Source organism: Peromyscus eremicus, chromosome X, assembly GCF_949786415.1.
Source record: "Peromyscus eremicus chromosome X, PerEre_H2_v1, whole genome shotgun sequence".
NCBI classification, from domain to species: Eukaryota; Metazoa; Chordata; class Mammalia; order Rodentia; family Cricetidae; genus Peromyscus; species Peromyscus eremicus.
Genome location: NC_081439.1, coordinates 67,723,323 through 67,867,501, shown reverse-complemented (window position 1 = coordinate 67,867,501; position 144,179 = coordinate 67,723,323). Strand labels below are relative to the sequence as shown.

General features: G+C 35.1%; 1 protein-coding gene and 1 pseudogene across 1 annotated transcript; both read right to left on the bottom strand.

Annotated features, from left to right (window-relative positions):
- Positions 1-29,295: 29,295 nt before the first annotated feature.
- On the bottom strand, positions 29,296-99,475 carry Klhl4 (kelch like family member 4). Its single transcript, XM_059250153.1, has 11 exons — positions 98,893-99,475; positions 59,675-59,839; positions 59,018-59,154; positions 54,633-54,829; positions 50,249-50,461; positions 44,498-44,684; positions 39,002-39,226; positions 37,212-37,374; positions 34,573-34,785; positions 31,243-31,414; positions 29,296-30,698 (listed from the first exon to the last, which is right to left on the bottom strand). The coding sequence occupies exons 1-11, from the start codon at positions 99,312-99,314 to the stop codon at positions 30,639-30,641; spliced, it is 2,154 nt and encodes a 717-aa protein (XP_059106136.1). The 5' UTR covers positions 99,315-99,475; the 3' UTR covers positions 29,296-30,638.
- On the bottom strand, positions 82,692-83,929 carry LOC131899614 (tubulin alpha-1C chain-like; annotated as a pseudogene).
- Positions 99,476-144,179: the final 44,704 nt, after the last annotated feature.

Genomic DNA, 144,179 nt, shown 5'->3' with positions numbered 1-144,179 from the left:
TTGAGGGACACACTTAAACTTAACTATGTCTTTATCAGGACTCTCCTAGAAAGTGACTACGTAGTAAGAATAAAGTGGGCAGAATTCACACAAGGACCAAAAGGACATCTGGTAGCATAGAATTTTCTCCAAAGAGACACTTGGTCCTATTATAGACAGTCAGGCACTGGAAAACTCTCAGAATGATGTCCTGAGAAAGACACACAGTAAACAGGACCTTAATGACCTCCCCTGGAACCCTATCAGGGCAAGAGTTTGTAGGCATTCCTCAAGGAGAGACTTTGAAAGAAAATTGCAGAAAAGACAAAAAGAGCTGGGATAGTGAAATTTTCTAGAAGCTGATAACACTGCCTGTCCAAAATAGCTCTTCACCTATCCTAGAAGGTGATGACAGTAATTGGGGCACTGTTTGTATTGGGATCACTTAAGGTGCTCTAAGTGGAGCTCTCACTTCTAAGTTACAGTATCACAGAAGTTCAGAGTGAGAAGTCAATGACCATAAGATACCCAGAGTTAGTCCTTGTGGATTTAATAATTTTACTAACTGCATTGAATTCTAAAAATATTGTTCCTTTGTTACCTTAAATTTATTTCTTTAAAATACATCTGTTTGCTAATTCACAATTTTTTTCAACAGTGGATTTTTTAAAGTAGAAAAATAACAATTTATTTGGTTTGTATTATATCAATCCTCTTTTCAACCTTAGTGACTACTCATTATTTATCATCATTGTGGGGATACCTTTTCTTTAATTAGGTCACATTTTATACTTGTGTGTGTGTGTATGTGTGTGTGTGTGTGTGTGTGTGTGTGTGTGTATATATAAAGTGATATGTATGTGTATACATATACACATATATTATATAATATATATACATATAAGTGTGCGTGCAGCATAATTTTAGGTAAATACACAATATATAATAAATATATAATTCACTCAGGCTTTATGAATAACCTTGTTATTTGTCCCTCATCTGTCCATCTCCTTCCGCATTAACCTCTTTACACCCCACCTGCTTGGAAACCCCTCCCGTTTCTCCTTTCCCTTTTAATATCACCTCTACCCAATATTTTCCTCTCAAGCCACCACTCAGTTGTCCCTTCATACTCTCTTAATTTCTGAGGTTACTCCATGTTGTATACTCACATCTGAAATTTGGAGCTAGAAACTGCAAAGGAGAGAGAACATGAGGCAGTTGTCTTTCTGGGTCTGGGTTACCTTACTCAATATGAATGAATAGTGCTCCATGGTTTATATGTATCCTATTTTCATTATCCATTCATCTGTTGAGAGAAATTGAGGTTCTTTTTGTTTCCTAGCTATTGTGGATAGAGGCCCTCTGCTTTGTCATGTAGACTCCAACAACTATTTGAGAAGATTTTGAGTGGGCTATAATTTATTCTAATAGATCAGCTTTCCCTGGTTTTGACATTATGGTCATTCTGAATGGATAGCTCTTTGTTACATGGAGTTATATGCAATTTAACATATTTAGTCACAATTTAAAATACTTATTTGCAATTCTGATATCTACTTAATATATGATTTGTGAGTCCAACAGTTGTGCAATATCTGCAAATATTGCCAAATATTCCTTGAATGAAGAAAATTGATTCCTGTTGAGAAATCCTATTGTAGGCTGTGAAAATAGAGAAAGAGAGCCCTGATTCATGATTATGGCTATAATCTGTTTTCCCCTAAATAGGAGAGTCCAAGAAACTGTAGTTACTTGCACAAATGAAGATATACCTAGCTTCTTTAATATGTGTTCATTTTGTTCACAAGTCCCATATAGGGCTCTCCAGAGAAACAGAACCAGCAGTGAGTTATTTTAAGACATTGGCAAACGTGTTGTGGGAGCTAGCAAGTGTGAATTTTGTAGGGCAGACTGGCAGGATGGGAACTCTAAAGGCAGAATTATTACCATTTTGAAGCAGATTTTCTTTTTTCTATGGAGAAATTTCAATTTTTCTCCTAAGGCTTTTAATCTGGTTGAATGAGGCACACCAATACAATCAAGGTAATCCTAAAATTGAATTCTATTGATTTTAAGATTAGTCATATTTACAAACTATGTCCAAAATAATATAGGCTTTCGTGTTTGATTAACTGGTACTGTGGTCTAGTCAAGTGACATGCAAAGCTACTATACTATCTACAATTTTTAATTTCCTAAGCAATTATCTTTGAACATGCATGTTGTCATATTGGTTGTGAATTACAGTAATTCTTGAAAATCAAAATTTATAAATATTGCTGCTTAAAATTATAAAAATCTATATAGTTTACCCTTAACATCACACACATGAGCTCACAAAGGAGTGATCACAGCAGCAGAAACATGTATTCTGGAATGAGGCAAGCCTGAGCCTGATTCTAAACCAGACCCTCCTCACCACTTCCTATGTTATATGTAAGGTTGCTGAAAATTTAAACTTTATCCTATTTCCTACTATCTTTTGTTCCAGAGGAGACCTACGCTCCTTCATTAATATATTTATTTTCTATACCTGTTTTTATGTAAATAAACTGAAAGGAAAAGCTACTACAGAGACTTTATAGTTGTTAAAACCCCAAATACTGGCTATATGATTTTTACAGAAAATATTTGCCATCCTGATCTCTACACTGCTATAAACTTGGCCTACAATCCATTCTTTATCTCTCTCTTCTGTGTGTGTGTGTGTGTGTGTGTGTGTGTCTGTCTGTCTCTGTCTGTCTGTCTGTCTGTCTTATTTAAGATTGTAGCATTATATAAGTCTAGAAAGATATAAATTTGTGAAACAGTGAAATGCATATGGAGAAGCTGCCACCTAGTTGATGCTGATAACAGTATTCATATGATGATGGAAATGAAGAGAAAAATGGTTATATACCACCATCTACTGAGAAAATCTGAGATTACAGAAGATGGGACTAAAATCAATTTCATTCAGTTTCGATTTTTTTATCCATTAGCATTGCCTGCTTTCTTAGTATGAAATAGTAATTTCTGGATCATATTCTTCATTGGCTTTAATAAAACGTTCAAGGGAAACAAAATCCATACCTGTTTATATTTTCAATTAATTTATTTAGTTTGTGAACACAGGAACATATCACCTTCTAGAGCAAGTCATGAGTTTGGGATCCAGAGAAGTCAGTAAAGTACCAAGGCAGAGTCCTAGGCATATTGATTTGATGTCTGCAGGAAATCAGAGCATTTTCGTTAGCTGTGCTAAGCTAGAAACTATTGGACTGAGCAGGTTATTCTGGATGAAAATTTCAGGGTTGCTTTGGTGTGAAAAAAGAAAGAAATCTGATGAACTTCTCAAACAGGGAATTTATTACTAATTTTGTCAGATATTATTCTATCAAGAGTACAGAACTGTGTTCTGAATGCATCAAAAAGATATAAAATTTCTGATAGCAATCACTATGTATAACACTTTCATCTTCAGCATCTTATACACTGTACAGGCTACAAAGCTTCATTGGTGTATATATGTATCCACATTCTTCCACAGCAATTCTGAGGCAGAATTATAAAAAAATTATCCTTTTTAGTCTAGATTCATTCATCTTATTCAGAGTCACACACCAGGAGATACAATTATGTGTTAGTCAGTGTTCTTAGAAAAGTAAAATGGATAGAATGAAAATATATGAATTCATATGAATATATATTTATATATGGAATTTTATAGTGGTTTATGAGTTATGGTCAGATAATTCCAGCAATGGCTTTCTCTGTAGGAGGGTCCCTGCAGGCTCTACAGCAAGAAAAAAAAACAATAAGCGTAATGTAAGAATGAAAGTCAGATCAGCACAGTTTTGGTAACTGGTGATGGACCAGAACTTCTAGAGTCTGACTCAGATCATTTTACTTTAGCCATATTCAGCAAAGCACAATTTTGTGAAAAAAAAGTTTTTTGATAACAATTAACTCACTCCTGAGTACACAACAATTTTAAGACATGTTTACATTGAGATTCTTTACAAAGTACATCTGGATTCTTTCACAAAAATGGGTACTATTGGCTTAGAGATAACTGAGGTAAACATAATGCCTGTGGGTGCCAGGATTGGCCTGGCCCTAAGACAACATAGAAGTCACTTAGCCTATGATAAAGTATAAGTGATAGCACTCATATGGATGAATTTTATGGCTGAAATGCAATGCTTAAGAATTAGAGGAGAAGGGTCTAGGATAAGTAAAACATAAATTCTGGAAAATATGGGTGGGGCTGGCTCAATATGTACCAAAGGATTACCCAGTTACAAACTACAGCTAAGCACCTCATACCATTGAAGAGATAAGCTGTGCATTTAACTTTCCTGGATTCTTCAGTGCTTAACTGTGTACACAAGGACTTTCTTGCTCTCTACATGTCTCCCAATGGAAAGTCCAAGAATACAGTAGTTGTTGAGTCTCACAAGGCTGGTTGTCTCTTCTGGTTTTCAGTATACACAAGAATCTGGAAGGTTCTAATGCCAGTGAAAAAATAAACTAGCCAGCAAGGACAAGGACAAGAAGTCAAACAGCAAAATCTTTCTTCCTTGTCCTTTACAAAGGCAACTATAGTAAGACAGGCCCATAGGGTCGAGGAAATTGACTCAAACCAGTTGCCAAGGTATGCACATAATGTACTTCCTTATGAGCCAAACTGTAATCTGCCTGAGGGCCTAGCAACAGGTGCTGTCAGAGTTCCTCCCTAGTCACTGTCAGAGTTCCTGACCATGTGGAGTCTGCCTGAGGTCTTAGTAACAGGCACTTTCAGAGTTCCTGGTCACTGTCGGAGTTCCTCATCATGAGGGACAAACATTCAATGAGGGACAATGAGGGACAAACATTCAATGCCACCAGATTTGGACACAGCTTGGGTGCTGGGAGGAGGATATATAAGGCCTTCCTCTTATTGAATAAAGGAGTATATGTTTGCCTTCAATTGACTCTCAGGGTCCGTGTCCTTGATGCTGCACCTTCTCACCCCATCCCTTTAGGGAGCCATTAGGATCCAGCAACAGGCAGCTACCAGAAGATGTGGTCCAGATGATCCAGATTTAAGGTTGGTCTTCTGACCTCAAGTGTTCCAATTAGCTAAAAATCTCTTGCTTGTGGGTCCAGAGGCTTGGGTTTTAATTAATTTCACATGTAGTCAACCAAGAATAGCCATTACAAGTCTATCCCTTGTCAACTTGATACAAAATCGTATGTCTTTATATCATGCTTAATTTCTAAGTAAAAACAATAATCAGATCATAATTACTTCTAACATGGCATAACTATCCCACATACAACGGCAACACATTATATCTTTTAGAATAGGTGGTTGCCCGGGTGGTGGTGGTGCACGTCTTTAATCCCAGCACTCAGGAGGCAGAGGCAGGCTGATCTTAGTGAGTTCAAGGCCAGCCTGGTCTACAGACCGAGATCCAAGAAAGGTGCAAAGCTACACAGAGAAACCCTGTCTCAAAAAAACCAAAATATAAAATAAATAAATAAATAAAAATGAAAATAGAATAGGTGGCAATGTCCCTTGAGGGATATTTTTTAGTATCTCAAAGCTTAAATATGAAAATCACTAAGATTATCTTAATTGATCTTATATGACATGATACAGAATTTGGGGAAAGAAATTTCAAATACTGGTACAAACACATTATTAACAAAATATGACACAAGCAATCATATGTCATACGGCCTTAGCTGGTCTTTATAACTATCTTCCTCTACTATTTATTCTGTATTTCCTCCAACCTCAAAAGCACCTCAGGAGATCCTTATTCATTCCCTGGAGGACTTAACCATACATTTATTCCTAAAGTATCTGTGCCCTCTATCATCGTGCCCAGATTGGGTTTTTGTAGTTTCCCATTGACTGTGATTACAGGACACAGTAACACCAGGAGAAATCCTAAAATAAGCCCTGTACTCCAGACATAATCTTACTCCCCTCTACTGTGAAGAAGCAATCCAATTTCTCTTTAGTAATTTGGAGCAATCATCACTGCTAATACTGTTATTCCTTTGTTAGCCTGTCAGCTTAAGGGCATCAGAAGACCAAAGTGGCCAGGAAGTAGTCTGAGACTCTAGTTCAATGTAATATTTGTTGTGTCTCCTAGCAGGAGTCTTCTGCTCTCTGGAACCAAAATTCTAGGCCAGTAGAACTTAAGGTTGTTGGAACAGAAAGAAGTTCTTTTGTCCTAGTGGTCACTAGGCATGAGATAGTGAGTGGAACCATTCCCTTTTCCACTCTTGATTTCTGGACTCATAGATCCTGGCTATGGGAAGGATCATATCATATAGTATGATTCAAAGTTTATACCATCTTCTGGAGAACCCTGATGCAACCATGCAGGACACTGCCATATAAATGATGCTTTCACTGTGTCTACAAAAGGTCATTCCAAGATTCTATAAGGCAAATTGCTTCAGTATGGTGGGAAATATAGTAAGATGAGTGGATTTTATGACTGTTCCCACTGATGCAGTTCTCTGGCTGTGAAATGAGTTCCTTCATCAGAAACAATATGATATAGAATATAATGACAGTTGAATATAGATGGTAGTCTTGGGAGAGGCATTATGTACAAGAAATGCACATATATAACCAGCATAAATATGTACTAAAGTAAGTACAAATCATTGTCATTTTCATGAAGGATGTATTCCATTGTATTCAACCTACCACCAGATCACTAGCTGTATACTTCAGAGAATGGTGACATATCAGAGTCTCAGTGTTGCTGAGATTGGCAGATCTGTCACTCAGCAGCAACCGTAGCCTGGTCAGCCTTGGTGAGTGGACATCCATGTTGTAGAGCCTACATACAACCCCCATCCTGCCACCATTGCCACTTTGTTCAATGGCCCATTGAGTGATGACAGGGATGACAGAAGAAAGAGGCTGACTATCCACAGAATGGGGAATCCTATCATCATGACTGCTGAGCTCCTTCTCCATTAAAGTAGCCTTTTGATGAGGATTTTGATGGGATACAAGTATCTTCATTTCCTCCCCCCATTTTGAGAAATACATTCACATAATTCTTCCCCAGATGTCTTTATTACCAAATTTCCAATCATGTTCTTTCCACTTCCCTCATCATCTAGCCAATCTATTGGCTAGAGCCCACAAAGTAGTGAATAATCCCTCATCTGGTCATTTTTCCTTCCAAACAAAATGTATGACCACATGTACTGCCTAAATTTCTGGCCCTTGTGTAAATTTCCCTTTGCCTGTGTTGTTCCGAGTTGCCCAAAAAAGAGATTGTAAGGCAACAGTTGTGTGCTTCTGGGGGTTGCTTTCATAATGTGCAGAACCATCAGTAAACCAGGGCCTATTCTTCTCTTCCTTAGTCAACTAATAATAGAGGACACACCATGAGACCATAGGTGCATAATGAAAACAGTCAGCATTGTAACAGCAGTAGAAGTCATAGGAAGTTGGGCAAATTCTTCATGTAACTTGCTTGTGCCTTCAGGACCTGATTGGACCCACTCATTTTATATATACATATACACACATACATATATATTAGCTAATGTATTGCTGCTATGTACAATCTATTTTATGACTCTGTAGGTCAGACAATACCCAGCACACGATAAGAAGCTTAGCTCACATGGTAACTTGGTGGCTCATTGTCAAGCATTCAGTTTCCACTAAGGTCCAATAGTAGGGCAAGAGTTGTCTCTTAAAGAGAGAATAGTTGTTTGCAGACTACAGACAGTAGAGCCTTGCTCAAAAATGTCAAAGGTCTCCTCTTCTGGTTTACCCCTAGGAGGCTGCCAAAGGCAAACAGCATCCCTATCTGCCACTGACACTTCAAGTACCATCGGGTCTGCTGGATCATATGGTCCAAATGGCAGAGCCGCTTACACAGCAGCCTTGACCTGTTGAAGATCCTTCTGTTCCAGGTCCCACTCAAAGCTAGCACCTTTCGAGTCACTTGGTATATAGGCTATAGTAACGCACCCAAGAGAAGAATATGTTGTCTCTATAATCCAAAATGGACCACTGCCCATTGTGTTTATTTCTGGGTGATGAGAGAGGCCAGGTGTTACAGATTATCCTTCACTTTAGAAGGAATATCTCTGCATGCCCCCATACCACTGGACTCCTAAAATTTCATTGTGGTAGAGGTTCTTTGAATTTTGTTTGGATTCATTTTCCATCCTCTGACATGGATAAGTCTTACCAAGTCCAAAGTGTTTGCTACCTCCTGCTCACTTGGTCCAATTAAGATAAAGTCATCAATATAGTGGACCAATTTTGTATTTTGTAGAAGATACAATCAGAATCTCCTCAAACTAAATTATGACATAGGACTGGAGAATTAATATGTCCCTGAGATAACTGTAAAGATATACTGCTGGCCTTTCTACTGAAAGCAAATTGCTTCAGGTGGTCCTTTTCTAAACACCTAAAGGCATGTGCTAGATCAATAAGTGCATACCATCTACAATAGATGTGTTAATAAGCTTGAAAAAGGATATCACATCTGGTACAGTAGCTGCAATCAAACTCAATATTTGATTAAGTTTTTAATAGTTAACTGACATTCTCAATTATCCATCTGTCTTCTGTATAGGCCAGATAGAAGAGTGAAAGGGAAATGTGGTGGGAACCAATGTCTGCATCTTTCAAGTCCTTGATGGTGACACAAATTTCTATAATTCCTTCTGAGATCCCACATTGTGTTTGGTTTGGTATTTTGCCTGACAGAATCAACTGCAATGGTTTCTATTTGACCTTTCCAACCATAATGGCCCTCACCACACATGTCAGGGAACCAATGTGATAATTCTATTAACTTGTATATATTTATTTATTTATTTATTTATTTTCTATCTATCTATCTATCTATCTATCTATGTATTTATTTATTTATTTATTTATTTTCGATCTATCTATTTATTTATGTATGTATTTATTTATTTATTTATTCTGGAACTGGAACAAGTTGAGTTCTGGGACCCACTGGACCTACCATGTGTTGGACTTTAGCCAAAAGTTCAGTGATCATCTGGCCACCACAAGCCCTTGCTTTAACCAGAGGGCCACAATGCTTCTTGTGGTCGCCTGGAATCAGTGTCAAAATTACAAAAGTACAATATGAAGAAAAATGAGCTCTGAAGGCATAAGAATGTTAAGATGAAATTTCTGGTAACAATCACAAGGTCAGCTCCTTCATCTTCAGATTCTAGTATAGGCTATAAAGTTTTAAAGGTTTATAAATGCATTTGCATTCTTCCACAGTAATTCTGGGGCAGAATTATTAAACATTCTTTTTCACCCAGACTCATCCATTTCATTCCAAGTCTAATCAAGAGCTACAACAAGCAGTAAATGTCCATAAATATGTACACCTAATGAAAATTTAATGAATGATAACAAGTGTAAATGTTTTTTGTTTTTGTTGTTGTTTTGTTTTGTTTTATTTTGTTTGCATTTAGAAGTCTATTTATTTACTTCACAGAAACCATTAAGTCAATGTCCCTCTTCTTCATGGTCTATCAGATCCTAGAATGGATTTCAGATCAAACATTAAGATAATTTCAATCCAAGATTACAGTTTGACTATAGCATAAAGACTCTGAACTACAACCAACCACTCAAGTTTCTGCTGTATACGTGATTCTCAAAAAGTGGTATGTAGTTAATCTTTGTTGTAATAAAATTTTCAGATACTTTATTATACAACAGTGACATAGAATGGATATGATTACCCAATCATATTTTGGGGTTTTTTTGAGAATCCATGTATGATTTTCCGATAATATTTTTGCTTATTTTTGAGAATGTGTTTTGATCACACAAACCACCACAACTCCTTCAATTTTCCCCATACTCTCCCAAACATGTTTTCTTCCCAACTTCATGTTTTCTTAATTTTTTGTATTGATTTTTATATCCCCCTGAATCCACCAAGTGTTCTGCAAAATATGGACATAGCAAATGATTATGGGGTCATGGACTGGAACATAAGCAACACACAGGGACATCTGTATGAGCTATATACTCTTATAAGGAAGAAAAAGGCTCATCATCTACTTGTAGCCACTAAATACCAGTAGCTCTTCATCAAGGGCTATGACTTCTGTACCTTTCCCCATACATGTTGGAAATTTGTCTATTTAAACTTTAATAATCTTGTTCAGGTAACAAAAGTTGCTTTGAACTCATGAGTGAAAAAACCCTGTCATGTACAGACTACAATGTATTTCACAGCTCTCTTCTCCATTATCTGAAACTTATGTTCTTTTAATGTCCTTTTCCAAAGTAATGTTTCCTGAGCCCCCAAGAAAGGGAGTTGAAAATACATACACACATTTACAAACACACACACACACACACACACACACACACACACACACACACATCAACATTATTTATTTTGGCTGTTCAAACTATGTGATGGGGTTAAAGCTGAGTTATCTCTAATTTTGCATGTATTTGATTAAAATAATGTTATTTTAAAACATATACCCCTCACATACACTATTGTAAACAGCACTAATGGAACTCATTTGGTTGCAAAAGCAACACAAAACACACGAAAGTAGGAATAGCTAGATTAGAAGAGGGAGGATGATAGCAGGAGTGAGGGAGGAAAAAAGAGGGTTAAAAAAGGGTGAGAATTATCAACATATATTATGTACATGTAGGAAATGTTACAATGCAACTCATTATTATGGATAATTAATATATGATAATTAAAACTCAAGTAAGGTCTTATATGTTTTATGTGTGTATAATAGCCTCTCTATGTCTCTCTATCTCACTTCAAGATGTGGAAACATCTACAGCTCTCTGTTGAGTATTTTAGACAAAATAAGAAACAATTATAGACAAAAAAAACCAAAATAGGATATTAGCATTCAAATATTTTAGCTATCGAGGCACTACAGCATCAGAAGGATCATTTGACATGCACTCAGTATATTCTAAAAGCACCGTGTTTAGAACCAGAGGGGAAAGATTTTACTTAAATTCAAGTTTTTCAAAGTACAAATACCTTTGGCAATTTATACTGTGCTTTAAAAAATGGTAGATAGTAGTAGGAGGAAGAATACATTTTATAAGCATATCTTTGGATTTTTTAATTGCAAAAAAGAGCAGTAATTTGGATGAGAAAAAAATTAAAAAATGATCAGAGCAATAAATTTTTCTAGCATTTTGCAATATAGTGTGTAACTGTTGTCTATAGTCAGCATAATTCTAAATGGCACACCAGAACTTCATACATTCTATTTGCTATGGGATTCTTAATTTTAAGTGAGGGGTCTTTTTGCTCATAAGACACAAAGAAGTTGAGTGTAGCTAGAGTTTTCCTGCCTGACTCATAGTCAGGACAAATCTCTCTCATTCGCCAGTCCCACAGCCACTCAGACCCGACCAAATAAACACAGAGACTTATATTGCTTACAAACTGTATGGCTGTGGCAGGCTTCTTGCTAACTGTTCTTATATCTTAAATTAATCCATTTCCATAAATCTATACCTTGCCACATGGCTCGTGGCTTACCGGGATCTTCACATGCGGCTTGTCATGGAGGCGGCTGGCAGTGTCTCTCTCACCCAGCTTCCTGTTCTCTCAAATCTCCTCTCTGTTAGTCCCGCCTATACTTCCTGCCTGGCACTGGCCAATCAATGATTTATTTATTGACCAATCAGCAACACATTTGACATACAGACGATCCCACAGCACTTCCCCTTTTCTTTTCTTAAAAAGGAAGGTTTTAACCTTTACACATCTCCAAAGTCAGCTTGGTATATTTGGGAATTTGGGCGTAGCTTCTCTTACTACTTCCTGCTGGAGGGTGGCGCTGTATCTTATGGGGACACAAAGAATATTTTAGGATTATGGAGTAGTCCATGAGGGTGTATCTTCTGAGCCAGTTGCCTTGAAACGGTTCTGGATGTTGGATCATCTGGGCCATCGTGTCATCGGAGACCTTTCAGGTGGTCTTGGCTGGTCAAACCTGATGTATCTTAATCTGGAAAAAATCCATAGCCTCTGGCTTTCTGTGGAAACAAAAGCAGAGCCTCCTTTCCAAAGCAACATATCCTTACATCCAAATTTTGAAGTCAAGGTACCTTTAAAATATACATTTTGGCATAACTCAACAGCTTTTGTAATCAAATGTTTTTCTTCAGTTATGAATATCAAAGAGAACATAATCCAGATTCTCTGTGTGGTAGCCATCTTTACGTGGCTTATTTTTTTATTTTAGTTTGAGCCTATTGCTTTAAACTGCAGCCTTCTAAGCCTGAAAGGGCGCTGGCACTGTGGCTGCTGGCTCCGCCCACTTAAGCTTCCCAACATGGCGGTGGTACGTTTTCCGCCAGCTCTGGGAGCCATCAACTCTCAGAAATAGTGGGTCTATGCTTCTATCAAAGCAGTGTGTAGCCCAGAAACCTCTTTTTTTGTTGTTTTGTACTAGCAAAGGCTAAATCCACCACACAGCTTAATGTGCCACTTGCAGAGGCCTCATTCCCACCATACTGTAGGTCGAGCGCACATGCCAGGAACCAGCCATAGTAGCTCAAACATGCAGGCTGCCACTAACTTGAGAGAAACAACTAGGAACTGTTTTTAGCTCCATTTTAGAATCTTTTTTCTCAGGTTTTAGGTGGAAACTCTTGCCAACACATTGGGCGCTATTTGTAGCTAGAGTTTTCCTGCCTGGCCCACAGTCAGGACAAATCTCTCTCACCCGCCAGTCCCACAGCCACTCAGACCCAACCAAATAAACATAGAGACTTATATTGCTTACAAACTGTATGGCCATGGCAGGCTTCTTGCTAACTGTTCTTATATCTTAAATTAATCCATTTCCATAAATCTATACCTTGCCACATGGCTTGTGGCTTTCTGGCATCTTCACATGCAGATTGTCATGGTGGCGGCTGGCAGTGTCTCTCTCACCCAGCTTCCTGTTCTCTCAAGTCTCCTCTCTGTTAGTCCCGCCTATACTTCCTGCCTGGCCACTGGCCAATCAGTGATTTATTTATTGACCAATCAGCAACACATTTGACATACAGACCATCCCACAGCAGTTGAGAATGTGACAAGATCTTCCTGTGACTAGCACACAGACACAGACACACAGACATGTAGACAGACAGACAGACACACACATACACACACTTAGACTATTTTGTTTTATCAGCAATCTTTTTCTCATGATGTTTTCTTTCTAGGTCCATGGTATCTTTATCTGGTATCTTTACCAACTTAACTGGAGACCTAGGAAAACCTACTTGTAATTTAACATGTCTTCTTATTGAATCCCTTTTTCTTATATGTACATCTACCAATCTTTTAATGTGAATTATATTATTCTGATAATTTCAGACTGGGAGTATAATTTGTATTGTTACATAAGAAAAGCCAAAAATAGTCCCTTGAACAAGATTGGTGAGTGTTTGGCACTGATATCTCTGTAACTACTCAGCTAAATGAGAGATGTCAGCAACTTGTGATTCAGCCTGATTCTCTCAAACAATAAGAAACAGAACATCATAATACCATTTTAATGATTTTATAATGTTTTATTTAGAAAGAAATGTACAGACTAAGATAATAAATCATTTAAATGACAGAACTTGTGTTTGTAAAATGTTATTTGTAGAGTTACCTAACCACAACCAAAATGGAACTGTAGATCTGTGTAATTTTACAAAGAAATTTCAAACACATTCTTTTATATCCCATATTTTAGCCAGCTTTTACCTCCAGCCCAATTTATCAGTGATTTTTCAGTTATAAACACTTAATATAAATGGAATTACATGATGTAGGTCCCTACCACAAAATCTGTAAAGACAGAACTACAGGTTTCAGGAGGTGAGAAATCTAATACAATATGTCTGAAGGATGTGACTACTACTCTCAATAGTTATGGAAGGTTATAAGTCTCTTGCACTCTGTGTCTTTTGTGAAACCTCTAGACTGATGACCTAGAGGTGAAAGCATCTCAACAAAGATGTTTGTAGATTGCACTAGTGTTATAATGGTTTGATTGATATCTTTTTTTTTTAATTTATTGATGGTGTAAAAGTAACATGCATGAAGTGGAATCCATACTTTAAGTTTTAGGCTATTGTCTGTTTCCAGTCTATATACACATATTAGGCATATATATTTCTAATATCGGAAAGGCAGGACCGCAGCAGAGAACTGCAACTTGCAGGCAGCTACATGATCACAAATATAAGTAGTTGATATTCAATTATTCATTGTGTTAATGTTTTGATATTTAGTAGGTTAGGGGCATTAAATGTATTTGTACCTTGAATGTTTTCAATTTATGATGAATTAGTAAGAAATAATACTGTCATAAGTTGTGAAATATTTGTACTCTGGACTTCAAGATCCAAAGTAGTTTTTTTGTTTGTTTGTTTTGTTTTGTTTTTCAAGACAGGGTTTCTCTGTGTAGCTTTGGTGCCTGTCCTGGGTCTCAGTCTGTTGACAAAACTGGCCTCAAACTCACAGAGATCTGCCTGGCTCTGCCTCCTGAGTGCTGGGATTAAAGGCGTGTGCCATCACCACTCGGCTTGTTTTTTTTGTTTTTTTTTTTTAATAATTGGTACTTGGAATCTGTCACTTCTCTCATTTTTGCTACTTCTATTTAGGAAGGGACTGTCTCTCACATACCTGTCCATCATATATATGTGTATATATATATATATATGTATATTTGAAAATGAATAAATAAATACAAAAATTTTTCAAACATTATATTCTGAATCCATTCTCCCTCCTCTAAGTCTTCCCAGAATCCCCACCACCACTACCCATCTCCAGGACTTTTCTTCCTTTCTCTGTTTAGAAAACCAACAGACAGATAAACAAGCCAAAATAAAAATAACAAAAACACCAAGAAAAAGCACACACACACACACACACACACACACACACACACACACACACAAATAAAAATCATTAAAAGCACAAAACTGGAAACTATAATATATAAGCAAAAGGCCAGTAAGACAAAATTTGTCCCAGCACTGCTGTTTGAGACAAAAAGTCTGCAAAAAATGCCAATGAGTTCTGTAAATATCTGTCCATTTGAATTACGATGTTACTTAAGTCCAGTATTTCTCTGTTTAGATTTTGACTGATGTCCTATTTATTGGAGAGAGTGAAGTATTGAAGTCTCCCACAATCACTGTGTGAGGATCAATATATGATTTAAGCTACAGTTAGTGTGGCTTTTACAAATTTGCATGCCATTGTGTTTGGTGCATAAATATTTAAAATTGCAATATCATCTTGGTGGATTTTTCCTGTGGTGATTATGTAGTGTCCTTCTCTATCTCTTCTGATTAATTTTGAAATCTATTTCATCTGATATTAAAATGGTTCCACTAGCTTGTTTCTTGCATCTGTTTCTTGGAATATTTTTGCCAACATTTTACCCTGAGCTGATGTCTATCCTTTTTATGTTAAGGTGTGTTTCTTGGAAGCAGCAGAATGATGCACTCTGTTTTCTAATCCAGTCTGTTCTTCTGTGTCTTTTTAGGTGGAAAGTGAGACTGTTAATATTTAAAGTTGTCAGTGAGCACTGTTTATTGATTCCTGTTATCTTGTTCTTATGGTCTGAGTTTTCCCTCCTCTTTGGATTAACTGGTCTGTAATCATATATTTCTTGTATTTTCATGGGTGTGGTTAACCACTTTTCACTGAAGTTTTCCTTCTAGCACTTTTGGTAAAGCTCAAATTGCAGATAGAAATTTGATTTTTACTATGGAATGATTTTCTTTCTCCTTATTTTGTGATTTATCGTTTTGCTGGGTATAGTAGTATAGACTGTAGTCTTTTAGAATTTGAAGAATGTCTGTTCAGGCCCTCCTGGCTTTTAGAGTCTCAATTGAGAAGTCAGATGTCATTCTAATTAGTCTGCTTTTAGATGTTACTTGATCTTTCCCCTTTGCATTGTCTAATAATTTTTACTTTGTTCTGTATTATTAGTGTATTTATTTATTTATTTATTTATTTAACATCCCAGCCACAGTTTTGCCTTCATTCTCTCCTCCTATGCCTTCCCCTTTCACCCTTCTGTGCCCATTCCCCATTTCACTCCTCCTGTTTCTCTTCAGGAAACTACAGGTCTCCCATGGATATCAACAAAATGTGGCATATCAAATTGCAGTAAGTCTTGATACCTCCCCTTATATTAAGTCTTGGCAAGGCAATGCAGTGTGAAGAATAGGGTCCCAAATGCCACTAAAAGAGTCAGAGACAGCCCCTGCTCCCACTGTTAGGAGTCCCACAAGGGGACCAAGCTACACAACTATAACACATGACATGCAGAGGGCCTACGTCAGTCCTATGCAGGTTCCCTGGTTGTTGATTCAGTCTCTATGAGCCCCTGTGAGCCCTGGTTATGCGGGCCCTTTTCTTGTGGGGTCCTTGATCCCTATGGCTCCTACAATCTTTTTTCCAACTCTTCCACAGGATTCCCTGAGCTCCACCTAATGTTTAGTTGTGTATAGGCAAGAGTTTTCAGTCAGGACTGCTGGCTCCCCAAAGAACCACACAGAGACTTGTTATTAATTATAAATGCTCAGCCAATAGCTTATCCTTGTTATTATCTCTTTCAACTTAAATTAACCAATATACCTTATCTCCGCTCCACCATGTGTCAGTATGTCTTTCTGCCTAGCTAATGGCCAGTTGGCTCTTTATTAAACCAATGAGAGCAAAACATCTTCACAGTTTACAAAAGCATTTATTTCATAGCAGCTGTGTGTTTGCATCTGTTTCCATCAGTTATTAGATGAAGCCTCTATGATGATAATTGATCTAGGTACCAATCTATGATTATAGCAGAATATTGTTAGGCATCATTATAGTGACATTATTTTTTTTTCTCCAGTCATGTTTAGTTCTATCCTAGGTCTCTGGGTCATTATTATTATTATGTGTCATGGGAAATTTCCTTTTTGGTCCAGTCTATTTGATGTTTTGTAAGCTCTTCTACCTTGACTCTCACCTCCTTGCTTAGATTGGGGAATTTTTATTCATTAATTTTGTTGAAAATATTTTCTGTGCCATTGGCCTCAGTCTTTCCACTGACTTGGGTCTCTTCTTCCTCTACAGTATTATTGTAGATTTGATCTTTATATTGTGTCACAGGTTTTCTGGAATATTTGTGCCTGACTTTTTTATTTTAGATTTAACATTTTATTTGATTAAAGTATACATTTCATCTATCTCATTTTCAATGTGTGTGGTTCTCACTTCCATTTCTTGTACTCTGTTGGTGTGTTGTACCTATGAAATTTTTGTTTGACTTTCTAAATTTTTCATTTCTACTTTTATTTCAGTTTGGATTTTCTTTAGTGGTTCGATTTTTGTGATAAACTCTACTCTCATGTCATAAATGGATTTTATTATTTTCTTCAATTGATTGTGTTCTCACAGATTTCATTGATTGATTTATTCATACCTTCTTTAAGGTCTTCACACATACTTATAATTGCTGTTTGTGATTCTTGTCTTGTGCTTCAGCTGTATTATGTTTCCCAGAGGCAACTATCATAAGTTTACTTGGTCTGATGGAGGCATATTGTCTTGGCTGTTACTGTTTTTGCATTGGTATCTAGTCTTCTGGAGTTATGGTGATTAAGGTGATAATAGGTGTTGGAATCTGGTTTTATCTTTGTTGGGTGGCTGTTCCATTGATTTATGTTTTCTGCTCTGGATCTTAGGAAAGTGGGTTTGTTATAGGTTCCCTGGTACAGATTGCTTCTACCGGTTGGTGGGTGGCAGAGATGAATGGAAATGTTATCGGAGAGAAGGCTAAGAGGGACTGCAGGAAAGATCTAAGGTAATGCTGTCCCCATCAAGGGGCAGGGTCCCCCTGGGTATTGACAGGGTGGTGGGAGGAGGAGCTTCTGAATGTAGACTGCAGTAAAAAAGGAATAATATGGAGAGACAGGGATGAAAGAGAGAGAGGAAGACACTGTGTCTGCACTGAGAGTTGGAATCTCCAGTGAATGGAGGTGGGACAAGGGGAAACTGCAAGCTGGTTTTTAAAGGGCTGAGGGAGAGGATAGAGAGATTGTAATGGACGATAGGAAGTATAGTGTGAATCATCTACCTGGCATGGCCATTGAAGGTACCAGGTAGAAAGTGATTTGAGGTATAGAGGGATGACACAAATGAATAGGAATGGACTAGAAAAGAGGGCTAAGAGAGTCCACAGGTAGAGAAAAGTTGATATCTCACCAAGTTTTGGTTCCAAAGAATCAAGGTAGGTTGGGAGGAATGACATCTACTAGACAGGAGAGATTATAATGGAGGACAGAAAGAAAAGTAAATATTTCCTACTGAGTCCCAGCTGGATGTGGCTACTGGGGTGTCCCAGTTAGGATGGGTTTCTAGGTATCTGGGGCTGATGCAAAGGAATAGCAATGGGCTAGAAGGAAGGACTGAGAAGGTCCACAGGTAAAACCAATGCTGGTTCAGCATCAAGGTTTGTCAGGAGTCCTCATGAAATGGAGGTAGGGTAAGAGGAGGAACACCTGTTAACAGGCTGCTACAGGGCTGGGGATGAGACTGGAGAGATTGTAATGGAAGACAGGAAGGAGAGTAATAATCTACTGCCTCAGTCCCAGCCAGATGTGGCACATGGGTATTCCAGTTAGAAAGTATTTTTTATTTTTGGTTGTGAGCCTAGCCTTTAACGGCTGAGCCATCTGGGAGTCCAATTAGCGAGAATGAGGAGGGTTTATATGAGCAAGAATTGTTGAGACCAAGGTTGGATAAAGCACAGAGACAAATAGCCAAACGAACAGAAACACATGAAATATGAACCAAGGGCTGAGGGGTCACCAACTGGATCAGGCCCTCTGAGTGGGTGAGACAGTTGATTGGCTTGATCTGTTTGGGAGGCATCCAGGCAGTGGGACCAGGTCCTATGCTCATTGCATGAGTTGGCTGTTTGAAACCTGGGGCCTATGCAGGGTCGCTTGGCTCGGTCTGGGAGGAGGGGACTGGACCTACCTGGACTGAGTCTACCAGGTTGATCTCAGTCTGTGGGGAAGGCTTTGCCCTGGAGGAGATGGGAATGGGGGGCGGACTGGGGGAAAGGTGAGGGGGGCGGGAGGGGGGAGAACAAGGGAATCCGTGGCTGATATGTAGAACTGAATTGTATTGCAAAATAAAAATTAAAAAAAAAAAGAAAGTATTTTTAAGTATAAGCAGCTGAACCAAAGGAAACGTATTACAATTTATATTCACACTAATGTGGTTGGTTACACATGTTCATTGATGAAAAATGAATTTTTTCCTTAGGATAAAGCATATCTTGATTCTCCCCCATGTCTGATTTAAATACTTAGATAAAATGTTAGACTTCAGAATTTCAAAATGAATCTACAAAGTATTAAATGTCTGTGGCGGTTCTAATTGAATAACCATTTTACATGTGACATTGGCATATGTCCTAGAGAATCAGGACTTAAATATGTAAGTAGAGTACATATACCTCTTACCTAAATACACATTGAAGTCCTATTTCCTATTTGTAATGATATTAGGAAGGGAGGTCTTTTAAAAACAAGTATGATGTCATGAGGATACAGCTGTATTTAACGGAATGAATGTTCTTATAAGAACTGAAAAAAAAACATGTTTCTCTCTATTTTCCATTTTATTAGGATTTAGGGAGAAATTGGCAGTCTTAAAACAGAAAAGGAGCCCTCACCAAAATTATATCATGCTGGCCCCCTAACCAAGCCATTTTATTATCAATTAGTATAACAAATAAATATCTTATTTTGATAAACCACTCTGTTTATGGTATTCACAAGCTAAGAAAAACAATTATTTTTATCATTGTTGATTTTAAGGGTTATTTGTATATTTTAGATAGTTATCTTTTCCAGATATTTTTTGAAAATATTTACTTCCACCCTGTAGCTTTTGTTTTCATTCTCTTTATAATATCTTCTACAGAGAAGTATTTTTTAATCCAATGAAATACAACTTTTATTTCACGGATTATATGTTTGGTGTTATACATAAAATAAATTATTTTAGTTAGATCTTCTATTCATCAAAATATTTTAAAATTACATTATTTTTTATTGTGTTGAATGCTCTTGTATGCATGTAAAAGTTAGAAGACAACTGGAAAGAGTTAGTTCTCTAATTATACCATATAGGTCTCAAAGATTTAAATTATGCCATCAAATTTGATTATACATTCTTTTACTCATGGAGGCATCTTATTTGCTGTCTGAACATTTTTATATTTACAATTTTAATCTTCAGTGCTATAGTCTGGGGAATGTACTTAGGTCTCTTACTTAGCTCTACCTCATTTATTAATTCACGTTTTTATTGAATTTTCACTTTTAATATTTAATATTTCCCTTTCTGAAAACATACTTTATTCATCTAGCAACTCTCTCCAGATTTTATGACCTAAATGTGCACTGGCACTAAGAACCCATGTGCTCAGAATGTGTGACTGAGTTCGTTAACTGCAAGATTAACGCTAATACTATGTGAATGTACATTTCTTCATGTTCCAAGTGGTTTGATTTTACTTTTCCAGAGCTTAGCTATGCATCTAATATTTTTATTTTTCATCTTATATTACTGTATTTTTTGTGTTTCAGATTTTAATTTTAATTTTATTAAAATATCTTCAAAAGACCTGATATTTGATATCAGGGGTCACTAAAAATTTAAATTTTGCCGGGCGGTGGTGGCGCACGCCTTTAATCCCAGCACTCGGGAGGCAGAGCCAGGCGGATCTCTGTGAGTTCGAGGCCAGCCTGAGCTACCAAGTGAGTTCCAGGAAAAGGGGCAAAGCTACACAGAGAAACCCTGTCTCGAAAAACAAAAAAAAAAAAAAAAAAAATTCAATTTTAGTTTGAAATTAAATTGCTTTTGATGTAATATTAAGCTGAATTTTTAACTCATTCAGGCACTCTATATTTAGATATGCAAAATAAATTCATTCCTCGAATTATATTTATAAGTTAAACTTCTTGGAACCTTCAGGGTTCAAAGAGGTAAAACAAATTCAGAGACAGTTCTTCAAATCTGGTCAATATGCCATTTCAGTTTGTCTTCTCAAGTATGTTTTTCCTTTCCTGTTTTCACAACTTTATACATGTTTAAAATATACTGTGATCATATTCACAACTAAGCCCCTTTTTATACCCCACCTACTTGTGGTTTTATTTGTGCTGAAATGTGATATTTTACTTGTATGTTAATAAATAGTTTGCCTGGAGATCAGAGGTCAGGAAGCCATTAACAGAAGTCCGGTGGTGGTAGCCCATGCCCTTAATGTGATCAAATGGCAGGCAGAGTCTCTGTGTGGTCAAGGACACAGCCACCATTGTGACACAGTCTTTAATCCCAATACCAATCATAGAGACCTGGAGGTTTGCATAGACAGGCAGTGACAAGGAAGTCATGTGGCTGGGCTTAGAGCCAATGAGAAGGCAGAACAGAAAGGCAATAAAAGCACAGGTCAGACAGGAAGAAACTCTCTCTCTGTGGAAGCTACTGTTGGGGGTAAGCTAAGGCTAGTCGTGGCTATAAGAAGAATGGGATGCAGAAAAGAACAGGATACCAAGATGAAGCCACCCACAAGCTAAGAAGAATGGACAGCTAAATTTCAAAAACACCAACAATTTCCAGAATTTAAAATCTTAAATCATGACAGGATACTGGTAGAATTCAGGTTTATCTGGTACATGGACTACTCTCACCCAATGTGAGGTTGAACTGTTGACCTTGTGTACATCCTACTTCACAAATGAGTCTGTCAGATACGCTATGCCTATAGGCTGAAGATGATGCCCCAACGTTGTGGAGAAACCTCAGGTGACTGTCCAGGCAGCTGGCTGTTTCTGTCAACTCACATTTTTTTGAAGGCCACTTGCTTACACTTCCTGTTTTACTAGGTAATATTATTTCCTTCTTGAGTCTCTGAGGGAGTTGAAGATTAGATAGTTATTGTTATCGTTATTTAAAGATTAGTTATAGTTATAGTTTTCTTTGTTAAAATTTTCAAAAAAGAAACTCACTAAAGAGGTGTAAGTGTATAAATTTAAAATACATTATAAGATAGTTCTCTGTTAGTAATACAAGTTAGGATAAAAAGTGAATCAGGTACATTTTGGACTTACCAAAATAGGATAGACAATGTAATATTTTCTCTAAGTTTGTCAAATGTAAATGGATTAGACATTGTTGAGGTATCTATTGCTTGTATATATTGTATATAGGTATTATACTTATTGTATATAGTTTTTCTTATATTAGTTGTAACTTTTTTCTTTTTATTAGAATAAAAGGGGAAATGTGATGATACTTTATTTGTGCTGAAATGTGATATTTTATTTGTATGTTAATAAATAAAGTTTGCCTGGAGATTAGAGGTCAGGAAACCATTAAAACAAGTCAGGTGGTAGTAGCCCATGCTCTTAATCTGATCACATGGCAGGCAAAGTCTCTGTGTGGTCAAGGACACAGCCAAGCCTGATGACATGAGCCTTTAATCTCAATACCAACCATAGAGACCTGGAGGTCTGTGTAGACAGACAGTGATGAGGAAGTCATGTGGCTGGGCTTAGAGCCAATGAAAAGGCAGAACAGAAAGGCAATAAAAGCACAGGTCAGACAGGAAGAAACTCTTTCTGTGTGGAAGCTACTGCTGGTGGTAAGCTAAGGCTAGTCTTGGCTATTTGCTCTGATCTCTTCAGCTATTACCTCTGTATTTGTGTTTCTTATTTAATAAGACTGTTTAGAAATCCATCTACACCTACTTCTGCTGATTCTCTTCTACTTCCCAACTAATACCTTTCCTATCTTTGTGTATTCTTGTGCAATAAACCAGAGCTACTGTGTGTTCATGATTGCAAATCATATCCAGAAGGCAAAATTTTACATTCTTCTACATTCCAAAACCCTTACACTGCTCACATCCATTTCTCCATTTTTAATTTGGATGTGTATTATAGGATGTGACACTTCTATCTTCATATTCTTCCAGTGCTATTAATTGGATCCAATCTTCATAAAATACAAGGCCTTTGATACAATTACAAGATGTATTTATTTATTGAGTTGAATAGTTGTTTATTGAAAACCATTTTTATACTAGAAACTGTGACATGCTTTGGACATACTACAATGAATAAAACTATGAGCCATCTTGTGATTAGAAGAAAAGAATTATCTGTTTCTCGCTGACTTTGACATTTGCTCAGTCAAGCAAATTAGTGTGCATTGGGCTGGCCAGAAGTGTCATATAGGATCAGATAGACTTTCTGAACCACATTTGTTAGTGTAGAATTAGAAGAACTAAGACAAATGGAATTGTGAAGATTTGTGAAGGTATGGCTTCCAAAGATCTCCATCTGATTTTCTTATTTCAGGCTTATTTTAAAGTAAGACTAGTCTCACTTCAGTACCCTCCACTGTAGTGGGTAGCCATTCCAGCTTTGATCTGGAAGTTCCAACCCCCATTGAGACTTCGGCAACTGTCACGCCTACAAGCAGGGCCAAGGGAGGCACCTGGAGACCCGAGATCTGGATGGACCAGCACTCTCTCTGGTCCAGGACCCTGAACGGTGGAGGTGGGCCAAGCAGAGCTCCAGAGAACACCGCTGGACTGCGATACACCTTCCCCAGACCCCGCGACCTACCTATCCCTTAATTTGTAAGTTATGCCATTAAATAAATATCCTTTTAACTACCTGGAGTGGTCTTAATAATTTCAACAATATCTGGCGCTCACGTGGGGCAAATTCCAAAGGCTTGGGTGGCTCCCACCCTCAGCCTCCTCCCCAGCTAGTAGGTACCTAAACCCGCCTGCAAAGTTCCATATAACCAGGGAACACCTACATGGTTCCATTCCCAAAAAAGGGAGCAGCTAGTCCGGTCTCAGTTCCCTAGCTTAGCCCCGAGACCAGCGAAAGAGGCACTCCCCCGCTTCCTGAGTGCTGGCGCCAGCTCCAGCTCCCACCGTCTTGACTCCAGCGAGCTGCAGTCAGCCAAGATCACCAGCAGGCCCTGCTTTGGAGCTGTACCAACGCCACCTGCTGGCTAAAAAGTGCTACTACACTCCACTGTAGTTCAAGGTAATTCTTCCTGACTATAGAAACCTTTTAAATATTTTCTATCAATTAAACTTGCTTTCAGATAGTTTTGCCTGTGTGTAATGCACATTCATGACTCCCACCTCTACCTCCCTACCACTCCTGTGAGTGAATCTCCTCCCCCACAAATTTCTCCCACACATTCATAATATTCCTCTTGTTTTGTGACTAACCATAGGCCATATAACTCTTCCCAGATCCACCCACACCTCTCTACCTACACAAATTCATATTCTTTTTGTTTCTTCCAAACCTAGTGAATAGAATGCACTGTACTAGGATTGGGGCTACCTCCTATAGTGCCATAAATCTACCAGGAGTCACACCCCTAAAGAAAACTGACTCTCCTTATTTCAGAAGTATCAATGGCCAATTTTCCTTGGCTAGGGACTTTGTCTCCACTTTTGCCCTCCATGATCAGATTTTGTTGACTTGAGCTTGTAAAGTTCTTGAGCATGCTGTCACAAACACTGGGAGATCATATGTGTAACTGCTATGGGATGTTCTGTATGGCAAATGTGTTGCTAATTAGTCAATAAATAAAACACTGATTGGCCATTGGCTAGGCAAGAAGTGTAGGCGGGACAAGGAAGAGAATAAAACTGGGAAGTGGAAGGCTGAGTCAGAGAGACACTGCCAGCTGCCACGATGAGAAACAGCTTGTGAAGATGCCGGTAAGCCACGAGCCATGTGGCAAGGTATAGATTAATGGAAATGGATTAATTTAAGCTGTAAGAACAGTTAGCAAGAAGCCTGCCACGGCCATACAGTTTGTAACCAATATAAGTCTCTGTGTTTACTTGGTCGGGTCTGAGAGGCTGTGGGACTGGCAGGTGAGAGAGACTGTGGGCCAGGCAGGAAAACTCTAGCTACAAATGGCGCCCAATGTGTTGGCAAGAGTTTCCACCTAAAACCTGAGTAAAAAGATTCTGAAACAGAGCTAAAAACAGCTCCTAGTTGTCTCTTTCAAGCTAGCAGCAGCCTGTGTGTTTGAGCTACTATGGCAGGTTCCTGATGTGCATGCTCGACCTGCAGTCTGGCGGGAATGAGGCCTCTGCAAGTGGCACATTAAGCTGTGTGGTGGATTTAGCCTTTGCTAGTACAAAACAAAAAAAGAGGTTTCTGGGCTACATGCTGCTTTGATAGACACATAGACCCACGAAAGCTCCCAGAGCTGGTGGTAAACATATCACTGCCATGTTGGGAAGCTGAGGTAGGCAGAGTCAGCAGCCACAGTTCCATTTCAGTCTTAGAATGGTGCAGTTTTAAGCAATAGGCTCAAGGTAATATAAAAAATAAGCCACGTAAAGATGGCTACCACACAGAGAATCTGGATTATGTTCTCTTTGATATTCATAACTGACAAAAAATATTTGACTGTAAAAGCTGTTGAGTTATGCCAAAATGTATATTTTAAAGGTATCTTGACTTCAAAATTTGGATATAAGGATATGTTGCTTTGGAAAAGAGTCTCTGCTTTTGTTTCTACAGAAAGCAAGAGGCTATGGATTTGTTCCAGATTAAGATACATCAGGTTTGACCAGCCAAGACCCCCTGAAAGATGTCCAATGACACCATGGCCTAGATGATCCACAATCCAGAACCGTTTCAAGGCTCAGACGATAAACCCTCATGGACTATTCCATAATCCTAAAATTTTCTTTGTGTCCCCATAAGATACAGTGCCCCCCTCCAGCAGGAAGTAGTAAGAGAAGCTATGCCCAAATTCCCAAATTATATGTAATTTTACTTTGTTAAGGTTAAAACCTTCCTTTTTGAAAAAAAAGGGGGGGGGAAGTGCTGTGGGATGTTCTGTATGGCAAATGTGTTGCTAATTAGTCAATAAATAAAACACTAAATTGGCCATTGGCTAGGCAAGAAGTGTAGGCGGGACAAGGAAGAGAATAAAGCTAGGAAGTGGAAGGCTGAGTCAGAGAGACACTGCCAGCCGCCACATGACAAACAGCATGTGAAGATGCCAGTAAGCCACGAGCCATGTGGCAAGGTATAGATTAATGGAAATGGATTAATTTAAGCTGTAAGAACAGTTAGCAAGAAGCCTGCCACGGCCATACAGTTTGTAACCAATATAAGTCTCTGTGTTTACTTGGTCGGGTCTGAGAGGCTGTGGGACTGGCGGGTGAGAGAGATTTGTCCTGACTGTGGGCCAGGCAGGAAAACTCTAGCTACATGTAACTCTCTTATTGGTTCAGAAAACACCATTTAATTGCAGTCATCCACCACCTCTGGCTCTTGCATATCTGTCTCCTCTTCCAAGAGTCTTGAGACTTGGGAGGATGGTGTAGGATGTAAATTTACTATCTATGGCTAAGCATTCAACAGTTTCTAATTTTCCCCATTTGGATACGTTACAGGTCTTACTGCATATCAGTATCTCTTGCAAAAAGAAGCTTCTCTATGAGGATTGAGAGATATACCAGTCTGTAGTTAAAGTCGGAAGTCATTAGGAGTCCATTTAGCAGCATAATAATAGTAAGTTCTCTCATAGAGCCTAAAATTTTCTAGCTAGAGGTTTTTGGTCGCATTATCAGTGCAAGGTATGGGGTCCATCTTGTGGATTGGGCAGTAATCCAATCAGAAAGTGTTTGCTTATTCCCTGTAACATTTGTGCCACTATTTCACCAATGGGTTTATCTTGCTATGCAAGTCATTATGATATCCTGCAGGGTTCACAGCTGGGTAAGACAGCAGATGCTTTTCTCTTCTGGTAACTTGCATAGAACCTTTCAGCAATCTGAATGCTAGAGAGTAGAAATGAAGCTTCTAGGTCAGTACCAGATTGATTTCTCTAAATTTTATGACTCATATATGTGATACCATCAGCAATAAAATCTTATTGTCTATTCTGGGGTAAGGTCTATAGGATCCCACAGGCAAACAATTCCAAAAGAGGTAACCCATTTCTGGCCCTGGATTTTGTATTTCCTAACCTGTGTTATGGTGGAATTGTCACCTGTGGGAGCCCGTTTTCAGGTTCCTTGTGGCTTTACCCAACAGGTCTGTGTAGAGAGGATGATTAGGACCACAGGCCTGAGTGCAGGTGTCTGAGATGGTCTGCACTTGGCTGTACTGGGGGGAGGTCTTTTGCTCCACCCCCTTGGCATCTCTATAAATACGTTAGGGCAGATACAATCAGGACCCATTGGAATAGGTTCCAGGCCCTCTTGAGGCTATCCTGTATTTTCTATCTGTTTATCTCCACATTCTAAATCCTTCTATCTAGTATTTCCTGCTGTTCTCACTCAAAAAAATTCTGGGGAACTGTAGGGTTGATTAGTAAATTCCCCACAGTCACCCATTATAATGTAATAATATAGCTATCTATCGATCTATTTATCTACCTATCTATCTATATGTGTGTGTATTTGTATCAAGAAGCAATATTTGTGTCTACAAATTGTAGTGTTTAAATGTATGCATTCATACACTTGTTGAAAGAATCTATTAAATTATAAAACATTTCCTGTAGTGGTTTGGATGAGAATGATCCCCAAAGGCTCATATATGTGTATATTTAATCTCCAGTTGGTGAACAGTTTGGAAAAAATTAGGAGGTGTGGCCTTGTTGGAGTAGTTATGTCTTTATTGGAGCGGCTGTGTCATTGGAAGTGGCCTTTGAGGTTTCAAAAGCCCATGCCAGGCCCAGTCTCTCTCTTTCTCCCTCTCCCTCTCCCTCTCCCCATCTCTGCCTGCTGCCTGTGGATCAGGATAAAAACCTCTTAGCTACTTCTCCAGCACCATGTCTGGCTGTTCCCTCCTCATGACAAAAATGGACTAACCCTCTGAGACTGTAAGCAAACACCAAATTAAATACACTCTTTTTTACAAATTACCTTGATCATGGTGTCTCTTCACAGCAATGGAACAGTAACTAAGACATGTCTCTACCTAAGTCTGCCTAAATTATACTGATAGATGATCTCCATGAATACCTGGAAAGAAGGAACTGCCTTCACTCCATTTCCCAGCTATGTTTCACTGAGACAAAGAGAGCTATGTTTTTTTTGTGTTCTAGGCCACTGTAGGTCTCTATACATATTGGTCACATCTGATCAGATTTTTGGATTTCAATTTGAGTTCATTCTAGGATAGAGTGGCCAAGCATAATTTCCAAATGCAGCTGTGAAATGGTAGCCCTAGGTGTCATGTGCATTTCTCCTTGAAGTCAATAAGCATTTAAACAGAAAAATAGCAAGCTGGAAAAAAAAACACATGATATTCTTTGTCTGTTTGTTTGATTAGGCATTAGTATGGGCACAGTTTGTTGATACCATGTAATCATTACAGTAATGTTGACAATCTGTGCTAAACAACAGGCCATTTAACATGTAGTTTACCAAATTGTTCACAACCTTACTTAAGTGGGTGCCTTAAACTGCAATATGGGGTTAAAGGCTGAAATATTTGTACTTTCACATTGATTTGATAAAAAAAAATGTTAATTTTAAACATCTAACCAACCTCTCACCCATGCTACTATAAACAACACTAATGGAACTCATTTTTTGTTTGTTTATTTGTTTGTTTGTTTGTTTTGGTTTTTTTTTTTTTTTTGGTTTTTCGAGACAGAGTTTCTCTGTGTAGCTTTGCACCTTTCCTGGATCTCACTCTGTAGACTAGGCTGGCCTCGAACTCACAAAGATCTGCCTGCCTCTGCCTCCTGAGTGCTGGGATTAAAGCCGTGCGCCACCACTGCCCGGCTTCATTTGGTCACAATGAGTTATAAAAGGCAAATACAAAAGTCATGAAAGGAAGACCTAGCTAAGGAGAGAGAGGAGATTAGTATCAGTGAAAGAAGAAAGGAGATGGTAGCTCAAGGATGAATATTATCAACATGCATTATGTAAATGTAGGAAATGTCACAAGGCAACTCATTATTATGGATAATTAAAATATGCTAATAGTAAACAGTAAAATCCAGCAAGGTCTTATGTGTTTTATTTGTGTATGATAGCCTCTCTGTCTCACCTCTAGACGTAGAAACTTCTGTCGCTCTCTGTTGAGAATTAGAGACAAAATAAGAAACAAAGGAGGGGAACTGTATATTAATATGCAAATATTTTAGCTATCGAGGAACTACTGCCTCAGAGGGATCATTCAACATGCACTCGGCGTATTCTAAAAGCACAGTCTTTAAAACCAGAGGGGAAAGATTTTATTTAAATTCAATTTGTCAAAGTACAAATACCTTTGTGCAACTTAGGCTGTGATTTAAAAAGAATTAATAGGTAGGAGGAGTAGTACATTTTATAAGTATCTCTCTGGATTTTGATGGTTGCTTTGATATTCTACAATACAAAGTTCATTTAAGAGAAGATACTATAGAAATTCTAAAATGGAACACTTACTTGAAAAGTTAAAGTCATAAACATGAGTTTTTAATATTTCCCCATATTGTTTAATCATTAGGTAGAATAAATGAAAATACAGTTAAAAGCTAAAATACTACTCAGAGAGTCTTTTTATTTTTTACTTTCAAAAGCGTAGATTTGTAGTACACGTGTCCTTACCATTTACTACTAGGTAAACATGGTTATGAAATTGAAAGAAAATCAGGTATTGATAGGTAAAGAGAAGTTATAGAATTGACTCTACGTATTAGACATTTTGGTGTTCCCAAGTGTTAACACTATGCATCATATTCTCAACTATAATCTTTAGAATTGTTTAGATCAACTTTTAACTTAATGGAAGGTGTTTATAGAGAACACATTAAATGCTTGAAAAGAGAATTAATTTCTGTACAAGTGAGGCCCTCACATTCTGAAGCTCAGGCACAGTTTGTATCAATATGATATTCACTGTTACAGAATATAGATTGTATAGGCGACATTATGATATTTTACTGCAAATGAATCTACTAACATACCACGGCATGGAATAGAAAATCTATACACATATTTTGGCAGATAGTTAGCTGAGTATAATAGCCTGTGAAAAGTTTGACATAGTGTGATTAGTATAGCAAATTATATCAATGAATAGTCTATTTCATCTTTGACACAGAAAACCCCTTCTTCTTGGCAAATGTGAGGTATTATTATCTAGGTGAGCTATTGTTTGATACCAGACTTGATGCTTCAAGGCTTCTGTCATTATTTTATATTAAGTTATTTCAGACAGTATAGTACCTTTAATAGGAAATGTTTTTACTTCTTAGATCCTTACATGAAAATTGTTAATGCATTCATCACCTTCAAATACTGCCCACTGCCAAATTTTTGTTAGGTACTTTAACATTTTATGGTAATAAGGCTAAACATAACCTATTGGATTTCTCATTAGATTATAATCTGAGATAGCACATAACACTCAACACTAACATGTAATCCACATTTTTCAGACTTATGAATGTTAACAATTTCAACTATACATGAGAATGACAGAACAGAATTTGAATTTGTTATCAACTTCATAAAAGACCATATTTCTTCTTCTTTCTTGAAATAAATCCATTTCATTCCATTAGCCAATGAGAGCTTCAATGTAGCTTCACAACCACAACACATGCCCCAGCTCGTCCAATGTTGACAGGGACTTCCTAAAACACAAATAAAAAAGAGAAAAAGAAAAGAAACACTGTCTTTAGCATAACCGAGATTGTTGACCTTCAGAGAGTCTTTACATGTTTGGGCCCAACTTTTGCCTGGTCCTAAAATAAGAAAACTGCAGCTCAGATCATTATAGACTGTAGAATGCTAATAGATTTCAGCTGAAAGTTCGGTTACCTTGGGATAACTTTTTACATTGGTGACAATCTTCTCAGGTTTTTTTTCAACCGTGAACAGTTAATGGTGCTACTACTCAAAGGTTTTGTGAGGATTAAATGAAATAATCGATCACAAGAATTTGGCATATATAATTATACTGTCATTCTCTGTTAGTGTTCTTTTATGCTTTGAGTAAACAAACGATGAGACAGTGATAGAGCCAAAGTCAGAACCTAGGACTCTTGGGTATTTGTCTACTAAGAAAAGATCTGGTTTGGCTGTACAGAGGAATAACATGAAATTAATTCCAAAATTAAGCTTTAAAAACTCCTTAAATTCTGAAATATACCAATTTGAAGATTTTTACATGAATACCTCTTTCCATTCATCTTTCTGAGCATCATATGATTCAACAGTATTCAAATAAGTATGACCATCATATCCGCCAACCACATAGAGTTTGTCTCCAAGAGGGCATACAGCAACAGCATCTCGAGGAACACTCAAAGGTGCCACGGTTGACCACGAGTCACTTTTTGGATCATATCTTAAGAGATTTAGGAAGAAAATTGAGAGGCGAAATCCAGTAATGTTATAATGAAAATCAGTAGGCATTAATAAAATGTATTATTGTGTAAAACACATAATTAAAAACAGTGAAAAGCAATATCAAGTGTAGGTTTGCTATAGAAGACAAAAGAATTTTCATCTAAGAACATGTACAGGACATAACTCATTTTAGCCACTAGGTGGCGTGTAAAGCATAGAGAAAGAAGTATTTCCTTCCCTAACACCATGCATTTCTTTAATCAATTCAATTCATATGTTATACAAATTCGGTATTAAAACTTTTTATGAAAAACTTTTCTACAATTTTGAAGTGTATGCTAAAACTATATAACATTGAATCTGAGAAGTGTGAAAAGTTAAGCAAATTCACATAAGTATACAGGAAATGCTCTCTAATCACATTGACCTATTTGTAAAAGCACATTTAAAGGTTTTTTTTTCATATATTACCTTTTACTAATTATGTTAGAATTACAACCTTTAATCTAAAAATTTTCAATAGATATCCAAAATATCTCATTTTAACTTGTATCTGGATTGATATCAATTAAATAATATTTAAATACTATCAGAAAGCTATAAATTATCAAGACAACCTCTATGTATCTTATATATTATTGAATGCCCTTACTGTGTCACCTTAAATTGTTATGATATGTTGAGACCTAGATCAAGAAAATCTACAGTTGATCCTCTATGTGTTGATCCTCTAAGTAATACTGTAATTGAGGCTGCGGTGAGTTAAAGTAGTTATATGTACAACGGGTGAGTGAGAACTTGCAGAGGGGTTTCCTTACATATTTACATAAAATCTCAATGATTTTCTATTCATTCATAATTAAATCTCAAAACATTAATATTATCAGGTTATTATCTAGTTAAGAAAATGTTGAATTGTTATGGTTTTCGTTTATTTCTTCATTATTGGCATTCTTGAGGATTGAATGAATCTAGGTTCTTAACATGGTTGACAAGTGTGCTGGCTAAGCCACTTAACTATACCCCAAGCCCAGGAAATATGGAATTTTAAGAAGGAAATAAAATTATTGAGAATTTTTTATAATCTGTAAAGACATGGAGTAGTAGTTATCAAGAAACATGTTGACTAGTTCATCATATTCAATTTAAAATAGCACCATTTATCTCCGTTTCTCCATCTTTTCAGTCTATAGAGACAGATACATTAAATATATATTAATTATAATGGAAATTTCTAGTGATCTTGAAAACAAGAGACTTAATCATGGGCTCATTGCACATATAATAGAATAATTGGGAAAATTTCTTTAACTTCTTGAACTTCATTTTTTAATTAACATTATAGAAAAAAATGAACACTGATGGTTTGGGAACCATCTAAGTTTAATGCTTCTGTATTAAATAATGGTTAAGAGAAATCCAGGATAATGGGCAAGTTAACTGTTTTTTCAACAAATAATAAGGTTGTAAAAATAAAGCACTTTTTTTTCTGTTGTGCTGGTTAGTTTTTGTCAATTTAACAAACTGTAATCACTGGAAAAATGGGACCCTCAATTAAGGAATTGTCTCCATCAGATTGGCCTGAAGGCATGTCTGTGGGCATTTTGTTTTCTTATTTAATAACTAATGTGGGGTATTCCACACCAATGTTGGCATTGTCATCCCGGGACAGATGCACCTGGGCTATATAAGAAAACAAGCTTAGTGAGCCATGGGGAACAAGAACAGTTAGTGTTCCTCCATAGTCTCTGCTTCACTTCTGCCTCCACTTTCTCATCTATAAACTGAAATAAGTCCCTTCCTCCACTAAGTTAGGATTGGTCAGCAGAGAAGCAAAGCAGCAAACTAGAAAACCTTTCTTTCTTTACTGTAATGGCTTCAATCAAATGTGACGTGTGTGTGTGTGTGTGTGTGTGTGTGTGTGTGTGTGTGTGTGTGCGCGCGCACACTCATTAGCAAGGACATTTCAACAAAAATTTATGTCTACAAAGTACAAATTCTACCTGTTTCATGAATTTCATTAAGGGCATATTCCCTAAATCATCTGTGTCTTCTGAGATCCAACTGAAAAATTTATGATTTGATGATAAATTAACACTATTTTAACTGTTTTTATGCCCACACATGCTGTCGACTTTGAAAGAGAATACAGACAGATGATCTTTATTTTAAGTAACATATCATGCCATTTATCTGAATCAATGTTTTCAATTCAAAGAGTTATGCTGTGGAATATTATTTTAAGATGTGTTACATTCATTCATGCTGTGTAGTATTTGTTTAATGATGCAAAGTTGTGTTGCATTATTTATGTTGCATTTGTTTAACTCTGTAAAGCTGTATTATTTTCCTGCCTAAAACACACGATTGGTCTGATAGAGAGCTGAATGGCCAAGAGCGAGGCAGGAGAGAGGAAAAGGAGAGGCTGGCAGCTGGAAAGAATAAGAGGATCAAGAAAAGGAGAAGAGGAGGATGCTAGGGGCCAGCCACTCAGCCACCCAGTCAGCCAACAGAATAAGAAGGAAAGAAAGACATAGTAAAATCCCAGAGGCAAAACACATTTAAAGAAAAATGGGATAATTTAAGTTAGAAAAGCCGGCTGAAAATAAGCCAAGCTAAGGCCAGGCTTCATAAGTAAAAATAAGTCTCCATGTATTTATTTGGGTGGTGGGTGGGCCCACAAAGAGCAAAGTGTAAAAACAATCATCTACAAACTTAGCTTTGAGCAAGGAAATACTTATTGCAATAAGTAAGGTTGTTGTTCAGAACATTAATTTTATTTGGAAATTCTGCCTACATTTTTGGTATTTTGGGTTTTTTTTTTTTGCATTTCGGAGACTGAATTGAATTTAGAAACAGTAAACTTAATTTGATTTGAATTTCATGGGTTGATTGATAACTTTTCATAAAATGTCCTTACTCTTTTAGCTCTTTTGTGTCACTACTTTATAATAAGTAAACAAATATATTTCATAAAGTTTGATACTAAATTTTAAGAGCTTTTTACAAAATACTTTGTGTTTAACCATAGGTGTAGAATGTTACAAAGAACAAATCTATTTAAAAGTCTAACATATCAGATCACATTCTGGTAGTTTCTAATTTTTCTTATTAAAGAAAAAAAAAAGTCCAGATAAGCACATGTATAAGACTTACCTTTCTACACAGTCAGAAAGCCTGGAGCAATGGTTAGGAGCAGGGGCATCGTGTCCCCCTACAACATACAAGTATCCATTGTGTGTTGCTACACCTACACCTCCACGTCTTTTGGACATCGGAGCACACAGACTCCACTTGTTAGTGTGCGGGTCAAAGTACTCCATTGACTTGAGGCAGGAACTTCCATCACGCCCACCAATAGCATACAGTCTAGAAAAATAGAGACATTTAAATATGTATATATATGTGTGTGTGTGTGTGTGTGTGTGTGTGTGCATATGTATGTGTGTGTTCACATATTCACACAAAATTCATTTATAGAAATGAAAATGAAGGCATTTCTATTTCTCACGCTTCATAATGTATATTCTAATCCATCACTATTGGCAACAGAAAGGCTAGTATGGTGATATTGTGTTCCCCAAAATATTGTGCACCCTAATAAACTTATCTGGGGTCAGAGACAGAACAGTCACTAGATACAAAGGCTAGAAAATGGTGGCACTCACACCTTTAATCCTAGCACTCCCAAGGTAGAAAATCCCTCTGGATCTCTGTGAGTTCAAGGCCACATTGGAAACGGCCAGGCATGGTGACACACGCCTTTAATCCCAGAAAGCGAGCCTTTAATCCCAGGGAGTGGTGGTAGAAAGCAAAAAGATATATAAGGCATAGAGACCAGAAACTAGAAGCATTTGGCTGCTTAAGCTTTCAGGCTTCTAGCAGCAGTTCAGCTGAGAGCCATTCGGATATGAGGACACAGAAGCTTCCAGTCTGAGGAAACAAGATCAGCTGAGAAGTTGGCCAGGTGAGATTAGCTGTGGCTTGTTCTGGTTCTCTGACCTTCCAGTGTTCACCCCAATAACTGGCCTCAGGTTTGACCTTATTAATAAGAACTTTTAAGATTCATGCTACAGGCTAGTTTATGAATGGGTGTTTATATATGGCACTTGGTAAAGCTTAGTCTATTCCAAACATTCCTCTTTGATTTTTGTTAAAGTAAATTTAACTTAACACTAAAGGTCTGGAAAATAATTATGGGCAGAAAGCCAGAAGGTATACAATGTTTTATTTTTGCATATGGTCCCAACAATCAATTTCAATGAAGTTGCAGTTATAAAAGTTCCAACTGCTTCACTTTACACTTTCTGTCATGTATAAACTACTTAGTATGAAATATTTTTCCTGAAAGATATTTATATAAACATACTAAAGAAATAGAATAGAATTGAGAAGGTGGACTATTTTTAGGAAGAAAATGTAGCTATTAAACTTTCCTTAGTGACATAACTCTCAATTATTTTAATATATAATATTTTAACTTAAATTTTACACTATAATAATAAAGATGATAAACATTTATTAAACCATATGCTTGTAACTTTCTTTCACACTGAATTTTAAACAACAGAAACTCAGTAAAACTAAATGAAATAAATTCAAGTTGTTGATTTGAGTCTGGTGTAATGTATAGAGGTGATTATGGAACTGAATCACTTGATATCACCAGGTTAGATTAGTCAGTTTAGGATTATGTGAAACTTCAAAATATTATGGATACGGACCTATTTCTGTTTTAAATATTTTCTATTTCTTTTTGTGTTGAGTTCTAAAATATATCTGTGCTGGTTTTCTACTGAGCTTGTTTATATGTTTTATGCATAGTAGTACAGAATTACATAGATCTTCTTGACACTGGTTACTCTATTGTCTGAAATTCCTATCATGTAAGCTATCCTATATGCTACCTTGAGAGGTTCCATGTCTATGAAAACAATCAACCATGTAAGTAGCATTATATAGATTAAGCAGGTTATATTTAGTAATATATATATATATATATGTACATATATGAATGTGAAAATAATGAATGAAAAAGAGGCCATAAATTTGAAAGAAAGAAATGAAAATTATCTGAGACAGTTTAGTGGGAGGAAAGGGAAGGGAGAAATGATGTAATTATGATATATTCTTAATGATAGAAGAAAAAAATTAAAAACTAAAGAAAACCATTAAAGTTAAATTGTACTAATTCAATGCTTGGAAACATCATTAGAGATTATTAGCTTGTTTTCACAAGATCAGGAAAAAGTAAATCTTTAGGATGGGCAAAATCAGATGGAATTTAATACTTATGAACCTTAAACTCTCAGAGGAGAGATTACTAAACAAAAAAGTTACCGTATTCATAAACATGGGCAGACAAATGATTTTATATATTTAGGGTAAATAGAAATGCAAAATGTGCCATTCATTTAGGGTAAATTGGAAATGGTTATCTTCAATAGTATTTTTCAAATTCATATGTATATACTTTTCTTCATTAAAATCTCATTACAATACAGAGTCTAAGTATTTTGAGACAAGGCTGAGATACAATATTTGTCCAAAAGAATGCTCATATTTCTGGTTCCAGGACCAAATTTTGAACAGAGAAAGTCTATAAAATACTTAACAAAGCATTTATTGTAGAGAATTATTTTCCATCATAATGAATGGAAGTTTCCACTAAATGACTTTTATAATCGCTAATAAGGATGTTCTGATAGTGTAGAATGTCTATTGATTGATGATCATAATACTGAAACTCTATACTGCATGGTCTGGTAGCAAAGAGTTTTTATGTTTAAGCTTACTTGTTGTTTAATGCAACAACTCCAACTGTGCTTCTAGGAGTTGACATGCTGGCCACGTAATTCCACTGACGTCCATCAGGATCCCATCTTTCTACAGTATTTAGATAACTCCATCCATCATGACCTCCAACAGCATACATTGGTCCTTCAAGTGTGGCTACACCTAAAGGATAACATAGTATGAGGGATCACCTATGCATGCCTTATGCAATACATGTATTTTCACTTTAGAAGCAACTAACTGCTTTAAAAACTGTATTTTGTATCTGAAATAGTTTTCTGCCCATGAGAATAATTGATTCTCATATGAGGCTAAATAGGGTCTTATTATCATAGAAAAACTTCCACTGATCACTATATATCATGGAAAACTATCATTCTTGTATAACTAAAAATCAACAGATGTAGAGAGCATAATACGACGAAAGCAATTAAAATGGAAACTAACATTTTTCTGGCATAATTTCAGCACTTTTTAAAAATGAAAACACATACAGGATAGGATGCTTAACATAAGATGAACTACTACTTTTAGGCTTAATGTAGAATGTTTTTTTCAATTCTTATTTGAATACAGGGTTAAAATTATTTCCTTGAGATAATTCACTAGGCCTTTATTTTTGAAGTTTAGCTGGAAGTTTTTGTTAGAAATTATAAATGATTGCACTCTGTCCCTCAGGACTCTTAGAGTTGGCCTCTTTTTTCACTTACATCTTAATCAGACTCTCATTGTGTTTTGTACATCCATTTCACATATGTGATTACTAACATTTGTTAGATTGTATTTTTAAAAGCTTGCTTTTATTTCTCTGCAGGACATGTACATGGGTAAGTATTACATTGATATAACAGATAATAACTACATTGTTTATGATTTAGCAGAAACAACTTATCAAAGAAATGGTGAGAAAATTCCAGTCCAAGAGCTGACACTTAGTAGCCATATGAAAGTCTATTGTGCTAATTAGAGAAATAACTCAGTGGTTAAAAGTGGGTCCTGATCTTGCCAAGGACTGGATGAGTTAAGTTCTGGCACTCATGTTTGGCAGCTCACAATTGTCTGTAACTCCAGCTCCAAGAGATCTGACACCATTTTCATGTTCATAAACCCACACATAAACACACTTGTTTACAAATAATTTTAAAAATGAACTTTAAAAGCATATCATGTAAACAAAATGTGAAATACTCTATTTTTCAAGTACCATAATATTTAAAGCACATGGAACATAGTATAAAAAAAGTACCTTGACAAATACCCAGGAGAACTAAAGTTCCCCAATATTTTACACAACCTTACTCAGTCTTAAACTGCTTAGAAACCTCTGACTTAATTATACTTTAGAGCTCTGTGCTAATCATAAATATATTTATCTCAGACCTGAATCCAAAATCTTTTAGTGAATGCAAATTTGGTTGTTGTGGTAGAGGCATAATTTTCTGACTAGAACTTATAATACTTTACCATTGTCAAAACTTTTACACTCTCAACTGAGCTTAGAGAAAGTGTTCTGTTGCCTTTTATATTCTCCATAAAATATCCTTTCTGAAAAAATTATCATCTCTGAAATGGAACCCTTTCAAAAGTTGGTGGAAGGGACATAGAATTAAAATATACCATTATGTTACAGTTGAAAATTTCCATGGGCTCTTCAGATTTGCTAACCTTCACAGAACTTTTAAGCCACTGTAATAATTCATGGAATAAGTCCTAGTAAAGTGCTGCTATATTTAATTTGAAAAGCTTTCCTGTATATTTTTGAGAAATTATATAACATTAAATATTTTACCTAGCCCATGCCTATGTGTTGACATAGGAGGCATCACAACCCAGGTTTTGGTAACTGGATTAAAACATTCCACAGTATTCAAAGTTTTTAAACCATCTCTTCCTCCCACGACGTAAAGTTTATTATCAACAACTGCAACTCCAAACTGAAGTCTACGACCACTCATAGTGCCAATATGGATCCAACTGTTGGTTCTGAGGTCATACTTCTCAATTGTAGTAGTACCTGTTAAAGATGTAATTAGCAATGTAAAATCATGTTAAAATTCTAAGTTGGGTTATTTCACATCATGTGTTTTAATTGACAGCATAGCACCAGGAAAGAGAGCTCAAATTAAATTAACTAGCTCAGATGACAGTACTAACTGAAGAATAAGGTAATGAGTGATAACTCCACCACTTTTGAATTAAACTGGAATACTGAGCAGAAAATACTATAATATATGTAGCTTATATCATCAAAGTATGATTTTGGTGATAATATTAAATATAACATGAAATATAATTTTGGCTATATTACTGGTCATACCAATACAGGTCTTGAATATCGTATATATAATGAAAAAGCCCATAGCTTGGATTCTGTTATTGGATATTTATGTAAAGTGTTGATTGAATTAATATTCACTCCAATCTATAGTTCACTAAATACAGTGAATTGAAGTTTTAGTTATGATAACCATTCTTTATTTGTATTTTTCTACAATTCAAGAATTTCTTTGTTCTATGTATATAGATGTGTGTGTGTTTAAAATTATTTAAAATGAAGTAAATATTAGATGGATGATTAAATAATCAGGAATTAAAATTCCTTTCATGTAGGCTTTTGCATTGTTTCTGAAACTTTTCCATGGTGGTTATGTGAAAAATTGCAGCTAAAGTTACAGAATTCTGAAGAATTACCTCAATAATGAAAGTTTTAATTTAAACTTCTGAAATACCAATTTAGTGATGTAGTATACTCTCATCAGTGCAATAGTAAATTCTAACTATTATTGTAATGAATTTTTCAATTCTGTAAACAATGCATTTTGTCATTCACTAAAAGTTGTTATTGAGTGTTTTCAGTTAAAGCTGGGTTTTCACAATGGCTAGGCTTCTAATGAAAATATGCAAGTTGATTGAATTAGTATTCACTCCTATAGTTTATCACAGGGATAAGCAAAACATTTCCCACGTATTCTTAACTGGTAGATTTGTGGGAAAATACTTCATTGAAACAAAGTTAACAATGAAAATAAAGTTAACATCTGCAGTGCTGTCATTGATAGCTGTAAGGCTAATGTCTGGGGCATATAAAGGCAAAATAGGCAGAACAAATATTGTACTATAGCTAATTTATCTTGATTTAGGTCATCTTTTCTGCACTATAAATATTTAGATGACACTGTTAAAAATGAAATACATACAAATTCCTATATGATTTCAAATCCAGTTTTCTGTGAATGTTATTATGTTTCTGTTTAATTATTACAATTTTCACAAATCTTTCTTTTCATTCTTTCTGATTTGTTTTATTATTGTTTTTAATCAGTGAAAATTATAGTCAATTTAGATTAGAGTTAAAAATTAAGTTATGCTAATTATTATGAAAATATAGAAAGCAATGGAAAGGTAAATAGGTTAAGAAATTACACAAGGCTACATTAGTTAGCTATCACAAAACTATTGAGTTTGAAATATTTAGCTATCTGCTTTATGCCAGATCAGTTTTCAGGACATTAGTCTAGCTACAGAAGGTAAGGTTTTTTTAACTTCTTTATTACAATCACAAAAGTTTTGACTAGTGGTTCTTTCATAATATTTTGTAGTCATTAAAGTTAGCATTAGACATTTGTGTAATATCTGTATTTAACTGAAGTTCTGTATCTATCATATGATACAGAACCAAAACTAAATAACAGAGTACTATATTCCTAGACATTAATAGGTGAAATTTCAAAAGGCATCTTTAAGGTAACTGAAACAATATACTATAAGGAAAGGCATATATAGCACTGTGAAAAAATGTACCGATAAATGATTTTTTTAAATATAATACTGATTTATATAAGCAGATATTACCCTTTACATGTTTTTGTGCTTACTACTTAGATTTTGTATCTAATTCTTTACTGTTTTATTGTTGTTCTTAAGTGCTCACTCTGGTTTTTCAAGAACCTGAAACCACAAAGTATAGGGAGAGTTTTGCTGCCATCCATTCTAGAATAGGGAAAATAGAGATAAAGGAACATGACTTTTAGTAACAATTCATTCAATAGAATTTCAAGATTATGTAATCTTATATTGCCCCAAGTAGAAGTAATAGAAGCTCTCTTCCAGTAATGTGGTCAGACATGAAGTGTTTTCAAAAAAGGTACTTGAAACTACTAGCTCTTATTATTTTTCTAATAGTTGGCAACTTCCAATAGAGCTTTATACATGTCTCTATATACAAAGAACTCAGAAACCCTCAAAATGAAAGGCTTACTTGCCTTCCAAACAAAACTGTGGTAATAGAGTTCAGATATAAAAATTTTATATTTTGCTTATCTTTAGAATCAGACATCAAACTGTATATACTTATAATCATTTTATTGTTTAAAAAATCCCTTCATTTAAGGATAACATAGACAAGAAATGCTTGAAAATGACAAAATAGAAGCAAATGTAACAAACACACACATATAATGGTTTCTCTACTGTACCAGAGAAGTGTCTCAGTGGGTCAAAATGCCAGCAGCTAAATCTGATGGTGACAACTGATGCCTGTAAATTGTCTCCACATGCACTCGGTGACACATATGTGCTCACACATATAATTAATAAATAAATTAATAAATAAAAAGAAACAAAAGTCTCAACACTTAAAAATGATTCTATATTGCATATTGTGTCTTTAAAGATACCACAAACTAGAACCAGAATTTATAGCTCAAAGATAGAGCATTAGTCTAGCATGTGTAAAGCCCTGGACTGATTCCCAGCATAGAAAGAAAAAAACCACAACGAGTGATAATTGCATTCATGTTTTGCACTTAGTATCTTTAGCTTTTATTTTAAGTACCAAGAAGATGTTAATGTTATTCTATTCAATGCTCTAAAGTCAGGTTTAGTTGCTCATGTCCATAATATCAAAACTCAGGAGGCTGATTCAGGAGAGTTGCCATTACCTTTTAGGTCAGCCTAAGCTACAGAAGCAAAAGGTAAACAAAAATGTGAAAAACAAGACAATAAAATACCAAACTGTCAAACCTGAAATTAATTATGGTATCCTATAAGGTTTGTTATTTTCTGAAGAAGAGTAGTTATATGAAGTAGTTTCAAAATTTTGGAAATAATTCCATCTACAATCTCATTTTCAGAAGTGTTAAATTTGATATATATTTTCTAGAGTTTATATAATGAAATTTAGTGCAAAATATGGCAATATTTAGAGGTGTTTGTATTAGAAGAACTGATAAGATGAGGAATAATTACTATCACAAATGGATTAATTCTGCTATCACAATACTCAGTTATTATGAAACCAGACTATTTCCAAGCAAAAATCAGACAGAAGATGAGAAATGATAATAGAGGGAGTGAATAGTAATAAAAATTCTATGTTATATGTACATATATGAAATTGTCATAATGATACTACTGTATTCTACCATTAACGGTCACTAATAAAAATCAAAGTTGCTCCTTTATATGTTCTTTACTATTTTCACTTTCTTTTCTGTCCTTCCAGCTCATATATTTTATTTTTTATTATTTTGAATTTCTGAGCTTCAGATACTCTGTTATAGTAACAGAAAATTCACTAAGTGTAAAAGCTTTGTAATTAATTGACATATTTCTTATGTTCTATTCCAATTTCCAATATGGAAATAATGGATTGTTCCTAGGATAAACCTTCAAGTTATAGGTTGTTTTGTCAATCTATCAAAAATAAATTTCACTGGGCTGTGATGGCGCACGCTTTTAATCCCAGCACTCAGGAGGTAGAGCCATTTGGATCTCTGTGAGATCGAGGCCAGCCTGGTCTACAGAGCTAGATCCAGGACAGGCACCAAAACTACACAGAGAAACCCTGTCTCAAAAAAACAAATAAATAAATAAATAAATGAATTTTCGTTTATGATTTATCAGTATGCTTACTTTCTTCACAATAAACTTTAGCTATAAAATCTTTGCTTCAGTTTGGAGAGATGATTCAACTGGCAAGATCAACAACTTCCCTTTCATAGGATACAGGTTCTATTTCCAACACCCACTTGATGGCTCAAAACCACCTGTAACTCCAATCCGAAGGATCTGGTATCTATCTCTTCTAGTCTTCTTGAGACTCTACTTGTGGGCACCAAACATGCATATGATTCACAGACATGTATGAAAACAAAACACCCTTGCATATAAAATAAAATAATAAAAAATAAATCCTTGCTTTGTTATTTTATCCAAAAGCAGCATAAGAAGGAAAAAAAAATCACATGCAAATAGCGAAGCCATAGGCAAAAAATAATGTTCAAGAAGGGGAAGGATAATGGCTTTAGAAACTGCTTCTTTAATTTCATGGAATTCTTATTTATATAAAATTAAGCTTTTATTGCAAATTTGAATTGATGGTCTTACTGTCAGCACTTCAGTATTTTTGTTTGTTTGATTTTCTTTTTTATTTTATAATTTAATTTAATTTTACATATCAGCCACGAATTCCCCTGTCCTCCCTCCTCCCAGCCCCCGCTGCCCTCCCCCCAACCCATCCCTCATTCCCATCTCCTCCAGGGCAAGGACTCCCCTGGGGATTCAGCTCAGCCTGGTAGATTCAGTTGAGGCAGGTCCAGTCCCCTACTCCCTTCACCCAGGCTGAGCAAAGTGTCCCTGCATAGGTCCCAGGTTCAAAACAGCCAGCTCATGCACTAAGGACAGGTCCTTGTCCCACTGCCTTGGGGCCTCCCAAACAGTTCAAGCTAATCAACTGTCTCACTTATCCAGAGTGCCTGAGGAGCCCCCAACTGGATCAGTATTTTTTATAACTAGTCTTTAAGCATGTAGCTGAGTTGAGAGCAATAGCTGGATATCACTATTATATTTTGCAAAAATACATTTGGATGTATTTATCTGTTTCAAAAATAGATAGACATACAGATAGATAGATAGATATAGATAGATGGATAGATGGATGGGCGGGCAGGCGGGCAGACAGACAGATAGACTGATAGGTAGATAGATAAATTTTCCCTGAAAAGATTTGACGGGGAAAACTGAATGTTCAAAACTAGAATTGTGTTCATAAAGTAAAATCCCCATTAAGAATTTAGCCAGTAGTAATTAATGGAGTACAATCCATAAGATGAGAAGGAAAATGAAGTCACAGAATCACATAAACTACCCTAATTATGAAAATCAGCTTCGGATACACTTACTTAACAAGGATTTAATAGCATCCTTATAATGTGGAGGCTGTTAGAAATAGCTCTTCTTTTTCAAATGGAGATATTTTCCCAATCAATTAATGTGTTGCTTTTACCTTTAGCAGCATCCATACCTCCCACAGCATAAAGTGCCCCCACAGTTGACTTTCTAGGTTTTGTACGAGGGCTTTGCAACATGGATCTTCTCTCAGGCAAGAGATGATACTTCATAGCTTCCATTAATAGCTTCTGACACTCCAGATCATCAGTAAACATCGAACTGTTTTCCAGATCTGCAAGTAACTGGAAAGTAATGATGCACAGCACATATATAAAGAGTCCAACATCAGAAAGAGCTTGGTTTATTTCTATAACATGAAAGAGTAAGTATGGGAAAAGACATAAAAAGAATTGTCAAAAGTAATCAAATAGACTAGCTATAGCCACACAAAGTTGGATATCTTCATCTACTGCTTTGTAGCTAATGCAAGCAGTACATATTTTTGTATATTTGAACTATCACAGATGTCATGACAACATGATCTGTTAAGATATTTATTCCCTGTATTTGTACTGTATCTTTATCGTTACATCACAGCATTATTCTGAAAGTGTATGCTTTTTAAGGTGAAATAATGTACATATGTGAGTAATTACTAGTCAAGATCAGCAAAAGTGGGTGATAGATATTGTCATTACCTGATACAATATAGGATCCCAAATAACAATGATGAAATATAGGTAAAATATTGCTCCCAAGATTAACTGGGGAAAATTCAAAGACATATTTCAGAATGGTGACATCTATTATACTCTATTCATTTCTTTGAAGTTTTGGATCCACAGTGGTATAGTATATCAAAAGAAATAGCAAACACGTTTGCTGGAGTAAAATTGTTAATCTCATTCCATAAGATTTCTATGACATTTACTTCTTTTCTGGTTAACTTTAGTTTTCTTTTATTTCAAGTTGTATCTCTCTGGTGAATCACTATTTTGATTTGCCTGATAAAACAGTAGGCATTTCTTTAACGTGGTATTTGAAGTAAGTTTGAAGACTAAGGTACACAACTTTCCTCAAAAAAACACTTTATAGAGTCATCATCTTCATATATTCTATTTCCATAGGATTTGTTTAGAATTTATTAACTTGTCTTAGAAAGCCTACATGCCCATATTATTGCCTATTACTAACAGTATCAGGAAGTTTTCACATAAAACATATTTTAAGAATAAAGCATTATTAAAGTTGGGAGAACAAGAGTTGTATGATTAGGCATGACACATCCCTTCATTCTAATACAGAAAAGTGTAAACTAATACCTGCTGAGAAATACCAAATCTACATAAAGAACTGCAAATTTAAGAGATTCAGATACAGAAGTGTTTCTCAGGATTTTCTATGCCTAAAAAATTCTGATACACATGTTAAGAGATATATTATTAAGTCTGATTATAGACAGTGATTTGGCTGGTCAGAGTAGGGCCTAAGAACATAGATTCTAAAAAGGTCATAGAAAATATCTTGTTGCTGCTCTGAGGACATTTCATACATCATTGAATTACAGAGTCTAATAAGTTGTCTAGAAACTCATGTTCACACAAAAATAAATTTTCTACAAATTTTGAATTTCATCTATCTGGTCTTTATTTAGTATCTTGAGAACAACATTATATGTATATACATATATACATATATATGCATATATATTTAAGTAGTTATCTTTTAGGTATTACTATTGTGTATTCTTTTGTATAAACAATATGCTCAAGAATGCAGTTGATATTATGTCATCGAATATATATATATATATATATGTATACTCAAACAACATATGAAGTTTCATATCTTAATTAACAAAAGAGCTTATTAGTAACTATATGATAGCAAAAGCAGTTCTAAGAGGATATTAATGCTTTCATTAAAAAAACAAAATATAAACAATTTAACAATGCACTTTAATACCATAATAATATTAATAATGAACTATACTCAAAGTCAATAGACAGAAAGAAATAACAAAGGTTATTGCAGAAAATAATGGAATGGAGAATAGAAGAACATTACAAAGAATCAATGAAATAAACAAAGATAAGGGCCAAATTTACCAAGATGATAGCTGAAAAAAGAAACACTAAAATTGAGACAAATTCATTCCAAAGAATCATTAGTGAATACTTTCAAAATTTTTATTTCAAAGCTTCTGGAAAATCTATGATAAAGGGTAAATTCATAAGCAGATACATCCTACTAAAATTAAATTCAGAGGTTATAAAAGTGTTAATAATAGTATAAAATAGTGAGACAAAAGATTCAGGCTTTATCAAAGTATCCCAACAAAGAAAAGGAAAATACTGGACAGATTCATTGGTGAATTCTACCAGATATTTAAAGAAGAATTAACATAAATGTGTCTTAAACCATTCAATAAAGGAGAAAGAGATAGAATTCTATAAAAACTTTACTAAAAGAAGCTACGGTTATCCTGAACCTTTGTGTGTTTGAGAAGGACACACACAAAAAATAGAAAATTTTAGACCAATTTCCCTAGTAAAATTAGACACAAAATATATCAACAAAATATTTGTGAATGGAGTTGAATAATATATGAACAGTGTCATACAATATTATCAAATATGCTTCACTTGTGGTATGTGAAGAAGCTACAACAAATGTATATCAACAAATGTAAAACTATAAATTAATAGACTCAGGTAAAGAAAACACAAGATGATTTTAATAAATGTAAAACAATATCATCAACAAGAAAAAACCTTCAGTGAATTTCAACATACCTTCAGGATAAAAAGCTCTGAAGAAATTGTTACTAGAAGAAATACACCTCAATATAATAAAGAGTATATAAGGGAAATTCATATTCTGCTTAAGGTATCATGATATTCAATCTCATATAGTACAACAGAACCATTGTAACAAAATAAGCATGGCATTGTCACAAAAACTTGTGCATGTAAACACACACACTCACACATATACATATAGATCAATGAAACAGGCAGAAGACTGTGAAAGAAACTGCATTACTTGGGCAGTTATTAAAAGGTAAGAAACTGAAAGAATTTCCCTTTAAATCACAGTGTATACAAGAGTGGCCACTCTTTCTATTCAATAGAATTGTTTGAATAATAATAATAATTCAATTCTTATTCAATAAATTGTTTGAATTATTAGCTAAATATATAAGGGAAAATATAATAGTGATTCAAATAGGAAAAGAGGAACTTAAATTATTTGGATACATACTTATGTTTATATATGTAAAAGGCTCTAAGGACTTGACTACAAGAGTCTTAGATGGGCTGAACACTCTCAGAAAAGTAACAAGATACAAACTTGGTATATAAAAATTAGTAGATTTTTTAAATGCCAGTGAAAATTGTGCTGAGGAAAACATTCCATTCATAATAGCAGCAAAAAGTAAAATACCTAAGAATAAACCTATTTAAGGAGGCCAAAGTGTTCTACCAGGAAAACTCTAAAGGACTGAAGGTCATGGATACTATAAGAAAGGTTACATTAATGAAAGCAATGTATAGATTCACAGCCATCCCAAACAAAATGACAATAGCGTTCTTCATGCAAATGGACACACACACACACACACACACACACACACACACACACACACACGAGGCAGGGGCACAGAGAGATAGAGTAGTGGAACAACATAGAGAACTTAGAAATAAACTATACTCCTACAGCCTAACTTTTGATAGAAACTATCCGTATCAAAGATTTTCTCTTTAGCACCTAGAGGGAGGAAAATCAGATATCTACATGCTTAAGAGTAAGTATAAGTTTCTACCTCTTACACTGCACCTATCAATTCTAAACGGATCAAGGAACAGGATGAAGATTGCATAAAATAAATAAAAAGCTTCACAGAAAACAAGTGTAATAGACCTCTACAGAATGCAAGAAATTTCTATAAACTATACATTTAACAAGGGCTAATATCTAGAATCCACAAAACACTCTGAACTTTAAACACCAATACACAATTTATCCAATAAATCAAAGGACAAATGAATGGAACAGAACAGATAATTCTCAAACTAAAAAACGCAAATGGTCACTCAACAAACGAATATAAGTTTCAACATCCTTAGCCATCAGGAAAACACAAAATAACACCACACTGACATTCCATCTCATACCAGTCCAAATGGGCATCATCAATATATACCTGTAAGAATTTTTTTTTAAGATTTAAAGTTCAAAATTTAAAAACTCTAATAAGTAACATATTTGACTGATGTAAACACAAAGAAACCCTTGTACATTGATGTTGCAAAAGTAATCTGGTAAAAAGAAATTAGTATGAAGTTTCCTCAAAAATCTAGAATAGAGCTACTATATAGTCTAGCTACATTATCCCAGAAATATATCCAAAGAAATCTAATTCAACATTCTATGTAGACAGTTACCTACTCACCCATGATTATTGCAACACTATTCACAGAATCTAAGATATGGAATAAACCTAAATGCCCACCAACAGATGACTGGATGAAAGAAAATGGTGTTTCGTTTAGCCATAAAGAGGCACTAGACAATACAATTTACAAGATAATGGAGGGAACTGAGGACCATTCTCAGCAAAATAAGCTAGTCACAAAGAGAAAAATCACCTTTTCCACTCATGTACAAAATCTATTTTTAGTTATATGTGTGTGTACTCAAGGGTGTGTCCCTTATACTTTCATGCCATGTTTATTTGTGGGGGAATAAAAGAAAGGCAAAAAGGGGACATGGGAGGTGACAGTAATCTGAATATCAACAAGCTATAATTGATGCATACGAAATGTCATTAGGAGAGCCTTAATTTCATTGTATGCAAATTAAAACCATAAAAATAATGTCAGGCAACTATTCTTCACTCCATTGGAATGTGAGTAACAACCACCTTAGAAAACAAATTTGGCCTATTGCTTGGCTTTATAATAATGTTTTATATAAACACATACAATTAAGTAACAACTGAAAATGAAGAGAGAAATTATCAATACAGTAACATTTTTTTCAATATTAAAATTTAATTGAGGAATGTTATAAAATGTATGAATTTTATATTAATTTTACAAGACTTCTTTTCTTCCCAAAGTAAGTGATTTGGGGCACTTTAGCCAGATCCAATAAATATGAAATTCATAAGAGCAATGTGTTTTTCCATATTGTACAAACTATATTTACTATAGATCAGTTTACAACTGATAAATGGTTGTTAATGCAAATGTTGCAATTATACAACGGGCCTGCACTGCATTTGAGTGAAAATTCATGTTAAAATTGAACAACGTATCAGCCAATCCTAGGTCTTAAATAAGGACATTTATTTTTAGAATCATCTTTGCTACAATCCTTTAGTTCAGTATACATAATGTGAATACCATTATAATGAGTGCATCTGAAAAGACAGGAGCTCGCTTTCATTTACAGCAGATAATTGTCCATGTTTGTAGGTATTATCCTGTATCTGACTCCTCCTAAAGCCCCTTACACAAAGCTGCTATCTTGATTATTACCACTTTGCTTAGAAGGAGAGTGGAAACAGAAAAGGATCCCCAGTCATTTTCTTTGCTTGTTATAATGCTATTTGGCAAGGGAGGAAATTGAAACTGATGGATATTACAATGTTCAGGATCATCTGTAGGTTACTCTTTTAAGCTGCATTTCCTTTGCTCCATTATAATATCTTTAACTGAAGAGTATGTTGTTCTATGAAGTGAATTCTACATACACCATTACTATATATTCTCTGAAAAAAATGGATGGATAATGACTGGTCTACTGCCTAGCTGTAATTTAGAAATCTAATTTACATTACCTTAATAAAGTTCCATACCTGTGGCGAAAGTAATGGCAGTCTGATATAAGAAAGCAGCTTCGCCAGATCTCGTTGCCTAGTCTGAGCATCATGACCTACCCACTGCATAAGAGCATGGAAAATTGTTTCTTCGTCAGGCACATTAATGTCATCACTACACAGAAGTTTTGAAATTTCATTAGCTGGAAGCAGAAGGAATTCTTGGTTCTTTACTACATCAATGAAATGTTCCTACAAAAGAAACAACATCTTCTGATATAGTAGTTGAGAATCTGCTTAATAAAAATAAGAATACACAGTTTTTTATTTTGTTAACTTCCACAAAGATTAGAAAACACATTTTAATGTATTTTATTTCATGTTTCCATGTTTGTAATTGCCATATATTTCATCTGGTATCAAAGTGCAAGCTGTATTTCAATTTTTCATCAAAGCATCACCATAATTTCTAGTTCTTCAATAAATATTATTAGAACAGGTTATTTCAAATATTTACACAGTTGAATATCTCAAGCTTTAAGTACGATAAACTATTATACTCTTAAAACAGAATTAAGTATTTACTTTGTAATTTGAGTTGCATACAAAGTAGATATTCTGTGGGAATCTTAAAACAGAGTTTAAATAATTGGCAGCTTTGATTAAATCAAATCATTACATCACCTCTACTCCTAGTTTAGTCATTAGCGAAAGGAGACTAAGTAGCAAAATGGCTCATAAAGCAAAAAAATAAATAAATAAAAAAGGCTGCTAACTCCATAATGAAAGGCTGATGCCATGAATTCACAAATGGGTATGCCTATTTAGACAATGAACACTTTTGTGGTTAAAGCAATCAGTTGAGACAGAATTGATGTTCTTCCTGTAGCAAACCACTATGGCTAACATTCCTCCCATTTATAGCAAATCATTGCTATGCTGTTTCACATATTAATAAATAATTATGCAAGTGTTAACTAATCACTATGGGATCTTATGAGGACAGGGAGTTACTGTAATGAGAAACGTTGTTTGAACTCCTATATAATGAGCTGAAAACTCTGAACTCAAACATTAACATCTGAAATCATGTTTACTATATTTTGCTTAATTATACAACTATATATTCTAGGTGATAAATCATTTATAGAAATGTTAAGAAAAAAATGAAACACTATAAAAATTAAATGTATGTTTAACTGTCACCGTTATCAGGTGTTAATTCTGAAACTGTATTTATTCCTCAAATAAAAATGGGAAACCAGAGAAAGAAGATTTCAGTGTGCCAAACCTACTCAATGCCAAAATGGATCATAGAGAAGTTTATTTAAAATGCTTCTATGGAGAGTTAAAGCAATGATAAGAAATTGTTGATATGATATGTAATATAAAAATATATATTATAATTTGTGATCCAATTGATATCACTTCAGAGTTGTTGCTTCATAAGAATATTGAAAACTGATGAGCAATACAGATTAGTTTAAATAAAAGTATATGTATTATGTTCAAATATCTGTGCATGCCACTGTGAAAAATCATACTGTAGATAAGAAATCTTTTTAAATTGTTTTATATTAAACCTAATGCTCTTTTCTTTATGCAACCTCTCCCAAAATTTTCTTTTATGTTTTTGGTTAACCATTAGGATCTGTACTTAATTTCATATAAGTTTTATAAAATAAATGTACTGCTTATTCTATTCTGAGTATTTATATGACTGAAATAGACTCTTTTATGTGTCAGCTTGTGGTATGTATCTGAGGCTGATTGTGGATGAATACCACCCAAATCAGGGTGAGCAAGCTGTTTTCCTTATTCTACCAACTCAACTACAATTTGCACACATTAGTGATTAACTCTGAGTCACCAATAGTGCATTGGTGTCTCATTAAGGAAAGAAATGAAAGCACTTTCCTTTGGAGTAATTTGACCAAGAGTGAGTCTTGATTTCAATTCTCTACTTTATACTCCCTGTGTGCTCTGTTCTCCTCTGTCTGTTGTATGAGTCTGAATCTGTTCCTGAATATACATCTGTAACTGTCCTTCTGTGTTTGTCTATGTGAGTCTCTGTGACTCCCATTGACCAAGAACTTTGTATTTATTGAGCAGCATATAAAACATTACATGGAGAAGGAATGGGGTACTTTACAGAAATTGTTAACAGAGTTTTCTAAGATATTAAGTCACTGGCTCCAACTGAGTCCTACTAATCCACGCAACAAACATCAACCAATATCCACTGCTTTCAATTTTTATGTTAGATTTTAGGAAGTTGTTTTCAACTTCTGTGTTTGCTGCTTTCACCAAATGATACACAAGAATAGTCTAGGTCAGGGTCTTGGAAGAGTATATAATTTCAAATTGTAGGTATGCATTCATTATCTTAGGCTATGAAACTTGATTATGTGGTAAATCCAAAAGAAGTAAGCTTGTTTGTCAAATTATTCTCTTAAAAGTAGGCTAAACCGACAATTTGAATACACAACAGGGCAACAGCTCTAAATCTTAAGTGATTTCAAGGTGTACTATTAAGTGGCTGTGAGGTCTAGCAAAGCTACAGTCTTTCAGAATGTAAGAGATATTTTAGCAATATTACATAGCTGCAATAATTTAATACTTATTTTCTCTAACATTATTCTTAGAATGTAATTATTTATGTTCTTATCCTATCAATATAGAATTGTAAAAGTATTATAAGAAGTATTTATAATTTTATTGTAATCATAATAGATAATAATATTATTAAAATGGATGTTAAGGGGCAAAGCTCTATTGCATTTTTATGGACATCCTGCTTTGACACTCAGTTTGGATAGCACAATGCAAAGAGGAAGACAAGTTCATTTTGAGCAACAAAAATAATTCAAGTTGTTTATCAAAGTGTATTTTGTCTGCAAGAGTAAGATACCAGACAGGAAACTGATAATACTTAGTTCAAGAATTTAAGCAATTTAACAGGAAGTTTTCATGTTTGGCTTTTATGGTAAGATTAACCTTTGAACTACATAACTGCTGTTCTTTTAGATTATATGGCATCGTATTTAGGACACAGGAATATAAATAGCATGACTAAATAACACATTGTAAAATGTCAATCTATGATAATGTGATTCTTCACATACTGGCATTGTTTCAAGACTGTATCTGAAACTTCAAATTCTGAGCAATGAGCTGGTGGTGGTGAGGGAATAAAGAAGAATATTTACAAAAAAAAAAAAAACTTTCACAACTCAAATTTGATGTGCTAAACTTTAGAAAAGTATTTATGTGTACATATATATGTATGTATTTGTCCTACAATCTGTTACTTGTTTTGAATGATTTTACATTTAGTTTTATATTGTTCATTAATATGCAATTAGCTCTTTTTAAAAACTCAAATGAATGGAGCGATTTAATTTGTTCAAAGAATTTATCTTTTGATGAAGTTTCAAAGGGATCCATCTCTCTTTCAAGCTACTGTTTCAGAGGTTAAATAATTTGTTTTCATTTTATCAGACAAGTATTAGTAACCACAGTGAAGATTTTACTATATATCAAATGTCCAGTTTTCCTTGCCCTTTTATATTCTGTATTTCATTTGATTGTTATCCAATTAAATAAATATGGTTTTATTCTGAACAAATTCTAAATAAGTATGATCTAAATAAGTATATTCACTTGCTTCATTATAATTGGTAGAGGTAAGAGGGATTTTTAAAATTCAATGAATGAGCTAAACTTTCTTTTTAACCAAACTACAACGATTTTCTAATACATAAAGCAATTAAAAAATATTTGAGTTACTAATCTTGATGATCTGTTACTATTTACGCTTTTCTTTTCTTTTCTTCTCCTCTTCTTTTCTGAGACAGTCTCATGTATCCCAGCCTGGCCTGAGACTCTTTATGGAGTTGAGGATGACCTAGAACTCCTGATCCTCCTGCCTCCTAGAATATAGGCTAGAATACAGATATTAGCCACCATGCCCAGTTTATGAAAGGCCTATGAATGACACCCATGATGACGTGCATGCTAGGTAAATAATCTACAAACTGAGCTGTATCCACAGTCCTAGCAGTTTTTAAAGTTGAGTAATATATAATTTCAGTACAAATCCTAATTTGTACAATTTTACAAAAATTGCTAATTATGCAAAAACTCATAGAGGTAATGTTTTCAATGCTGTAGATTCAATTACAAATACAGAGTTGTTCAATTTAATAATAACCAATATTTTAATTTTGTGGAGTTCATAGATTTAGTAAAACTTCAGTTCTAAAATGAAACTTTTGAGTATTATTCACATTAACAAAACGTTTTTAAAATATGTATTATGTACAAGTCACCTGAAAACTATTGTGAGTTCATATAGGCTTTCAGTTTTATCAGAGAAAGTATATATTATTACAATAAGTTAATTTGAAACAAATGATTTTACCATGGTGTACTTATGTGCCACATTCTGGAGCTCCACACAGCCCTGGGCATCTCCAAATGAGCGAATCCCTAGGCAGTTTGAAGGATGTAGTTGCTTTATGAGGAAATTGCAGCAGACATCAATGACCTGCGTCAGCTGTAGGAGACATGCTGCAGCTAGCAAATTTTCAATGGTGTCTTCTCTCAGTTGCAGCACACCTAAATGGTTTAAGTTAATAAAAAAATGATTATATATCACATACAATAAGACACAGATATTTTAGGTGACATTTTTGTTGCTCTTTATAGGAGCATCTTTATGTTCAGTAGCTTCTCTAAGAATATGGCTTAAGATAAAAATACAAAGGAGTCTTTGTGAACATACAAATAAGGAGGGAAAAGGCTGTCAGGCAAGATTATACAAAATGACTGTAGTAAATGAATAGTGAATATTACAAAGAATGGTAACAGTATTCTCTTATCAACTTAAGAAAAGCTTGCATTTCAATTTTATACTAATTGTTTTACATTCTATACATATATAAGAATACCACCTTAAATTTATACAATTTAAATTGTTAATGATATATAAATGAAGCTAGAAAACTTCACATTATAAGTTAAGGGAATGTTATGTCATATTTTCTAAGGATAATAACATTGGTCATAAGTACAGTGACCATTTTTGTAAGGGTATAGATCTTTATAAACAAGAGACATAAGAATATTTTATCTGCTTTTTGTATGTAAATTTATCAGGTAAGGTTATCTTTGCCCAAACATTAGGCTCAGAATTCCCTCTGACTCTTTCTGAAAATGAAGAGAATATTGCAGAGTTCACAATGAAAAACTGCTGATTTGAATTAACATTTTAGTATGAAGTTATCAGAAGCAATTTAAATCATGTGTTTATAATGCTCTGTTATGTTTTAGAAAGAATTATTGATGATTTATTGCGAAAATTTGTAAACAAAATATACCTCTATGTTTTGTTATTTTAGCCAAGTTACAGAAGTTACAAACATTGTTTCCAATGGTTTACACAAAGAATATTATTCTTTTTTTGGTTTGTGGACAGAGGGTTTCTCTTTATAATAGCCTTGGCTGTCCTGGAACTCACTATGCAGACCAGGCTGGCATCAAATTCACAGAAATCTGCCTGTCTCTGCCTCCCAATTGCTGGTATTAGGTACATGTGCCACCATGCCCAGCCTCAAATGATTTATATAAACAATCTTATTCTTAAAATTTTTTTTTTCATTCTAAGAAATCTTATAGGTTTTTCACAATCATAAATAAAAGTAATATGTATTGTCATTTGCTCTATTTATCTCAAACTCTCAATGTGGGCGACAGTGGTGTAGATTGATCTGTTTGTGGGGCCCCTGGAAGAGGAACCAGGACTTATCCCAGGTGCGTGAACTGGCTTTTTAGAATGATTCCCTATAATGGGATGCCTTGCTCAGCCAGGATCCAGGTGAGATGGGTTAGGTCCTGCCCTAACTTGGTAAACTAGCCTGTATTGACTACCCAAGGGAGGACTTATCTCCTATGAGGAGTGGATGGGAGGTGAGGTGGGGAGTAAGGGGAGGGGGTGGGAAAAGGGCAGGGAGGGAGAACTGTGGTTGGTATATAAAATGAAAAGAAAATTTTAAATAAAATAAAATATTAAAAAATGGACCACATGTGCTATGAGAAGCTATTAAACAATTCTTAATTTATGAAGATTTAAAATTGACATGATCATGTTAAATTTTGCTGTAGTCAATGAAGAATGCACTGAATTAAGCAACACTTAAAAAATAAAAACAAACAAAAAGATCAAAAAATACTTTCCAATGTGTGCAGTAAATCTACATATTTTAATGTGTTATTTCTTGAACTGGGGTTTAACAGGAGAGAACTGTTAGTATCTCATAAAATAAGAAGTATAATCATATCCTGTATTTTTAAACCTCCAATTTCTCTTACACCCTTGCAACTACAGAATCATATAATAAATAGTCTTCACAGTAGGTTTCCTTCAACTAGCATGGTGTTTAAAAATTCATTCCTATCAGAGAATCTATCAGTGTTTCCTTCATGTTTCATTGCCTATTAACAGTGCATATTATGCATCTAACTAATCTATATTTTTCTTCAGGTTATAAGTATTCTGATTTTTCATTCTGTATAATTATGACTAACACTAATATGTCATTTGTGGACACACTTTTGTATGCCATATTCTACTTCCTTGGGTCAACTTGATCCTGACAATATTTTTATCTATTGTTGAACTTGAAAATTTATCAAGACTGTCTGCATCCATGTTCATCATGGAGTTTGACCTGTAACTATATTTCTGTTGTTTACTCATTTTGCTATTTATTTGTGTAAGACTCTTTTCATAAAATGAGTTTAGTATCATGCCTTTCCTTTCTATTTTGTGGAATTATGCAAGAAGTATTCATATTAGTCCTTTAAATGTCTGGTAAAATTCAAAAGTGGATGAAGTTTGGTTTGAGCTATTTAAATTACATTGTTGGAGCTTTTAAACTACCTTATCAATTTCATTACTTGTTTTAGATTTACTAAAGTTTTTTTTTTACATTATCTTAATTTAATTTTGGTAATTCATGTGTTTTTATAATTTAGTCATTTTCTTTAGATTTTCTAATATAGTGAAATACATATTTTCAAAGTATACTCAAATGATTCTCTGAGTTTGATTAGTATCTTCTGTGATGTTTCCCCTTTCCTCTCTAATTTTATTAAACTTGATTTTTTTTAAAGACCCAAATCTTTGTTTCATTGATCCTTTGAACTGTGTTATTCTTTTTTTTTTTTTTTTTTTTGGTTTTTCGAGACAGGGTTTCTCTGTGTAGCTTTGCGCCTTTCCTGGAACTCACTTGGTAGCCCAGGCTGGCCTCGAACTCACAGAGATCCGCCTGGCTCTGCCTCCCGAGTGCTGGGATTAAAGGCGTGCGCCACCACCGCCCGGCGAGATATCTCTAACTTTTTAATGTAGACATTTATAGTTATAAATTTTGCTCTTTGAAATGCTTCCATTTTATCCCACTGTTTCTAGTATGCTATTCTCATTTTTCCTTTGAATGTAGGAATATTTTAATTTCCTTCCTGATGTCTAGGACGATACATTAATCATTTAATAATATGATGGTAAATTTCCATGATTTTTTATAGTTTCTGTGGTTTTTTATTTATTTATTTCTGGTTTTACTCAATTGCAATCAGATGGATGCTGTACTGATTTTTAAAACTGTTCTTTCTTATTGATGAATTATTCATTTCAAGAGTTTACAACTGCCCTTAACTCCAGCTTCATGGCCCAATAATCCCTTGTATCCCTGATGGCACTTACAATCAGCTGCACATAGCCTCCCCACCAAGTACACATATTTAAAATTAATATAGATGAATTACTCCATACTTTTTTTAATTAATTAATTAATTAATTAATTAATTTAGTTAGTTAGTTAGTTAGTTAGTTAGTTAGTTTTTTGAGACAGGGTTTCTCTGTGTAGCTTTGCGCCTTTCCTGGATCTCACTCTGTACACCAGGCTAGCCTCGAACTCACAAAGATTCGCCTGCCTCTGCTTCCCGAGTGCTGGGATTAAAGGCGTGCGCCACCACAGCCCGGCTTACTCCATACTTTTAACCCAGACAAGACACATTCTTGTATATTTATGCTAAAATACCCTGATCCTTTCATGTTAGTAATATTTAATAACACTTTATATTTTATATTACGTGATTAATTAATTATTTTGTCTTTTTTTTAATTTACCGGTTTTAGAAAGTGATTTAACTGCTAAATGTTATATTTTCATACTTGTAGAGCATAAATAATTATAACACATGATGTATAATTGTAGATGAATTTCTAAATGGCCTTATTAAAAAAAAAAAAACACAGCCAAATATAGGGATGAAAGCCTTAGAGAGATCAGGGAAATAGGGAAAGCCACCAGCCAACCTTACCTCACCAACTCTGCAGCTTCCAAATGTGAGTTACTTCCTGTCTACCCACGCATTTATTCCCTTGCTGTTCTGCCCTCTCATTGGCTCTCTTAGCCCAGCTACCTCATTTCCTCTTCCTACACAGCTCTGTCACTTTCTGTCTGTCTGTACAGACCTCCAGGCCTCTATGGTTGGTACTGGGATTAAAGGTGTGTGTCACCACACTTGGCTCTGTTCCCTAGTGTGGCCTTGAACACACAGAGATCCTGCCTGCTAAGGGATAGGATTAAGGGCGTATGCTACCACTGCCTGACTTATTTGTTTACTTAAAATGGCTTGTTATTTCCTCTGATCTCCAGGAAAACTTTATTTATTTAAGCACAAATAAAATATCACAATACATAATGCAGAGTTAATGTTAGTTAATGTACAATGAGAGTTTACCTGTATAAGCATACTGCACCAAAGAATTAAGTGCATTTGGATCTACACCTTCCATCCTGACCTCTTCTTGTCTGGCTTCAAGCACATCATTAGTAAACATTGCAGCAAAATAGTCAGACACAGCACTGAGAACCAATCTAGAAACAGAAATGTTAAATCAATACTTTTATCAGTCAACAGTATCAAAAATAATAATGCAATACTTTCAGTAAGTTTGTGAAACTTGTCAGTATGCTTTCTTCATTAAAAGTTCACAGTTGCCAGGCATGGTTGTAAATGCCTTTAATCTCAGAGAGGCAGAGCCAGGCCAATTTTGTGATTTCTAGGTCAGCCTGGTCTACATAGCAAGTTCCAAGCCAGACTGGGATACATAGTGAAAGTCTGTCTCAAAACAAACATACAAAATATCACAATTTGTTAAATTGTACTGTTGTTAGAAAGGGCAATTAAGTAGACTGATCTTTTTAGAGTTTATGTTGTTTCATTTGCATCATCAAAATATCCACCTTTGCCTGTATTAAATATTAGACAAAAATATTTGTTCAATATTTCAAAGTAAAAATGATTTCTACATTGTCCAATTTATAATCAGTTTACAGACTCCTCTTCATTCATACTTGTATCCTTTGGATGTTCTGTCTGCATAATGATACTTACCTGTGAGCTGGGATTTTGAGAGGTCCAGCGATAAGTAGCACATCACACAATTTTTTCTCTTTCAAATAGTTTTCCATTTTACAGAGAGTATGATCTGCATGGTTTCGAGAACGGAAGTGATCCTCAGAAATGATATTCATTTCTTCAGGTTCTTCAGCATATAGTCTGAAAGTTAAGTGAAAATGAGAATATGATTTGTCATATCACTATTTTTCACATTTCCATCTTCTAATATATGTATATATATATATATATATGTATATATACATATATATGTCTAGTGGAAATCTAGTTACAAATTCTATATACAAAATATTTGAGTAAATTACATTACAATTTTCTAATAAATATTTCATTATTATTACTGCTTAAACTTCCGTTCAAATGATGAGTCATAGTATTTTTATTCAGAACAACACTACAACTAGTATTTTTATATGTATAAATATAATCAACAAAATATCACCCTATTTTTGTGCTATTTCTTTAAATCTTACAGTTATCATGATTATGTTTGGACTTATTTCAAAATAATATTTTAAATCATATTAAAGAAGATAGACATACAGACAGCAGATTGAGCTACACAACTGTCTTGCCTATGCAGAGGGCCTAGTCCAGTCCCATGTAGTCTCCACAGCTGTTGATCTAAATTTCATGAGTTCCTAGTTTGGTTTGGTTGTCTCTGTAGGTTTCCCCATCATGATCTTGATGCCCTTGCTCACAGAATCCCTCTTTTCTTTCTTCACCTTACTCAGCCTTTCATAATTTCAATAATCCCATCTATCTTTTGCCTCTAGGCTTTTTCCTTTTCTTACTTCTATAATGTTACTTTCACTCTTACTCTGTGGCTGACTGTGTCTGAGTGGCTGGCCCCTAGCATCTTCCTCTCCTTGTTCTCTCTCACTCTTTCTTTTTTCCTCCCAGATTTCTCCTTCTGTTTATTCTCTCTGCCTGCCAGCTATGCTTATCCTTTCTCCTGCCTTGCTCTTGGCTGTTCAGCTCTTTATTAGACTCTCAGGTGTTTTAAACAGGCACAGTAGCACAGAGTTAAACAAATGTAACATAAAAAAAAAGTAACACACCTTAAAATAATATTCTACATGTACTTGTATTTCAATTAAAATATTTAAAATACAATACAATTGAAACTAACTATAGACTATTCTGTTTTCTATGAATGTGCTGCACCAGTTTTTGAAAGACAATTCCTTCATTGAATGGACCTTTAAAAATATAGTATCTTTTCTCACCCTCACTGCCTTCACTTAGCCCCTCCCCAATATCGTGCTCACTTACTTCTCATCTAACTCCCTTCCTACTTTCACTAATTTGGGCTCAAGATTTTTGTAGCTAACTCACCATCTTCTCTGATGATTTAATTTACATTAATATGTCAATCAAGTATTCAGTGTCTAATAGTTTTAGTTATTACCAGTAGTTACTAAAATAGTGGAATATATTCTCAATAGAGAGGACTGGATATTTGGAATTTTGTGACCAGAAATGATTTTTTTCTGATATTTCTTTGGACCAATTTGGTTAACAATAAAATAATTTCTTTAAATACCAACTAATTCAGATTTTTACTCAGATATAATGACTGATGAGATATTTTAAGTATATTTATTTTTATCATGCATATATTTAGACCCTAAACATCCTACAAAGATGAACCCTAAATAAGCTCACAAAATGTTATGTAAGTACCACAAGCCTTATAATCAGTTGTACCACTGGAGCACCAAGTTTTCAATATTTCAAAACAAAGACATAAGTCTGTGTTTGGTCAGTTTAAGAAATAAGAAATGAGTACTTGGAGATGTGTAGATGAAAATGCAATATATATATATATATATATATATATAATATCATGCATATCTATCTTAAGTTATAATATGAAATAAAAATAAAATATGTCTTGTTATTATTTAAGGAGAGAGTAATGAAACAAATAACCAAACCACTACTACCATAAACAAAGCCAGTCCATTTTCCTAAATTGATCTTAATAATTTTGTAGAGTTCATAAGTTTTTCACTTTCCATATTTTTAATACTATACTGTTAGGTCGGATATTACAATGAAAACCACAGCATTGGACTCTCTGTCCTTCATGATTTTCTAACCACAGTTTGTAACATGGGGGAAGGGGAGTATAAGGTATCAAGAAAATCATAGTCTATGGGATTAAATGCTTACATTAAATGCAACCATTGCTATGTATTAGATAAATTATATTGAACAAATATTTCATCTTTCCAAGTATTAATTTTATCTTACAAAATTTAGATAAAAGTAATATTAATGCTTCCTTCCTTCCCTGGTGACTCCGCTGGCTCTTGGTGCAGACTCAGTTTTGCTCCTCCTTGTAGACCCTCAGCTTCCTTTCTAGCCTATTCCCATTCCTTTGACTCAGCAACTAGGATCCAAAACACCTTCTACCACGGACCCCCATTGGCCACACCAAGCTGGGACTCAGGGAGGTGATTTTCATTACCCTTCTTTTTCTCAAATATGCTGATTTTTGCCCACAGCCCTGTGACAGCCTGTTTGCAGATGTTCCTTGTGTCACTGTACCTCCATTCCCTGGGAATTCTGCATTTTCGTGGAAACTAAGCTTGACTCTTCTATGCAGACCTTCTAGCCCTGCATTCTAGCCTATCCCCATTGCTTTATGCCAGCTGCTGATAACTAGAAACATTTTCTACCAGTGGCCATTTCCAGCAGTGGCCACACCTGGCTGGGGCCCAGGTAGGCAATCCATTGTTCTTGTTCCTTGTGTCACTGTACCTCCATTCCCTGGGAATTCTGCATTTTCGTGGAAACTAAGCTTGACTCTTCTATGCAGACCTTCTAGCCCTGCATTCTAGCCTATCCCCATTGCTTTATGCCAGCTGCTGATAACTAGAAACATTTTCTACCAGTGGCCATTTCCAGCAGTGGCCACACCTGGCTGGGGCCCAGGTAGGCAATCCATTGTTCTTTTTGTCATCCGTCTCACTCTCAGCACTGTGAGAACCTTCTTACAGATGATCCTCCTCCAAATTTTTTTGGAGAAAAGGACAATCTACTTAATAAATGTACCCCCCCAAAAAAACTGGATAATCACCTGCAGAACAATAATATTAGATACACATCTCTCAGTCTGCACAAAAATCAATTTGAAGTGATTAAAAAACCTTAGCACAACGCCTGAAATACTAAAACTGCTGGAGAAAAATATTCAGGATATACATTTAAGTAAGAAAGTTCTGAATAGCCGGGCGGTGGTGGCGCACGCCTTTAATCCCAGGACTTGGGAGGCAGAGGCAGGCGGATCTTTGTGCGTTCAAGGCCAGCCTGGTCTACAGAGCGAGATCCAGGAAAGGCACAAAACTACACAGAGAAACCCTGTCTCAAAAAAACCAAAAAAAAAAAAAAAAGAAAGTTCTGAATAGAATGCTAATAAAACAGAAAATGTCCCTAATAATTAACAAACATGATCACATGAAATTATAAAGCTTCTGCACAGCAAAATAAACTACTTCCAGAATGAATAGACAGAATATATAATAGGAGATAATCTTTGCCATCCACACTTCAAACAAGGGTTTACTATGTAGAATTCATAGTAAGTTGTGAAAAATATTAAGAGATTTTCTATTCATTTTACATATAAACCTCAGATTCCCCTGTCCTCCCTCCTCCCATCCCCCAGGCTTTCCCCCCAACCCATCCCCCATTCCGACCTCCTCCAAAGCAAGGTCTCCCATGGGGAGTCAGCAGAGCCTGGTACATTTGGTTGAGACAGGTCCAAGCCCCTCCTCCCTGCACCAAGGCTGTGCAAAGTGTCTCAGCATAGGCACTATGTTCCAAAAAGCCAGCTCACGCACTAGGGACAGGTCCTGGTCCCACTGTCTGGGGGCCCCCTAAACAGTTCAAGTGAAGCAACTGAGAACTTATCCAGAGGGCCTGCTCCAGTACCATGGGGGCTCCTCAGTTATTGGTCCACAATTTATGTGTATCCACTAGTTTGGCCAGTTGTCTCTGTACTTTTTCCAATTATGGTCTGGATATCTCTTGCTTATAGAATCCCTCCTCTCTAGAGTTGTGAAAAATAAATCTAGGTCCTCTGCATGGCGAGACAATTGTGTAGCTTGATCTACTTGGGGGCCCCCCTGGCGGTAGGATCAGAAGCCATCCCTGGTGCGTGAGGGGGCTTTTCAGAGCCCACTACCTATGATGGGACACCTTGTGCAGCCTTGAGGCAGGGGGAAGGGCTTGGACTTGCCTCTACTGGATGTGCCTCTCCATGGGAGGCCTTGCCTTCTTGTGGGGGGAAGTGGGGGATGGGTTGGGAGGGGCAGGCTGAGGGGTGGGAGGAGGGAAGAGGGGGATCTTTAATTGGTATGTAAAATGAATGAAACATTTTTTCTCAACCAAAAAGAAAAATAAATCTACCTGCTAATAAGCTCTACTAAATAAAAGATAGTTTTCAAAAGAAGTACAATAAATATTCATAGAAGTGTTTAATATCCTTAGCCATCAGCAAAATTCAAATCAAAACTAATTTGTAATCCCATACTACCCCAACCAGAATGGCTATCATCATAAGAAATACACGAAACAACCAAACATATGACAAAAATGCTAGTGAAAATAGCAGAAAGATAAACATTTATTCAATGCTGATGGGACAGTAAAATGGTACAGTTACTACAGATATCACAATATGTTTCTGGGGGAGAATTTTCAACAACACTATTGGACATCACCTACTACACTTCTGACCTACCAGAGAAAATATGACCATTGGTGCTATGGTGTTATGACTTATAGATGGGTAGCCAACCACTTTCTGATTGAATGAGAGGCCTCCTCTACAGGAAAGAAAACAAATCTGGTGCTGTAAGCCTGGTCAAATGCACATGCCTAGGCAGATAATAAGCCCTGCTGAGGTTATGGAAGTAATATAAATAATAATAATAGCAACAACAACAATAAACAACCTAAAATAAGGCTGCTTTATGACTCAGTTATATCCCTTCTTTTGGGTATATACCCAAATAACTTTATATCTTACCACAAAGATATACTTGCTAATCCATATTTATTGCTGCTCTATTCATAATAGCAAGGAAATGGATTCAAACTATATGCCTAGCAACAGATGAATGGATAATTTTATCCATGTGGTAATTTTATGCAAGAAATTTTATTCATCCATAGAGAAAGATGTTTCCAAGAAAATAGATATGAGGTAGATAAGCTTTGGAAATAGCTTAACAACCTGGAATTCTACTTGGCTTAGGTTATACATGCACACTTCTTCTAATAATGCACTTGACAACCTGAGATCCTCATCCTGTTCTAAAAGTATACATGTTGGTAAACTAGGACCCCTCCTGTACTGAGGTTCAAGCACACTACCCTCTGAACAATGGAACAAGTTTTTTCTACACTTATGACAATCAAAATTGGGCAATTTCTCTTATAATGCATCCCTAATACTTGTGGTTAGAAACATAAGGGACAAAGAAAGAAAGAACAAAAGAAAGAAAGAAAGAAAGAAAGAAAGAAAGAAAGAAAGAAAGAAAGAAAGAAAGAAAGAAAGAAAGTAATATAAGGGGCAACATGGCCTGAAATAGTCTGGGGTACATGTATAATAAAAGTCTCTGTCCTGCAAGGGAACACTTTAAGAATCTCTTCATTACCATATTATGTCTATGGACATTTGGGCACACATAAGTTAAAAATTGAAACATTGTGGGAAAGGACAGATACATTAGTCAAAGGTTACATAATCCAAAACAAAGAACCATCCACAATATATCTCTTAGCAACCAAAGTCCTCCTTCTCTTTAATTCCACAAAAGAAAACCACTAGTAAAAATGGTAGCCTCACTTATGTAGATTGATGTTAATTTTGACAGCATACTTCTTTCTGATAAAAACTGTTGATTTGTTTCTTATATAGTTTTATCATTATTTTTGAAATCCTTATCAGCCATTATTTCAAATTCAAGGCCAAGAAGCTGGGAAAAGCCAGCCCAGATACTATACTGCAGTAACAGATGGGCTTGGAAAATATTATATTTAAGTGAGGCCATTCAGGCTCAGAAAGAGCAATAGTTCATGATATTTAATTCTTTATTTAATATGTGGATACTACCTTTTAAAATGTGTGTGTATGTGTATGTGTGTGTGCAAGTACTGAGTGTGGATACAGCCTCGGATATTAGAAATTATTCCATGAGATAGATAAAATGAGGCTTCAAAGGAGGACCAAAGTGGTCAACAATATATGTGATATGAAAGTAAAAAGGAGAATACTTTTATTAGAACATAAATGATGGCAGGGGAAAGAGAGACAGAAGAGCATGTGGTGGGAGAGAAGGAACTTAAGCTAATTATGTATGTAAACATCATCAAACTAATATTTTTTGTGTTGTGTGAAAAATTAAATTAACAAAAATATAGAAAAAAATAAATAACACAAAAATAAAAAACAGTTATTTCTTGAATACAAACACAAAATAATCATCAACACAATTCCAAGAACCCAATATCAGCATATTAAAAGAATACATGCAGTGACTAAGTGAAATTTATCCCATGAAAGTTGATTCAATATTCAAAAGTTAGCCAATATTTAACACCCCTTAAAATAATCAAAAGTAAAAGAATGTGCCAATCAATGAAACAACACATTGATACAATCTAGTATCTATTCCTGATGAAATCAACAAATTAGGAATAGAAATTATCTTACTCACTTGATAGGTAATTATAAAAATCAGAAGTTCTCATCTTATTTAAAGATATGAAAAATCATAACAAGATACCACCACATACCTTTTATGATGTCTATTATCAGAAAGAAAAATAACCCCCCTCAAAAAAGAAAAGAATAAGTATTCACAGGGATTTAGAGAAACAAGAACTCTTGTACATTTTGAGTAATCCTGTAAAATGTGACCTTTTTGGAAAAACACGTTAACTCCTCAAATGAGCATGCAGATTAAGCAGTTGCAATTCTAGGTATTAACTTAAAAAATTAAAAACAGAGGCTCAAGTAAATAGTTACAGCAATTTTCATAGAATCATTAATTATAAAATATATAAGACATAAACAATGTATGTACACATTTACTTGTAAACAAAGTAATATATTCATGTGATGAGTCATCTTCACCTTAAAAGGATTAAAATCTTAATACACTCTACAACATGAATGAATTTTAAAATATAATTTGACAAAAAATAAGGCAGACAAAAATGAACAAAACTGTGTGGCTGTACTTATATATCTGTAATAGTTTACACCAATACAACAGATAAACATAAAGTTAAACAAAGAAAAGACCAATAGCCAAAATAGATCCATTAAAAAATGACATATAAACAGTAATAAAAAGTCTTGAAACTGAAAACTGTTCGGATACAGATGGATTCACAGCAGAATTGTGTGAGACTTTTAAAGAAGCAGCACAACCAATCCTTTTTAAACATTTTATAAAAAGAAAGAAAGAAATATAAGGAATACTCCCAAAGTCCTTGTTTTAAACCAGTGTTACTCTAATACCAAAACCATGAAAAGATCACACACACACACACACACACACACACATACACACACACACACACACACACACACACACACACACACACACACAGCACAAACCAATATCAGAGATACAAAAATCCTCAGTAGAATACTAGCAAACTGAATACAAGCACATATCAAAAATCCACAGTCGAGTTGGCTTTAACCTTACAATGCATGGTTGCTTCAATATATATAAGTCAATAAATATAATGATTCATGTAAACAGAGGGTTTTTAAGAGAAGATATAATGAGGACTAAGAAATACCCCAAAACATGTTCATCATCCTTAGCTATTAGGCGATTTAAAATAAAAACAACTTTGAGATTTCATTCCACCCCAGTCAGAATGGCTAAGATTACCAAACAACTGAAAACAAATGCTGGCAAGATGTGGAGAATGCAAGTGGAGCTATCATTCACGGTTAATGGGAAGGTAAATTGCTGTAGCTCCTCTGGAAATCAGTATGGAGAATCAACAACAATAACAACAAAACACACACACACACACACACACACACACGCACAACTCAGCTATACAAATCCTTGGTCTCTCCCCAAAGAACTTGAAACCCTATCCACCAGACACTTGCTCAGCAATGTTCATTGCCACCCTATTCTCAATATCTAGAAAATATGAATAGCTTAAATGTTCTTCAACTGAGGAATGAATAATGAAAATGTCATGTATCTATACATTATGGAATAGGAATAGTATTCAGCTGTAAAAAAAATGAAATCACGAAACTTGCAAGCAAATGGATGGACCTAGAGAATACTATATGGACTGTTGTAACCCACTCTCAGAAAGACAAATGCAGCATGTATTTTTTTTCTTTGCAGTATCTTTCTCCAAATCTTCAGGAGTTCGTATGCAATATGAAATAACCACATATTACCTTATCTTCAAACTAAGTGAGGATGATGTGAAAAGTATTCTAGATAGAGTAATGGTACATCCTGGGTAGAACAACCTAAGAGTATATGTTTTATAAGAATTTGATTCTCTTGAACTTCTATTCTATTTTCTATATATTATAATTCTATGATATTTGAGGGTTAAACTATGATTTATTATTATAATCAGGTGTTTATACTCAGCTTTACCATGTGGAGTATATTATCTATCAATAGTACTAAATGTTTAAACAATCCCTATATATTCTTATATAATGCTTAAATTTCCGAAAATATCACATTTTACTCCCTATATATGCCATGTTTGTTCAAATGAAATTTTCTTCAAACTCAAGGCAATTGTTGGTAGATCTTTTATAACTTTTGATTTACAATATTTCCCCCTTTCCTTTCTTCTCTCCAATCCCTCCTATATGCACCCCTACTCACCCTCCCTTGAAATCATTGCCTCTTCTTTATTGTTATTGATATATATATATATATATATATATATATATATATATATATATTTCAGAAATATAAATACAACCTACTCAGTCCATTTATTGTTAATTCTATGTGTATGTTGCATGACTGATTACTTTCAATCACATAACCAATTAGGGGGCTCATTCCTGGGGAAGAACATTTCTCCCACATCAATATTTGATTTAACTTGAGGGATCCCATGCCCTACACTGCCTGGATAGACAGGAATGAGACTGGATAGTCCAGAGACCTAGGGGAGAACCAAGTATAACTGGCAAAAAAATCAATGAAATGATTCCTAGTGATATTCTGCTAAACTCTTGTACAGTCATCATCAAAGAGACTTCCACCAGCAACAGATGGGAGCCAACACAGAGACCTACAAACATGAAGAGGGAGAGTCTAGAGTCTAACTTATAGATCTCTAATGAGTCCCTCACTTCAGAGATCAGGGAAATCCAGGAAAGAGGGGGATGAAAGATTGTAGGGATCAGGGGAGACAGAGGACACCAGGAGCACATGGCCCAATGAATCAACTAAGCAGGGATCACATGGGCTAACAGAGACTGAAGCAGCAAGCATAGAGACTGCATGAGTCTGCTCCAGGTCCTCTGTATATATGCTATGGCTGTTAGCTTGGGGTTTTTGTGGGACTCCTAATAGTGGGTTTATCTCTAACTCTTTTGCCCGATCTTGGGACTCTTTTCCTCTTACTGGATTGCCTTGCTCAGCCTTGATGTGAAGGCTTTTGCATTGTCTTAATTGTATCTTGTTTTGTGCTGTTTGTCTGTCATCTCTTGGAGGTTGTCTCTTTTATGAAGAGGAAATAGAAGAGGAGCTCATCTGGGGAGGAGGAGAAGTAGGGGGAGCTGGTAGGTATGGAGAGAGGGGAAACTGTGGTCGGGATATATATATATATATATATATATATATATATATATATATATATATATATATATATATATATATGAAGAGTAAATAAGGAAAGTGCAAGGATAAATAAAAATTATCCAGCCCAGGCTGGCCTTGAACTCATGATCCTCCTGCCTCTGCCTCCTTCAGCAAATCCTACTGACATGAGCCACCACAACTGGATCACAATGGGGAAACCTACAGAGACAACCAAACCAAACTAATGGGAACTCATGAAATTTAGACCACCACCTGTAGAGCCTTCACAGGACTAGACTAGGCCCTCTGCATAGCAAGACAGTTGCATAGCTTGATCTGCTTGGGGCGGGGAAGCTGAAAGTAGAATCAGAATCCATCCCTGGTGCATGAGCAGGCTTTTTGGAGCCCACTATCTATAGTGGGACACCTTGCGCAGCCTTGAGGCAGGGGGAGGGGCTTGGACCTGCCTCTAATGAATGTACCAGGCTCTGCTGACACCCTATGAGAGGCCTTACCTTCTTGTAGGAGGGAATGGGGGGTGGATGGGTTGGGGAGAATGCTGGAGGGATGGGAGGAGGGAGGAGGGAAATCTGTAGTTAGTATGTAAAATGAATAAAAAAGTTTTCTTAGTAAAAACTAAATCTGATTACAAATCTTAAAAAAAGTTATCCAGGAAACTCTCACTCTTTGACAATTTAAGCATCAGGATTAATGTTTTTTCCCACAACTGATAAAAACTCAAATGTTGTCCAGACCATAAAACAACTCAAATTTGTTTATCAAATATAGCAAAGATCAAACAGTCTGCTAATGACTAAATCATTCAACAATATGAAGAAAGATATGGTCCCAGTGGTGTGAAACAAATGTAGTGGTTTCTTCATTTGATTTAAAATAAATCACTACACAAAATAAGATCATGAAAATAGAAAAAACAAATGTTTCCTCTAATTTTAGCTATGCTTAAATACTTTAAAAACATTTTCTTTAGTGTTATATAGCATTAAAAATTTATTCATTCATAGTAGTCTTATATTTACTCTTAAACTGCAGTGTACACATTCTTTTTAAAATAGATATTTTCTTTATATAAGACAATTTCATATTTTTTTCTGAAGAATATCTTTTTGCCTGGTAGAACTCCATATTTATTTTTCTTGTTTCTGTGTGATATATATTGGTTATTTCTTATGACATCATTGAGAACTGTATGTTCACTATCTTTAAAGTTAAAGATAAAAGACTATTGAGAAAAACAGAATATAATGTCAAGTGTTTGGCTTTAAGGAGAAGTTGATGCACTAGCTGAAAGAATAAACTCTTATAACTATGAGCAGTAAGAAATAACATTTAGGCAATAACTTGAAATTTTATTTTTACTTCTTAAAATAACTGTATTATGGTGAACATTTTTGTCTCTTGGTAAACACAGTGTGCTTTCAGAACTTCAATTTCGCAGCACAGCACAGTAGCATTCAAAAGCTCACATCCACACACTTCTCAATGAATCATATTACTTTAAGTGCTATTGGGAACTAAAGTACATAGAGAACTGATTCTCAAATTGTCTACTTACCTTTCTCTCCTCTGGCATCAACAAAAATTTGGTGTTTGGTCTACAAGTATAGCCCTTCAGTCCACAAAATCAATAACAAAGTTCCAAGAAAATGATTGTAAAGAAAGGGTAGATTGTAATATCTGGCCTTAGGAATTCCTTTAGCAAGAGAAAGAGTTCTTACTTTTAGGATGACTAATAATCATGTACATCTGTGTACCCAAATAAAGATACATTCCAATTTTTATGTAAAAATTCTTTTTTTGTAATATATTCTCTACTTTTTACTAGATAGGTTATCTGTTATCTGGAAATATTAAAATATGCATGAAAGAACAATTATAATCAGAATTAATATTTTAAAAGAAAGCTCTAGACACAAATTAATATTTCAAATAAAAGAGTCAGTTACTAGGTATATAGAGCAAATTAGTTTTTACAGTAGAACATTAAAGTTTATTATGTACTTGACATAAACCAATACAAAAGGAAAGCATGTTGTCATAAATTTTATAAAACCTTAAGTGTACAAGTTCATTGTTAGGGAGACTATTTTTTTGCTGAATCATTGAAATAATAAATATTATTTTACTCAAAGAGAATTTCTTTGACTAAAGTCATATAAGTCAGTAAGATTTTCATATAAAAGTTTCTCAGTGGCCAAGAATGAAATATGAAGGCAATAAATAAATTTTAAATTCAACAAAGGTGTTTGTTTTAATTACCACATTGTAAAATTAATTTATTAATGCATTTTGATGATATAACAGAGACAGAATTATATAAGTTTCCTACATAGAAAATTACAATTTCCCATAGCTCATTGGCTTTCAAACGTTGACCAGCTCTATCTATTGAAGCGATTACATTAGTAAAATGCTGGCAAAATGTTTAAACAACACCAGATCCTTCAGCCAAAAACCAGAATTCTTCTAGTAAGCCTAGTACCCAGGTTAGAATCTTTTATAAAAATAAATCCATCCCTGGTGCATAAGCAGGCTTTTTGGAGTCCACTACCTATTGATGGGACATCTCTCTCACAGCCTTGAGGCAGGGGGAGAGCCTTGCACCTGCCTCTCCTAAATATACCAGGCTCTGCTGACTCCTCATGGGAGGCCTTACCTTCTTGTAGAAGGGAATGGGGGGGGTAAATTGAGGGAGAGGCTAGAAGGGTGGGAAGAGGGAAGAGGGGGATCTTTGATTGGTATGTAAAATGAATAAAAATCCAATGGCTGAGGGGTCCCCAACTGGATCAGGCCCTCTGAATGGGTGAGACAGTTGATTGGCTTGATCTGTTTGGGAGGCATCCAGGCAGTGGACCGGGTCCTGTGCTCATTGCATGAGTTGACTGTTTAAAACATGGGGCCTATGCAGGGTCGCTTGGCTCAGCCTGGGAGGAGGGGACTGGACCTGCCTGGACTGAGTCTACCAGGTTGATCTCAGTCCTCGGGGGAGGCTTTGCCCTAGAGGAGGTAGGAATGAGGGGTGGGCTGGGGGGAAAGTGAGGGGGGGCGGGAGGGGGAGAACAAGGGAATCTGTGGCTGATATGTAGAACTGAATTGTATTGCAAAATAAAAAAAAAGTTCTTAATAAAAATTAATAACAAAAATAAAGCCATATCTGGTTGATTTTGATATAATACTTTTTTATTGTGTGTCTTAGTTAGGGCTTCTATTGTTGTGACAAAACACCATGACAAAAAGGAACTTGGGGAGGAAAGGTTTATTTGGCTTACACTTCAGCATTGCTGTCCATCATCACAGGAAGTCAACACAGGAACTCAAACAGGACAAGATCCCTGAGGCAGGAGCTGATGCGGAGGCCATGGAGGGGAGCTTCTTATTGGCTTGCTTCCCATGGCTTGCTCAGCCTGCTTTCTTATAGAACCCAGGACCATCAGCACAGGGATGACACTACTCACCATGGACTGGACCCTCCCTTATTGATCACTATTTGAGAAAATACATTACAGCTGGAACTCAAGAGGCATTTCCTCAGCTGAGGCTCCTTCCTTTGATGACTCTAGCTTGTGTCAAGTTGACACACAAAACCACCAAGTACAACTGACAACTTGTCAACTTGACACACAAACAGGTCACTATTAAGTCACAACCCTTCCTTTTATTATTTGTCCCTAAGATCTTAAATAACTTAGACTCAGACAGTCTTTACAAATTCAAACACATTTAAAATTTTCGTTACTTTAAAACAGCTAGCTCTGAAAAAATCCTAAGTCTTTTAAAATTCAAGTCTCTCAACTGTGGGCTCCAGTGAAATTTTCTTACTTCAAAAGAAAAAAATCAGGGCACAGTCATAATCAAATCAAAGCAAAACAAAATTCCAACCGGCCAATATCTGGGATCCACTCACAATCTTCTGGATTCCCCCTGCAAACGACTTGGATAACTTCTCCAGCTCTGCCCTCTGTAGCAAATCCAGCTTGTCTTCTAGGCTCAGGCTGGCTCCATTCCACTGCTGCAGCTGTTCTTGGTGGTCATCTGCCATCTCCAAAATGCTGAGGTCCCTTGCTGCAACTGGGCTGCACTTTCACCAAAAGCCTCTCATAGGCTCTTTTCATGTTGCCAATCTGTAACTTCTTCCTTCAGTCCTGGGCCTTCAAATGCTACTGAGGCTGTAACTTCATCAATTGCCTTTCCTGGACCTTCACAGTGCCAACCCTCGGCTTCTCTCCATGACCCCTTCGTGCCTTCAAAACTAGTACCACCTGGGTGACACTTGCACATTACCATGTCCAGCTACTAGCGTGAGGTACAACCACAACCACCTCTGGAACATGCTCAGGTCTGTCACAGCAACATCCCACTATACTAGTACCAATTTGTATTAGGATTTCTATTACTGTGATGAAAACTATGACCAAAAAAGCAAGTTGGGAAGTAAAGCGTTTACTTGGCTTCAGCATTGCTTTTCATCACAGAAGGGAGTCAGGACAGGAACTGAAACAGAGCAGAATCCTGGAGGCAGGAGCTGATACAGAGGTTATGGAGGAGAGCTGCTTACTGGCTTGCTTCCCATGAGCTCAGTCCACCTTCTTACAGAACCCAGGACCACCAGCCCAGGAATAGCAACACCCACCATGGTCTAGGCCATCCCCCATTGATCACTAATTGAGAAAATACATTACAGCTGGAACTCAAGGAGGCATTTCCTCAGCTGAGTCTCCTTCTGATGACTCTAGCTTGTGTCAAGTTGACACACAAAACCACCCATTACTTTGTGTCTTTCAAATATTAATTACTTACACTTTCAAACATTTATTACTTAAACTTGTGGTGATTGGTAATGGATTCACTGTTGAATTCTCTAATAAATCACAACTTTAAACTATTTACTGAAAGGTGGAAAGAGTGTAAGAGACAAAATGGAATGTAGGACACCAGGAGAAAAAGTCCCTCCAAATCATCATGACCAAAGCTCATATGAACTCATGGAGACTAAAGCAGCATACACAGGGATACACAAGTCTGTACTAGGCCATCTGCATGTATATTATGGCTTTGAGTTTAGTGTTTTTGTGGTACTTCTGAGTGTGTGAATGAGTGAGTCTGATTCTTGTGATTTCTCTTGTAGATTTTTTTCTTCTGTTGGTTTGCCTTGTTCAACTTTAATATTATGGTTTTTATTTTATCATACAATATTTTATTTTGTTAAAACCAAACCAAAAAAGATTTACTAAGAATGTTCTATGTACCAAAAAATGCACATACAAGATTTTACTTCTTTTGGTGCTTTTACTGTGGAATGAAGAGAGGCAGAGACGCATGTAAATAAGTAAATATGTAAGGTAATTTCAGCAGTGACTAGTGCTGTGAATACATTAGAGAAACACTATAGTATGGAGAACAATTAGAAAAATGGGTCTTGAATTAGTTGAAGGGGAAGGATAGAACATGGCATATTAATAGTCCATGTTGTTGATGAAATTATAAATGATAATCCTGGGATTCATTTCCATGATGAATGGTTAGACAATTTCTTGAGAATAATACTAGTTTTGTATAAAAGCAGAGCATAGAAACATCTGATATATAGGTATTATAAATATTCAATTTTCAATGCTGAACCTCTCTTAGAGATGGTATTTTAAGAGATGGACTACATAATAGGTTATTCACACCTAAGTGGTAAGCCCTAAACATATATAAATGAGCAATATTAAATGAACTCAGCATGTGGTATTTAAATTTACATATGTACATATAATGAAATGGTAGCAATTAAATGAGAAAATTCCATGAATTCATGAGGAAGTGTGGGACAGACACAGGAAGAAGGGGAAGAGGGTAGATTGAAAGGGACCTAATTATAACACACATGCATGAAATTTCAAAATTTAAATTGAAAAAAATAGTCTAAACCCCAATGCACTAAAACTAAATGTATACTACCTTGCCCAAAAATGTAAAAGAAATTCATCACACAATCCCAATGTTCTTTCAATATTTTGGACATTACATAGTAAATTAACAGTAAGAGACCAAATAATGTGAAAAATTAGATGATGTAATGTAATGTTGTCTATTAAAGAAAAATTGACAGCAAGTAAAATAATGAGATCTTAGTGCTCAGTCCTAAACAGGATATTTATACCACCTCATCTGAGGCTCACAGAACATTTCAGAATAGAATAGGAAGAATGTAAGAGCTAGAAGGTAGAACAGATGTAAGATACTATCTTCAGGGCATGGCATCACCACTACAAATGTGGTCATACAACAGGCCCTTGGCATGGAGGCTACTATGAGACTGGGTCGGTCAAACATCAATCATGGATCAATGGGAGGTTCAGGAAGCATTTTCCCTCTCTGTAAATTTGGTAACTGATGGATTCACCAAGCTCTAGTATATGCTTCTACCCATCAGACTCTAGTAGATAATTCCAAACAAGTGGCCATAAGGAAAGTACATGTTAATATCAGAGGTCACACACTCAAAAACAAAAGAGGATGGATTTGGGAAAGGGGTTTGTACTGAGTATAGGAAGATAATACGGGCAGGATCAAGAAAAGAGAGTCAGAGAGGGGAGGGAGTTAGGGTAACCAGAATACATTACATACATGTTTGAAATTGCCAAAGGACACACAAGTTGACTGAATGAAAAAATTAAAAATTAGAGTTGTGGACTGACTAGTCTTAGATCAGCTTGACACACAAACTAGTTTTATCTGAATGGAAGGAATCTCAACTGAGAAGATGCCTTCATAAAATCCAGACATAGGGCATTTTCTTAATTACTGATTGATGGGAGAAGGCCTAGTCCATTGTAGGTGGTTCCATCCCTTGGGAGGTGGTCCTGGGTTCTATAAGAAAGCAGGGCCGGGCGGTGGTGGCGCAAACCTTTAATCCCAGCACTCGGGAGGCAGAGCCAGGAGGATCTCTGTGAGTTCGAGGGCAGCCTGGGCTACTAAGTGAGTTCCAGGAAAGGCGCAAAGCTACACAGAGAAACCCTGTCTCGAAAAACCAAAAAAAAAAAAAGAAAAAAGAAAGAAAGCAGGCTTAGCAAGCCAGGGAAAGCAAGCCAGTAAGCAGCAACTCTCCATGGTCTCTGCAACAGTTCCTATCTCCAGGATCCTTCCCTGTTTGAGTTCCTGTCCTGACTTCCTTCAATGATGAACAGTGCTGTGGAAATTTAAGTCAATAAACCTTTTCCTCCCCAACTTTCTTTTTGGTCATGGTTTTTTTGTTGCAGCAATAGAAACCCTAACTAAGGTAAATGATAGAAAGTTCTTAGTGACTGTGGTGGTTTAAATGAAAATGGCCCCCATGGGCTCAGAGGGAGTGGTACTATTTGAGAGAATTAGGACGTGTGGTCTTGTTGGAGTAAATGTGGCCTTGTTGGAGGAACTGTGCCACTGGTGGTGGGCTTTGAGGTTTCAGAAGCTCAAGCCAGGCCCAATGACTCACTTTCTTTTTCTGCTGCTTTCTGACCCAGATATAGAGCTCTGAGCTCCTTCTCTAGCATATGTCTGCTTGTGTGCCTCTGTGCTTCCTGCCATGATAATAATGGACTAAACTTCTGAACTTGTAAGCCAGCCTCAATTAAATGTTTTCCTTATTAAGAGCCACCATGGTCAGGTGTCTCTTCACTGCAATAGAAACTTTGACTAAGACAATGACAACCAATAACAGATTAATTCAATTTTAGGATCTTCTCACAATTAAGACATCTTATTATATGAATGAATGATAGTAAATATGCTTGTGATATGCAGTGAATAAAATGTGAATTTATAAGAGAGAAATAATTATTAAATAACATATCTTCAAATATATATGTGATGGCAACAAATAATAAACCCAATTATAATGATCTTAGAATATTATTTTATTTTAAAACAATTTAAGAATTGCAAATACCCACGTATCTTGAGGAGATATAACGGGCATACAACTAATTCTAAACCATGAAATCTAAAGCTACTAGTGTGACACGGTTTTGTAAAAGTCAAATACTGTTCTTAACTATTTTAATGGAACAACCTCATTGTCCACAACTAACGTTTTTTTTTTTAAATACGTATTATATTATGAGAACTATTACAGAAACTTATTAAAATATGTATAATATGCGTGTGTGTGAGAGAGAGAGAAACAGAGGAGAAAGAGAGAGTTTAAATGGAATTACCCTATAATGGGGATACAGTGATATATGTAAGTTAACTCTTTTCAAGTTTTTGATTAATGAGTTCCTACAGACACACTCCCAATCATGACAGCCTATTCTCATTGCTCCTGGTTTCCCCTCCAGAATCTGATGATAAGACCATATTGCTAAACACACCTCATATCTGCACCATAGAATATGAAGAAATCAAGTTGGTAATGATCTGTAAGCTTCATTCCTACTCAATATCTTTCATTGCACTGGAGTGTTCTATGCATGCTACCAGGGAGGTAAGAGTTATCAGTAGTCTTACCTTGTGCAATCTACAGTAACAGCTGAGCTAGCGAGATATTTCCATTGGTATAATAGTGTCACAAAAATTATGAGAATAACAAAACACTTTCTAGTTGGATTTAAATCCATATCCATGAGCTAGAACACATGTCTAGTACTATTAACTGGTCCAAAAGTCCCTTGCTTTCTAGGTCATAGACCTTAGAGGAAAACCTAGGACTACTATTCTGCTAAGTGAACATAAAATAATCTGTCTCCTAAATTGTTAACTTTATACATACAGATTATTAGCTCTCTCAGCCCTCATTGGAGAAGATTCATTTGGCTAGTCAAAATCTCAGCATGATTGGAGGAGAGGATCATCAATTTCCACCCTTATCTGAGAAACATTTTGCAATTGATGGCTGTAAGGGGAGGGACAGTCCATTTTCTGTAGAGACTGGGCCCTGAGAGGCTACAGTAGATGGTACCACACTCATGTCCATAAAGACAGCACTGAATGGGAATCATTTAGTACTCAACAAAAGAGAAAACATAAAGTTCAGAGGTAAAAGAGAAGGGGGGATATAGGGGGGGGATTGGAGTGAAAAAGGAGAGCAAATTTGATTCAAAATTATATCCTGTATAAATATTAAATAAAATATTTTTAAAATAAAGCTTAAAATGGTCTTTTCCTAACTGTCTACATTGAACAATAATTAAACTTACCTACCTAATGTGTGCCTTTCAGTTTGCAAATTTCAACCCTCTTTTGCAATAAGGCAAAATACAAAGAAATGGATTCATGAATAAGGGGATTGAAATTTGTGGAAACAGCAAAATTAATACATGTATGCTTATATGTAATTATCAGCAACATCTGGAGAGGATTTATAGTATAGAAGGAGGATACTAGATTTGTTAATACGACAAATGAGTGAGAGTATATAATATATATTTATAACTCACAAATTAAAAAACTGGTGACAATCATAACTTGTTTTATAGTGCTGAGTATCAAATTGAATAGTAAGTTTGTCACTGTTCTTTGAACTGTAAAGCTATCTCATCCACTGAGTTATACTTGTCCTAGAATTTGTTCATAAACTATAATGTAATGCTATTTTTAACATGATAGATTATTTTAATATAATTACTAGGTATAATAAGTTCAAATATATGAAACGGGATAATATACTTGCTATGAACAGTTCACAGTATAGTGTGGAATGCAAATGACAAAAAGACTATTACAATATTTAGATACCTTAGCATGATTTCTCTACTATAGTGTACAGACTATGGAGTATTGCTGATAACAGACCCTTGTGATTCTCTACTGGTTAGGTTTAATTGCATCCATATATATATTATTTAAATGAGTGCTATCAAATTCAGAATAAATCTAAAATAAAATATCCAAGAAGAAAAGAAGTATGAACAAATAGTATAAATTTAAATATCTGAGTGATGTAAGGCATATGGGTTTTCAAATGCTGCAAATAGCAAAACAAACAAATAAATAGATAATACAACTGTGTGTTAGAGAGGAATAGGTTTATGGAAGAAGTAGAATCTATTCTGGCTGAAAGGACATGACATGGCTGATTCATACATGAACTCGCATTAGCGGTAGCTGACTTCATAATTTTTTTGTTGTTTTTGTTTTTGTTTTTAGAGACAAAGTTTCTCTGTGTAGCTCTGCGCCTTTCCTGGATCTCAGTCTGTAGACCAGGCTGGCCTCGAACTCACTAAGATCCACCTGCCTCTGCTTCCCAAGTGCTGGGATTACAGGCGTGTGCCACCACCGCCCGGCTGCTGACTTCATAATTTCTGCATAAGATCACACCATTCAAATTTCCAGCATGAACTAGGGGAGGGGCTCAGCTGTCTTCTCCCCTAGCTGAGGAACTACTGGAACTTGATGTCTGCTCCGGGAAGTGGAGTCCGCTTTCTTTGAGGCTGCAGCTGCCAGTAGGTTTCCTATGCCCTGGTTGGTAGTCCCATAGTCACTAATATATGGGAAGCAATAGTTGGAATAGGGGGATAATTATATAACTAGATATCTAGATACTCCACATAGGCATGCCCAGAGGCTTGTCTGCTGGAAGATTCTAGACCCTATGAAGATGACACTAAATATAATCACGTATTAGTTGCAGCATTATTCACAAATAGGGAAACACCTAAATTAACAAAGATGGTTTAATGGATAAATTGTGGTTTATTCATCCAATGGAATATTATTCAGTGCTGAGAATCCTGTGATGTGAAATATGGATAAATTTGAATTATTTTGTGCTAGATAGAATTATGCAACAACAACAGGACAAATACTACGTTATTCAACTAATATGGTATATCCTCAAGAGCCAATCTCATAGAAAGATGGAGTGGAACATTAGTTGCTAGGTTATGGGCAATGGCAACATGGAATTGTTCCAGATTGGGTGTAAAGTTTCAGTAATGCAGAAAGAATAAATTACAGAGTTCTGCTACATAATATCATTCTATAGTTAATATAATATTGTACATGTAAATTTGTTAAGCGTTTAGAACTAATTTTAAGTATGCTTGCCACAATTCAAGAATGAACCAGTAACATACGGAAAAGTGTATCTGTTGTTTACAAATGAACATGTTCCTATTGAAAGTAGTAACAGAAAGGCCATGGCTATTTACAGCTAAACAAAAGACAATGACAGCCTTGAAAGAGAGGAAGTAATCTCCAAAAATAAATGCGGGAAATCAGCTAGATGTATGAGGGCAGAATATCTGGGCTGTGAAATGTTTTTCTACTAGTCTTTAAGTAATTCTTTGCTTACCTAACTTTATGTTATGAGGAATCTTAAAGGAAGGATGAAGTAATATTGTGATAGGATTCTAAAAACAAGTGCTTGTTGGCAATATTACCATTAAGTGGTGTGATTTTATTTTTATACAAATGCATTCCCTGTATACATAAAAGAGCTAGTCATTTATAAAAGTAGTAGGCACCTAAATTATATACTTCAAATGGGAAGTATATATTTACACATACACATACACAGACACACACACACACACACACACACACACACACACACACACACATTCATCAGTAGATAACATACTGGGATTAAATGTTTAGTTCTTGCAAGCTTGTTTTCCTAATTTAGTTAAACATGTTATTTATGACTTTTGGGATATACTGTTATTTAGAACTTACTACTGTATTATTATAGTTTTTGGTATACACAATTTGTTCTTCCCTAGAATGGAAACAAATAGAAAGCAAGTTTTTAGGCTGTATTTTCCATTTTGACCTTTCATACATTTATTATACATTCTACAAATATCTATTGAACTTAAGGATCATGTATGGAAATACATTACATGCTCTTTTACTGTTTTATATCAGTGTAAAACAACTTGCAGTCAGCTTATTTTAGTTTCTTTAACAGTGTTCAGAGCATCCTGACATAACAAAATGAGTCTAAATGCAGTGTGAAATCAAAACACTTCTAAAAGAGTAAGCAAGAGTCATCTACTGAGAATTTTAAGAAAGTTCAAAGCTCTAAGGAACTCAGAGAAGTCTGCCAACTTGAGAGCACTTTTCATGTCTTTCTCTTCAGGCAATATTAATTTTGTGTCTCCCAGCATGCTAGAATAGTTACAGTTTGCGGGCTAAATAAGACAAGCTAGCCAGTTTTCATGAAGCATGAAAACTTACAAAATTCTATTTTATAATTTTGAAATGGACTACGGAAAATTTGAAATTCAACATATGTAAATATAGTTTTATTGAAACTAATTCATGTACAATTTGCAAAATTGAACAGATGACCACAAAACCTTAATATTTATTCTTTGTGGTTTTACAGAAAAAAATAAAATTCACCTATGTTCTAAAATTTTTGCTAAATTCATTTTTTCAGGATGTGCTCTAGAACACATAGAAAGACTAAAATAATACTTATTATCATGTCTTATGCATTTGATAATTTCATTTAATATAATACAAATAAGGCAATGATGGAATAAGATAATAATTCAATTTCTTTTTTTTTTCTTAATGCTTTTTCTTTGAGACATCATGAAAACCCTTTAAGGAACATATATACAAGATAAACATGACCGCAGAATGAAAATAACATAATTAGAGGCATTTATGCTTGTCAGCTAATGTTGAAGGTGAAGTTCTGGAAGTCTGACTCACTATGGGGCTAAAAGGAATGGTAAGTATTCCTCTCCTTGTTCCTCACCCTCTCCTTCAAGAGAATCCACACCAACCTCCTCATAATCTTTTCTAGGGCAGCCATGTCTTTAAGAGGCTCACAAAAATTCCCCTTCCTCTGTGCCCTTGCCAACATATCAGTGCACAAGGGCACACTCGGCATACATCAGGTCTAGTTTGTGGTCGAGGTAAACCTAGACCTCAGCAATTGCTGTGGTGTTGCTCAGCATGCACATAGCTCTCGGTACCTTGGCCATCTCCCCACCATGTACCACAGTGCGAGGTTGATAATTAATGCCAATTCTTAAGCCAGTGGGGTGCAAGTCTACAAACTAGATGTTACTGCACTAGGTCTTGATGGTGGCAGTGGCAACAGTGACATCTGTGGGAACCATATCACCACTGCACAGCAGGCAGCTGATAGAAAGGGTCACATTTCACCATCTGGCTGGCTGGCTCAAAGTAGGCATTGATGATCTCTGCTACAGAAAGCTGTTCTGGTTAGACTTTCTCAGCTTAGATAACAGGGGCATATGTGTCCAGAAGGAAGTGGATTCAATGGTAGGGCACCAGATTGGTCTGGCATTCTGTCAGACCATCATTCAGGGACACATCAAATCAGAAGGAAGTTGTGATGGAAGACACAATCTAGCTAAAAAGGCAGTTAAGATTAATGCATGTTGAGGCCTCAATATTGAGGTTTCTAAGACAGATATCATAGATGGCATCATTGTCTGCTATGAAGGCAAAATCAGAATGTTACCGGGTGGTATGGATGATGAGTATGGAATTGCAGGGCTCAACAATAGCAGTGGAAATCTAGGTGCTGGGTAAATGGAGAACTCCAGCTTGAACTACTTTCCATCTTCAACAGAGAGCCACTCCATCATCAGGGAGGTTGAACCCAGAGACAGTTCCCCTCCCAAAGCTATGGAAAACTAGGAAGCCCTGAATACCTATGCACTAGTCTCTCAGCCTGAGAATTTGGTCCAAGACAAGGTTAATGATATTTTTACCAGTGGTGTAGTGGCCACAGGCATAGTTATTTGCAACATCTTCCTTGCCAGTGATGAGCCATGTGGGGTGGAAGAGCTGGTGGTAGATACCAGTATGTGTTGCTAATTAGTCAATAAATAAAACACTGATTGGCCATTGGCTAGGCAGGAAGTGTAGGTGGGACAAGGAGGAGAATAAAGCTGAGAAGTGGAAGGCTGAGTCAGAGAGACACTGTCAGCCGCCACGATGACAAACAGCATGTGAAGATGCTGGTAAGCCACGAGCCACGTGGCAAGGTATAAATTTATAGAAATGGATTAATTTAAGCTGTAAGAACAGTTCACAAGAAGCCTGCCACGGCCATACAGTTTGTAAGCAATATAATAAGTCTGTGTGTTTACTTGGTCGGGTCTGAGTGGCTGTGGGACTGGCAGGTGAGAGAGATTTGTCCTGACTGTGGGCCAGGCAGGAAAACTCAAGCTACAAGTATGAACTTCATCAATAACTGTGGGATCCATGTCTACAAACACTACCCTGAGCATATGCCTGCCTGTGCCTGTCTCACTGAAGAAGGTGTTGAAGGAGTCATCTCCTCCCCCAATGGTCTTGTCATTTGGCAGCTGGCCATTAGCTGGATGCCATGTTCCAGGTATTATAGCTATGAGCAGGCATTGTTGATCTGGACACCAGCCTGGCCAACATGTGTGGAGATTCACTCATGCATGGTAGTTACAGTTTAGGAGGCCAGGGTGACAGATGTGGATACTGGGTCCAGTTATACTCCCCAACAAGCTAAGAGTAGAGTTAAGTAACACAAGAAATTGTTGAATTGTTTTTTTTTTTTTTTTTTTTTTTATGAGAGCTGAAATTCAAGTTATCTTTATCTGGGAGTAAAACTTAAATAATGAATTTATAGTTTTTCTTTTGATTTAGAAGCATTTAAGTTTATACATATTTTACATGTGATTTTCAAAGAATTCCCCAAACTTTGACATTTCATTATTTTTAATCAATCAATTAATTTATTCATTTTAACATCCTGACTACAGCCTCCCCTCCCTCCTCTCCTCCCATTTCCTCCTACCTTTCCTTACCCTCCCATTCCACTCCTCCTCCATATTCACTCAGAAAGGGGCAGGCCTCCCATGGGCATCGGCAAAGCATGGTGTATCAAAGCTGCCATAAGACCAAGCACCTTCCCCTTTATTCAGGTTGAATTTCTTATATTCCATTCACTGTTTAGATTAATAGAAAATATTAGTTTTTAAACTTTATTATTCCAGAAATTAATTTTAGCAAATGATGTTTATAATAGACTAGATTATAGAAATCTCTCCAAATGAGAAATGAAGGGCTTATAAAAATAACAATTACTTATCACTCTATAGAATAACTCAGTGAATCAGAAATGACTAGGAGGCATTTTTTCTTCAATCCAAAGCAATGCTGGCTAAATTTCCTTAATTATTTTAATTTTCATAAAATACAAATGAGGCATTCTAAAATTATTCAGACATGTGAACTCATAATGCTAACATTTACTGAGCACTTGTGGATAAGGAAATATTCCAAAATTTCTCAATTTATTGTCTCAGCAAATACTCCACATAGTCATATGAAATATTTATAGCTGCACTTCATTTCATAGATGAGAGAAATTGAGGCTCACAGAGATTAAACAGTTCAATGGAGTTCATAATAGCATTAAATACCAGAGCTGGCACTTGGAATTAGATACTTTGCAAAGGCACTCAATAATACCTTTCTATATAGAGTTTGCAAGAAGCACAAATTTCATTTGGAGGGCAATAGCTTTTATGTTACCTATAATAAACATTTTTGGAAGTTGGTTTCCTTTATTTAGAAATAAATTCCATTGCTTGTGTCGACTAATTATTTATTCATCTAGCATATTAGAAATCTGATCAAAGTGTTTTCTTCTTCATTCTGGTAGCTTTATAAAAGCAGTGATGACTACAAACTGACACAGACTAGGAAATCAAACAACTAACTACAATGTCACACTTTGTCTGTTATCCATAACAATTACTCCTTAATCTCTACATTTGGAGCCAGTAGCAAAATGAAAAAATCAAAAGATGGGAGGAAAACTGGCTTGGATCTGCTTAGCAACAATATATATTTATAAGTCAGCTCAGGATTGACTATGGTAAAGCTGTCTTAAAATTCTGAGATATTGATTCAAGAAGCTAAATTTAACAAATTTCCATTTTGACTTTTTTAATGATAGATCATTGTGAAAATTAAAGATGTATTTACATAATTGTATATGATTTCAGTATTGTTTTAGGTAAAGATTACTTCACTATTGTTTATTCCTTGTTATTAGGTAAGCTGCACATGTGGAATCTCAATTAACTGGTTTCACATATTAGAAAATATCTGGAGATAATTTTCAGTTACAATAAAAGTCTGTTAATTTGGTAGAATTGTCTATATTTCAGTGTATCTATACTTTAAAATTTGAGAATTATTTCCATTTTTCCTGGAAAAATTAAAGAAATTGAACTTCAAATATGTACATACCAAGTCTTTCCTCTCCAAATGTCTGCAAATTTTACCTTGCAATGGCTTTCCCTCCACCCATACCTTCTACCTGCATCATGGAAACCAAAATTAAGTAGTAAATGGTAATGAAATACCACTTGATTGATAGAAATAGGCCAAGAGAGGACTGAATAATAAACTCCTTAGTAAGAAGCTTTATTTCATCTATAATGGCAGATATGAAGATTCTAGCCACTACCAGAATCTGATTAACACAGTGACACAATGTGAATTTTTGATGTGAAAAACTATGTATATGATAATAGTATCATAGTAATGGAGAGAGCTGCAAAAGACAACAAATCAGGTTTTATATTATTGTTAGCAGCCATAAAGTGTAAATTTGTACATTAGGTATATCAAACACACAAGATTATGGAGAAATTAGAAAACCGTGATGTGCCAGGTGGTGGTGGCACATGCCTTTAATCCCTTTAATCCCAGGACTCGGGAGGCAGAGGCATGTGGATCTCTGTGACTTGGAGGCCAGCCTGGTCTACAATGGGAGTTCCCGGAAAGGCACAAAGCTACACAGAGAAACCCTGTCTCGAAATCCAAAAAAAAAAAAAAAAGAAAACTGTCATGTATTAACAAAAGAGATATATTTATTTTAGTATAGAGAAGAGACATTAAAACAATAATACTCTCTGGGCAATATATATATATATATATATATATATATATATATATATATATATATATATATATATATATATGCCATTTATTAGAAATGATTGAGCTGGGTGTGGTGGTGTATGCCTTTAATCCCACTCAGAAGGCAGAGTCAGACAGATCTTTGTGGGCTCAAGTCCTGCCTGATCTACCTAGTAAGATCCACTAAATAGTAAAATTCCACTACAGGCACAGCCAGAGTACATAAAAAGACACAAACAAACAGAAAATGAAAATAAAAGAAAAGAGTGAAAAGGACACTGAATTTAGAAGAAACTATTATGACCTCTTTATTTCTCTTTATGGAATGCAGCAGATGATATATAATGCTGAGAATCCTCAGGAGTTGCAAATTACTGAGATAATAGCATCCAAATAATCTAAACACAAAATGATTAGAATGTCCAACCATTACCACATATGAGCATTCCTATTTATCAATATCTATACAAAATATACAGAATAAAATTTTTGTATTCTTGATTATTTTAATATTTGTTAATCTCATGAAAATTACAAGCAGTTATATCTATTTTAGGTACACTCTTTCAAGTTATTTTTAATTTGTTTTGTTTTATCTTTTTAACTTTATTCTTCTCTCATACATTACATCTCAACTGCAGGTCTCCCTCTCCCTCCTCTCCCCCCAGTCCCTCTCCCCCACATCCCTTCTTCCCCAGATCAACTCCTCCTCTATTTCCCTTCAAAAAAGAAAGAGAGAAAGAAATAAAAAGAAAGAAGAAAGTAAGAAAAGAAGAGGAAAGAAAAGAAAAATAGAAAAAAGAAAAAGCAGGCCTCCCAGGGATATCAAGGTCCAGTTACATCACTCTTGGGCGTATACTCAAAGTACTCTACATCTTACTACAGATGTACTTGGCCATCCATGGTCATTGCTGCTCTATTTATAATAGCTAGAAATTGGAAACAGCCTAGATGTCCATCAACTAATGAACAGCTAATGAAAATGTGGTACATTTATATACAGAGATATTATTGATATGTTAAGAAAAATGAAATTATGAAATTTGCAGGTAAATAGATGGAATGATACTCAACCATCCTGAATGAGGTAGCCCAGAACCAAGAAACACATATTCCTTTTTCCTCTTATTTGCAGATATTAGCTTTTAAGCTTTAGGCATGTATGTTTCAAGCATTTTTTTTTAATTTTTATTTTGCAATACAATTCAGTTCTACATATCAGCCACAGATTCCCTTGTTCTCCCCCCTCCCGCCCCCCTCACCATCCCCCCAGCCCGCCCCCCATTCCAATCTCCTCCAGGGCAAAGGCTTCCCCACAGACTGAGATCAACCTGGTGGACTCAGTCCAGGTAGGTCCAGTCCCCTCCTCCCAGGCCGAGCCAAGGGACCCTGCATAGGCCCCAGGATTCAAACAGCCAACTCATGCAATGAGCACAGGACCCAGTGCCACTGCCTGGATGCCTCCCAAACAGATCAGGCCAATCAACTGTCTCACCCACTCAGAGGGCCTGATCCAGTTGGTGACCCCTCAGCCATTGGTTCATATTTCATGTGTTTCCGTTTGTTTGGCTATTTGTCTCTGTGCTTTATCCGACCTTGGTCTCAACAATTCTCGCTCATATAAACCCTCCTCATTCTCGCTAATTGGACTCCCAGAGATCCACCTGGGGCCTAGTCATGGATCTCTGCATCCAGATCCCTCAGTAGTTGGATGAGGTTTCTAGCATGACAATTAGGGTGTTTGGCCATCCCATCACCAGAGTAGGTCAGTTCGGACTGTCTCTCGACCATTGCCAGCAGTCTGTTGTGGGGGTATCTTTGTGGATTTCTGTGGGCCTCTCTAGCACTTTGTTTCTTCCTATTCTCATGTGGTCTTCGTTTACCATGGTCTCCTATTCCTTGTTCTCCCTCTCTGTTGTTGATCCAGCTGGGATCTCCCACTCACCCAAGCTCTCTTTCCCTCGACCCTCGCCCTTCACTACCCCCACTCATGTCCAGGCTGTTCATGTAGATCTCATTCCATTTCTCTGTCGTTGGGCGATCCCTAACCACAGAGTTTAGGTAACTATTAAGGGACCAGCAGGGTGGAGGAGCACTTTTAAAAAAGGGAAATAGAATATAGCCCCACAAAGAGATAAAGGAGAAATGATAATAAGGTGGTTAAACGGGGAGCAGGATGGGAAAGCAGGATAAAAGAGAATAAAAGGAAAAGACACAATTCTAAAGGTCTTTTGAAAGGCCATATGAATGCAAACTATTTTAGAAGGTTCCTAAAACACACACACACACACACACACACACACACACACACACACACACACACACAGACATATGTGTTTTAAATTGGGTCAACACATAATAAGGGATACAATGCTCCAATCAGATATCTCATGCTACCAAGTAAAACCCACCATGCCAAAAATGGGTTACATATTGTTCAGCTGTTGGCCAAAGGGAACCCATATATCACCCAATCATTATAGGCTTTTGCCAACACTATTGACTACCATACATAACCTGATGGTACATCCCTGTTACTGATGACTAACACTTACGTATGTCATCCAATATGGAAATATTTAGCTGTACCCAGCTGGAAACTTCATGCCTACTGACTAGAGTTCATGGTTCTGGAAGGTACTTTCTACACTACCAGAGGAGAAAAGTAATCATGATTACCACCCAGCTACAAAGTCTGTGACCTACATCAACAACCTGCCTGAAAAATGTACTGATGCAATGATACAAATTTGATTGGAATAAATAGCTACTGCTTTATTGTATTAGAGACATTCCACGGTATGGAACCCAAATAAAGGACTGCTAATGAGGCCAAGAACAGACTAGATGGGTCATGGGCTTAGGGGAAATCTTACTACTATTATCCTGCTATAGGAACTTAGTAATAAAAAGACTCCTTATGACCTATTGCTATACCTGTATGTTACTGTGTCACTCAAGCCTCTTTAGAGAAGCTTCTTCTTGCAACAGATGGTAAGTAACTGAGACATTGTGCAGATAACAGTGAGTGGGAGCAAACAGCACTAAATGGGTTGTCTTCATCAAATAAGGATCTATGTAGAAGAGGATGTGGGAAGATTGTAAGAACCAGATATATGGTGAATGAATCCAAAGAAACAGTGTATTCCTGAAGCAGCCAAACTGGTGCACTTATGAAGTGACAGAGACTGTGGCAGAAAGCACAGGACTTACACAGGTTCAAGCAAGACAGAGTTCTAGCACTGAGAAGGGGTAGTTGACACAAATTCCCACCACTGATCATGAAGGCATTTGCAATTGATACCTGCTGGAAAAAGGAAAAATAAGTATTCTACAATAGAGTGTCACTGTGTATATCAACCACATTCCAGGACAGGGATAATGCCCAGGAGTAGTTGGCCTACACAAAAATAGTTTCAATTTATGTTTGTTGTATTTTGTTTCAGTTTTTTTTTTTGTCTTACTGGCTCTTTGATTGTTATGATTTTTTTTTAGTGCTTGATAGAGAAAGAACATAAAATTGGAAGCACAGAGAAATGGGGAGGATCTGGGAGGAGTTGGGAAAGGGATAGAAGATGACTAAAATTTATTCTATGAAAAAATACTGAAAGATATTTCAGCCACAACTACTCGTTAAAAGGAAAATAAAATATTACATCTCATGTGGTTTCTTTCATTTATTATGTAAAGGACCTACCGTCTTGACTGCAATATGAGAAATATTAAAAGATTTTTGCATAATTATCCAGAATTAGAAGCAATTGAAAAACAATAAGAGGTGCATCATGGGATATGTAGTATCTTCTTACCTTGCTTTCTTGCAGTAAACCCTTAAGGTTTAACTGGAGGAGAACAATAGAATGGAGAGTGGGTGATGGTAAAACTCATTCATATTGTGAGTAATATCTAGTAGTGGAATTGAGGACCTCTTTATACTTCACTATAGCATTCTAGCAAACTGTAACAAAATAGAATTCTTCATTTAAAAGAACATTAAAAAAAGTTAACCTTTAACGGCTGAGTCATCTCTCCGTTTGGCTCCAAACCCTTTGATTTACAAGAGTAACACACATGCAATATACACTGGTGCAGTAGTGGCACAAATACTGTGGAAGTAGCCAACTAATACCTTATTTGAGTTAAGGCTCACTCCATGAGATGGAACCCATACATACCACTGTTTGGGTGGCCATGAATCTGAGACTAGAAAGGCCAGGAACCTAGGAAATGCCAAATATTATTGCTTTGATAAAGGAGCATAGCAATAAAATTACTCCTAATAACATTCTGCCATGCTCATAAATTTGTTCATTATTCAGTTATCATCAAAGAAGCTTCCTACTGCAGCTGATGAAAACAAATACAGAGACCCACAGTCAGAAAATTTGCAAAGAGTGAGAGACCTCGGAATACTCAGCCCTAAAAGGGATATCCCCATCAAATCCCTACCTGAGGGCTCAAGAAATTCTGCAAAAGAAAAGGCAGAAAAAGTGTAAGAGCTACAGGAGATAGATGATGCAAAGGAATCAAGACTTTCTAGACACAACAGAGTAGATGCATATATGAATTCACAGAGACTGTGGCTTGTGCACAGGGACTATATGGTTCTGCCTCAGACAGGGTCCTAGAGCTAAGAGGAGACATTGAAACATGCCCCCATCCCTAACCTACACGCTATCTCCAATTGATATCCACTTGCAAATAAAAAGATAGTTTTCTCCAAGGGTGTCTCACTGGGGAAACAAACCGCTTGTAAGGACAGGCCCCATGCTTACTAGATGGCCAACAAAAATGAATTCAACACAATTTTTGGAGGTTCTTTGTCTAATAATGTCAATTCAGGGCTTGAAAATATATTTACCTTACAAGTCCTTTGTGCATGTATATCTTACACACACACACACACACACACACACACACACACACACACACACACATACACACGTGTCTTACATGTGCATTCTGTATACATTTTTAATTGAATTCCTGTGTGTGTGCACATGTGTGTCTCTGTGTCTATAAGCATTTCATATGCTTTACGTTGGTTATTATTCTTGGTTTTGTTCTTGTTTCATCATATTTTGATTTGTTTGCTTTATCTTATTTTGTTTTTATTCCTTAGACATATGTTTGTCTTCTAATAAGTGACAGAAAGGGTGTGGATCAGGATTGGAGAGGAGATGGGGAGGAGCTAGAAGTAGTAAGGGGAGGGGAAACCATAATCAGAATATATTGTATGAAATAAACCTTGTCTCAAATTCAAACCAACCAAAACCAAACACAATAGTCAAAAACATCCCAAATAGCAACTCATTTAGTTCTTTGCTCTCTATATTACTAACAAGCAGAAGCCAAACAAACAATAGACCTTGTTCTCCTGACTTTCAAATTCCACAGAATCTGCAAAGCTCCTCTTTTGTAATATACAACTTATATAGACTAATACCTACTTACAAATTGACTACCCAGAATAGGTATCTTTTTCTAAATAGTGAGCAAGGTACTTTAACCATGTCCATTCTCTAAAGGTTTGTGAAGTATTTTTATGTGAATATTTGATATGACAATTTTCCATTTTAAAATGGCACAGTTACTTCAAATACTTAATTCCACAGCATTCTCTGCACAACTTAATCTTGATACCTTCTAATTTCAACTATAATGCTAACTTCAGGCACATAATTCTTCAGAATGAAGGAGTCAAACAAGAAACTGAGAAAGGAAAATGGTGAGCATCCAGTCATTAGAAAAATGTGTTTACAGTTTGATTTTTTCCCCTTGAATTAGCTGTGGTCATTTTATAGTTATGTTTTACTTTGTAAATCTGTATAGTTCTTTAAAAGCCTTTTAAGCTCAGAAACATCATGATATTTTAGAGTAAGATTATCATGGGCATCTCAGTGGAAATAAAATGATCAAAATTCTATGCAGCAGTGTTGCTTATCCTTAGATATACAATATCTATGAAAATTTGCTATGGGACCTGGGGAAAATGAGGAAAACCTTTGAGTACGGTGACAGAACATGATTGGCAGAATAAATATTTGCAGCATATATAGGATTGTATTAGAAATCTTCCAAACTGCTCATCAGAGAGTTGAGTGGAACCCTAGTGATAATAGTACATTATTGGTTATTTTGTTTTTGATGCTGGAAAATGGAAACCAAATAAAAAACTTCACATTGTTGAATTTGTTTCTCTTCTTGAATTGAGTCTTTCCCTGTTTGTATTGTGAATCATTAGACTTCCTTCCATCTTCGCTGTCCTACACTAAAACAAGTTGCTGCTGTTGTAATTGCATTTAAGGTTTTTATGGGGGAAGTGTATCCCCTCTCCCCATTTTTTACCATTCAGACTACATTGTAAAATTCTTAAGGGCATGACCTTTAACTATTTGCTATTCTATAGCAGAACTTAATAAAGCCCATTAAATATCAAAGTGGCACAAGGCTTAAGTAATGCTGTGGACTATTTGTCAAGAATTTTCCTTTAGAAATACTATGAGTGAGTAATTGTGACTATAAATCCCAGAATTTCTCCAGGGAGCAGCCGATTGTAGTATGTTCTCTGTTTCAGGCTACTTTGCTGCAGTCTTTTTAGCCGTCAAGACTTACTAAGGGTGCTTTATTCTTTATATTCCTGTTGAGCTTTAAAGGTTAGCTTTACAATATTGGTGCCTTTTCTGCTTCTTTTACTCCAGAGTCAGACTTCCAGCTTTATAAAAATAAATATAGAGGTAAAAAATTTCTGATTTTTGCCAAATAAAATGAATATTAGTTCTCTTCAACTCCCTTTACTTAATCATATTTCTTGCACTACACTTATTCTTGCTAATAAAATTTAGATGTGAAAATAAAAAAATTGAGCCAACAAACTAAGTTTTAGCATCAAAATCACATCTCAGTTTCAAGGAGATGAATTCTAACAAACCAGGCCTGCTATTTTGAGCATTATTTGCTTCTTCTCGTTAAAACTTCACATTGTATACTAATGGACTAATAAACTTGAAACAGGAAGTACCTGAGATTTAAGATAGCTAATTATTAACCTAGAGATTTATAATTAAGCAATGTAGTTAAATTTTATGATAGGAAATAGAGCCATCTATTGTCATATGGTGTATCATTTTTCTACTATTGGCTTCATCTTCATTCAGAGTGGGATTAAAAGCACATGGCTTTTAGTCTGTAAGTCAGCTCAAAGATTATTTATTTTATAAAAGTTTTTAAACTTCTTACTAATAAGAACAAAGTAAGTTTATTCATTAACAATGGTACAATTTAGAAGTATAACATACCATGAACACAATTCCCAGAGAAATACCAATTATCCATGTGAATATGAACTTTACAATGAAAGTTTTTTCTTTGAAAGAATGAGAGAGAAAAAAAAATCATGTAAAAATTCTGTGTGTGTGTGTGTGTGTGTGTGTGTGTGTGTGTGTGTGTGTGTACCTGGAATACAGAAAATGTTGAAATAATGTACCATTCAGGTATGCCACTTCAAAATCAGCTGCTACTCTGTCCCTTTGCTATAAATCACTACACTTCATTATGGACTAGCTGATTATTTGCAAGTATTTATTGTTAATATACAAAAATGCTTTTTTTTAACAAGACGTTTTATTAATGGCAAAGTAAAAACTCTGAATTTTTAGGATCATGGTCACTTTAAGAGTTGTCATTGCTAACTGAAGCAGCACTGACCAAATCCACGAGGTTTTTAACCCTAAATTATCCATATGTTATATATTATTAATTCTTTGAACACTGTAGAATAAGCTTATGCATGGAAAGTTTGGAAAAGAAAACAGTGGAGCACTTGGGACTGTACTAGATAGATTTTAGCATTGATTTTTTAAAAAATCAATATATTTTTGTATGTTTGGAAAAACATGCACTATGTATATTACTCCAGATTACAGATACATTTGTATTTTGCTTGTATGAGAACACAAATGCAAGAGTACAACTTTTTATTATGGAAATCAGAGAGTCTATTGTAGGAGAAAATTGCACTGATCAATTCAACCTCACTATATTTTTAGGTACTGAGCCTAGCATTCAAAATAAACTGTGATAATATTTGTTGTAAAATGAGAAATGTTAAACATTATTTTGCCTATCAGTTTTAAAAATAGCACTATTTTTCCTTTTTGTTTCTTCATTTGTGCTTGCAAATCATCCTTCAGTTTTCAAATTGTCATTTACTGAAGATGAAAATTTGTTTCTAATGCATATAAAAGTGTATAACTTATACCTTAAAATAGCTTTTTAACAAATGAAGGATAATTTTTTTTTCTCCCAGATATTTATCAGGCTTCCTGTATACCCTAACTGTAACCATGAGTGTTGTACTGGTGATGTTTTATACACACATCATCCTATCCTGCAACTTACATTCATTTTAAAGAAACCTTACACTAATGAGGAATTAAAAGACATCTTTTACACTTTTTGATATAACACTCACTTGGACATCTAAAACTGGTTTCTTAAAACATGTTTCACACCTAGAAATAAGGATAACAATGATATTTTTAAGTCCATTTCATTTTAGCATTACTTTTATCTTATTAATATTACTTGTCACAACATCTCTTCTCTCACTGTTTCTGTTGAGCACTTTACTAGAAGATGCACTGGTATTTGAATGTACCTAGTACATGTCAGGCATAGGGTCATTGAAATCACTGTTTTGCTTTCTTGGAGCCTGCCTACCAATACTATATAGCTGCCTATTTGTTGTATTAGAAAGAATATTAGAACAAGTTTCATCATTTTCAATTCAGGTTTCTCCTTATGCTTAAATATTTTCTAAGTAGAGTCCATATTACAGATGGGTTTGGACAGAGAATAAAAGCCCATACTGAGTTTGTCTCTACATGAATATTTTGAAAAAAAAAATCTTGTACACTGTCATGTTTATGTTTCCTACAAAGGGCATATGTCTCTGTGCATGAGACATACTGTATGGGAGCAGGGTATCCAGTTCTCTAGATAGCACAATGCCACCATCCTTACAGGATGACTGAGAAGTCACCTCTGTGTCCAAGGGCCATGAATATGATCATAAAAACACCACAATTAACAATGCAATGTGAAATTTTTAGTTCATCATTTAATCTGAGGACACTTTGTACTTGATTCAATTGGTTATGTGGGGACATGTAGTACTGCTTTGCACAAAAAAAAAATGATGTATAGTAGTTAAGGGCTCTTCTGTGGAACAGGGGCAGTGACCTCTCACTTGCCTCGTATTTGTTAATCAGAAGCTTGGCTTCTTTCGTTGCACTTGAATCTCTGCTCAACTCTCATTGCTTCAGAAAACCTGTCACTGTCTGAAGGAAAACCTCATTTTCTACTCTTTCCCCTTTAATTTTCTTTAAGACCATTTACAGCTATTTAAATTTTATATTTTGGCTTGTTTATCCCCTCTCTTTCTGTCTATGAATATAAGTTCATAATATGTATATGTTAAGAAAATGGGTTATTTCTTTTGATTCCATTTTATTTCTAAAACCTAGAAGAATTCCTGAACACAATTTGTGGATTTACTTACTGAAAAATTCTGTTAATGCAGTTCCCATTTCCTATTCTATATTGATATTTACAATTACAACTACAATTTTTCAAGGCAAATTTCAATTGTAAAATAGAAAGTGTTCAGCGAAGACAGAATTTTGAGTCTCATCTCACACTCCCAAACTAGAAATATATACAGATTAATTTATCTGTAGAGTCGTCAGTTTTTCAAAACCATGTAAGTCCAACAAGATAGCGGCTTGATCTCCATTCCTTTTGATGTCTTTAAACTAAATAGCTCTTTAACTGGAAGCTTTCTATTAAGGTGTGTGTTGGTATCATAAATGTGTGTGTTGACACCATAAACATGTCACATTCATTTTATTCAATAACTGTTGTTTAGTATAATGTGGATTAATGTTAACACTGTAATTTCCACCTAAACATTAATACAATTATTTATTTAGGAATAATTAAGTATGGCTATAGCTTAGCACAGTCATAATGTAATATTAAAATGTTTATTATTGGAACTTTATGATTGAAACAAAGAAGAGAAAAATCTTTTCTTGAACTAGGTAGTTACACAAAAGTAAAGATGCAGAGTTGGCAGATAACTATCATAAAAATCAAATGACAAAAGAATTCAGAACTCTGATGATGGGAATACTGATATATGCATCCTCACAGTGATTAAACATATGGCAGTCATTCTTAAATATACTACATACTTGTGATTCAAGCTTGCAGGTATATTTTTGAATTTTTAAATTTATTATATCAACATATTAATAAAACTAGCACAGTGACTTTAATATCTTTGGGGAATTAATTTGACGTATTTTGTTGTACTAGACACTTATAAATCAGCTCATTATGGATTCAATTTTTATAATATTTACAGAAAGTGGAATGTCATAGAAAGCATTCTTTGCTGTGATATCAGAGCTCTCCCATAGTAGTTTAATGATTTCTCCATACTGATTGCTGTTTTTATTTTATTTCATTTTAGTCAAAATAATTGTATCAAGGATATGGCAGGCTGCTACCAATTTAGCACAGTCTTTTCCTCCAGTTCTGCTATCTTGCTACAGAAGAGAGAATTAAAGGAGCAAAAAATACAAAAGCTTTTCTTAGAACTCTCTTGAAACAAAACAGAAATTTATAATGGGCGGTAAGAAGATAATAAGACATAATGTTTTAACTAATAAGCTCCTCAATTTAGTCCTCCCCTTCTGCCTTGATAGTCTTGGCACACATATAAGTACTTCCTGTGTTTATTTTAAGAAATAATAACTTTCCTATGAAAATTTAATTATCAGAAAAATTCTTTGGAACATGAAGAATGTCAAAATAATAATGTACCTGTCATTTTCTTCTAGCATCTAATTTACTAGACTCATCTCTATTCTTTTCATTTTATTCCTAGGTACCCAAGAAATTTCTTAAGAAATGACAGTGGACTTTTAAAGTTTGTATATAGCAGAGTTAAATATATCCATTAACCTTCAAATTGTCAGTTAAAATGTTTGAGAACAGCTCACAGAAAAATACTCTGAATTGAAAAACACTAATTGCATATTACTCTGAAAGTCCTTTAGTTGTGCTAAATTCAGTTTTCAATCTTAATATTTATATTGTTTTCTTTAGGTAAAGAAAAAATACATATGCTCTCAAAGAAACACTTTGATATCTTAAAAGATCTATATTACAGGAGATCTAATATTGTGCCTAAAATCATTTCACCATTTTTTACCTTTGCATTTCATTAAGACCAAGTTCCTATATAGCTGTCATCTTGCATATGTGATTTTTCTCTATCATAATGTTGATATCCTTTATTTTCTTTTGATATTTTGATTTGAAATCATAGAAATAAGACAGCATTTTCTAAATATACTGAATAAACCCACATGATGAGGAAAATATCCCATTCCTTAACAGGAACACACTGTCAAGCATCTAAATTTCCAAGGAAGTTTGTATAGGTTCATTGTAGATTAGTATGTGATTTTTCAACCCATCAAAGCAGGTTCTTTATTCTACATCACTTCCAAAACTTAATTTCAATTCAAAACTCAATTATGACTTAACCAAATTAACAATACAAAACTGGTAATGGCAATACAAAAACAATGGGCAATGAACTAGGTTTACTTATACTTGACAATACTGGAGGATAGAATAAACATTTCTTGCATTCAAACCTTACTGATGAAATCAAGTTAGGATAAAATCACATGTCATAAGAATTCTACTCCAAAATACACATTTCATTTTCTTAGCTCATTTTATTGTCTTGAAAAACTTGGCATTTTCCATTTTAAAATCCTGCTAATGTGAGCAGCTTTTTATTACTTGCCTAATGAACATTTCTGTTTACAAACTGACTGTGAAAGTAATGCCACTTGAAATGACTGACTCTCGAATGCTAAGGAATTTTAGTATTCTTATTTAAAGAGAAACACAATTTTAAAACCATTACTATGTCCTAATCTGTAAACAACAATATGCTCAGCAGTTCAAGCTTGGATTTATTTTTGTCAAAGTTAGCTCTGTTCACAAAATCAGCAAGAGTTCTGATTTAATGCACTTGTTTAAACAATCCTCACTGTTGGAACATCTAAGCTTCTTAAGATATCTACAGAAGTTAGTCATTTAAAGGAATGTCTCTTAAAACCGAAAGAGAATTCTGAATGGATTGAGAATGTAAAGGAAGTAAACCTACCATAGGGAAAATAACTTTTCACTAATTATCAAAACAAATTCGTGATTACAGTGTTCTTTCATAGACTAGAGACAGGGGTTTCTTAAAGACCCTGATTGGCTGCTCACAAACTCAGAGATACTGTTAACACTTCTATTTAGCACGAAATAAGAGTCTTGTAGAATAAGTTAATCTAGGCTAAAGCTTTCACTTACATAACCAAAAACTCCTACCGTGCTCTAGAATCTTCTATATTGTCATCACCCATCATCTCCAAATCTCGTGAGCGCTTCTCACAAGCTTCTCTGAGCAAATTCTCCTCTGGAACGGCTTTAGGAGTATCTTCATTTGCTTGAAGATGTACTATCACGTTTTGTTGGTGCCAATTCTGGAGGATTCTTTGATGGGTAGGGGCTGGTCCTGGCACCGGCGTCAGTATATTGTGGTGGACAGGACTATTGCCTTTCTTCAGTCCGTTTCTGTCCCGTGAGTGGTTCTTCAACCTGCCCTGAACCGGGGTCCCTCTATGCTCATATCCTTCCTGCTGAAGGCAGCTTCCAGTGTTAGGCGATCCTTGAGAAGGATGACTAAACCATCTCCAGCGAAGCCTCAGGATCTGTTTCACATCAAACTCTTTCTTGCCGGACACTGACATTGTTGCCGGAGGAAAGACAAAAGCCTTCTCTAACAGAAAGGAAATGGAGCCTTTGTTATCTCTTGTTTCTCTGCCTCTTGTGTAGAACTAACAAAAGCACAAGTGCTGAGAGAGAGAGCAGTCTTTCTTGCTTTCTCTCCCCTCCCCCTCTGCCTGTGATACACTGTGAATACTTCCAGCCTAGCTGAAGCAGAAAGCTGCCGCTAACAGTGGAGGTGGGAACCCATACTGACAGGATGATGAGGTCAGACCTTAAACAAGTAAATCAGCTTAGCACAGGAAAGCAGCTACCACAAACACACTCCAGCTGCTGGATTTGCAAACTCACAGCCCTCACGCCTGAACTCGTAAATATCTAACCCAGCTTCTTTGATGCCAAAGTGCATAGCTGCTACATAAACCCAGGCATGTGAGTAAAAGCAACCTGTTTAAAGTCACTTCTACATCCCTCCTGCTCTCGCCCACTGTCGTACTCACTCTCAGTAGCCCACTTCCAAAACTGTGCCAATTTGTCCCAGGAGAGTTTGTCATAGTGAATTCATTATGATCTATTTTGGATTCTTCTTATGTAAAATTTGAATATAGCTCATTAAGGAAAAGCGACGTATCCTCAGTCCCCTTATGCAGATCTGCAGTTATTATATGCAAAGCTTTTCTAAAAATGTGAACGCCTCTGGATAAACATTCTACTTGAAAATAGAAGCTATGAAAATTATAAAACCATGTTGATTAACCATGACTGCACCCCCACACCCCTACACACACACACACACACACACACACACACACACACACACACACCGCTAAGTGCTGTAGGAATAGTAACTAACTTAAGCTAACATATGGAGAAACAGTGCTTTTCTAAGTTAGCTTGAAAAAGATGTTTTCTCTCGTTGTCCATAGCTTGAAAATGAACACATCATTCTGGCCTCTTGCCTATATAAACACTTACTTCTTTATCATGCCCTGTACTTTCACAGGCAGTGATAAGGCTTATTTTCTTTGTTCAGAAGTCTTTATAAAAGGATGCAGCAGGGCAGGTTTAAATTCGCTCAAAATCACCACTCTTTAGTAGTATCCAAAATAGTTTGTCATCTGATTCAGAATGACTGTTTTATGCCAAGGCAAATACTTCTAATTCAAACAAGCATATATCAATAGCATAACAATAACATCATGGTGCAACTTATTTTGAAGTACACCCAGATCTTGTGGTTTACACTCATATTAATAAAAAGGAACTTATTTTAGCACATCCTCAAAATCAATATTGAATTTGTAAGATTTTGAATTTTAATTTTGTAGTTAGTAAGTTGTGTGGCCCTGGTAAAGTCACTATAATATGGAGAAGTTGAAATGATTTCTAAGCATCTACCAACACCAGTGCAAAATGGCTTTAAGAAGAAATTAGAGAAGGAAATTTACTCTTCTAAGTTTGGGGTTAATCTCCAGTTGTGTATAAATCTAATTGCAACTTTCCCTTTTCCATCTTGCTTTAGTAAGCATGACTTATTTTACGGCAAATTGACTGGGCTATAAAATGCCCAGATATTTGATTAGACATTCATTTGGCTGTTGCTGTGAGGATGTCAGTGTAAGTTTAATATTTACATTAACAGAGTGAGTAAAAGAGATTGGAATAGTTCAGTGTGACACATCTAACTAGTTGAATGCATGAATCTTTGTCCAGATTTAAACAGGACATGAAACAAAGGACTACTGATTCTTGCCAAAACAAGTGTGGTTATGGCTTTATCAAAAGACATCTTCTGAGGCCAGGACAATATGGCACCATCCCTGAAGTGGCCTTCGTAATCCGGAAATGGTACAGTGCCCTTTTCTTCGAAGGCAGCTGAACAGGCAGTGGGCCGATGGCTTCTGATGTGCAATGGAACAGCAGCTGAAACAGTTATTCTTGAAGAGTAATTAAGCTCACGCCTCTCAATAGTAGACTGGCATTTAATAGAGGGATGTGGAGAAGAACGGGATGCTGAGATGAAGCCACATACACACACAGCCAAGAAGAATGGACAGCTGAATTCAAAAACCATCAACAATTTTCAGAATTAAAAATCCTGAATCATGAGAGGATACTAGTGGAATTCAGGTGTTTCTGATACATGGACTGCTCTCACCCAATGTGAGGTTGAACTGTTGATCTTGTGTACATCCTACTTCACAAATGAGTCTGTCAGATACGCTAAGCCTATAGGCTGAAGATGATGCCCCAACACTGCGGAGAAAACTCAGATGACTGTCTAGGCAGCTGGCTGTTTCTGTCAACTCACAATTTTTTGGAAGTTGCTTGCATGTATTTCCTGTTTTTATTTTTATTTTTGTTAGCTAATATTATTTCCTTCTTGGGTCTCTGAGGGAGTTGAAGATTAGTTAGTTATAGTTGAAGATTAATTAGGATAGAAAGTGAATTAGATACATTTTGGACTTACCAAAATAGGATAGATAATGGAATTATTTTCTCTGAATTTGTCAAATACAAATGGACTAGACATTGTTTAGGTATTTATTACTTGTATATATTGTATATAGTTATTGTACTTTTGTATATAGTTTTTCGTATGTTAGTTATAAGCTTTTTCCTTTTTTCTTTTTATTATTTAGAAAAGGGGAAATATGGTGATATTTTATTCTGTACTAAAATGTTATTTGTATGTTAATAAATAAAGTTCCCCGGGGGTCAGAGCTATTAGCAAGCCATAGGAAAGCCAGGTGGTAGTGGCAGATATACACGCCTTTAATCTCAATACCAATCATAGAAGACCTGGAGGTCTACAGACAGGCAGTGACAAGGCAGTCATGTGGTTGGGTTTACAACCAATGAGAAGGCAGAACAGAAAGTATATATAAAGACTTTAACACAGGAAGTAGCTCTTTTTCAGAGAGGTAGGACCACTGCAGGAGGAAGGGTAAGGTTTTAGCTCTTAGCTCTTACCTCTTCGCTTTCATCTTTGCATTGGCTCTGTGTTTCTTATTTAATAAGACGGTTGGTTACATCTACAGACTACAAAAGAAACTTGTCTGAAAAGACCCCTTTTTTGGTGCAATAGTGGAACAAACATCACAGAAGTAACCAACCACTTTCTGATTGGATTTAAGTTCAACTCCACAACATGAAAAACACTCCTGGTATTGCATCTATTTAACTGTTAAATGGACACAGTATCAAGCAAACTCTTAATGACTTAATCACTACACTCAGATTAGTACATCTCCTCTCCCTCAACAGAGAAGCTTCTGCTTGCAGAGCATGGAGATTAAAACAGTGACATACAACTTGTCAACACAGAGAAAAAGAAAGTGCAGAGTACATGTGAAATCTATATAACATTCCCCCCTTTCAAGGTTCATGAATCATCAGAGAAGATGAAGCATAAAGATTTGTATAAAAAGTGAGAAACATTTGGTGAATATAAGGAAATAGTGTTTTCAGGGTACAGCAGAGAAGTTGTACATACAAACTCATAGTATTTTGTGATAGCATGCATAATACCTGAAAAATATCAAGTCAGAACAAATCCCACCATGGAGAGAAGAGGTGGGCATAAAGTCCAATGCCTAGATAAGGAACTATTGGCAATTGACAGCTGCTGGGAGAGGAAAAATCAGTTATCTTTAAGACTAAGGCCCCTAGTAGGATAATCATTTTCCAGTAGAAGGCCACACATCCAAGGACATGCAGACATGATAAACTGATCTTGATGTTTAAAAATAATAAAGGACACACATTTGGGTTGGTGCATTTGGGAGAAGTTGTAGGATAGCCAAAAAGAATATTGTGGAAAGAATTATCTGCCAGTGTTTATTGGTAGAGAAGGTATAAGACAAATTGCTAAACAGTCTTATTAATTAAAAAAAAAACAGAACCAAATATTGGGGTGAAAACTGAGAGATCAGAGGAATAGAACAAGCCACAAGTTCTTACCGCTAGGAAATCCACAGCCCAAGAGAGTGTACTTCCTGTATACTCACACCTATATACTTTTATGTGTCCTGCCATCTTACTTCCTCTCTCTGCCCAGCTACATTACTTCCTCTTTCTACCCAGCTCTATCACTTCCTGTCTGTCTGTACAGATCTCCAGACCTCTATGGTTAACCAGTGCTGTGATTAAAGGCCTGCACCACCATGCCTGGCTCTGTTCCCAGTGTGGCCTTGAACTCACAGAGATCCAGATGAATGTCTACCCTGCCCCCCCATGCTAGGATTAAAGGCATGTGCTACCACTGCCTAACTTCTATGTTTAATATAGTGGCTGGCTTTGTACTCTGATCCTCACATAAGCTTTATTGGGGTGCACGAACAAAATATCACCACAAGAAGGAGAGCTTGGAATCTGAGAAAGAAACACAATGTAGTGCACTAAAATATTGTCTTATTGCAGGTATTAAGCAAGACAAACCAATGTATATGTATGGATATGAAAAGTACATATGCATATGTATTGGCATATATATTTTGAGACATATACAGATTAGATTTAGAATGTTAGAATGTATAAAGTCAATATGCACATATGTGAAAAATGTACACTTACAAGAATGATAGAGCATCTTAATGAAACTACTATCAACACTACTAAAGATTTTTGTAGACGTAGACAGGATACCACAATACTTATGAGGAAAGGTATAAGCCTAAAAGACAAAAACAATATTGAAAAGTAAAAATATATAATACAGGAAAAATGGAACATAGTAAGGAATATTGGGAGATTGAAAGTCTGAGTGAGAATGGTGTAGGGGGTTGGGAGAAAGGAAGAGATAGAAGGCCCATTAGCCAAACTTAAGGATATATGAGGGCTGGAGAGATGGCTTAGCCATTAAAGGCTAGGCTCACAACCAAAATATAAGGATATATGAAAAAGCTTTATGGAAATCTTAAGTCAGTGTGCTAATTTTAAAATACTACTTTAAAATAAACAGAACTCGAAGAGAATTACCGTATATTTGGGTTAAATATCATCCTCAAATACAGTAGTTATTAAAGGGAAATCTCAGTGCAAATCATCAGATTCTTCCCTATGAATTACTGATGAGGGAGGCCCCAAAGTTCTCCAAAACAGGGTGGGCTAATGCGATTGCCCTTGGTTATCTCCCAGAACTTTATGGTAAGACCCTATTACCTAAGATACCACATATTTTGGTTGCTTGACATAGAGAAATAAATCTCAAACCAACAGGGAAACTTCTTCCCTACTGACTAGCTGCCATGGTACCAGAAAGTATTATATAAGCTACTGGGGGAGAAATGTCATCAATGGTCTTAGCAAGCACTGAACTCAGCATGATGCAATAATGACCTGCAAGGCAAAGTATGCACACTGATGGAATAGTAGCAAAGCTGTAATTGAGTAACTAGCTACTCTCTGATTGGAATTAAGGCCTGTTTCACAGTAGGGGATTTCAGACCCAGAACTGCAATCGTGAATGAAAGCCTATGTTTAGGGTGGTCATAAACCCTAGGGTACTTGCTATTGTTATTTTACTTAATGGTTGTGTTGTCAAATTGCCACCAAATATTTATGCTTAAACCTGTAGACCTAGGTTCATCTCAGTCTTGGCCGGAAAAGCTTCCTTTTTTCACTGCATGGCAGTCGGCAGAGAGAGTGTATAACTGTAAAAGTGCTGAAAATAAGAGAATGGGTTCGTGGTCATAAATAGGGCATTAATATTAGCCTCACCACACCAAGGCTCGGGGAAGATCATAAAAGAGAATGTTAAAAGAATGAAAGAGCTGAAGGAGTGCTACAAAACACTGTCTTTCAGGCACGATGTATCTGACAGACACATAAACTCATGTCAGCCAGGGGGACCTGCAGAAGAGTAAAAATTCTGTCCTAGATGGCATTAATGATCTCCAGGCCCCATCCTGAACTTAGGAGCTATTGGTAGTTGAAAGTTTATGGATAAAGGAAACATATTCTTTTGTAAGGATGCGACAACTGATGATAGGATTCACAAATTCCAGTGGGTGATTCCACACCCAGGCACAGGTGGGAGGCATTAACTGGATTTTATGGCTATTGCTTTAAGATATGAAGTTTGGAGAGACAAATAGAAAAAGACATGAAGTTTGGAGATTCCTACATTGGGGATAAATGGGAGCAGTTGCAGGGGATAAATACTGTCTATATATGACTGTGTTTCACTGTATACAGGTATAAAATTCTCAAAAATATTGAAAATTTTAAAAACAAAAAATAATTTATAAAGCAACAGAAAAGAACAAAACCATTGTATAGCTTTTGATAATTCAAATAAAATTTAAACTTTAAAAAATAAAAGGACAAAGAAGAAAAGTAAGAGTAAAGTAGGAGAAAATACAGTACCTGACATTTAACAATGAGACTTTCTGTATATCCTAACAGTAACCAAGACTTTGTGATGTTAATTGAGATAGGCATAAATTGATGGTGAAAATAAGAAAACTTAAAACCTGACTTACACATTGATGAACAACTGAGAAATATTTTGAAATGGGGTCTCAATATGTGTCTAGGCAAATCTCAAACTTGTGAACTCAAATAATCATCCCATCACAGCCATTGGAGTAGATTGTTCTGTAGGCCTGTCTTGTACCCTCCAGCTCCAACTGAATTTTGACAAAGTAACAAAATCAGTCCAATGGAAAAAAATAACAATAAGCTGGGGAGTTGGGTGGAGAAGTTTTTCAGAGTTTGAGAGCACTGGCTGCTCCTCAGAGGACCTGGGTTTGGTTCCCAGAATGCACATGGCAGCTCACAACTGTCTGTAACTCTAATACCAGGGGATCTGGTGGTATCTTCTGGCCTCTGAGGGCACTGCACAGATATACATGTATGCAAAATACCCACAGATATAAAATAAAAATAAAAATGTTTGCAAGTCACATAGCTAATAAAGGACTAGGATTTAGAATATATAAAGAACTCAATGAAATGAAAAGATAACATTCAGCTAAAAATCTGACAAAAGACCCAAGCTGACTAGAAACAAAATGAATGTAAGGTGCCATTTGAGGATGTATGAGGAGCTATTCAGTATCTTTGACTGCTGGGAAAAATAAAGATTTACATCCTGACTACTGTTCTAGTATGACTGTGGCTTGCCACATGTTGAGGCTTGCTCTGTGTGAATCATTTTTTAAGATAGTGAGATTTATAGGAGATAATAAGATTATAAGCTTATCACACTCAAGAATGGATTATTTGGAAACCTAGATTACTTTTAAGGAGAGATGATTAGTTCTTCAAAGTGTTAGTTGTCAAGCAAAGTGAGCACTTTTCCTCCATTTTCCACACTGCTAAATACAGGGTAATATCATGTACTTTCATGTCTTGCCTTCAGAACAGTATACCAAAATAAACCTCCTTTCTTCTTAAATTGTCCACTGTGATGTATTTTGTTTTATGAACAGAAAATGAACTAAGACAATAACATTCTAACAAAATGGCAAAAAAGAGATTGTTGCAATATCAAGTATTGGTAAGAATGTCTAGAATGTGGTAATGTAAAAGAGTTTGATAGTGTCTTATAAAATTAAGTATATGACTGCCATACAATCAGATATGTTATTCTTGAGTAACTTGTTCCCCAAATAATTCAAATTTATTTTCATGCTGAAGCATACATGATATTCATGAGATTTATTATCATGATAGCCCAAATATGTAAATTATTCAACTATATTTCAAGAAATGAATAAAGAGTCTATGTTATATTTGTATAGTGATATATTACCTACCATCAGAAATAATAAATTTCTTATATATGAAACAAATTTTTTTGAAATCTCAAATATATTATGCCTATTACAAAAAGGCCATAACAAAATGATTCTATTTCTATGATTCTCTTAATTATGATTCTACTTCTATTGTGTTATTGAAAGCACAAAGTTTTAGAAAGGAGAACAATTGCTGATTTGCAAAGTAACAGACAAATAATGAATGTAGATTTGTCTCATAGAAAGATATCACAGTGGTTCTACGTTGTGGGAGAGCAGCTCCCACTTATTTCTACCCAGAGACTTTTGAGGAGAGAGGGATAAGGGCATTAGGTAGAAGTAGGAATAGTTGAACCATAAGCTTTAATCCAATCTAATAAATCCTGTATATATCCATTATGTCAGTTTTATTTCTCTACAGACCCCATAAAGATACAATCACTATCATTTTAAGACTTCTTTACATCATAAAAATAAAATACGCTTACTTCATATATGCAAGTATTTACTTTTGAGAAAGTGCAATCCGTGATGAATTATCATTGAAATATGTGTAATTACAGGAGCAACTTTTTATAAAGGAAAAAGTATAAAACTCTCTTTTGTAGAAATAAATGATATAATTCAGTTTGTATTTTTATATGAAAGCAAATAAAACACTGGCAATTTATATTCTATCAAATACTGTATTTTTACAAACTATTAATCATTACTTATCATTTGTGAAGTTACAATTTGATTTTGTGCCTATACCCCATACCTTATCTATTGAACACACGCAATTTAATTTAAAGCAATCCTATGTTCTTGTTTTTTATCAGAGAATATATTGAAGTTCCCAAAATAAAGTGAATTTGCATTTCCTTTCACCTAAAAATGACTCATATATTATGGAACATTTCTTAGGAGAAGCTGGAGTGTATCCAAGAGTTAAATATAGGATATAACAATTGTCCAAATCTTGGAATTGCTGATATGATAATACATAATAGGTTGTTTAGAGATAATTAACTAAATTAATTCTTTAAACACTCCAAGTATTTATGTTCCTGGATTACAATGAGGTTGGGTTTCAATAAACCCATTAGCAGTAAAAAGAAATTATAAGATAAAAACACATTAAATATACCTATCACTGAACATCACAACCTAGCAGTATAGTATACTATCACATATTCATAGCTAACCCTTATGAAGAGAGTGAGAAATTTTGATTTGCTTTATATCATGTATATAAGTATGTATATGTACATATTTTTGCATAAAGTCAGTTTATCTGTTCTGCTTTCTTGTTTTGTATTTCATATCATAAACAAGTGATTTTTGCGGTCTGTTTAGTGCCAAATTTATTCCATTTCATAATTTTGATTAATTACTTGTTGTTTGAAATGGCCCCCAATGCATAGTGCTCTGTAATTTGGCTTCTGAACAAGGAAGTTATAATGTGTCTTGAAGGAAAAATTGTGTTAGAGTTCATTCAAGCATGACATAATATTGGTGGTTATGAATTTACTGTTAAAATCATCAAAATACATTGATGATAAAATATGAGATGTCCATAAGAAGAAATATGCTTTAAGAACTTTACACGAGGGCTAGAGAGATGGCTCAACAGTTAAGAGAGAAGAAGATGGCTCTTGCAGAGGACCCAAGTTCAGTTTCCAGCAACCACATCCAGCAGCTCACAAATTTCTGTAACTACAACTCCTGGAGGATCTGATGCATTTTCACTTGTGCAGGCACCTTGAGTATACCATACATAGACATATATGCATAAACACGTTTAAAAAGAGTCTTTTAGGTTGATCAGTTAATGAAAATGTTATGAACAAGGAGTCAGAAAGTAACGTAGGAAACTTGCCTCATCATTATTAATTATGAGTTCACAATTACTTGTTAGTGTGTAATTACTGCAAATAATTCAAATTTATTGTGCTTGTGTGACTATCACAAAACTGGAATATTGAAGTTATAGCATCAGTATAAATGCCTGTAAATAACATGTAAGTAAAATAACAAATATGGTTGTTCAGTATATAGCTAATATAGCAATAATCATCTAATTAGGTGCAACAGGAAGTCAACCACAAATTCCTAATTATAATATCTATTTTAATTATGAATTTATATAAACCACCATTAACAATAAAAATTATGGTAAATGTATATTGTACCTAAACACATGTACATAAGAAATATAAGTATCAAAACTTTCAAAGAATTTCAGATTTTGTTTCATCTTCAGATTTGACTTCAGAAAGGACTAATTATGAATATATTTGTTGAATGTGTAAATTATGTATAATGTCTTGGTTTGTATATTTAATCTATTTTACCGACTAAAGATACTCTTTAAAGTTTTAATACTAGCCTTTCATAATTCCTAAAGCATAGGAGGTATTTTTTGCTTGTGCAACCTGAGTCTATTAGAAATCAGTTCTATCCAATGGTTTTATTAGATGGTAGACAACTTTTTAAATTTAAATTTTATGGGAAATTAGTTATATGTTTTATATAGGTATCAACACTGTGATTTTGTCATTTCAGTACTAATTATTGGCAGAGGTTGCAATTTATCATCAGAGAGTAAACATCTTTAAAATGTCAAATAGATGTGTGTGTGTGTGTGTGTGTGTGTGTGTGTGTGTGTGTGTGTATGTGTGTACATGTGTGCTTCTTCATGTATTACATGTGTTTCTGGAGTGTGTAAGCCTGTTTGAGTGTGGGTGTGTAGACCAGAAGCCAATTTGGGGTATTAGTTTACATTGTTCTCCACTGTATTTTTTTTTTTTTTTTGAGATTGTCTCTCACTAAACATGAGGCTCACTGAAGTAGCTAGATTGTCAGACCATCAAGAGCCAAGTCTTCTTCCTTTCTGCCTCCACAGCTCTGGGACTAGTTATAGGAACACACTAGTTCTGGCCCCTTATTTTTTCATGTAGGTATTTAGGATTGAACTCAGATCTTCATTTTTTTATGGAAAATACTTTACAGCCCGAGTTGTCTTCCTAGCTCACATATATTTTAGCACTAAGTTTAAGTGCACGTAGAAGGTGGTGTGCATTTTTTCATGGAAGTCACTTCTAGATTATTTCATTCTGAAATGAAAACACTATACTGTATTCCTAGATAAGGGCTTTCCAATTTACCTAGTTGTTTTAATCTTTACTACTTTATAGCATGTTTACTATGATCATATCCATCTTGCTAAGAAACAGGTTAAAACACTCCATTGTATTCCTTCAAAACCTGCAATAATTTACCATTGCTTTGTCATAGATTCTCCACTTCTTAGCATGACAACCATTGTCTATTGTAAGTATATTTTAAACATTCTTTAAAAATTGTCTTATAGGGGTGAAGAGATGGCTCAGAAGTTAAGAGTATGTATGGTTCCTGCAGAGGACCAGAGTTTGGTTCCTAGAACTCACGAAAGGAGGTTCATAATCTCCTATAACTCCAGCTCCAAGGGATATGACATCTCTTCTAGCTACTATGAATAGCTGCACTCACATGCACCGACACAGGCAGATATACATAATTAAAAAAAACCTTGAAATTATTTGGTTGAGGTGTGTGTGTGTGTGTGTGTGTGTGTGTGTGTGTGTGTGTGTGTGTCTGTGTGTGTGTCTGTGTGTGTCTTTGTGTATATTCACATGTGCCCAGGTGCTCATGTGTACATATAGATATGAGCTAAACTATCATGGTGTGCATGTGGAGGTCAGAGGAAATTTTGAAGAGTTGATTCTCCCTTTTCACTCTGGGTCATGCAGCTAGAACTCAGGGAAGCTGCTGACTTCACCTATTTGGCCATATCACTGGCCCAAAATTCTTTTAAAATTTTATTGATACAAATGGGAAACAATAAACATGTATAAATTACTATCCCATATGTTTCTAAACTTTCAAATATAATTAGTGAAATTCAGTTGATTAACCATACCTTTAGCATAAGTCAAACAAATGTGTCTGCCAAGTAGAATGTAAGGCAAACTACAACACGTACAAAGTTTTGTAATACCTTACCAAATTAAGAATACAAAATCAGTAAACAAATTAGTTTGAACTGGGGATTGAATGTTGAGAAAAGTTTTGAATGTTAAAGATGGCAGAATGAAATATGTTATAACAACTGTAGTAAGAGATGACATAGGACTGTGTGAAATGAGGAGAGTTATGAATACAAAAGAAAGGAAAATATATGTGGTCCATTTCCAGTGTAATATCAATAGACTCTTTTAATATATACAAGATATAGGAATATCTGCCCAAATTTGCATAATTCTGTCCTACCTTAAATTGTTTCACCAACCATGATGTATGACCACTAGTGGAAGAGAATGTTTGATTAAGAAATATTTTGGTCTTGAGGATGTCTATATGATATGCTGTTGGAATCCAGTAGCCAGATGAATTTATAATGTCTGCAGTAGAGAAAGAAGTCCTGCAACATGGTTTTGATGCTATCTTAAGGCTTTTTAAAGACTAAGACTGAATGTTTTCCCTTACCTCTCGCCTCCATTATAAACAGAAATTACCACTCTCCTACACCATAATTACTTGATGTAATGTAATGGATGTTATTTTATAACTTACTTACAAGTATTATAGTGACTTGGCATATGTGTAGTTGTCATTTCCCAAACAGCAAATAGTCCATTTGCACAAACACTCAAATGTGACTACTGAGTATCAACTCAAAACAGTAAATTAAGAGATAAATTCTGACATGAGTAAAAGCTATGAACAATTTGCTGTGCTTCAGAAAAAGCCATTCCTGTGAAAGCTGGATCTATTATTGTTCATATATGGCAGCACAGTATATTCAGTTTCTCCTCTTAAAAGGCTAGTCTCAAGTTGAAAATGTGGAGCAAGAAGCATGTTTCATAAAAGAAGTTGGAAACAACATTGGGGTGAGATTGTTATTCATTATAGCACTAGCTAAACTTTTAAAGTGTTACTGATCAGTCAGAGGAAAGAATACTAGTAAAATTGATGAGCAAAGTATGTGAGCAAGCACTATGTGGATAGCATTCAAGATTATTTTGGTCCTCTCACTTCTTGGTGTATTATGGATCCTAAAATGTGGTATAGTTATTCTCCTATATTGCTCACAAATTTCTATGTGAGATTCTCAATTCTAGCCATATTACTGAACAATACACTATTCATTATCAATGTTGATCCGTGCTTACACTCTTTTCTCTGATTTTAAAAATCAAAATCACCATTTATACTCTGGGCAACTCAATTTTTTTTCTTCAGGACTCACATCTACTTGATCCATATTCACTGATTTCTCCTTTCTTCTGACATCAGGATATCTTTATCCTTGTAAGATACATCAGTGGGTTTCAGTAGGTCCTTGGATCCTGTAAAAATATTGCTTTCATTCTCATTAGGAGAAACTCCAGAGTTTTTTATGACACTTTCAAAAATGTAATTCAAATAAAATGTAAAATAATCAATGACTTAAAGATACCATTTAGCTCAGTCATGATCGCTTTGGTTGCTATTTTCCTGTCTAAATACATCATTCTCATCATTTCAATTAGTTCAGAAGTTACTTATCTATATGCCTTTTATATTCTCAACAGAAAGTAAATGCTGATACACACAGTAGCTACTGAAGATAGACTTGATTGATCTTTGTATTGATTTTGATCAAATGGCAGTGTGCTGTGGGATGTTCTGTATGGTAAATGTGTTGCTGATTAGTCAATAAATAAAACACTGATTGGCCATTGGCTAGGCAGGAAATGTAGGTGGGACAAGGAGGAGAACAAAGCTGGGAAGTGAAAGGCTGAGTCAGAGAGACACTGCTAGCCGCCACGATGACAAACAGCATGTGAAGATGCCAGTAAGCCACGAGGCACGTGGCAAGGAATAGATTAATGGAAATGGATTAATTTAAGCTGTAAGAACAGTTAGTAAGAAGCCTGCCACGGCCATACAGTTTGTAACCAATATAAGTCTGTGTGTTTACTTGGTTGGGTCTGAGTGGCTGTGGGACTGGCAAGTGAGAGAGATTTGTCCTGACTGTGGGCCAGGCAGGAAAACTCTAGCTACAGCAGTGTGCTTATGCCATGTTATATCTGTACACAAACACTGTATCTCATTATAAATAATTATCATTAGAATAACAGCATAATTTATGGATGAATAAAACTTCATTGCTTATAGAGACCATATTCTTTAGAACAGTGAAATTACATCATTTACAAGAAAATGGATGAAACCAGAGATGATAGTTTCACATGAAGTAAACCAGACTTAGAAAAACATATGTTTTCAAAGTGTATGACATATTTGTATGAAAATGTCAAAACTGAAACCCATTATTTCATTTGTTAAAATTAATATATGCTAAAAGATAAATTTTGTAAGAATTCTATTGTACTTTATGGTTGTGAGATAACCTAATAATGATGCAAAGTTTGGCCTTTGAATCATTCTAGGTCACCTCATTAGAATTGCTTCAATAATGCAATCATCATTCCAGCTAATAATAGAACTCTATAGAGATTCTATTTTTAATACTCAACCTTATTATTAAGAGATAATTAATTTCATGAATATTTTCTGAAATCTACATGAGTCAAAACATTTCTATTTAATATTCTCTTAGGGAATTCCACAGACATTCCACATATCCCAACAGAATTACATGATTTCCATTCTCAAATCAGATGTCATAATCACAAAATGACTTAGGAAACTCAAAGAACTATGGGGACAAAAAATAAAATTATTTTGAACTAATACTGACAAGGAATAATGTTTCTTTGGAGAATTGTATTTAAAATAATAAAATAATATGGAGCAGTTATATGGAGTTTTGTACAAGTAAATTACATGGGTGATTCATCTTAATATTAAGACATGAAGGATAGATACAGGAGACAGTGATTGTTGCATATGTAAAGATTCAGAATCAAATTATGGGACTGGAGAGGCGGTTCAGAGGTTAAGAGCACTGGCTACTCTTCCAGAGATCCTGAGTTCAATCCCCAGCAACCACATGATGGCTCACAACCATCTGCAATGGGATTTGGTGCACTCTTCTGTCATGCAGGTGTATATGCAGGCAGAACACTATGTACATAATAAATAAATAAATTTTAAAAAATGAAACAAATTATTTTCAGAGAAAATACACTAAATTACAAAGTTTGAGAAATACATTTGTAAAGACAGAATTCATCACACTGATTAGTACATAGAACTTCATGGTGACTCTGGACTCATCTCCGAAAGACTGGAATAGGGGGCCCACAGTTGTGGTCCCTTGAATTAAACACAAATTTAACTATTTATAAAGAAGAATGCCTTTATTTGAATTCCAGAACATTGGGTGAGGGCACAGAACCTCAATGGAATGATAAATGCTAAGAGCAGAAATGGCACTTGTTTCTACTCGCTCTTACCTGGGTCAGTACAGCACCGTGTAGGAAAAGATCGCATTGAAATCAATTGCTCTTTGAGCAAGAAACACAGACCAAGGTGAGTGTTCAATGACAACAATTCAAGGCATTGGACAAGACACCCAGTATTTATTATGTTCCATATTAGAACAGGAGGTTCTGGGCTCACTTTCACTATGTTCCACTTTGGAAACAGGACATGCTGGTTATTGGTACAACTATACCACTGGGGAAAACAAGGAACATAAGAGGGGGCATCACATTGATAAGTACATAGAAGTTCATGGTGACTCTGGACCCACATGCACTAGTCGCCAGAACTGCCACCAATAACTTCACGCAAACATGGAGTTCCTCTAATTTGTACTGTCTGACTGAGGAAGCAAGTTAGCATCCGCTAAGGATGCTGAACTCTGTGGGAGAGGCCACGCCCAAGCAGGGAAGCTAGCCAACAGTGAAAGCTAACTGAAAGTCTAAATAACAGCCCCACCCTACCAGGGAGCCTAGCCAACAGCCTTTTTGACCTTGGAGTCCAGCTGAATAAACTTCAAACAACAGCACAAAAGCACATGAGAATACAAATCTTACTGGTAAAGTACATGCTTAAACAAATTGAGTTGATGGTAATTAAATCAATCTTAACCTTAATATAAAAGTTTAAGTAAAAGAATTAAAAATAACAATAAACTCCAAGACTTCTAAATTGATACACATGTACAAAATCGAAACATTTGTATCGGTAACAAAGTGTGTTGGAGAAAACAACAATGTAGAGAGTTCATCTGTGATTTAAGTTGTTATTAATTTTAAATAGATAAGTATATTCAGTCTATGTTAATAATCAGAGGTGTCTTGTGCTCTATATCTTATGAATAAGTTATTACACTTGAATAAAGTGAGACTACACCAAAGAAACAAAAGCATTTAATTTATAGGACAAAGGATATTATATTGCTGATTGCACCTGATGTATTTTAAAGATGTGTTATAATTTAAATTTAATTATAAACTAATTTCATATTGGTTGTCTTAAACATGAGAACCTGTGTTGAGTCCCTAATAAGAATCCAGGTGTTGCAGTACACAATTGTATTCCCAGGGCTGAGGGTTGATCCCTTGAGTTTACTTCAAGTCTCACAATAAATTGACAAGCCTCAGTTCCTAATGAAAGACCATGTCTCAAAAATAGATGGATGGATAGATAGATAGATAGATAGATAGATAGATAGATAGATAGATAGATAGATGATAGATAGATAGATAGATGATAGATAATTTTTTAAAGTAGAGTTGGTAAAACAGTACTTTCTTCACGAACCTGATGATCTGAGTTTTATCCCCAGAACACATGATAGAAGGAGAGGACTGAATTCCAAAGCTGTCTTTTAACATCTGTAACTAAGTCATGGCAGTCGTGCACCTGTATTCATACAGGCATATCATAAACACACACATATTAATAGCATATTAAAAACACCCAAGGTAAATGGCTTTTGAGGAAAGACACTTGATGTTGAACTCTGTCTTTCACAGCACATGTGGAACATTTACTTACATGCATAAACACATACACATACATTTAAAAAAATCAGAGTATTAAAATATAATATTATTTCAATTTCCACTAACAAATTACAAAGGAAATAAGCTAGTGCACATAAAAAGTTAATAGCATTAAAATAATATTATTTCAATTATAACAAGCATATTACAAAAAATAATCTATGAAATCTTAATATTCTGATGAACTAAGTTTACTTCTAGAGAAACACTACAGAAAACGTTCTAATCTTCAAATGACATGCAGTGTGTTGGATGATGCAAAAATGCTTCTCTCTTTTCTTACTATACTTCTCTCAACAAACCTTAATATATGACAGGTTCAAGCAGAGAACTAAGTAACCCACACGAAGATGTCAATGCAAATACTTTCTCTAAGATGATTTATAGAAGTACATGAATGGTTAGAAACATTAAACTTGATTTTTTTATTATTCTGCCACAACACAATCATCTTAAACTTACCGGTGAACCTATAAAATTCACTATTACTTTAATTGATACAGTACTTATGAGTGGAAATAGTTCTTTGGTGAAGTTTTCTCAATCCCTGGAGAACATCTATGAAGAGCCAAAAGTTCCAAGATTACAACCCCTTGAGAAAGATATTATGCTTTCTATTAATTATCACAATCTATTAGCAAATTCTGGAGAAGTTTCTTCTTATTCTCTAATGCCATATTTCTACTTAAATTTAAAAGCAAGAACGTATACAATGTTTCCAAAATTAATATGAGAAGCTAGTTTTCACAGAGATTTATCAGCTTTCCAGACATTATCACTTGTGTCAGAGATATTAAATGAATGTATCTTTTAAATTTTTGATCATATAAATCAAAATGTATGATTAAAGTTACCTTAATAACCTTATTTGCATCTATTAAGGTTGAATATGAAATATCAAATTAGCATGAAATTCTACTATATCATTCAAAAACAATAAATTGAAACATTCAAAAATTTCATGATAATGTTCAAGAAAATTTAACAAGCACTCTTGAGAGAATGATCATAAACTTACAATCACTTATGCTTTTAACTACAATTTTGAGTTCCAGGAAATTCAGGGACATGCAGTATGTCAATATTTTTAAGTAACTGTCCAACAAATGTATACTGAAGTAATTACAAGATCTTTATTAGTAATCTTTGTTAGAGTCAGTCTCAGAGAGTATCATGAATCAAGACCTCAGCAACATTTAATTAATTTTAATTTGATACCAGAAGACACTATGCTAAGCGCTTCACAAACATTCTGAACACAATCTTCATAATGTCCTCTGGCAATATATCTTTTGGCAAATTCTATCATTATACTGAAAATTTAGGTAAAAAAATGAGGACTAGAGTTTAACATAATATAATAGCAATTAATTTATCTAAATTCATTTTAATAGGAAGTGAGTGTTGAAGCTTTTTATGTTTGCCTAATTCCAAAACATATGTTTTTTCCTATTATGAATATGTTCATGTATTGCTGTAAGCTAAAGTTATATATCAAGATGTTGGTGTTTCTCCACAAATAAGGTTTACTAATATTCAGATGTTAATTACTATTTTAGTACATTATTAATATCAGGAGCTTCTAGTTCATCTAAGACCTGGGAAATTGACTAGTCAACAGTTATTTCCCCACTATTATATTTTGATTTCATAAACTGAACAAAGTTCGTGAGTTTATTCCCAGAAACAGAAATAGTTTCAGTGTATACCAAATGATGAATCAATATGTAAAATATGATAGAATGGTATTTATCCATGTAAGAGTCATGTCATTTTGAAAACACGAGTCAAATTAAAGATTATTACATCATAACAAATATGTTAGTGTTAGTTTTCCTCCCCAGCACCCTCTTCTGCTCTCCCTCTCCATTCCTCTCCCATTTATCTGCAAGCTTCATTTCTCTTTACAGCTACATAAAATCCCATTGTGTATAAATACTGAATTTTCACTAGCCATTAATTGACATTAATTGATGGACAATTAGTCTGTTTACATGACCTAATTATTATAAATAGAGCAGCTATGAATATGAATGAGCATGTGTCTTGATAGTAGAAAACAGAGTCCATTGAGTGTATACCCAGGAATGAAATAGGTGTATCTCAGGTGTTCTAAGTTGCCACATTGATTTCAATAGGGCCTCTGCCAATTTGCATTCTGACAGTGCATGAGGGAAAAGCCATACAGAATCCTACTGTTGTATAAAATGATCATACACACACACACATATGCATATATATTCCTATAAGATAATTTAATTGTAGTTATTTTACTAGGGGATTTATGCTCATTCAGTGGGCCATAGATCACCAAATAAAAAGCCCAATTCCAGGTGTGGAATATTTCCCCATAAGTTGCTGGTCAGGGCTTTCCTAGAGATCTCCAAAACAATATTAGCTACTGCTATTGGTCTTAGTTACCCCTCATAACTTGATGCCAATACACAATTGATTAAGTCATAACACATTGGTCATAACAAAGAGAAATAAACTCAGTACTTATTAGAACACTTTCTCCCTGATGACTAGCTCTCATATCTCTGATAGGTAGTGCTCCAGCTTCTGGGGAAAGTTATCAACAGTCTTACCCAACTATGAAACCTCTGAACTATAATAAAGACCAGTGTGGCAAGATATGACCATAGTTGCAATCGTGACACAATGTTAATGGTGAAGTCAACTGCTTCCTGATTGAATTTAAGGCCTGTTTCACATGAGAAAACGCATACTTTATAGGGCAAATCTGGTCAAGAACCCATGGTCTAGGAGCTCATGAGAACCAGGTGTGTACCAACTATTCATATTTGCTAAATGGACATAGCATTAAACTTATTAATCAGACCTCATCAGAGAAATTCTTTGTGTAGTGGATATGGTTAATGCAGGAACTCACAACTTGTCACAATGTGGAGAATAAATATTAGTGGAGTGTTCAGCCGCAAATGAGACATCTATATCACACCACTTTTTTAAAGTTTATGCACCATCATAGCATAAATCAGGAACATTTAAGATCCAGGGGACTACAGAAAACAGGGGCTTTTGGACATGACATGACTCCTGCACTCATGGACTCATAGCAGCTGTGGTGGCCTGCACAAGACCTTTACAAAATCAGTCTACATTCTAGTTTAGAATGAAAATAGGTGAGTGATTCCCCAAAACTGAAAAGTATGGAAGGCTGAGCCTTCTAGGGGAGGGAAGATCAGTTTTCTTTAAGTGTCTGGTTCCTGGTAGATTGGCCACACTCCAGTGAATGATTCCAGTCTTAGTTAGGGTTTCTATTGAGATAAAACACTGAAAATAAATAACAAATAATAAAGAAAAAATGTGGGGGATAATAGGGTTTATTTTACCTCGCAGATTACAGTCCATCATGAATGGAAGTTAGGTCAGGAACTCAAAGCAGGAAATTGAACAAAAAAACAAAAGACATGAATGTAGAAAAAAGGATTTTAAGGAATGAGAAGGGTTGACCATGGTGGAAAATGAAAATAATTAGAATACATTTTTACACATATATAATAATGACAAACAACACTTTTAATTAATAAAAATAAATTATTTTCTTTATTAAATTTTCTTCATATCTTGACCTGCACCCTTATTTAATTTAACTTTGTTTTCATGATGGCATTTAATTAATATCTTCTTTGAGTTTTTTAAAAATATTTGAAATTGTTATTTTGAAATTATTGCCCTGTGAGTCAATAAGCTGTTTTTCCTCAGGGAACATTACTATGTAATTTAATTTTTACATTGTCTTGATTATTGATATTCTTTTCATTTTTCTGATGGAACCTAGGCACCTCAGGGTTAGGTCATTTGTGGTTGTTTTTGATGTGGATATATGTACCTCACCTCCATCACTGTGTTTTATAAGTATTTGGATCTCTATTTGGTCTTACCCTAACTTGTCAGGTTTTGAACCAACTGAGTGGTGTTTTGAGTTCAGTCCTAGGGCCACTTGGTGTTGATGTGCAAATAAGACATAAGAAGTAATCCATAGCTTAACCAAGGTTAGATGCAATTTTTTTGTATAGATTAAGCTTTCTGTAGAGTTATCAGGTACTAGTTGCAAAATTTAGACATCTATGTAAGGCTCATATTGTTCAAAGTTAGTCCAGAGATGACAGGTGCTGGGGTCACATCTGGAGTGGATGATGCTACCTGGGGATGTAATACTCTGATGGCAAGGTGAAAGTTGTGGGTATCTCTACTTGATGGAGTTATGTAGGACTCTGTGTGTGTGGTCCTCAAGCCATTATATATAATTTTCATGTATTGTATGAAAACTAATGTACAAACAATTTTTCTGTAATAATGGTTTGCTAGACAACTTATGAAGAGGACACTTGAAGACACTGACACATGAAATTATCTTAACTGACATTAGTTCCCCTCAATTAATCCAAGAACAGCCATACATTTCAATATCAAAGATTTTATGACTCCATAACATATACTTTTAATTGAATAAAAAATCAGTATCATAGACTAATATCAGGGATAATATCTTAAGCTTCAAAAGTTAACAAAGCCTTACTTTATGTGGAAAAAATGGAAACAGAGGTTAGATTGCAAAATAAGCTTCTTTATAATATTTTAGTGATAGCCATGCTCTAAATTCGGTTTTCAGACACATTCAATATAATCAGAGGAAATTCCTAAAGAAAAAAATTCTAAATAGATTGTATAAGTATCCCTAATTCTGTCTTCATAGAGTTTAGATATATTATGCCTGTCAATGAGTTTTATCTATTACAAATAATCACAAAAGCAAATCTTCCTGTATAATGCTGTGCTATTAACAAAAGCAGAAAAATACTTTGCAAAGAAATCTCTTTGGAAACTGAGAGATAATGAACATATGGGAGTTAGTGTGGAAAGTCTCGGATTCATTTACTTCTTTTAATTATTAACATCAAGAGAATAATTTATGTGTTCCAAATATGAATTTTATACTGTAATTCATAAGGTAAATACACTTTTGTGTCATTCCTTAAAATAGTATGATATATGAGAATAATAGGTTTTTTAAATTGAGCATATATATAGTTAATACATATATATAGTTATTAATTTTTCATACAAGAAAAACCTGACCCAGGTGATAAATGACCATTTTTAATTCATAACAATGATTCACCAAAATAAATGAAAAAGTTTAAGACTGACATTTAATGAATTCTCAGTAAAATCAGTAGATATGGGGAGTTGGAGATAACAATGATGGGTAGGATCACTGAAGCAGGGTAGGTTGTTTATAAACTAGTATAGTTTTTCACAAAATAGGCTGTGTGTTGAGACTATTTAAATGACTTTAAATCATCTTGTAGGAGACTCATAATTTGCTTTAGCATGTTAAAGACTTTGAGAAGCATTACTACAAAGAATCTTGGTGCAGTTTGAAACCAGTAATGCAATGAACAATTGTTAATGTTTATGCATTTCCAAAATTGGAAATTATATTTTTGACAAAAGGATGTAGAATAATGAGTATCAAACTTCCCAGTAAAGACCATCTTTCTCTTTATAATATTTTTATTATTTCTTTAAGAGTTGTCTATAATGTGCTTTGAACTTACGACTCAATTTCTCCCAGTTGCACCCGTACCTCTATGTCCAATTTGTGTTGCCCGTATGCCCATGTGTGTGGAGTCATAGCATAGGTTATCTTTTTGTAACCCTTAGTTGTCATATTTAAGAGAAAGTTTGAAAGGGAGTGCAAACAGAACTGTTTGATAAGTCATAAGAGGACATTTAGGCCAGCTGACAAAAGTATATTAAATGTGATTTTCTCCAGAAACTGTATGAAACAATGAAATATTGTTCCTGCAGTTGGTACAATCTGTATTTTCTCTTTTAAGTGGCTGCAAATTAGCTGACATTTTTCCTAAGGAAAATAATGATCATTCAGTTTAGTTCTGACTATAGAAATGTGACTTGGCCTAGAATTTAGATAACTCTAAGATATAACTCAATTTTCACAGGGTATTAATTAATATGCTAAGTCTATTATCATTCAAGAGTAGACATAACAGGTACTATGGACACCAGCCATTACTGATTTGAACAATGTGTGCATTAAAGGAAATTTGATCCTCTTAGTTTCATTAGTCAATTGTGACACTACAATTCTTACATAGAATCCATTTGGGTTTATAGCTTGTAGGAGGGTCAATACTACATTAAATAAAAAGTAAAAATTCAGCTTATGGTGCTTTTTGAATATTGGAATTATCACAAAGTTGTACAAAACATTGAATTTCAAATATGTGCAAAATAAATTTGAATTAGTAAAACTTTTATTTCTTCAATAACATAAAAATTACAATAAAATCGTCTTCTGCAGCTTATCTTTAAAAAGTAATTGATACAATCTAGATTGGTTTCACTTCAAATTCTGAATGAGGAACAGTTGTTAGTATTTTATAAGTAGTCATACGTTATTATTGAATTGCAAATGCTCTAACAAATTTTTTTGGGCAGAATTCATTAATTTAAAATATTAAAATGTCCTGAAAATTCTTTTGTCAAATATTTCTATTCTTTTCTTCTGTTAATGTTTATTTTATAACATAATATTGCCCATATCAGTTCTGAACCCTGATGTGATAAACCTGGAAAAGGCAGGAGATCTGAACATGAATTAAGAAGACTACTAAATCTTATGTTTCCTATGAAATTGAGTGATTATGACTGAATAAAATCAGATTCATATCTCTTGGAGCTTGGGTGAAGCACAGTGGTAGAGCTCACCCGTAATATACATGAGACCCTAAATTCAATCCCGATAACTACCAAAACCCTTTTACATCTCTTAGTACCTGGTAGAAAGTCTTTCTGAAATCAAGTTTTCATATACCTTCCTTCTATTAAACTTCTAATCATAGTTCAGAAGAGGCACAAGTTTGCCTTAGAGAGGAGAAAATGATCTCCAGAAAATTAAAGCCTCACAACTTAATTTACCAAAATAGTAATAGTAGGCATATAAATCTTTGAGGTGACTTCAATGGAAAACTAGTAAATTAGTTATCATCTTTAGAATTAAATACATATATCAAATTTCCCCACAATCAACTAATCCATTAGTTAAGTTGGAGATAAAATATATAATATTTAGATGGTATATAAAGACAACTTAGTGGTTACAACTAAAGTAAGAGCAAAAGAAATAATTACTGATATTTTCTTGTCCTGTCATTATTTATGATGATTTCTTAGTTAATAACTACTACTGGATAATTAGTGGACTTCCACCAAAATAAACAAAATAACAGCTTTTAGTAAAAAAATATTTTGTCACTGTTACAACAATAATAACAAAAATATTATTACTGGCCAATTTTACCTTTTTTCCATAGCACACAACTCCCTAAACTAAGGAAAAACAAAAAGTGCACACTCTGAATCATACTACCTTTTGGCATGCATTACACTGAAAACAACTATTTCTATTGGACTTCAAACTGCACTTCAATATATTGCTTTAAATTACCTTGGCTTCAACAAAGTATTAAAACAAAGTAAATGGAATTTAAATTATCCAGTAACATTTTAACCCACAGTGAGAAGGCAAGAAATAGTCATCCTGTGTCTAAAAGTGTGCTATCAAAGAAAATTATGATCAATAAGAACCCATAATATGTTAATATACAGATATATGGCTTCCACTTAGTGGCATGTTTTTCTTATTCATTACTCTATGTATGAAAGAAAATATGTTGTAGCTGAAAAATATAGAATAATTCATTTTTAGCAAAATGAAAGTTTCAGGAAAGAGATGTTAATTCAGGACACAATACTTTTCAGTTTGGGCCATTTCTAAGGTAAAGTTATAAAACAAATATTTTAATGTTTGCTGTTGTTGAAGTGTCTTTGTTTCTGAGGCAACTAGAGGGAATCCTATGCAGGAAACTGCAAATGAAGTAACTTGCTGCCTTACCTAAGTCATCATGAGCACAACCACATACACTCTAAACTTTGATGTCCTTTACAGTCACAGTCCCCAAATAATTTATAATAAAGCCATATCACTCTTTTTGAGTTAAGTACTGGATGCTGTCTGACCACAAAATTATTATCTCAGACTCTTATATTCTTTAACCATCCCACTCTTCTTTGCTCACTTTCATCTAATTAGCTTAACTCTTAATTAAGAGGAAACCTAAGTTATGAGATCAGTGCCATGATGTGCCCTGTATCTAGCACAGACCTTACTAAAACCCAAGAAATTTTTGATAAATTTGATAAAGTAAGCTGTAAAAATTACAATGTCTGCATGTATTTGCCAAAAATAATTATACAAAGGATAATTTAATCTTCATAACTGGAAATGAGAACACAAAATGTTTAGCATAGCTTAAAATAGTTTTTTAATGACATGGATTTCTCTTGTTTCTCTTTCTATCCTATGCAGTGTTTATGTATAGCAGGAGATTAATTTTGTCTATCGATTTTCTAAGTATTATTAATTAAAATTATATTTACAATGTTAGAAAAGATTCAGGGTTTATGCAGTACATATTAAATTTCAAAGCAAATGTACTAAATATATTTCACTTTTGAGTCCCAAAGATAAAGCATAAAATTAATAGTATAATATAATATTGGTTCTGTAGGCTAGATCACTTGTCTACAGATATAGTTAGTGAATCTGTAGTAGATAACCTCAAAGAAGTGAAGAAGAATTTAAGGAACATTGGATACTGACAACAATATAATTAATTCCTTTTAGCAGGATTTACATTTTTATAGAACATGCACATATATAAAACTACAGATAATCTTAATACTCACTAATTGTGAATCACTGGGATTGATTGTTTTACACTTTGTGACAACAAAAAACACTTAGCTTTAAAATTTCCAGTTTCGAGAATTAGAAATTACACATCACAACAGTGTGACTCTGTTAAATAATATTTGTTTTATATTTACAAAGTAATTTTTGAATGTCTGACATGATGAAATGTTAAAGACATAATGATTACATTTAAGTTTTATGTGTTTGGGCAGTGGCTAGGAATTATCAATATGTCTGTACTTCTATTAAGAACAGCTGCAAATACATATATTAATGTCTTGGCTGATGTATATATTTAAATTTTTCCATTTCTAACCAAAGCCTACTTTAATCAGTTTGCATATGGTCTTTGTAAATAACAACATTCAATTATTTCAATGTTTTTATTCTTCTTCCTCAGATATTCTCATTTTTATCACTATTGATAAGAGAACAGACTGATTAGACTAATAAAATTAATTTACTAATTATAACGTGTAAAAGAAGTATGTTATAATTAAAATAGTCTTGCGAGCTGCAAGAATATATCATAGAGATTCAGCTGTGTATTAAAGCTGAACTTTGACTGGCCAAGGGTCTGTCAAAAGGCAAAGCCATTTATTATGAATATTTGGTGTTATCCAGCCTTTAATATTCCAGCTGTCTATTGCTATGAAATCCTTGCGCACCCAGACCAATTGGTAAACACTTCAGCTCCCCAGACCTGCTGAACCTACTAAGTTACTAACTCCCCTGCTGAGCTTAGGAGACAAGCTGGTGGGAGACACACAGCTTTGTTTCCTGTGCTAATGAAGCTCAGACCATCCCCTCCCCTTGAGGAGGCCTAGCATTCTCCAGAGCATTTGACTGAGAACAAAAGAGGTTTTTGCATATCAAGGTGAGAGGTAAAACAACTTTCCTGAGGAGGCAGGGAACCACGTGCCCAGTGAAAGAAAGGGCAGGCATTTTCTGTAGACAGGACAGAACAGCATGTCGAGAGAGAAGAGAGGACTACAGAGGTTCCTTAGAGAGGGTAAGCAGATTTCGAGTAGAGTCTTTTGAGTGCCAGGAGTAGAGTAGCAGAGATGGAGAAAGAGGATACAGAAGACAAAAATAAGGCTGGAAGCATAGGAGTTTAAACTTTAGCAGGACTATGAATTAGGGAACTGGATGTAACTGTAGTTATGGAGACAGGATTTCATCCCAGAGAAATAAAGTAGACGGATGTAGAGCTTGATATGTCTAGAGTTACTCCTGCTTTGAATGCCTGGTGGAGTTATAGCTGTATTGATAGAATTTGGCCTTAGAGAATACAGTTAACAGACATAAGAACATAGTGTAAGTAGATTTTTTCCCCTCAGATCCCATGCTGGATGTAGCTGAGACCCTGGACACTGGGTACTCAATAAAATAGTACTAACACATTTTCAAAGAATTTAATCTGTGTCAAACTAGGTACAAAAATTTCAAAAATTAATAAATTGTCTTCTACCATATCTCTAGAACATTTAATACCATCTATGCAGTAAATTAATTTCCATGAGAATTCTTTAACAGTAATTTTCTGCTAAGTATATTTGCTCTTAATGCCACTTTGAAATTTAATACATTTAGTTATATTAATTCCTTAAAATGGGATGTTTGACTTGAGTTAAAATTTCTTCTCACACTATATTATTTGAACCGTTAATCTAATGTTTCCTTTAATTTATTATAATATCTAAATCTACTTTGTAGCTACTGTGAACATTACTTTTCCTTCCAAAATATTTACTTAAATGTTATCAACTTTAGTAAAACAAATTTAAACTAATTTTGCCAAGAATTTTTCATGGACTTATTAGTTGTATCTTATCAAAGAACTTGTGAGGAAAAATCTCCCAGGTTAATATAAGAAACATCTTTTCTAATGCATATATTAGTTCTTAATATGTATTCTGGATAATATAATACAGACCCAGAAACATAAACATCCCAAATTTTCTGTTACCAGCGGGTGTTATTTTTGAAAATTCAGAAGTGCATGTCTTATTTGGAATATCCACAGAGATCAGGGAATTACTAAGGGGACTATGAGGAGGGACTGTCAAGAGAAGGAGATATAATGTACCAGTATAAAGGGTTAAAAGGAAATAAGAGAACATGGAAGTTATAATATAATAAGTATATTATAATAAGTAAAATTGGGGTGAAGGAGTGGAGGGCAGGGTAGAGGAGGATATTTGGGAGGCATAAATGTAAGGTTTATGTCCTTGTAGATCTACTACTGTAAAAGCTTCCTTTTACACACACACACACACACACACACACACTACATTAAAATGGAGTTTTATATAACAGGGCAACAATAACCCTACTAGACATGTGAAATTAACAAATACAAAGCTCAAATCTAGTAATGTTTTATTTCTTTTGGAGTTGTTGACCAGTAAGGTACCATAGACACAAAAACTGTACAACTCTTAAAGTGCCTCTTGGTTACTGTTCTAGTTGAGGTTTATACTGTTGTGATAAAACATCATGACCCAAATAGTTGAGGAGGAAAAGGTTTATTTCAGCTTATAGTTCCACATCTCAGTGTGTAACTGAGGGAATCTGACAAGGAACTTAAATCAAGCAGGAATCCAGAGGTAGGAGCTGATACAGAAATCAGAAAGGAATGATGTTGAATGGCTTTCTCTCATGGTTTGCTCAGCCTGCTTTTTTACAGCACCCAGAACCACATACCCAAGGGTGGCATTACCCAAGGTGATGTGCATCCTCATACATTGATCATCAGTTAAGAAAATGCCCCATAGGCTTGCCTGCAGGCCAATCTGGTAGTGACATTTTCTCAACCAAGATTTCCTCTTCCAAGATGACACTAGTGTGCATCAAGTTGACATAAAACTAAACCATACAAGTGATCCCTTGGCAACTTTATACATAAACACATAATTATTCAACTATAACCTTTTCATTTTTATTTATAAGAGCTCATATTAATATTAATATCAGAATATAAAACAAATATCTTTAAAAGTCATACAATTTTTTGACATTACTATGAGGCACTGTCTCATAGCAAACTACCTACTATTCTGGCTCTCACAGTCTTTACACCTAATCTTCCAAAATGTTCTCTGAGTTTTAGATACATGGATTGTTTTAAAAATATATTTATTGGGACTGAACTCCTCAAATCTGAATTTTGATTGGTTTTCTTTAATGACTGTCTATACATGATTGCACAAGGACAACACTAGAAATACCAAACTGAATGGGAAAAGACCACAAGACATCAACCCTACATAGAGAACTATAGGCATCTAAGGAATGCTGAGAGTGGGAGAAATAGTAAAAAGGAGGAACACTAACTGGTTATCCAATACCAAACAATGAGCTCTGAAAACATGTAAGTATCATTGTACAGACTGAGTGGATTGTAATTATGTATTTAGGAATATATATGCACATACATATACAAATACTCATTTAACAATAATTAATGGAAAAAAGAGGATATGGATTTGAAAAAGAGCAAGGATAGGTGTATAGAAATGTATGGAGGGAGGAAAGGGAAGATGAAACAATTTAATTACAACATCAAAAGTAAAAGAAACATTTAAAATAGAATAAAAGTTTAGAACATTCTTTGAAATAAGTCAACAGAGTTTACAAATTGAAAACCTTTAAAAGTTCAGTTTCTTTACATTAAAAGTTCAAGCCTCATTGAAAATCCAAATACTCCAAAATATCCTTAGTCACCCCAAAATATTCATAGATTCTCTAAAATATTCAGCCTGAGCATTGAGATGCAGGTCTTTAATCCCAGCCTGGTCTACATTATCAATCTCTATACCAGCCAAGCTAATTAGTGAAACCTAAAAAGAAAAAGACAAAAGAAAAAAAAGTAAGCTTAAAAATTCTTAACCAAAATCTTTCTAAAATTTCAAAGTCTCTTAACTGAGATTCTTTAAATAACATAATATTAATAATAAGTTAACAAAAAAACCAAAAAAAATAATAAGTTAAATACTTCCTTACTCTAAATGTGAAGAATCAGGACACAGTCACAATCAAATGAAAGTACAAACTAAAATTCAGTATTATAAAATTTTTGTGCTTGTTATATAGGACCTACTCATACCTCCAGGTTCCTAAGTCTCCATCTCTCAGATCTACCATCACACAGCAAGTACAGCTTGTCTCCTAGGTTCAGGCCAGCTCCACCCTACAGCTGCTGTTGGCCTTGGTGGTCATACATAACATTGTACTGACCTCTTCAAAAGTCCTGTGATCTCCTTCACTTGACTGTATTTTCACCAATAGCATCTCTCAGCATTTCTTCTGTGACTCTAGCCCTGCCACACAATGCTGAGCCTCAGATGTTCTCTGTGGCTTCTTCATGCCTTCTAATTCTTTACCACCTTACACATTATCAACTTTGTCTATCAGCATAAGATACAGCCTTAGGCTGTTCTGGACTATAGCTTCTGTGTACTGACTCTGAGGAGTCACTTCCCAAAAGGTTTTTATCTTAAGTAATTCTAATCTTTTCTTAATCACTGACGATTGCTCAGCTCCAGCGGACAAGCATCCATTGTTTAAGAAAAGCAAAAGTTTAACTCAACTCCAGTGACGATAGTCTCATGTTAATCACAACTCTTCAGCTTCAGTGGACCAGATACCACATGTTCTTAACACACATTATCACACAAAAGCCCCTGATAGTGTCTTTGCTTCCCTCTGAAACTTCATGAGCAAGGCCTCCATTAGCTGCATTCTCAGGATTATTTTCTACATTCTCACCAAACAGCCCACTGAGGTATGATCACCCAATGACTTTTCCAGCCCAAAGCCCAGGAGTTTCCCTAAAAAACAATCAGTCCTGTCATATCAATACCCCACTCCCCGTACTAATTTCTTTCCTAGTTAGGGTTTCTATTTCTGTGATAAGACACTATGACCAAACACAAGTTGTGGAAGAAAGTGTTTCTTTTTTCTTATAGTACTAAATCTCAGTCTATCACTAAAGGAAGTAAGGGCAGGAACTCAAACAGAGCATGAACCAGGAAGCAAGAACTGATATAGAAGTCAGAGATGAGTACTGCTTAGTGGCTTGCTCTCAAGGCAGCTTTTTTTTTACAATCCCAAGGGCCATGAGCTCAGGGGTAGCACCACCTACATTGAGCTAGGCCTGCCAACATTAATCATTAATCAAGGCAGTTCCCCAAAGGCTTATTCATGGGCCCATGTGATGGAGGAATTTTCTCAATTAAGGTCCTCTCTTCCCAATGACACTAGTATATGTCAAGTTGATCTAAAATTATCTAGCACAGTTACCATCCAGAACTTGATGGCAAGAATCTATTGCTAAAAAGACCACATAGTTGGGTCAGAGCATGCTAAAACAATCTGGTACACACCTATTAGCTCCAACCCTAATTGCTAGCTTTCATAGTGCTGAAAGGTCTACATAAACAACCACATGAGAAAAGTAATCATCAAAAGTACCCAATAATGAACCCTGTGAAATGCAATAATGACAGAGCTGGAAATACATGGTACAAGAGAGGCATGCATGTAGCACGGATTTCTAAGATGTCTTATTAATAAAAACAAACCTGGAGCCAGATATTGGGATGAATGCTGAATGATCAGAACAACAGAACAGGTCATATCCAACCTGACCTTGCCAATTCCTCAGCTGAAAACCTCTGAATCCTCATCCAAATGGATCTCAGATGAACTTCTGCTAAAAGCTAAAAACTTAAACATGGCTCTAGTTCCTGGTCCTCATGCCTTATATACCTTTCTGCTCCTGCCATCACTTCCTGGGATTAAAAGCGTGTGTCACCATGCCTGTCTGTTTCCAGTGTGTCTTTGAACTCACAGAGATCCAGATGTATCTCTGCCTCCTGAATGCTAGGATTAATGGCATGTGCTACCACTGTCTAAACCTATGTTTAATATAGTGGCTGTTCTGTTCTTTGACCTCCAGATAAGTTTATTGGGGTACACAATATATCAACCACACATGTCCAACCACTTTTTTGATTGGATTTAAATTCCACTGCACAAGAAAAAAGTCATACCTGGTACTATCACTAGTCTAAAAAATCTATGGCTAAAAAAGTCGTAGATGCTAGGGGAGAACCTGTTAACAATATTCGGATAATTGAACAAAAAATTAAATGAACAGAAATGGCTTATCCACACATCAATGCTTCTCCCATCTTTCAGTTGAGAAGCTTCTGTTTGCAGTATATGGTTATTAACACAGTGACATGCAACTGGTCAAGATGTAGAGAATGAAACACTTCAGATTTTTTTTTCAGCCTTAGAGGTAACATAAATTTATCTTTCTCAATCCAAGGCTCAGGGATCATTTTGGAAGAGGAAGCTGAAAGAGTGTTAGGCCTAAGGTGGTGGATTGCTATAAGAAAACTGACTGTTGGACACAACAGGGTAGCTGCATATATGAACTCAAAGTGCTTACAATAGCATGCACAAAACCTGTGCAAAATCAAGCCAGAGGATATCCCAGCACAAAGGGTGGAGTTTGACACAAGCTCCTCAAGCTGTGGAGCTATTGGAAATTGTTAGCTTCTGGTAGAAGGAGAGACAGTTTCCTTTAACAGTGTAGTCCTTGGTAAGTCAACCACTCTTCAGTGGAAGACCACATATCCAATAATGTTTGGATGGCACAAATTAGTCTTGAAGTACTTAAAAAATAGAGAAGGTTGGGTGGATAAGGAAGGGGTGAATTTGGCAAAATAAAATAAGATTTACAAAAGAAACATAATACAAGAAAATACTATAGAATGTTCACAGGTTAATATAATGAAACAATTGAAAAGTCCATAAAGATCAACATACACTGGGATTGCAGTCAATAAAGTATTACTCTTAGAAGCATGAGGACCAAAGTTTGATTCCCAACTCCTACATAAAAATGCTAAGTATGGCAGTACAAACATATAATTCCATCTCCAGGGAGACAGAGACAAGTGGATTCCTGGGAGTCACTGATAGGACAGCATATTTTACTTCATGAGTGTCGGTCAATGAGAGTCCTTGTGTCAAAAACACAAAACAAAGATCGATGTCACCTGGAGAATGACACCCAATCTTGTCTTCTGCCCTGTATATGCATACACATGTGCACATACACACACACACACACACAGAGAGAGAGAGAGAGAGAGAGAGAGAGAGAGAGAGAGAGAGAGAGAGAGAGATCAACGTAAGTTGGCATGGCTTCTATACAGGGCACTTAATTTTTCAGTATTATCTAAGAGTTTACAAGTAGTCTTTACTTGTTAATTAGGCTACAGCAACCCAATTCAGAGAAACAACAAGAGCAAGTAAATAATAAGAATGATTGAAAACCCTTTAAATTTGAGCCACATGCCTGGACTGCCTCTATACCAATCAATTCATATGTTTATGTTTGTTTTATAATCTATAAAATTGGCATAATGATACCAATCCTGATAATTCTTAGGCTCACTGAAGATTGTGCTTACCAATATATAAAAAAGCTCCTTTGAAAGGAAAATAATGTGGTGGCATAAAAGGCCAGCAGTTATAGTCATATGACAATTATAATTTGTATCATAAAGTAAGTAGTGTTAGCTATTATCTGGAAAATCAAAAAGAACAACATTTGAATTAAATTTTACAAAAATTCTTAAATAATAATTCAGCCTTTGAAATGTAAAATTAGTTCAAACTAGATCTACATGCTAGGGTTGATAATGCTTTATACAGGTGCTTGCAAATACATACACTGGTGGACACTAGCAAATTGGTACATACAAAGTTTATTTGAAGACAAATTACATTTTCCATTAGCTGAACCCCTTACTAAGGTAAATTCTCTCCCCTCCCCCTCATATGTGTGCATGTTAGGGATAAAACCTAGGCCTACGCATGTTTTACAACTGTTCTAACACTAAACTACATTCCTAACTCCAAATTTTTAGGGCAGATTCTTACTATGTAGCCTGGGCTTACCTTGAGGTTGTGTTCCCCATGCATCCACCTCCCAGTTGATGAAATTACAAGTGTGTGCCAGCACACCCAGCTAAGAATACATTTTCTCAATTATAAGAGGTGTAGATGGAAAATGTACGCTCTCGGGGGCTGGAGAGATGGCTCGGAGGTTAAGAGCACTGGCTGCTCTTCCAAAGGTCCTGAGTTCAATTCCCAGCAACCACATGGTGACTCACAACCATCTATAATGAGATCTGGTGCCCTCTTCTGGCCTGCAGGCATACATGCAGGCAGAACACTGTACACATAATAAATAAATAAATCTTTGAAAAAAAAAAGAAAATGTCTGCTATGAGTCTCTTTGTGACTGTGTTTTCAATTTTTCTTTAAGGAGATTTACAAACTTGAGTGATAGGTTTATATCTTGCCAATGCTCTAATTAGGACAATACCTATTCTAAAGTTCTTCTAGCAGAGAGCTGTTGCTATCATAATTAAACTAGAAAAAAAGCTGTTTGAAACTTGTGATCTTCTCCTATAAATTTCAGTAGCATGTTAGAATAACTGTTAATAAAAGATGAAACAATCATTTTTAACGTTTTTGTTAATCAAATGTTCCATTTATTTCATACAATTTAGTAGTAGTTGATCATCTCTGGGGAGGATTTCAATAAATAGAAAAATATAAGCTAAATTACAATAATACATTCACCTAGCAATTATTTATTAGTTGACTATATATGCCAAGTATTGTACTAAGCACTAGAGAATAAGAAGCAAGTAATTTAGCTATATGTTCTGCTTTCAAAAGTACTAGTTCTAGCAAAGAAGAGGGAAAATGAATTAACAAGTTAGAAGAAAGCAACCAGTTGTAGTAAGTACTTTGAAGAAAACAAACATAATGCTATTAAAGGAAATACTTCAAACATGATAGTTATCAAAGAGCACGTTGAGAAATAACTGGTCAGAGAAGTCAGGAGTCTAAGCATTGAATCAGACACAACACGAGAGAGTAAAATTTATAATTGACTAGACCAGTTTCAATTAATATGAAATGTAGTACAGAATAAATATATGTATTTCAAGAATAAAACCCATAAAACAGGTGATGACTTAGATGGGATCAACAGATGGAGGGGAACAAAGGAGTCATGAAAGCCCTCTTGGTTTCATTTTTGGTCAACAGCATTGGCATTGCTAGTATTTATTACAATGAAAAAGAAAAGGAGTGGGAAATATCAAGTCCCAATTTGGATATATTTTGCCTCAGCCAGAGCTATCAAGAAAAGAAAGGGTATCTGGCAAATTGTTGTCTACAAAATCACTGTACCTTGTGAGCTTATTTATATTCAATACATTTTAGCATTGTAGAAAGGCAAAACATAGACTATGGTTAACTATCTGCCTGGATAATTATCAGGTAGTTTGGCATACGAGTCATACAGTGATAAGTGGGGACTGTAGCTACACCCACACGGTTGGATATCTTGAACCTACAGGTATTTAAAACAAAACAAAACAAAAAAATGAATGAGATCACCTAGGAGAGTGTCCAAACAGGAAGGTGAATTAGGTATCTTATCAGGCTGGATGGAGGACTGCTTGAAGCAACTAGCACCTTCATGGTTCTGATACTTGTGCTAGCTTATGGGTTCAATTTTTGCTTGTTCTGACAAAAAAGTTACCATCATCATGTTTCATAAAGAGCAAGTCTTTCCTCAAAGTTTCAAGAGTATAATCACTTAAGAAATTTTATTAGAACAATATCAATAATATTTTCTTTAATATTTGTCTTATTATTGATTTTATTAATATTTTCCTCACTTATTTGACAGGAAAATTAGAGAATTAGTCTTCTGAAATTAAACTTTTTATTATTTTTGCACAGACCTCCTTGTAACCTCAGTATGTAGATCAAATACTAGAAACAAATGTTTAATCTCTTTATAATTTACTTTAGCAATATTGCAACTAAGTGAGTCCTCTGTGAAGTCTCAGATGATTTAAACCTGGATACTTATGGAGCCTCGTGATAGCTAAGATACTCTCATGTCCTTCCTATACAGGTTCCCAGATTTGCACTGCCAACAATGGAAGTCATGTGTTTCCAGGGGAAGGTCAACATCTTTGGCATTTCCTGCCTGCCATGATTTGACAGATACTCACTTTTGTTTTTCAGGTTTAAACAGAAGTTTTAAACAAGATCTCTTTTGAAAGTGCCAGATCGTCTCAGTTGTGTGACAAGATGTATTTTAAAATGCTCTTTAATAATAATTTATTTATTCACTATTCTGATTACAAATAGTTTAGTCATAATGCAAACAGTTTTCATTCTTATTAATCTAGCCATACCAATGACTTTCATATAATGTATCCCAGCATGATATTGTGAATCAAGCAAGGGCTTTGGACACAGGGGAGGTGATTCTCTATGAGACACTTATGGTTTACATTATAAATGTGAGAAATCTGAAAGAATGAATATCTAATAAATTCTTCAAGGGTACCCTGATTATAAACGGTGCAGAAAGAATTTCATTCCAGAAACTCTGATTCTTATTTCACATTATTTTCTGTTGGGCTTCCCTGGCTGTTTTTATGATGAACTCTGATAGACCACGGAGTAAGTAGTTCTACCCCACATCTCAGAAAACCAAATTGTGCCTCAATTCTACATTTGCCAAATATCTAAACACTATCATGATTAATAAATTGCCAGTACACTCAAGTCACAATACCAATGTGATTTCCATAACCCTGGAAACATATATGTGAAACAAAATATGTTTCAACACTTACATTTTGAAGGGAGTTACATTAAGTAATCTATCTGAGATTGAGATAAAAGAGTCTTAGACAATTGTCATTGAACAACTTGGAAGATTTAATTGCTCTCCCGAAATTCCCTGAAAAGATTCAAAGCCCAGATAGCAATTGAGATGCAAACGTGAACTAATATCTGAATGTAAACCTCTTCAGATGTCACACAACGGTAGTTCTGCTGGATTTCCCCTATTCCTCTTTTCAGTAAAGCAGCTAGATATCTTTCTGTCTCCTGAAAAGGAATGAAATAATGCTTATGCCTTTATCTTTCCACAAACCTCCTTTAGACACACATATACATGCAAAACTTGGAAATGACAACGACTGAACATATTCTGTCTGAAAATCTGCTCATAATCATTAAAAAAATCTGAATTTCTGTAGTGATGTGAATAGTTTCAAAGCCTTTGAGATAATCTTAATGAATATAAAGTCTCTGTAATCATATTTCACATATAATATGAAAATGAAGATTCTGATTAATTTAGCTCTAAATTAAACAACATGCATGTCAAAATGAATACATAAAAAGAAAATATAAAGTTTCTGTAAACCTCACTTAAAAATGACTAAGGAATATTTGATTATTTAATTCTTCATTCAAATATAGATGATTTTGTATGGTAAGAAATCATTATAACATTAGAAGTATTATTCACATAGACCTGTATGTCTCAACTGTCAGTCCTGGACACATAAAAATAGAGTTAACTTTTTTAAAAATGTGGCTATTCCTTTTTTATTTATTTTAAAGCTATATTGAGTTAAGCAGCTAAATTGTTTCATTTTGATGTCTAAATTTTAACTTTATAATAAAAGTTAATTCTTTCAATCTCTCCTCCTTCCTCCCCTATGAAAAAAATGTGTGCATATATGACTTTGTGCACATACATGCTGTGATGTGTACATAAGTGTGTATTTGTATGTGAGTGCATGTATGTCAGGAAGTTCTATATATTAGATTCCATCTTTAATGCTAATTTCAAATATCTTAAAAGAATGATTTCCCCCCATATCCTGGATAGTTATTGTCATTGTTCTGAAATAGAACACAGCATTAGGTATAAATGGAACTTTTGAAATACTTGGCAGTGATGTCTGTTACCTATGTTATTCAGGTATTGTTATATTGCCAGGAAGCAAAGACAATCTTTCAGGTACCCTTTTGTCTGAAAACAGGAAAGGCAGATGTGGTAACAAGTATAGAACAATGAACGTGTTGACAATGTATGTGGTTCCCATTGCCTAGAGATTGTGATTCTTTTCTGTTTTATTCAACAACTGTGTAAACAGATATTTAATACACTGTTCTGATTTACATGAATGGCCACAGGCTGTTTCTGTAATAGAAAAACATATTTGATGAACAGAGTTTTATGTCATGGTATGAGAAAAATTCCCTCGTGAAAATATATTTTGAAATCCATTAACCATAACTGTATTGCAATGACTTTCACATTACACATTTTGATGTTTCTATATGAATGAATTCAGCACCACCATTCTGTGCTATTCCTACTTTCATGATTTATTTAAATTGATCTGTCAGATTGCTGGCCTGCTAGTTTTATTTTACTCTATTTTAACAAAACAGAAAGTTAAAAACCATTGTTAAATGATATCATGATACAAACAACACATCATTTCAAGACCTTCTAAACAGGAAATTACAATAGACAAGAAGTTTCACTGATGACTCTTTAAACTACACTTTTGAGAACAGTTGGAGAAACTGAGGCTTTGAGTACAACATTTTTGACATTTTCAAATTTTCAGTTTTTCCATTTATAAAGGCAGATGAAATTACAGTAGTATAAATCTTATAGGTTTGATAGCATATCTCTTTTCATTGCAACTGACTTATGAAGCAAGGAAACAGAACTTATATTACAAAACTTATGTACACCTCTGTAATAGTCAAAAAAATGTTTCTTTACTCAATAAAAAATATATTGTGGCATTTAAACATAGCAGTGAATAACACAAAATGTGTTGCTTACATGTAACTGATATTTGAGACCTAAATGTCCACATATCTAAATTAAAACCCGTAGATTCTTGTTCATCTTTACCATATACACCTACCCCATGAAATTATATTGTAAAACCTACATATATTTTACTCTGTACATTTCCTAGTTAAAAACAATATTCATAAGTAACCACTTGTGATTTATAAACATATGTCAAGTTATCTCAAAATTTTTAAGAGAGCTAATTTGAATTCACTTCACAAACACCATGGGAATTCTTGGTTTTTTAAACTTCATTTTCATATTTGTTTCATTTTTGTCTCGATGTAGCCCAGGATCTCATGAAACTCCCAATCTGACAAAGCACACAGAAGTAAATCCTACAGTCAAGTGATATTCTAAGAGGTCAATTTTACTACAGATAAATTCTGGGATGTGGCACTAATACAACAAAGGGAATTAAAATTTAAAATAAAATGTCTCAATTACTTTCAAAATATATTGAGAAATATTATCCTATTAACACTGTTAATAATAGTGATAGTAATAATAGTAGCTAACACATAGGATATATTATATTCCCAAATTGTTTATATTGATATAGTCAACATAAAAATAATCTTGCAATATAAAAACTGCATCTTTACTTTTTATACATAAAGGAATTAAATAAGGTATATAGTTTTGTTAACTGGCCCAGGTTCAGTTAGCTATCCAGTGATGGAATAATTATTTAAATCTATTCAATTTTGCATTAGTCCATTCTTTCATGTCAATAATTTGATGCTTTCACCAGCCTGGTATGTAAATGATCTTGTACTTTTGTTTTATTTTCCCTACTTAATATTAGAGCTATTTAACATTTTTATGTATTTACTGTCTTCATCCCCTCTACTATGAATTGCTTATATATATTCTTCCTATTTTCCACAAGGCTGTTTAATTCATGATATATTGTAGATATTTGTCATTGTGTATTGCAACAGATAGTTATAGTGAAAATCCTCTGTGTGCTGTCATCATTCTATATCCAAGTATCATTTATCTTGGTGAGAATTGTGCCGTGTTTTGCCACATGGAACTATTTATGAAATCAATTCTATTTTAATTTATGGCTTTAGGAATCCTTGTCTTGCTGCACAAATCTTTCTCTTTTTCTGTATACTGGTAAATATCAATATTCCTAGGACTTAAAAGCAAATGTCATGTTTAAAGATATTCTCAGATACACAGGATCAGAGATCTATGTCAGTGGTAGAGTATAGGCCTCTGGGTTTAAACAAATCTTACCACTGAGAACAAAAAATGCATCTTCTGAAATATTCATATATAATAACCTATAACTTTTAAAATTTATATGACCATAATATTCCATGATATTCATAATTGTATCTTTCATTCATGTGTAATTATTATATAAGTGGTTGAAGTCTCTATTTGTATTTTCTGCCACTACGTATTTCTAGTAGTTACCAAATTTAAATTCTTTATAATTGGTTGTGCCCTCTTTTAATAAATAAACAACTCTCATTGTTCTTGTTGACTCATCTTTTCAATGTTGTTATGATATTTCTTACCTATTACAATACTGGGTATGATTGACTATTGGTTTACTTAATGTAAATAAAAGGTGATAATATAATTGATTTGTATGTCAAATGTCATGGATACAAAGAAAGGGAAATGATATTTAGATTCATTGATGGTACTTCTTGTTTTTGAACCACATAAATGATTTCTTCATTTTCTTCAGTTGTAACCCTTAGAATTAAATGAATTCATTTTGAAATAAATTCTAATGAAACCCTAGTGGAAAAAAAAAAGGAGCTTGGGAATTCTGCCTTAAGCCACATAGGTACCACATAATCTCTCATTTTCTAAATTCCTTAAAATGTGTAAGTATATCTGATACAGAAACTCAAATGTTTTCTAAGCAAAGTGACTTGCTCAACAAGATTTCTTAAAATAGTAGGGGAATATTTCACCTTTGTTTGTAAGCTTCTCACATTTTGTAGTCAAAAACGGTGATGAAAATTTTCTTCACACTATTCTGTCTGCAAGTCAGATACGTTTGTGTTTAATTCTATTCTCTGGCACTTCTTCTTGTCAACCATAAAAAATAGCAGTCTTTGGCACTTCTTTTCCTGATGGTATAGAGCATAATGCCTCAGGAAAAATGGTGAAAGCAGCTTATGTTCTAAATACATTTTCCAGGCATCATTAAGGAGAGAAACAGACAAATGATGACGCTGCATAGTAATAAAGCTTTGCCTAGTGAACTCTCACAATCAGTGCAGACCAACATTTGTATTTGTGAATCTACTTCAATTGTAAATCTTTTCAGCTGACTTTGAGGAAATGTCATGGAAAGGTAAATATGAAATCTATCCTTTAGACAGTGTGAATTTTATTAAGTATAATGGCAAAGGATAGTTTTCTATATTTTGTTGAATATATGAAAATAATTACTAAAAATGTGTCACTTATCTACTGGACTTATATGAACAGAATTTAAAGAGTCTGTATATGTTCAACTACATCACTATATATGAATTTAGATTCAGTTCATGCAAACTAACCTTTTCATAAATTTCTCTCTATTTTTCTTACCAGAGCAAAGATGGGGGAAATATCAATTTTTCCTACCTCATGATAAAGAGTTACAAGTAATTAATAGCTGCTGAGAGAAAGAGGATACATCTTCCCTAGGGATGAGCACCCAGATTAGTTACCCTATAGTGAATGGTCAGCCCTAGTAACATATATATTCAGGAAACATTCAGTCACATACCTTCAACAAGCATCTTTACTGCAAACCTGGTTTCTTAATATAAGCTCTTCCTTTCCTTGGGGTGAGCAGATTTTATATAACAGAGCAATTAGACTTGGAGAACCACAAATGAAGGCAGCAGAGGATAGGACCAATGAGGTAATGCTGACCCTTGGATAGCATCAGTTCAGGCAGACTACTAATGGTAGACTTTCAAAAAGCTAGAGCCAGAAAATATGATCCTCAAAATAAAGAAACAAAACAAAAAGAAAAGAAAACAGTCTCACAAAAGAACACATATCACTACACTCTTACAACTTAATTCCCTACTGAATAATATACTTAAGTCCCACTGCAGAAAGAAAACTAATATGAAAAATATCAAGACAACATCTCAAAACTTACAAATGCCATAGTAATGAACCCCAACAAGAATGATCCCAATGTTACAGATAAATAATTCAAAAGAAACTCAAACAATTCAAAGACAAAAATAGTTTAATCAAGCAAAAAAATCAAAAACATGAAAATGAATTCAATAAAAATTGATAGAATTGATGAAGAAAAGTCAAAGTGAAAAGAGGCCAGAAAAAATTTTTTCTTAAAAAAAAAAACCTAGAAAATCTCAATCAACAAAATGGATGGCATGTAAAAGAGCCTTAGGGTTAGAAGACATAATAGAGAAATCACATCCCTCAGTAAAGTTTAATGAGAAATTAAAAAAAAATACAAACAACATGAGAGAGAGTTGGGACATCATGAGAAGACCTAAGATTATGGGCACAGAAAAAGAAGAAGAATATCACAGTGAAAACGTAGAGAATATATTAAATTAAATCACAGTATGAAATGGCCAAACTTACAAAATGAGATGCCCATACAAGGGTCTTGAAGATTCTTTCTTTTTTCCATTGTACAGTTTTGGCTTCTTTGTCAAAAATTATATGTTCATAGGGCATAACTGGATATCAACATTGAGAAGGCTGCAAATAGTTCCACATCTGTCACCGTGCACAAAACTTAAGTCCAAGTGGATCAAAGACCTCAACATAAATCCAGTTACTCTGAACCTGATAGAAGAGAAAGTAGGAAGTAGTCTTGAACACATTGGCATAGGAGATCACTTCCTAAATAACACCAGTAGCACAGACACGGAAAGAATCAATCAATGGGATCTCTTGAAACTGAGAAGCTTTTGTAGAGCAAAGTATATGGTCAACAAGGCAAAGCGACAGCCTACAGAATGGGAAAAGATCTTCACCAACCCCACATCTGACAGAGGGCTGATATCCAGAATATATAAAGAACTCAAGAAATTAGACATCAAAACGCCCAACAGTCCAATTAAGAAATGGGCTATAGAACTAAACAGAGAATTCTCAACAGAGGAAACTCAAATGGCTGAAAGATGTTTAAGGAATTGCTCAACATCCCTAATCATCAGGGAAATGCAAATCAAAACAACTCTGAGATACCACCTTATGTCTGTCAGAATGGCTAAGATCAAAAACAGTGAAGACACCTTATGCTGGAGAGGATGTGGAGCTAGAGGAACTGTCCTCCACTGCTGGTGGAAATGCAAGCTTGTACAACCACTTTGGAAATCAATATGGTGCTTTCTTAGAAAATTGTGAATCAATCTCCCCCAAGACCCAGCTATACCACTCTTGGGCATATACCCAAAGAATGCTCAATCATACCAAGGGCACTTGCACAGCTATGTTCATATCAGTATTGTTTGTAATAGCCAGAACATGGAAACAACCTAGATGCCCTTCAGCTGAATGGATAAATAAAATGTGGTACATATACACAATGGAACACTACTCAGCAGAGAAAAACAATGACATCATGAGGTTTGCAGGCAAATGGATGGATCTAGAAAAAATTATCCTGAGTGAGGTAACCCAAACTCAGAAAGACAAACATGGTATGTACTCACTCATAGGGGGATACTAGTTGTAAAACAAAGATGACTAGACTGCTGCTCACAACTGCAGGGAAGCTACCTAGTAAAGAGTACCCTAAGAAAGACACAGGGCTCACCCAATGACAGAAAAAGGGATGAAATCTACATGAACAACCTGGACGTGAGTGGGGGTAATGAAGGGCAAGGTTCAAGGGAAAGAGAGCTTAGGGGAGCGGAAGATCCCAGCTGGATCAAGAACAGAGAAGGAGAACAAGAAATAAGAGAGCATGATAAATGAAGACCACATGAGAATAGGAGGAAGCAAAGTGCTAGAGTGGTCCACAGAAATCCACAAAGATACCTCCACAATAGACTACTGGCAATGGGTGAGAGAAAGCCCAAACTGACCTATTCTGGTGATGGGATGGCCAAACACCCTAATTGCTGTGCTAGAAATCTCATCCAATGACTGAGAGAACCGGATGCAGAGATCCCCAGGTGGAGCTCCAAGAGTCCAATTTGCGAGAAAGAGGAGGGTTTGTATGAGCGAGAATTGTTGAGACCAAGATTGGAAAAAGCACAGGGACAAATAGCCAAACGAATGGAAACACATGAACTATGAACCAATAGCTGAGGGGCCCCCAGCTGGATCAGGCCCTCTGGATAAGTGAGACAGTTGATTAGCTTGAAATGTTTGGGAGGCATCCAGGCAGAGGGACCGGGTCCTGTGCTCATTGCATGAGCTGGCTGTTGGGAACCTGGGGCTTATGCAGGGACAGTTAGCTCAGCCTGGGGGAGGGGACTGGACATGCCTGGACTGAATCTACCAGGTTGAACTGAATCCCCAGGAGAGTCTTTGCCCTGGAGGAGATGGGAATGGGTGGTGTGCTGGGGCGGGGGGGGGGGGGGGCAGGGGGGGGAGGACAAGAGAATCCGTGGCTGAAAAATTCCTACCACATATATTAGAGTTGAAGCATGAAAAACAGTTTCAAAGAAAGCGTATTGAAAGCTTCAAGAGAAAATGGTCAGGTTCCTTGTAAAAGCAAGTCCACAAGAGTGACACCTGATTTTTCAACAAAAATGAGTATAGTCAGAAAGGCGTGGAAAGGTGTGTTGTAAGTCCTCAGTAATGGCTACTGTAAACCCAGGCTATTATACTTAGTAAAAGTATCCATTAAAATTGAAGTAGAATTGTAAAATTTCCATGGTACAAATAAATTAATTGAAGTTAAGACCTTTAGAGAAGCTTCACAGAGGATACTAGAAGGAATTCTTTACTCTATAGAGAAGGATAAAGACAACCAAGGGGAACATGGACAAAATACTGCCAGAACTATTTTAAGAGGTCTAAAAAAAACAACATAAAATCAGCAAAATGACAGAAATCTATCTATCTATCTATCTATCTATCTATCTATCTATCTATCATCTATATCTACCAATCAATCATCTATCTGTGCATCTATATTACATATGTGTACATATATATATATATATATTAAAATAACTTTTAATTTTAAAAAACTCAATTCACCAATAAAACATCCAAACTAGCAGATTGGATTAAGAAATAATATGTACCTTTTATCAGCTTCCAATTAACACATATCACTATCCGTGATAGACACTGCTTTTAGGTGAAAGTATGGACAAAGATATTCCAAGCAAATGGAACTAAAAAAAAATCATATGTGGCTACCCTCATATCTGACAAAATGGAATTCAAATCAAATAAAAAAGAGTAGGAAGTATTCAGGACGGTTACTTCATACTCATTAAGAAAAAATTCACTAATGGGATATTTTAATGCTAAACATACACATACCACTCATAGGTACACTAAATTTCATAAAAGAAAACCAATTAAACCTAAATCCACAGACTAACCATGACACAGTGAAAGCTGTTTACTTC

Coding starts and splice junctions, on each gene's coding strand:
- Klhl4 (XM_059250153.1), bottom strand. CDS start 99,314: ATGTCAGTGTCCGGCAAGAAAGAGTTTGATGTGAAACAGATCCTGAGG. Junction 59,155..59,674: donor CTCAAAATCCCAGCTCACAG/GTAAGTATCATT, acceptor TTCTGTTTCTAG/ATTGGTTCTCAGTGCTGTGT. Junction 54,830..59,017: donor GGTGCAGTATGCTTATACAG/GTAAACTCTCAT, acceptor TAAACCATTTAG/GTGTGCTGCAACTGAGAGAA.